The 135,192-nt window shown below is 55.5% G+C and overlaps 11 protein-coding genes across 13 annotated transcripts; 7 read left to right on the top strand and 4 right to left on the bottom strand.

Annotated features, from left to right (window-relative positions):
• Positions 1-2,052: 2,052 nt before the first annotated feature.
• Positions 2,053-6,209, top strand: LOC148595045 (pancreatic secretory trypsin inhibitor-like). The gene is made up of 4 exons (XM_088522506.1): positions 2,053-2,107; positions 3,493-3,533; positions 4,163-4,275; positions 6,048-6,209. Exons 1-4 carry the CDS (start codon positions 2,053-2,055, stop codon positions 6,127-6,129), a joined length of 291 nt encoding a protein of 96 aa, XP_088378632.1. The 3' UTR covers positions 6,130-6,209.
• A 36,035-nt stretch (positions 6,210-42,244) lies between these two features.
• Positions 42,245-71,353, top strand: HRH2 (histamine receptor H2). The gene is made up of 3 exons (XM_088522711.1): positions 42,245-43,347; positions 69,566-69,649; positions 71,110-71,353. Exons 1-3 carry the CDS (start codon positions 42,254-42,256, stop codon positions 71,351-71,353), a joined length of 1,422 nt encoding a protein of 473 aa, XP_088378837.1. The 5' UTR covers positions 42,245-42,253.
• Positions 63,551-78,323, top strand: CPLX2 (complexin 2). Of its 2 annotated transcripts, XM_088522573.1 has the most exons (5): positions 63,551-63,615; positions 69,566-69,649; positions 76,525-76,636; positions 77,085-77,260; positions 77,427-78,323. In XM_088522573.1, the coding sequence occupies exons 3-5, from the start codon at positions 76,606-76,608 to the stop codon at positions 77,622-77,624; spliced, it is 405 nt and encodes a 134-aa protein (XP_088378699.1). In that variant the 5' UTR covers positions 63,551-63,615; positions 69,566-69,649; positions 76,525-76,605; the 3' UTR covers positions 77,625-78,323. The 2 variants fall into 2 exon arrangements, with proteins under 2 accessions (XP_088378699.1, XP_088378698.1); XM_088522572.1 differs by lacking the exons at positions 63,551-63,615; positions 69,566-69,649 and adding an exon at positions 74,710-74,769.
• A 2,235-nt stretch (positions 78,324-80,558) lies between these two features.
• Positions 80,559-83,158, bottom strand: THOC3 (THO complex subunit 3). The gene is made up of 6 exons (XM_088522571.1): positions 82,955-83,158; positions 82,716-82,872; positions 81,740-81,944; positions 81,224-81,385; positions 81,033-81,133; positions 80,559-80,728 (listed from the first exon to the last, which is right to left on the bottom strand). The coding sequence occupies exons 1-6, from the start codon at positions 83,135-83,137 to the stop codon at positions 80,565-80,567; spliced, it is 972 nt and encodes a 323-aa protein (XP_088378697.1). The 5' UTR covers positions 83,138-83,158; the 3' UTR covers positions 80,559-80,564.
• Positions 83,159-83,202: 44 nt separating this feature from the next.
• On the top strand, positions 83,203-91,830 carry SIMC1 (SUMO interacting motifs containing 1). Its single transcript, XM_088522710.1, has 10 exons — positions 83,203-83,316; positions 85,172-85,939; positions 86,236-86,456; positions 87,221-87,290; positions 87,730-87,875; positions 88,328-88,507; positions 89,008-89,136; positions 90,099-90,252; positions 90,358-90,442; positions 91,374-91,830. The coding sequence occupies exons 1-10, from the start codon at positions 83,203-83,205 to the stop codon at positions 91,595-91,597; spliced, it is 2,091 nt and encodes a 696-aa protein (XP_088378836.1). The 3' UTR covers positions 91,598-91,830.
• Positions 91,831-93,112: 1,282 nt separating this feature from the next.
• On the bottom strand, positions 93,113-99,347 carry KIAA1191 (KIAA1191 ortholog). Its single transcript, XM_088522570.1, has 7 exons — positions 99,292-99,347; positions 99,048-99,217; positions 98,097-98,223; positions 96,490-96,614; positions 94,706-94,812; positions 94,266-94,405; positions 93,113-93,808 (listed from the first exon to the last, which is right to left on the bottom strand). The coding sequence occupies exons 1-7, from the start codon at positions 99,317-99,319 to the stop codon at positions 93,600-93,602; spliced, it is 906 nt and encodes a 301-aa protein (XP_088378696.1). The 5' UTR covers positions 99,320-99,347; the 3' UTR covers positions 93,113-93,599.
• A 543-nt stretch (positions 99,348-99,890) lies between these two features.
• ARL10 (ARF like GTPase 10) lies at positions 99,891-102,211 on the top strand. Its single transcript, XM_088522504.1, has 4 exons — positions 99,891-100,110; positions 100,841-101,003; positions 101,186-101,361; positions 101,861-102,211. Exons 1-4 carry the CDS (start codon positions 99,919-99,921, stop codon positions 102,035-102,037), a joined length of 708 nt encoding a protein of 235 aa, XP_088378630.1. The 5' UTR covers positions 99,891-99,918; the 3' UTR covers positions 102,038-102,211.
• A 1,382-nt stretch (positions 102,212-103,593) lies between these two features.
• NOP16 (NOP16 nucleolar protein) lies at positions 103,594-106,199 on the bottom strand. Its single transcript, XM_088522569.1, has 5 exons — positions 106,052-106,199; positions 105,794-105,908; positions 105,134-105,209; positions 104,305-104,411; positions 103,594-104,015 (listed from the first exon to the last, which is right to left on the bottom strand). Exons 1-5 carry the CDS (start codon positions 106,156-106,158, stop codon positions 103,872-103,874), a joined length of 549 nt encoding a protein of 182 aa, XP_088378695.1. The 5' UTR covers positions 106,159-106,199; the 3' UTR covers positions 103,594-103,871.
• Positions 106,200-106,352: 153 nt separating this feature from the next.
• On the top strand, positions 106,353-106,731 carry HIGD2A (HIG1 hypoxia inducible domain family member 2A). The gene is made up of 2 exons (XM_088522503.1): positions 106,353-106,489; positions 106,559-106,731. The coding sequence occupies exons 1-2, from the start codon at positions 106,378-106,380 to the stop codon at positions 106,723-106,725; spliced, it is 279 nt and encodes a 92-aa protein (XP_088378629.1). The 5' UTR covers positions 106,353-106,377; the 3' UTR covers positions 106,726-106,731.
• A 3,468-nt stretch (positions 106,732-110,199) lies between these two features.
• On the bottom strand, positions 110,200-115,606 carry CLTB (clathrin light chain B). Of its 2 annotated transcripts, XM_088522575.1 has the most exons (6): positions 115,361-115,606; positions 113,365-113,411; positions 111,877-111,994; positions 111,475-111,586; positions 111,055-111,108; positions 110,200-110,586 (listed from the first exon to the last, which is right to left on the bottom strand). In XM_088522575.1, the coding sequence occupies exons 1-6, from the start codon at positions 115,530-115,532 to the stop codon at positions 110,415-110,417; spliced, it is 675 nt and encodes a 224-aa protein (XP_088378701.1). In that variant the 5' UTR covers positions 115,533-115,606; the 3' UTR covers positions 110,200-110,414. The 2 variants fall into 2 exon arrangements, with proteins under 2 accessions (XP_088378701.1, XP_088378702.1); XM_088522576.1 differs by lacking the exon at positions 111,055-111,108.
• Positions 115,607-116,404: 798 nt separating this feature from the next.
• On the top strand, positions 116,405-131,538 carry FAF2 (Fas associated factor family member 2). The gene is made up of 11 exons (XM_010215500.2): positions 116,405-116,526; positions 123,574-123,642; positions 123,977-124,111; positions 124,802-124,878; positions 126,111-126,249; positions 127,512-127,597; positions 127,684-127,775; positions 129,126-129,303; positions 129,723-129,894; positions 130,092-130,235; positions 130,740-131,538. The coding sequence occupies exons 1-11, from the start codon at positions 116,464-116,466 to the stop codon at positions 130,920-130,922; spliced, it is 1,338 nt and encodes a 445-aa protein (XP_010213802.1). The 5' UTR covers positions 116,405-116,463; the 3' UTR covers positions 130,923-131,538.
• The last annotated feature ends 3,654 nt before the right edge of the window (positions 131,539-135,192 follow it).

Here is a 135,192-nt window from a genome sequence, read left to right as displayed (position 1 = left end):
CTGCAGCTGCTGTTGAGCTCCAGCAGTATTAACTGGCTGTGTTGGAGTCTTCTTTTGGCAGAAATGACACTGCCATTGAATCAGTGATTTTAACTCAATTCATTTAAGTTCAGTTTGTTATATAGATTTCTTCAACCCGCTTTAGGAGTAGAGCACTTAAACAATCTCACATAGCTCTGGTGGGGCTCAAGGACATGGAAGGAAGGCACTGTAACTGAGTCCAACGTGACTCCCAGCTACACAGCAGCCTTGGTAAACACTGAGGGTTTACCCATCAAACTCCAGTTTGGTAATATGCCCAGATGTTTCCAAGGAATCTGAGTAAAGCTGTTTCAGCTTCTGGACAATTGAAACCATCACATTTCCTGGCCGTGGTGAGGATCTCTAAACTAGAAAATGTGCAAGTGTGTTTTAACAGGAGTGGGCGCATCCCAGACAAGTGTAGTCAGACCAACTCTTTCCAGCACTGCCTCTTCTGCTCTCTTTACTTGTGTTATAGATTGAAGAGGAAAATCTTTTCCCAAACTGAGCTGGTTTGGGAAACCATAAATTGCCCTTGCTAAGGCTCCTGTCTACTTAGAGAGGTGAAACCAAAGCACCCTTGGGCACCCTCCTGCTTTACTCACGCTGTGACCAGTGTGTTGGAAGAGCAATAGGGAGAGTGCTGGATCGAGGTAAACCTTGCTCAGCTCTAAAAAATTATCCTGTCTTCTTCCCTTACCCCTCAGAGGGTGATAATGGCACACGAATCTTCCTCCAAGAGAAGTCAGGGCTTAACCCAGGTATTCACAGCTGCCAAAGCAGTCGTGCACAAACCTTCCTTTGCTCTCACGCTATTAAAATGAAAGACACCACTAAAAGCAGTTCTTGCTGCCTTGAATTGCAGGATACCCTGGCGTGCTTGAGTAGTGGGCAAAGAATCAAGGGGAGGCAAGACCAGGGAAGTGGGGAAGTCTCCCTTGCCACCAAGGAGGAGGAGGGCTGCTTCTGCCAGGACAGTGTCCCTCCAGAGCTGTGCATGGGCTGGGGTCTCCTGCAGACAGTGAAACAGTTACCACTTTGAACCAAGATTTCTGTCTTGCAAACACCTCCTTGAATTGCTCTTGGCATTGACTTCTTCCTGCTCAGCTAATTAAAAATCTGTCTTTGAGTCATAAGCCCCCATTAGTAATAATTTGCTTTGCATTTCTCCAGTGATTTATGGATGAGATATCAAAGTGCTTTAGAAACATTAATTAATCCTTGTAATACCCAAGGGACAGATCCGCTCTCCACAGCGCACCATTGGCGGTGTGGAGTAAATGCAGGCAGCCCACAGGGCTTACTCCAAGCTGGAGGCAGGGAGAAGGAAGGAAGCCGCATCCAACAGGGTGAGACCATCTTAGTGGCCTTCCTTCCATCATGGAGAAGACTGTCAAAACAACAGTAGGCAGCATGCAGCCACAAGTGAGCCTGAGGTCCTGCAGTGGTCCTGATGGCTTTGCTTCCCTGTCCGGAGTGAGAAGGGGACCCTCTGCGTGGTAACACCCCAGGTCTGCTCGGTTGATCAAGCTGGGAAAGGTGCATCAAACAGAGGCTATCTTCCCCCAGAGGCCTGTGAAAGGCAGTGGCAGATAATTATTCAGACCATGTCCACTTGTGCTGGACGGGAGGTCAGCCCAGGCAGGTACTTTGCTTGCCATTCAGCCGTTTTCTTCAATTTGCTTTTGGACGAAGTCCCTTTTTTTCCAGCTTTGCCGGGCAGACCCAAGGCTGTCTCCCATCTGTGAGATAAAAGCTCCAGCTGTTGCCAGCGATAAGAGCCGTTTCCTCCATTGGCTTCTGGGAGACTTTTATCCTTGTGTGCACAAATGAGCCATTTGCCACCTTGAGTTATTCCCATATTTGCGATGTTGTCATCACAAGATTGCAAGGTGGAGCTGGCCATGGGGGTGGTGCCAGAGATGGAGAGAGATATAAAAGTCCCTTGTGCACTATCAAAAGAGACTCTCTGAAAGCCAAAGAAGAGTCCCGGCTCCTCCTTGCTGTCCTCCATAAAGCATCACCTTAACCATGAAAGCAACTTGTGTTCTCCTTCTCCTCTGCCTGGCCTTTTCCAGCTACCTAGGTGAGTGCCACATTTTCCTTAGAAGTTCTCTGCAAAAGCTCCTGAATCTGCCATGGAGGAAGGTGAGCCTGGGAACAGGACACCTGGCTGCTGGGACCTGGGCAGAGTAATGGAGTGTTCCCCGGAGAGTGCTGCAAAGCCAGTCTGCACTAAAACAGCCATCTGCGAGGAGGTCTAAAGCAAAGGCTTTTAAAGAGCGTCTTTTACCTGCTACAAAATGAACAGAGACGGTTTGTCACTGTTCTTTTAGGGGTGGAATTCTACCTGGGAGCTGGTTATTTCTCAGATGGTGCAATTTGTTTAGATGCCATACTGTATTTAAAAAGAAAAAAGAAAAAAAAAATGAAGCACATCTACAAGGAGGGAAATGAAGCATTTGTTACCAGCATCACGTTTAAACTAACTGTGTTATTAAGATCCCATGCAATGCATACAGATAAGACCATAAGCTAATGCTGTCTTACGTCCTGCTCCCCGAGAGTGTCTGCATTAGTGGATTTGTTCAGGACAGGAGGGCACTTTTGAAGCAAGACCCCTGTCATCCTATTTACTGTGCTGCAGCTGACATTGCAGACACTCTGAGTGAAAATTTGAATTTCTTTTAGATGGAATAAGCAAGCCCTTAACACCAAATTTCTTCACTCTATACACCCGCTTCTCTTGGTGCCACACTGCTTGGTAATGTAGATGTAGCCTAAATCTTATCTGTATATCATGCCTGGACCTACAGGGAACCTAAGGGCTTCTCCCCGGTACTGCTGTTGGCTGAAAAAATTCAGGTTTTTTTTTTCAAAATACACTGCCACATGTTCAGCCCACGGTGATCCCAGCTGTCAGTTCACAGACAGCTCCTCATGGACAAGCCCACCAAAGCCAGGCCCACGCCCACAAGCTTTGGAGACTCCATGGTCTGCACAAAGGTACCCCATTTCTGCCTTTTTAGAGGCCCTCAGCAAGTTCTTTTTGCTCTTCTTTCCTGTGATATAAACCACAGATGCCAGAGCAACCACCCTGGGTTTATACAAGCGTCAGTAGGAATTCTTCAGTTACCCATGAACCAGTGATAAGGGATAACGAAAGCTACCTTTGCTTCCTGGCAGTTAGAGGGAACGGCATGGCAAGTCACCAGTGTGCACCTGGCATTGGCAGGGGCTTGCACTGGGCATGGAGAAACTGAGGTGCAGCCGGGCTGCTCCTGCAGAGCTCCTGCAACACAGCAGAGGTGCAAGAAAAGGATGGGGTGCAGTTATTTGCTGGCACCCTGAAAGGACCAAGCTGTTTGAGCCAAGACATACAATCCTCAGCCTAAGGAATCTTTAGTGGGGTCCACCTTGAAGGCAGCCTGCGCAAAGGTCTCTAAGAAGTCTTCTTTCTCTCCACTCTAGGAAATGCTGAACCGGACGGTGCTGATGGCACAGGAACTGAGGTGAAGGCTCCTATTTCAGTGTAGTGCAAGGGTATGCCCAGCTTTGGTGAGACAGCACTGATCTGTACACTGGGAAGCCAGTGCTGCTCAAGGAATGTGAGCCACTGGGTCAGCTCTCCAAAGACCAGGGTGCCTGGGAATGTCCTTCCACCTGCTGTGCCACAGTCAAATCCAAGACATGGTACTGATTTCCTTTTGTATTATCCCACACTCAGTGGAGACAAACTGATGGGCAGGAACTGAATATTGCTGTTGCATGCCAAGTTAAAGGCAATCAGTTGAGCTCCAATTACTCTGTGGTAAGCAAATGTGAGGGCAGCTTGCTCCCCAGGGATACCTGTGGCCACAGAAAATAAAAGCTGGGAAGAACATGAACAGATGCTGCCCGTGGAGCATTACCTATTAAACATCATCTTGCCTAAGGGCTCACAGGAGGGCTAGGTGTATTTCAGCTGGTCAAGGGTCAGCATAATGAAGGGTATCCCCATGTTTCCTAGAGTTCATAGCAGAGCTCCAAGCAAGCTGTTTTACCCAGATATACAAAATGTTCCTGTGTAGGCAAAAGCTCCTTTGGTAAATTGAAGGAATGTTTAACATTTAATATTATCATTACCCTTGTCTTTTTCCAGGCAGCTTGTGGCAATTATAACCTGAAGAAAGGCTGTGTAAAGATCTTTGACCCTGTCTGTGGCACAGACAACGTCTTATACAGCAATGAGTGTCTGTTGTGTGTTCAAAACCTGTGAGTATCTGCATTCTGTGCAAGGATAAATACATCACAGGCTGGGGCTACTACATATGTCTGGGTTTTCTTAGAAAGAAAGACGTTCACTTCTCCTGGCCGAAGGCATGAATCTGGCCTTCTGTGCAGCTGCTGCTCTGAGCACATGGCATCCACGGTGAAACAGGCCTGCTGTGTCCAACTTGTGGCACATGGGATGCAGCACGAATCTGTCATCAGGGAGTGCATGGTCAAATTTCAAGCACCTGCACCCGTGCAGTGCTCAGACTGCACTAGAAGGTGGCCAGAAAATTGGACAAGTGTCAATATCCTCAAAATCTGCCCAAATCTCACACTCAAAAGCAGAAAAAGATTTTTCCAGGTGACCTCAGAAGTGTAGTATTTTTTTCACACCAGGAATTCACAACTGAGCTTGCTTTCTGTCTTCTCTGCTTATGCAAGGTCATTGTTTTCTCAGGATATTTTTAAGAATGAATCTTTTGTTCAATCTGTGCTGACGCCAGATTCCACAGTCTTAGCAGAAGGCCAGGTCCAAATGCTAACAAAATATCTGGCAAGACTTGATTCATTTCCTCTGGCTTGAGTCCTAGGTGATTCTGAGTATCTTTGCATGCTGCAAGCACTCTGTCTCAGGCAAGTGCAGGAATTCCTTCCAGCTCAGTGCTATTAATTGGTTCAGAAATCCCTGTTATAAAGGCTGAATCTGATCTGTAACCAGATGCTGTGTCCTATGGGGGCTAATGGAGTTTTAACATTGACTTTGCCTGGCAGAGGCAGGGCTTTCTAGTGATCCGTCTGTCAGCGTTGTGAGCGCCCATCTGCTGTCAGCAGAGACATCTCTAACTGGATATCAAATTCCAGCTTTCCTGTTCCTCTAGAAAAAGGACTTGTGGAGCCAAATTCTGCCTAAATTCTAGGTAGTTCAAGCTAATATTGAAAAAAAGAAAGGAGTCTTGAGTCACTGAAGAAAGAATGGTCCCACTATCCCTAAGTTAGGTCTTTCCTAACTTAAGCTTAATATAAGCTTCTGTCCCATACTGTGCTCCTGGCCTGCCCAAAGGATGATTTGATATTTTAAGGCCAAAGGGGATGCTGTTCTGCAGCCAGATGTTGAGGGGTGTCCCGAGCGAGGCAGCATCCCATGCATTAAGCATGGGATTAAAAACCCATCATGATGCTGGCCAGAAGGAATAACCATACAGGAAACTTGCTGCCCTGCACCAGCTGCTGTCTGCAGTAGAGCTCTGGCAGCCTTGGCCAGCACCCAAAAGCTGGTTAAGGAGAGCAAGGAAGGGTTTGGAATAGGTGTGCAGGGACCATGGTGGCATCAGGGATGGGGAGGAGCACGTCTCCAAAGGGGAAGGGAGACATCAGTTGTCAGAGAAGGGAAGCTTTGGGGATACTAAGGAGAACCCCAGATGTAATAAGGAAGGAAAGCAGGTTGCAAGACTAAGTGAGACACAGTGATGGCATTTGTCCATAGAAGCCCATGCAAAAAAAGCGTAACTTTTATCATATGAAGCCAGACAAGCATTAGAGGTGTCTTGCAACTGCCATACAGCAAAGAGGTGAATTATTCTCATGGGAGGTGTTGGTAAGTGGTAGCTCTTGGGCTTATTACAATTAACCCACCCATGTCCAAGGTAACCCTGAACTGCTTGTCAAAAATGCTTGGGCTTCTTTATCAAGCATGTTTCTTTGTCCCTTGATTCATACTCTGCTCTGTGTCAGGGACTTAAGGCATCCTCTAGCAAATTTAACCTCTTTTTTAGGCAAAGGAACACTAACGTGCGCATAAAGAAGAGAGGAATGTGCCAAGAACCTTCCCCACGCTCCAGCTTCGCTCAAAACTAAAAAGCAGCACGGTACTGGAGAAGACAGCACAAAGATGCCATTTGCTTATATAAACTTCTAATAAAATGGAAGCATTTCAATGCCTTGCACTGGGATTTCCTGCAAACCACATTCGCCCCACCACTGTCCCTGACATTTAGAACACCTTCCAGTAAAATATAGTCTGTTTTGCTAACATTCATAATGAGCTGTGAGCAAATTATTGACAGAACCCAAGGGAGAAAGACTGGGACATTCCCAAGGAAAGAGCCAGGCTCTGACACAACAGCAGACTATTTTGTGCAGACAATTTTGTTTTCTTTCCCTAAAACTCCAGCAGCCACAGAAGGAGACGGGTGTAGCAGGAGGCGGGCACAGTAGGAGACTTTCAATGTACTGGGCATGAAGCTGATGCTCCAAGGCCTGTTCCAGGAGGAAGAGTCCAGCCTAGCAGCTTGGGCTGAAGGACCTCAGCCTCATCTCTTGGCCTCAGGGCCACGACCAGCGCCCTGGTGCAGGCCAGGCTTGCTCAGGGTGAGGCCCAGTGGCTGGTGCAGCAGAGGACAAGGGTGCCAGCTCCCTGGACGGAGAGAGGGAGGAGGTTTAGGCACTGGAGGCCGCTGTTGCTCCGTTGGAGCCGGAGCCGGCATCGGAGCCTGCAGCCGGGCAGGGGCCCGCAGGTAGCCCTGGCCGGAGCAGAGCCCGGAGCTCCAAGCTCGCGCCAAGAGCCACCTGCAGCCTCTCTGCAGCCTCTCCAGCCCTGCTCACAGCAGCTCCCCTGCTTTTCAACCTTTAAAACTGCCCGATGGCCGGATGCTGCGGCAAGGCGCCATAGGCAAGTCTTGCAGGCAGAGAATACAGCTGGTAACAGAAACAGCTCTTAAGTACCTCTGTCTCCACCAAGAGTAATAACATTCCAACAAGCCTTGGGGAACAAATCAGAGCAGTTCCTGCAGGAGGGGATGCAGCAGGGGCTGGGGTGGGGGCACAGCTGGCAGACAGGGGTTTCATTCCTGCAACAGGAGCTACTGTAAAACCTTGAGGTAGATGTTCAGCAGAAGAGTTTTGAGCTATATCTCACTTTAGCAAAAGCAGTATTCTGGGCTCCTCCCTGACTTTTTGCTATAGCCCTTGAGTAAAGAATAATCTATATTTTGGGAAAACCAAAAGCTTCATTCTTAGTAAAGCGTGAACCTCACTTTGGTTAGAAGCATGTGTGAGTTCTCTTGTTCTGTATTCCCAGAAGAAGCAGCTGTTACATTTTTTGTGTGTGTATGATCAAGCTGAGAAAAAGCTTTAGTGTTCATCTGAAACATCAAATGCAGCCCCGTGCAGCTGGGAAGAGGGGGCAGCACTGGCTGCTCTTCCCAAATCTACCAACAAGTCTGCTGTCAGAGGATAGATGCAAAACATCTCATTTTGCCCATATCTAAAATGAATGTGATAAAAGATTACATCCTTAATGGGCCTGTGAATGCAGCTTGCTTTGACATCCTTGAGCAGAAGGGGTATGCGGTGCCTGCTTCCCAGAACTGGGATATTCCTCATTTTACTGCAGCGTAAGGAACAGAAAGGTCTCTGTTCTGGGGTGACAGGAGGAAGTCAGAGCATCCTCACGCATCTCACTCGATGCTCAGGCGCTGGAGTCTAGCAAAGCACAGCCTGGTTCCTTCCACCAAACAGCGCCGGAGGTGTTGCACTGAGGCCAGCTTATACCAAACAAAACCTTTCTCCTGTCCCTGCCATTTCTGGGCAGCGTCTCACAGAACTAGCCAAGAGCATTTTTCAATGAACTGCACCAAGCTTGCAAAGCAGCAGGTCATACTGGATGGATGGCTGAGTGCTGGCCGCACCTCCCTAGGCATTATTCTGATGAGAACTGGGATTTCTGCTAAATGTCAGCCACATCCGTTCCGCAGCAAGATCCCTATCAGGTTTATGATTATGGGAAGCAGAGAGTCAGGGGTCACAGTCTGGGCACCGTACAGCAGGGATACAAGAGGCCAAACCAATGGCAAGTTTCCAGGCATGAACTGCTCCTGTCCCTCTTCCAGTCTGGGATTTAAAAAGACATTTATTTGTTTGCAGACATCCCCAAAACCCACTCTCCCATCCCCAACTCTCCTTTTCTTTTCTGAATTGCTACAGTGTCTTACGCCCCATTGCAAGGGCAGAGGGTCTCCTGAATGCATTTCAAATGATGCAGACAGGGACCACGAGGACTCACCAAGCCACACGAAGGGCTCAGCCCTGCCTTCTCCTTCCCTTCTGGCAGCTCCCCAGGGCTCAGCCCAGTGAATGAGGGAGGCAAAGGGGTCTGCACTGCCTCATAGGTGAGGGCAGTGTGAGCCAAGGGGCTCAGCATCTCCTGCATGGGGCATTTGCAGGCTCTGCCAGGCAGAGATGGGCACAGAGTGACACAACACCCCGCTCACCCCACTGCTCATCTTCCTCCTGCACAGCATCCCTTCCCCTCACCATCCTCACCCTACTCAGTGCCCCAAAGCAGCCCTGGCTACCATGACTCAGGAATGTCCCAGGGGAGGAATTTCCAATCACAAGACTGTTTCTTTAAGACTGAAAGTTTTCTGCCTGCAAAAATAAAAAAAAAAAAAAGGGAAAAAAAATGAAAATTCAGTTGCGGGGAGCCCTCCTCACTCAAAGTCCTGGAACATTTTATTGAGGCTCCTGCCTGGGAGGGAATATTTATTTTCATCGCTGATGGCATTTTACTTTATAATGTCATGATAATAAATTGCAGAGTCAGGATTCAAGGCAGACTGAGGTATTTTAGTGAAACGCAAAGCCTCAGTTGAGCGGAAGCTCTTTTTCCTTGGAAGCTTCACATGGTTCCACGGTCTGGGAGCAGCAACCTTGGCACCCTCTTATTCCACTGCAGCTTTCCACAGGCACCCTCCAATAAGAAGCCTTCTATTTTAACCACATTTCTACCATCAGATTTTCATTGCCTGAAAATAAGTAGAGCCTTCCTTGGACCTGTGGCTGCTGCCAGGCCCCGCTGCCAGGACAGTGCTGCATGGCCATGGGACATGAACCCAAGCAAAGCACGTTTGTTTTTGCAACAGGCACAGAGGCAGCATCCTTGGGCCCAGACTCAGAACAGAGACAAGGAGTTTGTTTCCTTTAGACGTTAGATCTACACCTTTTTATTTATTTCTGCCACCCCCTCCCCCCATAACTGCTGCTGTGACAGCCTCCACAAGAGATAGCAGCTGTGCCAGCATAGGTAGAAAATACAAAAAAAAAAAAATTCATCAGCTACATAGAAAACCACAGGCACACAAGTGTCACAGAGGGCTGCACAGACAAGCTTGAGGTCAGGCAAGCATCACATGGTCCCACCTGCATGGTGTGAATTCCCTGCAAAGCAAAAGCCTCACAGAAGTGGAAAGGTGCTTCCACATTGCAAATTCCCTGTTATTTAAGCCGCAGCTCTCCAGGAGAAAAGCTGTCCTTGGCAAATGCATGGGAAAGAGCTGTAATCATCTGAGTGGCTGTGAACCAATGCACCTGCAGCCAGGCTGTCCATGCAGCCCAGGAGGTGACAGCAGGACCGTCACTTGTTAGTGCTGGAGGACATGAGCGGACGCATCTTGCTAGCAGACCTATCACTCACTCAAACTCAGAGCAACTGGCAAGAATTGGAGTTGAAAATTTGAAGCAATATCTTGTTTTATGCCCTAAAATGTCCCTGAGTTGTAATGGACAGGTCAAATGACAGTAACAGCTTGTTTCCCATGAAAAGCTGGTAATCTTCCAAGACTCTGAAACATCCCAAGTGAAGCATCTCTCTGAAGCCTGGGCAGCAACAAGGCAGCCCTGCCAATGTTTCTACACTAGTTTTCTGGCTCCTGTCCTGTATCAGACACACTCTGCTTATAGCATAGGACAGGAGGGCTGGAAGCACCAGCTCTGCATGGGTTCCTCCAGCTGTGTGCGCTAGCAGGGCCGTGCCACTGCCACAGCCAGCACGAGCGCTGCAGACAGTTGACACTGAGAAGTTCTGGTGCTTCCCAGCTAAGCACAACAACCCTCGGAAAGCTCCCAGGCGGGAGCGTTTCCTTCCTCGGGCTGAACAATACCCTGTTGTCTGCTCAGCAGGTTCAGACTGTGGGCTCTTTCACTATTCGTAATGAGCTTATGGTTTTAGAAAGAATACTACAAATAGAAAACCACACACACAATACAAACCCCCAAAGGGGCTGCTGGCCTCAGAAAGAGTCAGGTCCTTTCCATTGCACCCCAGCACAGTGTAGATGTCGACCCAGAGCCCGCATTACTGCGAGCCAGAAAGCTCGCCTTTGCTGGCAGACAGTGCTAATGTAATTTCAAGCCACAAAGGCACAAGGTCAACACAAACCTCCCGCTCGTAGGTGGTAAACATCACTCTTGGGGGAACAAGATGTGATGCATTAATCAAAGCTCCTACCAGCCCTCCTTCCTGACGTCAGTATCGGTGCAGGGGAAGGGACGCAGCCTTCCCTGGGGAGAGCAGATGCTCCCAGCAGTTGCTCTGGGGCACCCAGCCCCTCCAAGCTCCTCGCAGGCACAGACAGTGTTTAGGTGCAGGGTGAAAGGCAAAGTCCTGCAAGCTAGGGCCAGCAAGGAGGCCTTGAACTGTGCCCATCGGGGCTGAGATAGAGTGGGGAGAAGAAGCCCAGGAGCTGGGGCAGGACTGAAGCAGCAGCTCAGTCAGGGATGAGACAGAGGCACCCAGGAGCTCTTGTACATGCTGGGAATGAGCTGATCCACAGGGCAGGGAGATGACCCAAATGTCCGATTCAAAGAATGTCAAAACTGCCGGGTCCTAGGGGGTTTTGGCTCCAACCCCAGCAAGACACTAAATGCAGCTGCAGCAGCATCTCTGCAGTTACCACTGGGCTGAAAACATTTCTATTGCCCTGTCACTTCAGCCAGTTATTCCTCTTTACTCACCTCACTGTTGGTCAAACACGCAGCAATTTGTTAATCAGTAACAAGAGGTTACTGCAAATGGTGACTTTCCTTGATTCCTTTTTGGCTGACTCAGGATGCTGCAGGGAAGGTCAATGCAGCAATGAAGCAAAACAGCTGCTTCAGTGCTTAGTTCCTCTCCTCTGAATGTCTGGAGGGACAAGGCGGATGAAGTGCAGGTGGGAAGCATAGGTAGGACCTCACTAGTGTAGCCTGGATGCTTTACAAGACAGTGCAGGTGTCCAGAGTGCCTAGAAAGTTTCAAAGTCCAGATAAAGACCTTCTTATAGCAAGCCTGGTAAAACCAGCATGGACAGAGTCTCGCATTTCTGCTTTCTCAACAGAGCAAGGGTGATGGTGACAAAGAAACAAAGCAAGAGTTCAAGGCCAAGGTCTTTCTCTGGAAAACCAGATGGGAGATTAAAGATAAACAGGGCCAGTGGATACGCAGACTCCATTGTTTGATATTTCTTTTTAGTCCAGAGCAAGTGCTCAGTTCCCAAGTTCTTCATCAAAGAAAACAGCTGTCTGGTTACAAAGTAACTTCCCAAGAAGCAATTAAGGAAAGCGCTCTTCACCCTTATAGTCATCACAGCTCACAATTGTCCTCCAGCTCCAGCACGTTTCCCCTACTGTAATCCAACTCCCTTTATAGACAGTTCCTCCCACTGAGGCAACTATTCCACTGTAGTGGCAAATTCATGCTTTTGCTTTTCTCTTATGGGCAAAGCATAGGGTTTACCTAAATAGGGCATTTGGTCCAGGAAATATATATTTAGAGTTGCATAGCTGAACTGGCAGTCTCTGAAGTGAGGCTTACAAGAGCAAGGTCTCCCTTAGTAACCGATCCTAACAGCTGTTTCCCATGCAAACAAGTTCCCATTAATGTGGATAGTACGTAGAGTCTTCAGGAGTAACATTACACATGGCTTCCATCTTCTTGAGGCTAAACTAAGCCTGCAATTCTTAAACATCTCTGGAAAACACTGTCCGGGTGACCTACTGCAATGGAAAGGGGAACAGGTATTAGCAGAAAAGAGCTCCAAGACATGTTCTTCAAAGAACACAGCTAGAGACCACCAGTGTTGAAACTCATGCAGCTGCCATCCTGGGAAAGCTAGGAGCTAGGAAAGCTTCTTCATCCAAAACCTCAACCCATAAGTACAACAGTACATAAAATATGCATAATGTAGCATAATGCAAGGTTCTGGCCAAAGGAAAAGTAGAAAATAGCCTCATTTGTGCAAACTGGAGGATATGACTTAGACAGCCTGGGCCAATGCAGCCGTGGGGTCACTGGGCTAACAGCTTCCACACTCCCTCTCTGATGCTGCTATTAAAAGCCATTGAGCCTGAGGAACCTTTCTGCATGCGGAACAAACCCTGCAACCCCAGGTCCCTGGCCTGGCGCACCGTGCTCCATGCGAAAGGCTCAGCAGGACGTTGTGCCCTCTCTTGCCCTGGATGCGTTTGGATGAACCCCATGATATGAGCTGGCAATTGCACTAGGGTTTAAAGGGTAGCTGTACATGCTATTTTCTGTCCGCAAAGATAGATCTGGAGACAAAGAAGAAACATCAAAGACTAAAAATATCACTGCAAACTTGTACTCTGGCAATAAGCCTAATTGGGCATTGCCCACATCAGCAGGAGGTGAAAGCACTGACCAGACCCCTCTCAGCTTTTTACCACAGATCAGCCTGCACAAAAATCCCTGCCCCTGGAAAGCCAGGGGGAACTTGTAGCAGGAAGCGGCAGGAGGTGCAGAAATGTAATTTTCTCTTTCTCTGATCGAGCATGTTGAGGAGCATCTTTCCTGTGTCTAGACAGTGTGATATCTGCCTTGTCAATATGCACGAATCGTAAGGCTCATGCGCCAGGCTGGAGCAGGAGTTTTTATTTCTAGTCAAGGGAGACATAATTCTTTAGAAAAATCAATGAAATTTTTAAAAGGACACATGAATGTTCCTCTAGGCCCAAAAGGTGCATCCAGCCCAGGCCTGTGCTTACAGCGCAATATGTCCTTCATCAGTCGTGCACTTTTTTTTCAGATTCCCTGGGGGACTATGAAAGTGAGAGATGAAAAGAAGTGTGAGGTGCCACGTGAGTGGCTACCATCCACTAGCAGAACTGCTCAAACAACCCAAATACAAGGTCTTGGCCAATGTCCTCACATCGGCTGGCTGCATTAGGGGAGAACCATGGCCCTGTCAGTAAAGCCGCATCACATCAGGCAGGGAGCCACTGTCCAGTGATCACTTTCCCATCTGTACAGTGGGATGCAGAAGAGCTCAACTGTGCCCAGAGACGCATTTGGTCATTTCAGCCAAACTGGAGGCCTCAGTCAACACTTTAAGATACCTCCTGAACTCGGGAGTCAGCAGCATCCCGGAGCTGCCTGGGTTGTTCTTACACAAGAGGAAAGTGGTGCAGTTTCTGCTGTGCTCCCGCTTATTTACAAAGAGCATAATTAAATAGCAAGAAACATATTTTCTCTCCTCACGGGCTCATTTTTCTAGTCAACAGTCAGGCACAAGTCTGTGGTTTTAGCTCTAGATTTTGCCCTTGGAGCTGGTTTTAGCAGTATCCCACGCTGTAGCTGAATCCTTCCAAAATGCTGTGAACAGCTGTGCCATTAATCATTCTAATATTATGTTAATAACCATAAATTAATGCACTCATAGAAAATAAGGCTTGAAGGAGCCCAAGGAAGTCATATCATGATTGGCTGTATACAATGTTTTTCCAGCTTCTTTTTAAAGATCTCCATTAATGGAATTTCTACAACTTTTTCAAGAAACCATTTCCCACTGCCTATGTCCTTCTGGTTTGGTTTAAGCTCATGACATCTTGTCCTAGCCACAGGAGACAGAGAAAAAAGCATTTTCTTTCTCTTTTCAGTAGCCTTCACATATTTGAAGAGCTTTGTTCTTCTCTTATTTTGCCTCACTCTTCGGTAAACAACTCTCAGTCTTTCCTGCTAGGTCATATTTTCTTCCTCTCACTATTTCTGTTGCTGTCCTCTATTCTTATCCCAATCCAAAAGTGATTATCTATTGTTGTTTCTTAGGTCAAGCTCAGTTGAGCCTTTTCTACCATCCTCCTCATAGGAGACTTTGACCTGAGATGATCATGCACTATTTGTAAAAGTTCTTTGGCATTTCTACTACTTTGACACACAACCCAACACCAGTCATTTCACCTTAATAACTTGCAACACAGTCTGTCAAACAGTCTCACTCACAGCTACTCTTTTAGCATTTTCTTCATTTATAAACCTTTAGAGCTCCTGAAAGCCTCACACACAGTCCTGGCAACTTCCTGTTTTTCTAGCTCTAACACCACACATTTTGACTTCTAAGACTGACAATATCACTGCAAAGACAATATCAGAATTCATTCTGTTATTTAGTTATTATCTCTGCCTCTTTGCAGATCTGCAAATACACCAGCCATGGTGAGAAGCCTCCGTTTCCAACACCCATATATATTTTACAAATTCCTACTTCCTGCTGAAGTATTTAAAACCTAGGCCAAAAGGAATAAATAGGATACTTAAGTATCCCATTTATCTCTGTTTAGAGTTTGTTTATTTTTTTGGAATAAAAATGCTATTATGGTCTCAGCTGTCCACCCCAAGACTTTTGCAGTAATATATGTCTGATTTTTTTGGCCATTATACCTCTTTTTTTTGTAGCCTTCTTTTCTCCAGTTCCTGACTGTCTACTTAAAAATTCACTAATGAACCTGTTTCCATTACAATATGAGGCCACTGGAATAGGAATTAAGCTATTAGAAAACACCCACCAGTCTCCCACAGGCAGCAAGTCATTCAATAAGGCCAAGTGCCACCAGCGCAGGGCATAAGGCTGCCCAGGGAGTGAGTGCAGCAGGATGGGGACCCGCGAGTAAGTGCGGTGCACAGGAGCCAGCATCTGCTAACGCTTGCACTGCCACCATGCTAATGCCAAGCACTAGCGTGCAGCTCTGCTGGACATGAAAGGGACAGAGAAGTTGACTTGTGCTCACTTTGACTTGCCTCACTTTGCAGACTTCTGTGCCACTGGGTGCACTGGGTTTTTTTGTCTTTTTTTTTTTTTTTTTTTCCCCATCCCCTCTCTTTTTTTCTCAGCCTAAAGAGGGATACTGCTTCCCAGGAAGACTTGAGCTCAAGAGGAGAAGCTGGCTGACTTTCAACAGCATCAGTCCAGCTGGATTCCTTGAACATGCAGTTGTGGAGCATCATTCCACACCAGGGCAGCTTTGCATCCTGCTCCCAGCAGCAGAGGCTTCACAGAGACTGCAGAGCTGGGACGGGGTGGCTGTGGTTGGACACTGCACACTTGCACTGTGGATAGCATGGGATGGCATCTGTACCCAAATGGAGTGAAAATGAACAGCCAGTCCCAGGCCATTGGTTTATAAGCACATGTAGTAAAAGCTCAGTTTTTTTAAACTTCATGCTCATACTAATAAAGCCCCAGGTCATCACTTTCTGTGTTTGGGGGATATTTTTTCTTTTTTTTTTTTTTGTAGTATGTGGCAGGCTAATTACAGTCATTACATTGCCTTAAAGTATTATAAATAAGTTACTGTATATAATTATGTATGTGTAAGTGAGAATAATGCCATGTCTAACACTGCAGGACTCCATGCATGCTCAGGTGAGGCTGCCTGTGCTCTCCCAGAGCAGAGCTGCAAGAGTTAAGATCTCAGCATGCTGCACATGCAAAATGCGAGTTTCCTGCAACATATTAGGTCAGTTGTCCATCCCCCCCAGTCCCTCCCTAGCATTCAATCCAGATTAGTCTGGTCACTGTTCTAGCATTCAGTCCAGATTAGTTCTATATATTAAGTGCTTCCTATAATTAGCAAAACTAGAACAAATTTTACTGCAGTATAATTTCAGCAGGTAGTTACTCATCCCACCAGTGCATTATCCATTCAAGAGACACCAAAGACCTAAATTCCTGTAAATGTTTATCATGATTGGCTGGTCTCACCCATCTCGAGAGAGCTGAACAGGCTCCCACTTTTTTAACGAAAATGAAATTAAAGCACATGTCAGTTCGCCTCAACCCTGCTGCTTCCCCAGGGGAGCACACGTGATACTTTTGTACAGACATGTTTTCCCCAGGTCAGGCAGTCTCAGCTATTTTACTGGAACTTCAGCTTGTCTGATGAAGAACAGAAAACCCAGCTTTGCAGCTTTGGCCCCTTTGGCAATTGCAACGCTGCATCACAGGCAGAAGGGAGATCTAGCTTGAGAAACTGTACACACACATGTGCGCACAGCCTATTTAAGAGTAAGATCCGCTGCACACCCAGCTCCAGAAAAAATGCATCCATCTCTTTATGGGAGAGATTCAAGTGCCAACATCACATCCTATTTTTAGGGTCACAAGCACTATCTCATCACCTTCCTGCTCCTCTTCTACAGCTATTCAACAAATCACAGCAGGGACTCCCTGCCTTCTCAGCTGGTTTGCTGCTCTGGGCCCTGCTGAAGGCACACACTCTTGCTACTCAGTTTTGTTATGCAAAAAAAAATAGCGCAAAGAGTCCCTTCCACACAGCGGCAACACAAACATTCCCTAAATGAGCCCAACCAAACCCAGAGGCAGACAGCAGTGTGATCCACAGGGAGATGCAAATTATTCTGCTGCACGCTTGGCTGCCAGGAGGAGCTGGGCAAATGCTTTAATGAAGGCTGGACGGCACCAAGGAGAGGACGTCAGAAATCAATTCCTGATGATCTTAGTGCAGAAGGAGCTCTTCACCTTCCCATCCAACTTTCTTATTTGAGTTCTTTTTAGAATATAAGTCAATAAATAATCACATGGACAAAAATAAAGCCATTGAAAGAGAGTGTAAAGGAGAATAGCCCCAGTGGCCGGGTGGGAGCCAAGGCAAATACCGGGCTGGAGGACATGTCCCCGACGCAGCCGGGGATCCCAGAACAGGGCTTGGTCAATTAGAGCTTTACTGGTAGCACAGCAACTTGACACAAATACATACACCAGCCCTGCACAAATACATAAACCAGAAGGCCCTGGACCTTCTGTTTGCCTTGTCTGTCCTTCACTGACAAACTCTAGCCATATTTGCATAGCCTTGGGAAAGTTCATGCTCTATAGGGGCGCAGTTTATGCAATTACAGCTTTCTCTGTTGAATGTGACACTGCTGGAGCTGGCAGAAGGGCCTCTGTTCCTAGAATGGGCAGGGAGATCACATTTTTCAGTCTTGGTTGAAATAGGAAATGTCCTTGTCCTTTCACTGCCAGGAAGCCTGCGCACATCTGCATGGGCATCGCCTGCCTCTCACTGCCATCAGTGCGGTCCTTCTCCAAGAATCTGCCTGCCCTCTCCCCGGTGTCCACGCTAGGACCACAAAGATCTTGGTAGCCCAGGTACACTGGGCTGGGACCAAAGGTGAACAGACTTCTCCAATTCTTCGGAGAAAAATACTGCTTGTAAACCAGGCAGAAGCACTGATCGCTGAAACCAGCCAACCGATCAACCAAAAATGAAAATCTAAAGGGCACTGCTCCAGGGTCCGCTTTTCTCCTAGCTCATTGGACACATAAGTGAAAAACTGTCTGCATCACCAGGCTCAAAGTGCAGTGCCTAATATTCCCTTTGCAGTGGGCACTGAATGGGGTGAACTCCAAGCCCCAAGTGACAAGGACACTCTGAGCAGATATATAAGCTTTAGAAGCCTGTCTTGTGCTATACTTCAAGTCTAGAACTGGCCCATTCCTTACTGGTGTGTTTTGTCTGGGTGAATACCTGTTATTCAACATCCAGCACAGCCAATGGATGGCAAACCAGGTAAAAGATTCCCTGAACCAAGTGTTTCAAGGGACCTAATAGGCCATCCATCTCATAGCTATTTGTTTTGGCATCTTTGCTTTAAAACTCACTTACAGCTGTCTAATAATGAAAATTACACCAGTCACAACTGCCATACAAATATCTCTCTATTACTATCTGCATACCGGAAATATTGCTGCTATTTTTTCCCCCATCTCATTCCCTTTTACTAATGCACAACTGGCAGCAAATTGCACTGAGGTAGGAGGGTGGGTTTTAAAGATAATTATGTTGTCCAAGTCCAAGATAAGACACCAATATCACCTGCTGTTATCAGACCCTGTGGAAACCTGTGCAGGCTTGTAGCACATAGGCACACTGAGCAGGATCTGCAGGTGCCCAGTTTAATAGCTATTGCTCAGCACTGCCGTCTAATTCTCCTCCAAATTAGCAGACAGGCCTGGCTGGTGCTAGGCAAAACAGACGTCGCCTCAATACCAGAACCCGCTGACAGGGGCTCTGGAAGCAAGCAGTCCTCCCACGCAAGGACATGATCCAAAGTACGTAGTAAAGCATCCAAAGGGAGTTTGATGAGGTAGTATTTGAAAAGCAGTGACAAAAATCATCAGACCCATTTCATTTGGTTTGCCACTGGTCTCTGCCTCTTTCTGGAGTCTCCTGGATCCACATATAAAGCTACCTCAAACCTCCAAAATGTACAGAGGGGATTTCATGACACAAAATTTAGGGTTGTGATTTACATCAGTTCAGCTGCCATGTGTCAGTGAAAGCATCTCCTTCCAGATGTCCCTCTGTCTAGTAGCAAACCCCACACCCATTCCCAGAAGGCCCCAGCTGCAGGTCCCTCCACTAGAAAAGCTGTTACACTTACATGGAGATTTTCCTCACAGAAGTGCTTTGATTATTCTTTTCCTTGAAATTAACTGGAAATTTGTTTCTAAAAACTATTTTTCCCCACAAACTTTCCACTTCAAAATTATTCTGTCCTATATTTCACTTGTACTACACATTAAGAGATTTCTACAAGTCAGAATAAGAACAAAACATTCCAGATTTCTTAACTAAGCAATTCTGTTAATTCAGTCAATGATGTCTGGGATTTCCTTTTTAAGAACTTAACGGAAACTTCTACCACGTGACATTTTCCTGACATTTCACACCACACACGCTGACGTGCCAAATCTACCAGGCCACGCTCCATCTCCTCTGCAGCAGCCGAATGCAGCAGCTCTCTTTCTGAAAGCCCAAGGGCTCTCCTCAAAGTATCTGCCCTGCCCGTGCAAGTTGGTACTCTGAAGCAGTCCATCTCTGTGCAGTATTTAATGCATTTGCAACGCAAAAGTTGGGATGAGCCTAAGACTTCTTCTCGCAGCACTTATTTGTGTGGGTTGCTCCAGAGGATACGTCGGATTTGGCCTTGTTTGCATTTCAAGAGCTTTCAAACAAACATTAGGTAAGAGTGAGAGCAGATGGTGCAATCAAATACTGAAGTTCTCTAAAGAGGGGTGTTCTGTCAAACCCCAAATGACCAGGATGGCTGCTCTGGGAAGCAACAGGCCCTTTGGGGATCTCCGTGCTGAGGAATCGGGCAAAGGATAATTTCTAAAGCTGCCAGAGACTGCCAGGATTCCTTAAGGCACAAGATCTCAGAGTCCTGGAAAATCTGCCTGGAAGGTCCCAAAGCACATGCAGGAATGTCAGGAGGCTCCATCTCTCTGCAAACCCACCCAGGTTCCTCCCAGGAGCAGGAGCTGTGTCCAGGGATGTGTCCAGAGTTTTCAGGGCCAGACATCCAGGTACAAGGACGTACCACCAGCATCTGGTCACAGAGCATGCAACCCATAGGCATCCTAGGAACACACAGCCTGCTGCAAAGAGCCCAGAGCACGGCAGTGGGCTGAGGGCTCTGCACACCAGCAGCTTTGCCTTTGCTGGCAGCACAAGCACAGACCTCGGGAGGCCAGCACACAGCTTACAGCACACCCTATGCTCCTTCCCCGCCCCTCCAGTATTTGCTTTAAAAAGCTTCATCCTTTTCATGTATCAACTTGCTCTATTGCATGTGATTTTTTTTCCAGCTAAAGTCAGAACAAAAGCTCTATCAGCCATGCTCCCAACTGCTTGTTCAGTGAGAAAAGCAAGAGGAAATACCCGTTTTTCCAGAGAAGTGCAAAACAAGTAGCCCTTCTGGGTTCACAGCAGATGCAACACAGGGCCAGAGGCATCTTAGACCCTTCCACAGACTTGGGGACAGGAAGCAAATGCCACAAAGTCCCTCTGCCTGCCAAGTCAGTCCTTCCAGAAAGCGACTGCTGAAACATCTCAACTGTTCTCTGGCACCTCACTTCCCCCATGTAAATTTTCAGACATAGAAACGCGCCAGTGAACTGGAGACATCCCTGAGCACTTGGGAACTGCACTATCGCAGCCCAGCCTCTGCTGCATGGGAAGGACTTGTGGGGCAGACTTCCCTGCAGACACAGCTTCCAGGAAGCACGGGGAGCTTCCCTGGGTTTCCAAATAAAGCCAGCGTCTTCCAGGCAGGCACCAATGTGCAGCATTTGCTGAGCTCCACGTGGCTTTTACACTGCCATCACCAGGAAAGAAATGCAGAATGGGATACCAGGAACAAGAGCACTCAGAGTCATTGCATTCAGCAGTGCTGTCACCAGCATGTCATATGCTGGGGGTTTGAATTATTCCTTAATTCAAGGAATACACTCAGCTTTTGAGACTCAAGGGAAGGAGGAGTTGGGCATTCTTTCAAAACCAGTATAACTCTGTGGTCCCTAGCCCTGCCATTGTCAAAAAAAGGCAACGCTAGTTGCAGTTATTCTGCATTAGTCCTAGATCTGACTAAATCACTGCCTCAAAACCATGCCCTGCTGGTTAGGCAACCTTCCTCTTTGCAAACCTCCCTTGCATCATGCGAAACACGCTCACCATTGGAGACAACTGGCATCCCAGAGATGTTGAGACCAAAACAGCCGGGTGAGCTGACACTCACTCCCTGCCCTCACACCCTTGCTGCCTTACCTGGCACCCAGCAATTAGGGACTGCAGCCAGACGAGCAGAGAACTGCTCACTAGTCTCACACCTCCAAAAGAACATCCAGGTACTCCTTTTCCCTTCTCCTCCTCCTGCCCAGACCTCAACACAGCCCTAAGAACACATCAGCAAATACCATCTCCCACACTCACAGACTCCGTTTTGCAGCACCAGGCAGGCGCAGCTCTCCAGTTCCCTCTCAGTCATTACCTATGGTGAGATCCTGCCCCTCAGCTGAAGGCTTGTGCAGAATAAATCCCTGTTTTGCAGCAAAGACTCAGGGCTGTGCAAAGAGAAGTGTTTATTTCTTTTCCCAGCTGCAGATGTTTGGGTATTTTCCTTAAGAAGCTTCAGTGAAGATATCTCTCAAAAACCATCTCTACTACAAGAATCCAGCCTGCTTCTTGCTTTGATCTCTGTAAGAAGGAAACAAGATCTGTGAACACAATTACTGTTCGCTTACTTTTAAGTCCACAGAATCAGGGGACATATGCCTACACTACGCAATGCCAGCACTGTGCAAGAGCCATTTCCAAGTCATCTGCTCAGTTGTTTAATTCAAAGTATGTTTGGTTTCATTTTTGCGAGGGTTTGAAGCAAAAATGCCTTCAAAACATTAACACAAATCCCTGAAGGGAAGTTGCACAGCATTTATTCACATGCGTTAGAGGAATTGGACTCAACTTCACAAGAGAAGAGTGCCAGAATTAGGATTTGGAAGCCAAGGAATGTAGAACCCCACAGCTTTGCTGCCTCAGTCCCCAAGAAGACTTTACCACCAACCTTGCTTTATAACAAAGTGACCAGCATTTTCCATGATGCTGCTGTAGAAGTGGCTGTTTAGGCCCACTTACATATTTACAGAAGAAGCCTGAGGATGGTAAATAGAGGATCTGGGTGAGAAATATAGCATAGGATGCTCCAGGGGAAGGGCTGGAGAACTTCTCATTGCCTCTTTCAGGCAATGTGATACCCCAGACCAGGGCTGAGAGCAAAAAGAAGTTCCAGAATCCTATCCTCACATACCTGCGGTTCCAGATAGCTGGGAATAAGTGTTGAATGGTGCCAGACATCCCCTGGGTCTTCATGCTCAGGATCCTTAGCACATAAGAAGCAGCTGTATGCAATAGTCCACCATGACACAGAACAGCAAAAATCCTGGAGGCACAGGTCCCTCCTGCAGTGGGAAGCACTCTATGTTAAAAACAAAACTTGCCACAACAAATTACTTTAAGAACTAACGCCTATTTCAAGCCCCTTTTTTTCATGATTGCTTTGGTCCAAAGCAGGAGGAAGGTGTTCATATGTTTGCTTGTTCTCCGGCAGCCAGGATCAGTCCCAGGAGCAAGGGTGCACAACACTTTAAAGCTGCATTTTCATTCCATCACTCTCCTCCCTATTAAACCCCCAAATTAGGCTTGTTGCCAGTGCCACACGCCCAGGACAAATGCACCATCTGTATCCCCACCAGCCACATACACAGTCTCAGCAGACGCTGACGGCTGTCCTGAGAAAACTCCACCAGCCTCTGCTGCAACAAAGCCAAGAGAAAAAGGTGACTCTACAGCTGGGGCTTTTGACTGGCTCCCTGAGTAGCATTAATCCATCACACCTTCCTAAACTCCCCCAGGAAACAGCTATAAGTAAGGCATGAAGGGGGGCAAGAGAGCCACTTATAAGCATCAGATGAAGTCTAATTAGAGCCATTAACTAGCTCTTAGTGAGGTTTATTATCTATTCCCAGCATTGCTGGCTGAAGCAATCCTGACATCAGCCTCCTGGCTTGGAGGGCTGTGCTCCAGCCCCAGCATTCCTCTTCTATGATGAGAAGTACCTGGAAAGGTCAGGTCAGAGTTACTCACAGCTGCATTGCTCACAGCTGGCTGAATTTACAAATACTAAAATCCCAGATAAGGGCACCCAGCCACCAAGGAGGAGGAATAGAAAGATCTATCAGGCAGAGGAGGACCCAGTACCCCCTCATAGTGTCTCTCTGAGCTCCCGTCTCAGGATGTAGCTCTCAAAAGATTGGTTTCCCGCTGCCTTTGCTCTTGAGAAAGCTGGAACCTGTGGGAAACAGGTCACTCTGTTCCCAGCAGTGCGCGGGAATTCACTTCTCTGTGTTGGGCACAGGATCTCCTGACCACACGCAGCTGCCCTCCTTCCCATGGGCATCTCCCGGTGTGTCCTGGCTGTGGGAGCTGCCCTAGGAATCCCGCACACATATGGAGCAAGGGAAGGGAGTGCAACCCTCCTCCCTGCAAGCAGGGGAGAGGCAGCTGCAGGGTAGAGCAGCGCAGAGCAGGCTGGCCACAAGACGGGCAGAATTCAGATGAGATGTGCAACTTCTGGTGCATGAAATATTCATTTCTGGCTGCTGTCGGATGTCATCAGCTCGTGAGCAGTTTGTCTAACGTGAGATGTTTCTTAGACAGTGTCATGCTTTTTGAAGGATGTTTAGCCAAAAGCTACATTCCTGAAGCAGGGTTTATTTCCCTGGAGTCACTTGGAGTAACATATTTCAAAGGTGTTTATCATATAATTTGACATGAAAGTACCTTATAAATCACAGCCTTTGCTGGGGTCTAACCCCCATTATCTGGGAAGGGACAGAAAGAAGAAACATTTATGATCCAGCAAACTTTTAGAAATAACTCAGTATAGCAGGTGTCTGGGGGGCGACCCTAGCTAGTAATAGTGAATCTAGTGGGGCCAAAACCACACAATTAGGATGAAATAATAAATCAAAACACTTAGCAGATTCGGAACATCTTAACCAAGGGAAATCCTGAACTCCCATCCATCATTCTCAGGCACATACTAGTCAAAAAAAATTTGCCATGTCTCTGTGCCAGACGATTTGCCTAACTTTCGTGGTCTCACTGCCACATTTCACAATCTGCACAGCAATTTCCTTTTCAGATAAACTAAACCAGACTTTAACCATCTCAGCGGATGGGGCTGCCTGACATCCCACAGATGAAAGATATTCAAGAGAGAGCCTTAGCTTATAGGGCTGAATCAGATTTCTCCGTGGCCAGATTCCTACCTGGAAAGCTGAAGACAGACTCTCTGAGTCATGAGTCATCCCCAGCTCATGCAGTGCCCAACCACTGCAGGGACGAGGTTTTCAAAGACAAAGACATTTTTGTGATGAAGAATTGCAATCTGCTACTGCAATATCTTTTCAGGACAGCGCTGGTGGATGCTGCTTTGGGGACCTGGCCAAGGTCCTCGCCAAGCAGACAACTTTACAAGTCGTTGGTGAGACACGTGCTAGCTATCCATATCAACAAACCTCGCGGTGTTGACAGCAGATTTCCCATCTGACAAGCAAGGTCTGAGCTCTGCGAGCATGTTGCTGTAACCACACGTACCTGAGCAACAGCAGCAGCTCTTTTGAAAGGCAAAATATCATGAAAGGAATCCTAGTTTCATCCCTGTCACAGCTCAGACTCCCGGCTTCCAAAAACAGTCATGCTCAGCAGAGAGAGCCTGAGTTCACGCTTTGCTCTCACCACTAGCATTTACACATCCTGTAGCCTCCCAGTTGCCTCCCTCCCTCTCACGTCTGGCTGAGATCCGCAGACACCCACAATGGACCGGGCTTGTGAACCAGCATCTCTTGTAAGAGGGAATGTCCACGGAAAGATCTGGGCATCAGAAATTACATATATGGGGAAATTTTCTAGGATCTGATCTCTGGTGAGTTTTCTCTGTGCTAGATGCTTTCTTATCCTGATGATGTGTATTCTGTCTCCTGGTCTCTGAAGAGATGCGAGTCTCCTTTGGCTGCTTATAGCACAGCATCTGTCCCTCTGCTTCCTTGAGTGTTTGCTCAGACTTGGCTCATCTCGTGTCCCCTGCAGTAGCCACAGCCACGATCCCATCACGTAGGAACCACCACCAAGGTATTAACCACACAGTCCTATCCGGCATCACCCTTGAGCACTGCAGCTCTGCCCTGCTACCCCTGCAGCCCTGTGACTGGAGCAAACCAGCGTGCCCTGCAAGCATCAGTGCTCAGTCTCAGGGATGCCTTCAGGAGATTATGTGAAATGTGAGTAGGAAAAGCATTCTGCGCAGCAAAGTAATGATCCCTTTGGGATCTTCCCACTAGATAAGCAATTAGAGAAAGCAGCTAGGATGGAGAAGTGCTTGGCAAAGACGGGAGGCGGATAACCTGCTGGTGTTAAGCCCTACAGCTCCCAGAAGCAGCAAGAGATGCAAGGCAGACCTGGCGTTTGGGACACATCTGATCTTGTAGTCTGCGTGTGTCCAGACATCTGCTACTAAGACCTGGTGCAGCTGAAACAATCTCTGACTTCACCCATTGCCGCTGATGACAGTGTCGTGTGGAGTAACTCAGTGAGCTGGGCTCAGCCTCACACATGGGATTCCTCTTCTTCATGGCAATTTATGGCCAATTCAGTATTTCAGCTACTGTTATTTATCACTGAGGCTCCCTGCTAACCGTTACCACATCAGTGAGAAGTTATTTAAAATGAGCTTCCAAATTAGCAAGTCTGCATTCATTTCTTTTATGTTCATTTCAGTTTATGAGGAATGTCAGCAAATCACAGGATCCCACTCAGGGTAAATTACCTGGGGATTTTATGCATGAACGTTGTGCTGAGCTGCAAAGGCGCTGTGGCAGCAAGCCCTTCACGCTGTTCTTAGTGCCTAAGGCACCAGGGAAAGGAGCCCAATCCTTTTTCAGAAGGATAGTCGGATTGGAAACAGCTTGCAAGCACAGGTAGGCTCCTGTATGCAGACCAAAGTCCATCCAGGTTATGCCTCCACCTCCCAGCCCCTGAAAGGTGATTCTTCCACCAGTTTATCATTACTGAGAAGGAGAGGAAGAGATATGAATCTGTCTTTTTGCCTGGTTTTATTCTCTGAGCCAAGAGCTTTTCCACTTGGCAGAAAGTGAAGTGGGGTTTGTGCTATTTAGAAGTGGAGAAATACCAGGTCTTGACTTCACAGATTTCTGGCAACAGTAATGCCCTGCAAAAACAATTTTGTTGGCAACAAAGTGCAAGATTCCTGTTTGCTGGAGCAGCCCGTGGCCTCTGTGGATGTTTTGCCTGATTCAAGGCAGATGGAACATGTCTCCTACCCTGTCAGGTTCCAGCAATGCCTTCTCCAGGATCCTTGCGCTGAGTCAGAGCAGCCCTGGCAATGGGACCAGAGTCAAAGCTGGCAACTCCCACGAGGAGGGTCTGCAAGAGAAGTTTGCACGAAGGCAGCAGACGTCAAGATGCCAAAGGATGTCGCTTCTCTCTGCGGAGCTGGAGGAGCAGGAGGGCGCTGGGGGGACCACGCTGCGAATCCGCTGCCCCGGCTCACCACGATGGCAGCAGCCACCGGTCTCCTGGGGTGCAGCGTGACAGCAGTGCTCCCCTTTGGCAAGGCGGGGGTTATTTTTAAAGCTGGGCCATGAAATGCAAGAGCTGTCTCATGAGGTGAGAGAGGATGTGCAAACACATGGCGTAAACACCAGAATTAGAAGTTTGCTCCAGACAACACAGGACAGAATGAAATTTCTCTCTGCTCAGGACCATGCTCAGAATTGTAGAAGAGCCCTAGGCCTGGGGCATGGAAGGAAAGGAGTAGCTGTTTGCCTTTCTGTCAGACTTCTTTTTCTGCATGGCACCTGGGATCCATTTTATCCCATGCAGATTCCTGCACTGTCGTGAGGATGGATTTAGCCTCTAGTACAGGCACAAGAAGCAGCTCTGGGAAATCCTAAGAAATCACTCCCAGCACCCAGCTGCCTGAAGCAAAGATAAGATGTCACATCCTACCAGAGCAGCCCCTTGCTCCCACGTACCCCATGAACAGCGGGAGCCATCTGCTCCCTTCCCTTCTGGAGCAACAACTTCTGGAGCAGCAACTGCACAGGAGTCATTCAGAGCAATCTATGCAAGCCAGTTCCAACATTTTCGAAAAGAAACATGTGACTTCTCCAGCATGAAACTTTTATTATTATTATTTCCTTTAATTTTAAGAGTTTTTAAATTCAATTACCTTAATTATCAAAAATAACCCACCAGTGATTTCATTTCAAGTCTGCACACTGACTAACCATCTGGCTCTATTTTCTTCCCCCTCTGGAGACACGGCTGGTGCCAGAGCTGCTGATGGGCTGGAGTCACTGTCAAGGAGCCCTGGCCATCCCTCACAACCTGCCTCTTCTCTCCTCTCCATCCGTGGCCACACGGCAGAGGGATCTCCTGACACTCCCCAGCACCACAGGAGACACTTTGCTGTCATGCCCAGGCTGGAAGCTCTTTTAAAGAAGCATTGCCCCTGCACCACTCTGCCCCCAACACATCAAACCACATGTGGGCTTTTAGACAAGACCTGAGTGTGCTCTTGGTGGCATCAATTGAAAACTGTCCTCTGGCTATAAAGAGAAAAGATCCCAGGTGCCTCCAAATCCCAGAGTTGGCCTTCCTGAAACACTGGGGGTGTCTGGCATCTGGACAAAAGTTTGGGGCATTTCTTTCTTTTTTTATTACTTATTTTTTAGTCTCTAACATGTTTCCAAACAAAGCAGTGTTGTCCAGCATTGCCTTAAGTCTTGCGTTATGAATCTTCTGGGAGCTGCATGCCCCAAATCCAGCACAACTCTCATGCTCTCATTCTGCCCTGTGAGATGGCCATGGCTGGTTTTTATGTTACATGTCCCAGATTTAAAAGTAAACAGCACAAGGAAGGGCAGGGGATCTTTCTTCCTGTTCTCTCCCTCAGGGCAAAGGTAGAACAAAACTTGTACATGGCCAAAGACAGAAAAGCAGCCGAACTGCAGCTCTGAACATCATTTGGTACATGGGGGCAACCCAAGAAATAGAGGACAACTAGATAAAAACAGACCATTAGAATCATCACTCATCCTGTGACTGTAATGAGGGATTCTCTGCTGTTCAATGTTTTTGACTGCTCAGCCCCTGCTCAGCACCATGTCCAGAATTGCCCTTCAGGACTCTGTCCTGTTGGTGCCCTGCATGTGGAAACAGGGGCTGCAAGTGTGGTCACCTGCGTGCAGAGACAGTCTGGAGTCTCTCTTAGTGGTTTTGTACCTTTGATCTATGGAACATGTGTTTTAAACCCAGAAAGAGCTCTTGTGTTGGTCAAGGAAATAAAAGGAAGGAGAGAGCTGATAAGAAATGGGGGCATGCATGTTGCAAAGCAGAGTCTCACCTTATGTTTTGAGACACCCAAGACGTAAAATGAGAACGGGCGAAGGCCAGCCTGAATTGCCTGTTAAACGGTAAAACAAATTACGAGAGAAGTTTTAGCCATATACATCTGAGGAAAAGAAGGGAAGAAATGGAGCTGCTGTGCAGAGATAGTGCAATACAGATTAAAGTCAGTCCAAGTGTGATCCAGCTCCTTTTAATGTCCCATAGGTGTACAGAGGAGGAAGGAGGAAATAGAAGTGGCAAATGTTACATCCTCTCTGGGACCAAGAGTCAGAGGACAGCTAGCCCAAGTCATGGGGGATGGCTGCTTCCTGTTCCCCAGTGCTGGAAAACTGCAAATCTGCCCAAGCAAACGCTCACAAAGCATAGCAAAAGAAGAGTTGAAAACATAGCTCCTTGACTCAAGGAAGGACAAAGTGCCACTTGATCAACTACAGACCACTGTGGTATCCCATGTCACATGCCAGGTTCGGAGCAAAGTCCAAGGAAAGGGGCACTTGAAGCTTGGGTGCCTATCAGCGCATTTTCCATTACCACAAGAGTGCCAGATACAGCCTGATACTGGTCTCAGATAAGATAGCTCCCTCAGTAGATGGGAGGGAATGAAGGAGGTCTACTCTACCTTGGCTGCAGCAAAATATTTGCTAGAGCACCACACCAACAGCTCTCTGATAACCTGGGAGAGACGGGGATTAGTTCAAGGGCTGTGAGGCAGATCTGCACCTTGCTGGAGTGGAGATGGAAGGAGCGGGACAGCACTGCCAATGGCCAGGACCCGAGCAGGAGTGACTATGGCAGGATCTAAGACCCGGCTTGGCAAAGATCTTCATGAACAACCTTGGCACAAAAATAGGGCTGTGCTCACCATGTTTGCTGGCCTAAGTGTCCCAGGCGCATGGAGATCTCGATCTCATATAAGAAAAAATAGGTGACCTGAGGATCTGCATAGTGGAGAAAGCGGACATTTAGCACGGCAGAGGGCAAATGCACCCATCAACCTCTAGCCTGTGCTTGCACAGTTCCCATTGTCACGCCTGGGTCATGACTTGCTTTCAGCACACCCGTTCATCCTGGGACCATGTGGCTGAGACCTTGGTACCCCAATGAATAGGATGATCGTGGAGCAGAGTCAAGGAAGGGTCTCACAGACCCTGGCCCCACTGAAGGGATGCAGCATCCTCTCTGTTTTCCTGAGACGGTAAGAGGGGTAGAAGTTGGGATAACCCTTCACCTGCGATGGAGGATGCCCAGCCCCAGCAGCATCAGTGGATCAGGAGCTGTCCAACCCCTGTGACTGCCCCTACAGCACAGAGTCACCGTCACTGCCACCCCACTTGATGCAAGAGTCTTCAAGTGCTGCTGTGGGAACATCTCAGTTTCACCACTTGAGACCGGTTTTAGTCCCAGCCAAAAATACTTCAGAAATATCCCATTCCCTTCAGCTCCTTCCTGCCTGTGGAGCGTGCATGAATGCTAAATCTCCTTTCCATAACTGAAACACTTGATTTACCGTCTGATTTCTAAAGATTTCTAGGAAAATCCCCAGCTCTGCTAAGCCAAAAACCAAGACCACGATATACCTAATCAGCTACACTAATCTCATGCCCTAGCACAGAACCAGCGCACTCTGCTCCCATTGCTAACAGACAGCTCTTGCGTATTCCAGCAGCGATGCTGGTTAGTTTATTTGAAGCAAATTACTTTTGAATTTCTCACCCTCCCTGCAAGGAATCTAATAGCACTAATCCTCCCATAACACCTATCTCTACCTTGCGAGGTCAGCGTCAGATGTGCAGGAAAGCAGGCTGAGCCTGGTTGGGGGTTCAGCATGTAGAGAGCCGCAGGGGAGTACTGGAACAAACACAGCTCTAATTCAATTTCTGTCCATTTTCCCTTTTGCCTTTACTTCATTGCAGATTATTATTTTTTAAACTGAAGTAAACAAAGTTGATCTGCTTCCAATTGAACTGCCCGAGGGCTGGCTTCTCTCCTCAAGACATCTGATAGCATCTTCACTAACAAGCTTATTCTCAATGGACCTGCAGTCCTTGAGGAGCAATGCATCATTTTGGGAAAGTCTCTCATCTTATAAAGAAAGCAGCATTTTATTTTCAGTCAGTGGCTATTTCATGCAGTTTTTAAACTAAACAAGAAATGGCTTCTATGAACGCCCCCCAGCCCCCCCCAAAAGAAAAGTGATTCTCATCTTGAACGGGGAAAGTTGGGAATCTCAATGTGTTTTGAAAATTACTTATTCTAAATGACAGAAGGGGTCATTTCACTTCCATTTCCAGCCTTTTCTAAAGCCCAACCTACTTGTTATGCTGCAGATGAGCATAAATTTCTAAATAAGTTGTTTCAAAGCAAAAAGCAAAAAAAAAAAAGAGCCATTCTACTTTGAAAAGTGCCAGAGTGAGACTTCACAAAGATTTCTAAATATAGATACTTCAAAAGAACAAGTGCAATAAGGAGAACCGGTCAAAATGCATCCTTTTCTATGCAGGCTGTCGGCTTTGAAGAACCCATGAGGGTTTTTTTCTGAAGAAAAGATGCTAAACTGGGAATGTTGCCTATGCAATTCCCTTTACTGCATGGGTTCTGGATCCTCTGTTGGCAGCTACGTGGCTGAGCGGGGCAGCAGGGCTGGACATGCCCGATGACACCGTGAGCCCCGGGCAGAGCAGCAGGACTGTCCTCACATGTTGTCCCTGTCTCGAGCAGGGCTGCACAGCAGCCTAGGGCAAGAGCCACATAGGGAGATACTGCAGGAAGCCACCGTCCTTTCCCCACATCACGTCATGTCACATCACAAACCAGGACAGAAGCGATGCCAGAATGACCGCGAGCGTGGGCATTCGCAAGGGCAACACATGGGAATTGGCTCTGTGCGCTGCTCAAGCCCAGCTGCTTGCAGGACACACACTTGCAGGTGGACACAGGACTGCAATTGCAAAAGACAGAAGAAAGGATGGTGCATAACCCAAATTTGATGGGGCTTCCCACACATTCCTGGGTCATAGAACCATGGTCTCTCCAGTGGGACTGTGGAAGCACAAGGCCCACTTACATTTAGTACATTTGCTCTTGCTAAAAGACTGACTTGTCTTCCTCAGCTTCAGGCAGCGCTTCTGAGGAAGCAGGTGGGGCCACGATTTATGCCTGCTTACAAGAGAAGAGACTTGGTTTCATACATGTGAAAACAGCTCTAATTACACTGCATCCTGTAACACCAAACAGGCGAACCTGGGGTCTCCACAGCACCAACCAGCTGGAGTATCCTGAATCTGGGGAGATTTATCTGCATTATCAGAACTCCCATCCCTGGAGCAGGACCCTCTTTGCGGTGTTGTACAAACGCAGAATAAATGAAAGGTCTCACCCCAGCAATCTAGACAAGCTATACCCAGGGGGGACAGAGATAGCAAAGAAATAGGAGTAGGGTCAGCATTGTTAGGAGCCACCTTAGCTCCACACTACCAGTCCTGTCCCGACAATTAGCAGCAGAGACAGCCTTACCTTTTCTGAGCAAGCCCAGGTGAATTTAGCCAAAAGATTTTCAAGTGTATTTGTGATGAAATGAATTGTTCTTGAGCAGTCTCTGTAGACAACAATCAGGTTTTGGGGAGAGTGTGCTCTTCTCACAAGGCTGTTTCCTAATTTTGTCAGTGCATCAAATATAGCCCATAAATTAAAATCTTCTATTCAAAGCCTATTTTGAACAATCCTACTTCCTTCAATTTAAAAGATACAATAAGAATAGATTAGCTCTTACAAATTAAAAGCCTCTCCTACTTAACAAATTGTCTGTCTGCAACAATTAATTGTCTGGAGAGAATTTCCAATCCTACATGTTTGGCCTCATTCCAGACTGTGTGAGAAAAAGAAATATTTGGGAATTTCTTTCACCACCAAGTTAGCTTCCCTACCTCCCAAATCAGGCAGGATAGGGTTTGACCAGTGTACCTGGCGAGAGCTCATCCTTAGCACAGCAAGTGGCCACTTTCTTTTGTAAGTGCAGCTGTAACCAAGTGCCTGTGACAAGTCTCAGCTTGCACTTCACAGGGGGAACATTCTGTGGAAGTTTCACCTCACGCTTATACATTTTTCATAGGCTTGGATGCCAGATCTTTAACTCTGAGCTGCTGCAGGCTTTCCAGTGTTGATGGTTGGCAGAAGTTCATGGAATGTATGGACCATATATACTGAAACATTGCAGGGGTGGCAAGGCACCCGCTGCTCATAGTGTCTTCTGCATGTTCTTCAATCCCATGCTGACCCCTTCAATTCCTTCTGTCTTTCCTCATAGGACATATCATCCAGGCCTCTATCATTTCTGATTCTCTCCCATGGAGCTCTTCAGCCATCAAGCTCTCCATGAAGAAGGTCATCGAGGTGAAGCGAGGTGGGCCCTGAGCACCGGAACAGCCTCATGGTAGGCATGTAGATATGTGGACCACACTTCGCTGGTCCAAAGCTGAAACAGGACAGGTAGTTCCAGGTGTCCCGACAGAGCCAAAAATGCTGCAGGTGTCTGAGCAGCCTGGAGCATCCCAACTTCTTGCCCTGCTGCCAGACCTGGAGCAGCCAGCAACACGGCCTCCTCCGCACCTGGAAGAAGGAACAGCTTTGTGCAGCCCAGAATCCAGCTGCTGCCATGAGATACCACCCCGGCTCTGATCTCAGCAGCGTTTGGAGCAGGATTAAGCATTCATCAGGAAAACAAGGACATTGATGATTGCATTCATCAGGTTCAATGAAAAAGCCTATTTAAAAAAAGAAAAAAAAAAAACACTTTTCAAAACTACAGCTTGTTGCTCACTTTCTGGGAAGGCTTCTTGCACACCGGCTGATCTGCATGTGCTGTAGATGCTCACGCTCACCTCGAGCCTTGTGGTCTGGTGAGGGCTGTCTCAGCCTCTCATAGACTTCAGGTTTTCCTCTTGCTCCTTACAGTATATCAAAGAGATGAAAAACCCTGCACAGGAGTCATACACACTCCCCATCTAGGGGCCAGCCTGCTCTCTGCCTGCCGTGAAGGTCTAATCTCTCACCATATCACTGGGAACAGCTCTGTTCAGACCATCATTAGCCCTTGGACAAGGAAAGGAGAAACAGTCCTCAGCCCTCAACTTCCTGAAGATGCTCTCAGAGCCGGGAGGTCCCTGAGAGGCCTGGATGGGTTTCCTGTGGTGCACAGGCTTCGAGCCAGCCACACACCCGTGTGACCACAAGTAATCTGTCTGCAACCCTTTATTTCTAAGTCTCTTCCTTCAAAGCCACTTGTAGGATGCAAAAGACAGGAGAGCTTTGTGCGACACCCACAGACCAACAACCTGGAAACAGACCTTCAGCATCCCTCACTCTGCATTTAAGAGAAGCTCAGGGAAGTTTCCCACCAAATCACAGCTTGCCCCCATCCAGTGGATGAGGTGGGAAAGGCCTGAACACTCTTTTGCTCTCCAGGATGCAGAGACCGCATCCCAGAAAAATGCCTCTGGACAGAGATTTGCTTGGAATAGCTGATATTTATGGTACTGCAAATACACACATGAGAGAAAGTTTTCCTTTTTCTGACAGGATATTGCTCTGGACCCCAGCCACGATCCAGCGCAGGTCTCACACTGGATCTGCTCACACAGCGTGCTTCTTCATATGGCTGACATGAGTGGGCTGGACCCTGAGTTTGGGCTTGCTGAGGCTCTTTCACATTTCCTTTCATTGAAATAATTATTTCCCACAAGTATGCACTGGATTACACATCTACAAGCAGGGAAAAATCTGAGATTTTTGTTGTTAACATTTTTCCAGGACTGAGTTTTCACTGCAACATACTGGTTAAGAAAAAAAAAAATCGATTACTAGCACTCCACAAATCTGGGAAATCTCTGTCTTATATTTTTTTTACCATATATCAAGTGGAATTCAAAGTCCTCTGATAACGTGACTTTTTCTGTCTATCCAGGTCCTGTGACCAGATCAGCACCTTTCTGTGGACTTTTTTCCTGTGGAAAAAAATGAAGCTAAAAGTCCAGCACTAGTTTCTTTTCCCAGTCCTGGGATCAGTTGCTGGAGTCCATATTCATGTCTTTAAACTCAGCAGGACTCCTCTCCAGACCATCACAGCTTACGCTGCCCAGTGCATGTCTCCCAGCACCTGCTGCTCCTGAACAGTTGCTCTGCACACCAGAAGTGTTGTTTTCCAGACAATTTCAGCCTCCCTGACAAAACCCCAGTGCTGCTGGCTTTACTCTTTGCCCCGTGGTCACCAGCCTCCTGGCAGAAACTCAGGCAGCAGCTTGGAGCCACAGGCTGTCTCTTCCCAGAGGCACCGCAGAGCTGTTCAGAGGACCCTGCATCCCCTTCCTTAGAGCCTCCTTCTCCTCGCTCCTGGGTAGAGCATGAGCCCAGGCAATGGGATCTCAGCACATGGCTCCTTCCCTGTCCCTCCATGCCTCAACTTTTGCCTTTTTCAAATCCAGCCCATGCTGGAGAGACATGTACAGAACGGCACCTCCAAGCCCCTCTTGGAGCCGAGCTGCCACATGGGTTGCGACACGCGACCCGTGTTGGCTCTCTGGACACAGCTTCCACCATCCAGGGTTTTGCAGGAGCTCCTGCGCTTACCAGATCTCTTATTCCTGGCATCCCTTTCCACGGCTTGCCTTGCACTTTCCCAGCAATCCAGCTCCCAGCATTGCCGAGACCTTTAATGACTGCTGCTTCGCACACACACACAGATGCTAGACCTCAAAAGGCTCCTCCATTTCATTTCCTGTCTCATTAATCACTCCACTGCTCAGCAAAGCCCATTTGGGGATTGTCCCGATTTATGAGTTTCTTCACTTGCTCCACGCAGACCCCATCATGCTGATTCATGCAGATGTCGTTGCACTGTCTAGATGCACGCTGGGCTAGCCCCAAGGCTGATGCTTCCCAGATGCCTCTTTCTGGGGTGAAGTCTGTCACCACTAATGCTTGCCAGATGCCAGCTCTCCAGGTGTTAGGTCTGCCACTTCCTGGGATGCTCCAGCAGGTGCAGAGCCTGCTCGTGCAGGCTGCACTGCTCACACCTCCTGCGCTCGGCTCTCCAATAGCTCTGATTCAGCACACTAGCCCCAGAGGTCCCTCAGGAGCTGTAACAACACAGCCTTTGCATAAGATCAGATTCCCAGGATCTGCTGCGGTCAGGAGACTGCAGAAGTGCTGAATTTCCACACACAGAGGGAATCCCCTATCCCCATATCTGACATGGGAGAGAGACCTGCAGTCCCAGAGCTGCTCCGCTCCTGCATTGCATGTGACAGCATCTACAGAGCTGGGGCCAGGGATTGCAGCTGAGGATGGACCCAGGGGCCTGGCGCTGTGGGGCAGGCCTCTGTCACTGTGCACTGCATGGCCACATGATGCGTCCCCACGGTGTCCTCAGAGGAGCTGGCGGGTTTGCATGGTGCAAAGGGGACTGTGCAGAGATCTCAGCATCAGGGTACTGTGCAGCTGTGGGAACCTGGGCAGCCTGCTGTTTCCATTAAATCTGTTCGGATGGCTTAGAGCAAGGGGGTGATATGGCATGGACAACCAGAGGCTTTTATTCCTCCATCATGTGTCCCTTCCCAAGATTTCCAGACAAAGATCTTCCCTAGAAGAGAGCCAAAGGACAGGCCTCAGCATAAATCAACACCACAGCAATTTTGGCTTTCAAGGACATTCCTGAGCAGATTTGGAGCTTGCATAAAGGGACAGGTCCCATGGCAGCAGCACTGCACTACCCGCTGCGAGAGTGGCCGCTAGTGCAGTGACCGCTTCCCTTCTCCTGTACATGGACACATCGCAGGACTGCGAAGGCACAGGAAAACCTTCGAGCTTCAGCAGATCATAAGCTTGTTGAAGACTGATCCTGGCTTTGGTGTGTGCAGATAAACATACCAAAGCCACTTTGCCCTATAGAGCATTCCCACCGGACTGGGCAGGAGACTGTGGCAAGTCCACGCAGGGCGTTGAGGGGTCTTAGCTGGGCTGATCTAGCAGGAGGTTCTGCCCTGCTCCGGCTCAAGGAGCCCAGGGGCTGCATCCACTGCCAGAGTCGAACATGAGTCCATCCCTGGCTATTGAATGGAGACTTGCAGGTGGCAGAAGGGACTGAAGCACCTTGCTCTCAGTGCATCACTGCCTGAGGACAGGCTCTGCTCTAGAGAGACACCTCAGAGGGGAAATAGCCATCCTGGGCAGCTGGTGTTTGCGCAGTGCATTGAAACCCGCAGATGACGGATCTGGGAGACACAGGAGGTTGCCACTGCCTGTTCGGCGTTTGGCCCAGTTCCTCTCAGCCATCACACACGCGGAGGACAACATCCAGCACAGACCAGCACGAGACATGCCCTGTACCCACATGGTCCCTGCACCAGCACGAGGAGCCTTTGTTCGTCGGCACTGCCTGCACCGAGGACCTGCCTGCTGCCTGGGCACCAGCTGCCTCGAACTGCAAGAAGAGCAGATTTGCACCCTGCCAGCTCCAATTCCCAAATAGCAGCACAGGCGTCTGCTGCTGGGACCTGGTCAGGTCCTTGCATGCAGCGAGCAGGCAGTGATGATACCAAAGCCTTCACGCTCACGAAGCAACACACAAGGAATCCACGGTGAGAGGCCCAAGGCACCCTCTGCCCCTCTCCACGTGCACCTCGGCGCCACGTGCCCGCCGTGCGGCTGCACCTCGGCGTTTCAAACTTGCCGGATGATCCCCGCGGTGCCTGTGTTCACAGCTCTGATCCCACCCACTTCTGGTCTGACTCATGTTGCAGTCACCGCTGCCTGGATATTGCTGCTTGCAGAGGGAGGAGAGAGGGAGGGAGGGACGGAGGCAGCACCGTGCACATGCTGGAGCCACCGGCCACACGGGCAGCCCGACTACAACTTGGAGGAAGCAGCACCGAAAAGGGCACCCACCTGCTCCCCACGGCACCGCATCCCAGGTAAAGCTCTTGTTTTGTTTTCCTGCTGCTGGTTACACGGGCGAATCTCTGCACAGGTGACATCGCAGAGGGGTTGGGGGCTCCTGGCCGCAGGCGGGGACATGCTGAGCACCCCACGCTGCCTCGGCTCAGACCAAGGCAGGGGCGAGAGCAGAGAGAAGCCTGGGGACTTGCTGGGGACCCACGGAGCCAAGAGCATCGACGGGATGCTCCAGCAGCGGCAGGAGCGGAGCAGCTCCCGCTCCACGAGGTTTGCTGCCCATTTCCCCTCCATCAGGGCCGTAGCAGCCGGGGGGTCCCCATCCCACCCAGCTCTCACAGCAGCCTCTGGACCCACATGAAGGGCACGAGCGGTGGTTACTGGTTGTGCTGCTGGCCGAAGGGGCTGCTTTAGGGCGGGAAGGTGAATCCAGGGACTTGTGCAGTAACTTCTACTGCTCTAGCAGCCCCCATAAGCTCCGCGCTGCATTTTCAGTTTCACCTCCCTCACGAAACCTTTGCAGAGGAAACTTTGAGATGCTGTCTGCTCTCTGTGGGCTTCCGTGCATCTCTGCTCTCTCTGCCTCCAGGCGCTCTGAGCTCTCTCCTACCTGCAGAGTGCCCCGTCTAGCCGAGACCTTCCCCTGGGAGCATCCGGAGGGCGGGCAGCCCCCGTGGGGAGGGGGCTGCATCCTGCTTCCCCAGCCCCTCTGCTCACCCCCCAGGGGTGATACCCCCGTGCCAGCACTCCCACAGAGCCGGCCCGTGCATCTTTACTAGAAGAAAAGTCCTGGGCAAGTCAGAGTAGTTTGTTCCTGCCTTTCCCCATATGCAGGGATAGGGCCAGGCTGGGAGCAAGGCATAGAGAGCACAAGGCAAAACTGCCAGGGAAAATTGCAGCCACGTGGGACCCTGGTGTCCCTCGCAGCCCCAGGGGCACACAGAGTGGGCAAGAGAGGGAGAAGAGGTAGCAGAGTTCAGCAGCCAAGGTGCAGGGAAAGCAACGCGGAAGGATGCCCGGGGATGCCAAGCGGGATGGGCAGCGCGGGAGGAGCATCCCTTCCCAAAGGCTGCTCATGTGAGAGTCAGAAATGACCCCACAGCCTCAGCAAACCCTCCGCAGACAGCAGGGCAAGCCAATTTCTGTCCTTCTCACATAGTCCTCAAGCCTGGGTCCTGGCAAATTTGGTCTTTCCCACATGTGAGACAGACTCGTGGCTCCGGCAGAGGGGTGAAACAGCCTTTTTGCAAAGGTCCCCACGCCCCTGGCGACGCCTGCTCTCGGACCTCAGGCATCCTCCTGCAGACCGGGGCAATCCCTGCCCTCCCGACAGCCACACGGCCCGGCCCGAAGCCCCACACAGAGCACCCAGATGTTTAATCGCTGGGAGCACTCGAGCACAATTTTAGAAAAAGCCGCCAACACTTTCCTGCAAGAGCTGCGAGGCCAGGGAATTTGCTTTGTTCCTAATTGTCTTGTGCCAGCCCTTTGCTCAAAAACACATTAATGCAAGAGGCAAGAGAGGGTCTGCCTGAGCACAGAGTCACCCCATCCGCAGAACAACTAAACAAATCATTCAGGTTTTGTCCTGCATCCACTGTCACTGCCCATGGCCTTGCAGGTGGTGGAAAACCCTTCCCAAAGGCAGGCTGACACATCCAACACTCCCCAGGAGCTCCTTCCTGCACTTGCATCCTTCAGGGGTGCAGATGCACCTAGGCTCTTCATGAATTTTAGATAAATCTTTTATGCCAGAAGTGGAAGCACGTAAATAGAGAGCAGCAAATGTATTTACCTCTCCTACAGAAATGGACCCTGCCTCCCATTAGCCCTGCTGCAGAAGTGCACAAAGTGCTGGAACAAAAAATGCTCCAGGAAAGGATGCTGAAAGGCAGACAGGGGAGTAGAAATAAAATAGGATAAAATGCAATAGAAATTTACCGTATATGAATCACAGCCCCCTCCCTATTGGAGATAATTGACATTTAAAACAGGAACACAGTGGATCAAAATACATAGCCTTCAACAGAGCAGAGAATATCCATTCAGGTAGCAGAAGGCAGGAATTACTACAAGAATTGCAATGAGTTTAAAGAACCACCTAATGGGGAGATGACATTACCTTACAATAGAAGGATCATTATTGCTCTGGAGAAGGCTATTAATGGAGTTTCTCAAAGATGGGTCTCAATGAATTTTATTTAATGGCTTTCATCAGCGATCCAGGCTCAAAAAAAAAAAAAAAAAAAAAAGAAAAAAGAAAAAGGGGAGAAGAGGAGTCCTGTATGAAAATATATTGATAAGAAACTTGGGAGAAGTTTTAAACTCCATGAGGCACTAAAAACACTACAGCGGAAGAACTAGAGTGTCTGAAGATTGACAGAAACTAAATGGTTTGGCAGAAGTTCATGCTTTTAGGGATTAACAGCAAAAATTGCTACCTGAAGCTGGGACTCAGCAGTTGAAAACAGCATAGGAGAAACATCCAGCTTTTAGGTAACCTCAGGATAGCTATAAGGAAAGAAATGCAATCTTAGGATGTGTCAGACAAGTTTTTGTGGCAGAGAGCATCCATCAGAATGCTAGTGCCCCTGCAAAAAGCACTGGAAGGACTTCCTTGAATTGCTGTCCTGCTCTGGACCCACACTAGGGGTGATTTTGACCAGGAGCAAGTCCAGGCAGCAGTGTCGGGGCAGGCAGATGAACACAAAACTTAGGAAATGGGGCTGCAAGGATATGACTTTTTAGACTTCCTAGAATGGCCATCAAGGGAAACAGCTGCTCAACGCATAAGTCAAGGAGGAAACAAGCCCATTCTGCTGAAATACACCGGGAGCCGAAGCCACGCCGCGAGACACGTGGCCATGAGTTAGACGGGCGGAAAACAAGGGGCAGACGCGCGGTCACCAGCACCGCGATGCTCTGCAAGGGGCACGCAGAGCCCCGAGCTTGCTGCGGTTCCCAGGGGATGGCACCACGTCCAGCCCCACGGTCCCTTCTCCCCGGCCAGCCCCTGGCCTCCCTCTCCCACGAGGCCGTGCCCAGGCACGGAGGCTGCAGTCCTCCGGAGGGAGGTTTCCATTCAGGCATTGGGCTGGGGGGCATAGGAGCGTCTGCTCACCCCGTGACACAGGGAGGGTCTCGCTTTTGGAAGAAGACTTGCTTTTTGGCCAGAACGGAGCATGAGACTGCTGCACAGCTTCCCGTGACCACCTGGTCCTGCTCCATCCTGGGCCAGAGCAAACTCCAGAGAGCGTTAAGGAAAAATGAAGTGTCAGAAAAGAAAAAAGAAAGCGCCCATTTCTTGCATTAAGAGCAAAGTAGTAAGAGGCAAATCCATCTCTGTACGGGACTGCAGTGCCAGCCCTGGAGCCTGCCCGAGTTGGGGAAAACGGCACAGCCTGCACTAGGAGATGTAAACACAAGTACATACAAGCGGTTTGAAGCCCAAGGCCCCACACTGGTGTGGAAGAAGGAGGCCGTGCTGGGCTCATCCACCCGCTCTGGGCGCAGGCAGCATAGCAGGAACTCTGTGGTGCCACAGCTACAGGAGAGCAGCAGATCCGCACGATCTGTAGCTGGTGCCGAGGACACCGATGCGGCCAGACCGCTGTGTCCCACCAGCGGCTCTGCAGCCGAGCGCTCAGGACAGCCCACGTGCGCTGCAAGAGCTGGTGGCAGGAGCAGGTTGCTGATGATGCTGAGGCTGCAGTCCGCCCACAGCATTTTCCAAGCGTGCTACTCCCCCTATAATTTACCTTGTCATTTCCAGCACTTTGGGAGCAATGAAAAAAAAAATTCCTTTCACTCGGAAATACCCTTCTCTAGGAACAACCTGTTCCGACAGCGGGCAGGCAGCGCTCAGCTTGCTCCGCACTCCTTTTGTAGGCAAACAAAGAGCTCCCTGTGGCAAGAGCCCATGCTGCCGCAGGAGGTGAAGAGCCGCTCCGCACGCGCCTGCCGCGGCCGAGGGCATCGCATCCATCCCCACACAGGCCGAATCCCAGTGCCCAGACCCCTGTGCAACCACGGGTTTGCCCCCCTTGCCAGACCACCTCCCATGGGCTGGATCATCACTCCTCATTCTTCAACCATTCCCTGGGAAAGAACAGGGCTGCAGGTATCTAATCCACCAGGTCTCAGTAACCAGCAGTTATTTACTCAGGAGTCTCTCGGGTACACTGTCTTGCTTGGCTCACACACCCTCAGCTGTGAGCACAAGTCACCTCGAGCACATTTCACATAGAACTATGTCACCAGCAAAGCAGTGATTTCCTTTCTGGGTTGAAAAGGCAACACCAGGCACAGGCTGCCAAAGGACTGTCCAAAACAAACTTAATAAGGCAAAATTTCACAAGTACTTCCTTTTAAAAGTGCACTTGAGCTTTAGAAATTCTCAGGAAAGAGTCTTTTCTTGTTCCCTTTCCAAGGGCCCTTTTAACCAGAAGCCTGTAGGAACTCGATGCCTTTTGACCTCCTGCCTATAAGTTATGTAGTCACCCTCGAGGGCTGGAGGAGGGAGGCTGGCAGCATTCCTGGCTCCTGAAGGACTTTCCATTTCAGGTCTACACGGGCTGGAGCACCTAGCAAGCAGCAAACGCACCCACAGCCAGGAGGGATCCAAGAGGGGCTCTTCAAAGGACCTTCACCCACTGCAGCTCTGACTTGACCTTGTTTTTCCAGGTTATCCTTGGGAGGCAGCAAACCTCTGTTCCAGTTGCAGCTCTGCTAGCGAGGAAGGCACGTAGCCCAGTCTTCTTCTTGACTTTTCCGATGTAAACACACAGAGAGAGCAACACAAGGATGAGACCACACAGGACCTGATCCCACTGTTTTCTCAGAGGAAAAGGCAAAAGAGGGAACAACTGAGAGCCATCAGCAGCTGCAGAGGATCAGGTCCAGCACTAAGCTCCCAGGTGGGGCCAATATGCACATGTGATTTGTAGGCCTATGTCTTTCCCTAAGCTGTGTCATTCCTAACATACAAGGTTGCACATGTCAAGTGACTCTGTAATGTTCTCCATGGTCATCGTAGGCACAGAGTAGGTTTGAAAAGTGCTCCAAAGTTGCCTAGGAGAAGCTTATTCCAAATAGGCGAGGAGAGCAAGGCCATCTCCATCCATGCCCCTGCACTATGGATCCCTGTTACAACCTCACAAACCTTCCAGAACCCATGGACTTCCACCTGCAGGTGCTGGTTGGGTCCTTCCTCGCCATCCTCATTGTGTTCACCCTCTGTGGTAACGTTGTTGTCTGCCTGGCTGTCACCTTCGATCGCCGGCTCCGCAGCCTGACGAACTGCATCATCGTCTCCTTGGCCATCACGGACCTGCTGCTGAGCCTCCTGGTGCTGCCCTTCTCTGCCTTCTATGAACTCACCCACAAGTGGCCCTTTGGCAGCATTCTGTGCAACATCTACATCAGTCTGGATGTCATGCTGTGCACAGCTTCCATCCTCAACCTCTTCATGATCAGCCTGGACCGCTACTTTGCGGTCACCACCCCTCTCCGCTACAGCCAGCTGGTCACCCCCTCCCGGGTGACCGTGGGCTTGGTCATTATTTGGGCGGTTTCACTCATGGTCTCCTTCCTACCGATCCACTTGGGCTGGAACACCAATGGGACAGCAGTGCAAAACGCAGCCTCCGACTGCAGCAAGGAGTGCAAACTGGAGGTGAACCCCGTGTACGGGCTTGTGGATGCCTTGCTCACCTTCTATATCCCGTTGGTCGTCATGTGCATCACCTACTACCGAATATTCAAGATAGCGAGGGAGCAGGCCAAGAGGATAAACCACACGTGGTCCTGCAGCGGCAACACCCCCATGCCGCCCATCGTGAAAGAGCACAAAGCCACAGTGACCCTCGCAGTTGTTTTGGGAGCCTTTGTTGTGTGCTGGTTCCCCTATTTCACAGTGTTCACTTACCGGGGCGTGTGGGGGGACAGCAGCGTGAGAGGTGCACCCATGTCCATCGTCCTCTGGCTGGGCTATGCCAACTCAGCCCTGAACCCCATCCTTTACGGCACTCTCAACAGGGATTTCCGCATGGCCTACAAGCACCTCCTGCACTGCTGGAAGAGCGGGGGGCCCAGGGCCTGCCTGCCTGCCCCCCGCAAGGCCCAGCCCAGGAGATCTCCGCAGGGCCATGGCGGGCAGGAGGGAAAGCCTCTGAGGCTGGAGATGAGGAACGGGACAGGGATCTTGCTGGCTGACAGAGCACCCGAGAGGTAAGAGCTTTCTCATGGGCATGGGTTTGGTGGCAAGTCCATCCCCAGAGAAGGAGGCAAAGTTGGGAAGTCAGCACCGTCTGGACTTTCCTTTATATCTGCACTTTTCTATTTTTACTGTTAAGCAACGAGCTTTCCCAACAGGAAGTCCTTCACCAAGCACCCCTTGCTCTTTACAAGCACCCAGCAATTTGTCACCCTCCGTGCATCCCTCTGCACAGGGAGCACTGTCCAGGCTACCCAACTGACCCAGGCCATCGCAACCACCTCAGGGAAGGACAAATGTCCCTGGCTTTGCTGTGTGTTGGGGACAGCTTTGCCTTCAGATTCTGCTATATGTAGTGTGGATGCAGCCACCAGTCTCCGCTGCTCTTCAACACTGGCCATGTTCTGCTCTCTGATGGTGGTGGCCAGCAGAGCTTGAGCACACATCAGAGCTGTGGGGACCCAGAAAAGGTCACTTCCCGGCACAGCAGGGGAGACATCGTGTTATCTCCAGTGTGCAGAGAGTTAACATGCCTGTGGTCACCCTGAGCAGTCCAGGGGGTTCCTGTCTTGGCTAGGACACACATTCTCAGTTTGGAGCCCCCACATTCAGCTGTGAGGCCAGCCAACAGCAAGCTCCATCCCTGTCACTAGGAAGGAGCAAGAATAACCAAAATCAGGCTGGCCAATGTTTTTAGAAATACAAATAGCTATGCAAGTTAGAGCCAAAAGTTCCTTCAGCATCACGGGGGTGGGACTCTGCTGCAGCCCATGGTCTGGGGTACCCAGGCAGGGGTACCCACATCCCCACAGAGCCGGGCCAGTGCTCCCACCGCCTGGCCCAAAGGCACCCTCCTGCCAGAGCCTGGGGAGAGCGGATCCAGCTGCTCTGCTGTGGTGCAAACTACTGCTGCTCCTGAGCCTCTAATCTAACCTTTCTCAATGCCTGATAAACAGCGCAGAAACTTTCCATCCTGTAGATAAGTTGTCCTTTTGCTCCAAGTGTGCCAACAGAAACACCCAAGCTCATGCTCTCCTGCAGCATACACCCTTGCCTCCCCCTGCTCCGCCAAGTCTCAAGCCAAGGAAAGGAGAGAACAGAGGGGCAGACCAGACAGCAGAGCCATCCAAAAGGCTCAGCGTGCACCCTGGGTGCTTCCCCTGGGTGCTCAGGGGTGACTTCATTCCAAGGGAGAGGCAGCCTACGTAGGGGCACACCCTGCCCCAGGAGGCAAGTGCAGGGATGGGCGAATGCAAACAGCTCTAAGACTGCAAGATCCGGGGACTTCCTTTACAGTTTCCAGGAAAATAATTAAGCGTGCGAAAATACAACACTTGGCGAACATAGTTGCAGGTGTATAAAAATACCTAGAGACAGCACGTGTCTGGCATGACACAGATACTTCTGCAAACATACCGAGTCAGGGAAGGAGCTGTGGAGCTGTGCTGGTTCCTCACACTAAAGCACAGCTTCTGGATGAGGTGGCTGCTTGGGAGAGCTCAGGTACAGGGACCCTACACACAGCTGGGAGAGCTGGGGACAGGTTCTCGGGACTTCCCTCTGGCAACCGAAAGAGAGGAAAGAAGTAATAAGTCACTGATACCTCTGGAAAGTGCCAATTAATGACCAGAGCAGGAGGAAAAGGGGAAGAAAGAGGGATTTCTGTTCCCCAGGCCAAGGGCAGAGCTGCCAGCGGAGCAGCAGCTGCAGGTGGGATGGGGCTCAGCGGGACCATTTGGAAGCAGTGCTGGAGGTGACGGGGTGAAGCAACTGCAAGAGGAGCAACTGTCCTCTGGGACTGCGCCTGTGTCAAGGGCTGCTGGCCCCATCCCGCTGCTTCGCCGGTTGTCAAAAGGAAACATGGAGTCAAGTAACATGGAGATAAATTGTGCAGAGAGCAGATGCTGGCGGAAGGAGACCTACTCTGTCCCTAGATTTTGTTTCTTGACAAGCTGTATTTCACAGCAGCAGTCAGTCCCTGGAGCAGCACTGGAAGTCCTGGTCAGAAGAGAGGGCAGAGGATGGATCCTGCTGCACCAGAACTCGCACAGGGCCAGGAGAGCTGCGGGGCCGAGCCAGGGCCTTTGGGTGATCGCGTGAGTTGGCCACAAGGGCACCCTGCTGCCTCCTGGTCAAGAAGGCCAATGGGATCGTGGGGCGCATTGAGAGGAGCACCTCCAGCAGGTCCAGGGAGGTGATCCTGCCCCTCTACTCAGCCCTGGTGAGGCCACATCTGGAGTATTGTGTCCAGTTCTGGGCTCCACAGTACAAGAGGGATGTGGAGCTGCTGGAGAGAGTCCAGCGCAGGGCCACAAGGATGATCAGGGGCCTGGAACATCTGCCCTATGAGGAGAGGCTGAGGGAGCTGGGTCTGTTCAGCCTGAAGAAAAACAGGCTGAGAGGGGGCCTGATCAGTGTATATAAATACCTCAACAGAGTGAGTGAGGAGGATGGGGCCAGCCTCTTCCTGTGGGGTGGCCAGCGACAGGACTAGAGGAAATGGCCACAAACTGAAGCACCAGAAGTTCCACAGGAACTTAAGGAAAAAATTCTTACCAGTGAGTGTGACAGAGCCCTGGCACAGGCTGCGCAGAGAGGTTGTGGAGTCTCCTTCTCTGGAGATCTTCAAAACCCACTTGGATGCAGTCCTGTGCCACGTGCTCTCGGTGACCCTGCGTGTGCAGGGGGGTTGGACTAGATGATCTCCAGAGGTCCCTTCCAACCTTGGCGTTTCTATGATGGGAAACTTGGAGGAATACTTCTGGCAGGAGAAATAACTCAGTTTCCCATCCAGGCTCGCTCCTAGGGAGTATGGCATGGAGGGAGGGGACAGGCATCAGCTGGCTCTGTGCCAGCACACACACATGCGATGGGAAGAAACGCAAGCACAGTTTTTTCTTGACCTTTATAAATCCAGCACTCACTTCCCCATCCCACACAGCATCACCGCTGTGGTTTCTACTTGCTATCAGATAAGAGCTCGACTGCGCTCAGAGCGATCTGCTCTAGCTCCTGCTTTCTCCATTTCATGCCTTCGTCTGCTGGTTCATGTGGAAACGCCAGGCAATCCCTGTCCCAGCACAGAGAGCAGCAGCTGTTTGCACATCTGGCTACCGCAGTACTCACCTCCGTGGGGCTGCCGGGAGCCACCACTCCTCACTGGACTGTGCAGAGCACTGGGCTTTGCTTTACATTGTGAGACCATTCACAGGGGTCCAGGCAGGATAAAAAAAGCTAAGGGGAAAGGAGCACTCAGCACCAGCTGGGTATCTAGCAGCTAGAAAACTGCGAGGTCACAGCGGCCAGGGCTGAGCACGCAGCTCAGCATCACCCTCCTGCAGGTGACAGGCTGTGCTCAGAGACACTCAGGGCATGTGGCCACGTTGTACGGGCAAAGAGGGGCCATTCCTGTCAGGAATGGCTGCATTCCCAGCCCCGAAACGCCAGCCCTCAACTGCCCTCCTCTGCTGCTGGCCTCAATGGGACTGAATGGGGCAGATATTGGGGCAGGGAGGGCATGGGAGAGCCAGGTGAAAAAAAGGGAGCCTGGAGGGCTCATCCCTCCTGGCGCCAGCCCACGGATGTGTTCTCTCTCTCTCTCTCTCTCTTTTGTTCTTTTACGCTGCCTTCATACATGCTTACCCCTTTCCAGCACTGGCACTTTCCCGTGAGCCATGGTCAGCCTGCTGCCCAAGGACACCGTCGCCCAGCCTGTGGCTCCTGGCTCCAAAATCCTGCAAGGACAAAGCTAGGATTCCCCCGGGGAAACTCCATGGCAGGGGCTGCAGGGTGAGTATGGGGCTGGGTACCAGCACGGGACGGGGCTGATGTCCCTGCATGGGGGCACCCGATGCGGTCCCATCCCGCTGCAGGGGGGATGCCACCAGCCGCCCTCCTCCCCGCAGCTTCCCCGTCCGGCTGCTGCGGGCGGCTGCCGAGCGCACTGCAGAGGCAGCCGCATCCGTGCGCGCTTCCAGCACCTCATTCTCATGCGAGCCGGAACCGGCTCCGCAGAAATCCCGGCAGCTTTTGTGGAGCTGCTGGCGGGGCTCCCGGGGCAGGGGGCTGACGCTGCATCCAGCCTCGCCGTGCTCCCCTGGCCATGCGGGGCTGGAGGACACAGTCACTTCCCCAGCACCTGAGGACATCTCTGAGCTCCCCGGAGAGCCACTTGCTGCAGCATTTCACCAGGAGAGCCGTGCAAGGTCACCCCGACCTCCGCGCGTTCTCCATCCAACACCACTGCCGATAACGTGGGCTCTGCCATATCGACCATGCCCTGGAGAGAAAGGAGGTCACCCCGCGCCGCTCGGTCCCCTTGTCCCTGCTCCCGCAGCCAAGGTCACACAGGAGAGGGACAACCCCCAGCACCGCCAGGCATCCGGAGCTGCGGTGAAGGGGGTGGGGGAAAGGAGGAGGGACCTTTCCCCAGGTGATGAAGCTGAGGGCCACAGCCTTCATCCATCTGCCTGTGCCAGCACAAGCACCTGCAGTCCCTGCCCCATGAGAGGGAGAGGTGCAAAACCCCAAGAGTGGTGGGGACGCTACAGTCATGAACCTCCTGAAGGGGGAAGACAGCGCTCGCCCCCCTTGCAGCACAGTCATCTCTGCCCCATCACTGCCCAAAAGCAGGGATCAGGAGAAGCTGCTTCCAGCTCCGTGGTTCACTTTTTCCCTCACTGTGATGCACAGATTTGGCAAAACACATCTAGTTGCCATGAAGCAGAGACAAAATACCAGGTCCCCCCCTCTCCACCCCTGTGCAAGAGAGCTCGCTGATGCAATCAGTGGGGGGAAGCTGAGGGGAGAGGTTTGCAGATGCGAGGTCCCGTCACCACCACAGGTTTCCTCTGCACCCGTGGGGGCGGGGAGCGGAAGCGCCGTCCCGCGCGGGGGGCCCGGGTGGCAGAGCCCGCCGTGGCACCGCTCACACCCCAGCCCCTTCCTGCAGCGCCCGCGGGCAGGGATCCCCACCGGGCTGCCCTGGAGGGGACGGGGCACCCGTGAGCATCCTGCCAGCACCACGGCCACGGTCCTCCCGCGGCGCTGGGAGGGTCTTCATGCAGTACCCGCCACACCAGGAAGGGGGAAAAGGGGCAGAATGGAGCCCTTCAGTCCCTGCCAATCCCCTGACCTACCTCTCTCATCCTGCAGGATCCCCAGCTCGGCGCACAGTGTTTGCTCTATCCCGGAGTGCCTGGAAAAGCATCTGCCAGCTCAGGCTTCCTCCCTGCAGGGTTCCGCATTGGAAGAGCCTTTAGCAGAGCTGCAGAAGAGCTTCCCCGTTGTCTGTGGGGCTGTGACACCTGCGGCATCATCGAGCCCACACGATCCAAGGCCCCAGGGCAGTGCCCAGGAAGCCGGGGTCCAGAACCAGCGTTTGCCTCTCAGCCCTGCAGAGCAGGGGCTGGGAAAAGTCTGTGGGCTGGATTGGGAAGGAAAGGGCTTGGGGCACAGACAGATCAGGGAGAAGAGCCCTTTGCCCATCATTGCCCTTTCTGAGGGCTATGTGGTAGGGCAGGGGTCCTTGCACAGGAGCAGAACCGGGCACAGTGGCAGCCCCATGGGATCACGCTGGGAAGTCCCTGCTCTATGAACCTGCTCTGCACCCCCTGTGAGGAGACGGGCACCTCACAGAGGCACGGGGATTGGGACCCTGGGCCCTGCCCTTCTCGCACCTTGCATGAACAAGGTGCTGGTGCGCTGAGCTTGGGCAGAAGTGGTAAATGCTATTAAAAAAAATACACTATCTAACCTAGAAGGAAAACGAAGTGATTCATTTCTCTGGACATGCTCTCCTTCCTCTGCCAAATCTGGGGCTGTCTGGGACCCCTTGCCTTGGAACAGCACCTGCCCCAGGGAACCAGCCAGCGGGGAGGAGGGGGCTGCAGGGGGACCGGAGCAGCAAGGAGCGGGGAAAGGAGGGACCCCCAGCTCCCTGCTGCAGGGCAAGACTTTTCCTGGAATAAACCTGCAACACCCCATGCCCACACCCCCAGGTGCCAGCACCCCTTGTCACCAGCGGGCTCGGGGTCACCCCTGCAGCGCGGCAGGGCCAGGAGCAGCGCGGCGGCAGCGCAGGCTCGGAGCTCCCCCTGCTTGCTGCCGGGGACAGGGAGCCCGGCCGCAGCCCATGCACCCGGCGCGACCGGCGACCGGGCCCTGCGGCCGTGACCCGGTCCCGCGGGCGGCCACCGGGCCCAGAAGCAGCCACAGCCTCCATCCTCACACCGGCTCCGTGAGAAAGAGCCAGGAAGCAAACACCCAAACCCCTGCCACCTCTGATAACAATTAAAGCCTTATCTAATTGCAAAAATAATTGCAATTGAAGCGTTTAATTACCATACTAAGCAGGAAGAGCCGCTCCCAACTGTTCCAGTAGCACAGCCGATCCATCAAACAAGGTTTGGCGCTTGTTTGGGTGGGGGATTTGTTTTGTTTATCCCCTTTTTTATTTATTTATTTTTTATTAGATTGCAGCCTTGGGGGGATGAAGAGATTTGCTAATTAGGGTCCTGGAAAACAGCTACCAACTCACACTTTGGCAACACTTGCTTTTAATTTCAATACTAACGAGGCTAGAAGAGGGAGAAAGCCAAAATGCAGAACATGTGTGCCAGTAGCTGTCTGCACTGCTGACCCCAGGGTATGCAGAGACCTGGCCTGGCTCGGTGCATGCATGAGCCTGCAGCTGGGTTGCATGGCAGTGCGGCTGGGTTGGATGGGACAAAGCTGCCGTGCACATTGCGGCTGTCACCGTAGCCACAGCACAGGCTAATCCCGGCCTCGCTCCGTTCATCTGGTTCCACCGGGAGAGCATCGATGCTCCCAGACAGCAGCCGCTTCTTCCAGATAGGAAATATCCCCCTCCCAGGCCTGGGGGGCCGGCCAGGAGCAATGTCCCCCCGCTGCATGCACGAGGCAGGGGAGCAGATGGGGACAGGGACGTGCGCAGGATGCAGGAGCTCCATGGGGCTCTGCAGCATCTCCTCCCTGATTGGGCGCAGGAGAGGAGTGTTTGCTGCTGCGGGCCGGAGGCAGAGGAGCTTTTCTTTCTCTCAGATGAAACAGAAACATCAGCAGAATAAAATCTGTTAGGTTGATTTATTTTTTTCTGCTCAGGTTGTGGTGTGACAAGGCATAAAGGAGACACAGCAGTAGAGAACAGCCTCGAGCTGTCAAAAGATCAGAAACTTTGCCTAAGAAATCCCAAGATTTGTTGTTTTTTTCTTGAATAAACTGCATTTTGGTGGCAGTCACCAAATAGCTACGGGCCAGGGATTCCAGCCCGGCCTTTGGGTCCCCGTGCAGGAACCAGGAATTGCATTTCCCACCCAAAACGCTTTGCGGTGCCCCTTGCACCCCAGGGCCGGTGGTGCCGCAGGTGCAGCCTGTGCCCCGCATGGCCGTGGCACCGGAGCAGGGACGGAGCCACTAGAGGGCACAAGCAGGACAGAAACGTGGCCCCAGCACCAGGGTGGCTTTGTACCCCCCTCGCCGTGAAGAAGTACCAGGATCATCCCCCATCCCGTCCCAGAGCATCTCTGAAAACACCCTCCCGTAGCCGGGTCCGTGTGCCATGGAAGATGCTGCCGGCACCGGCTGCATCTGTGTGCTGCCGCGACGGGGGAAAATACCTGGGACTGAAGGGCCGACAGCAAAAGGCAGAGCATGCGGGGACATGGGGACACCATCATGGCCGCAGGAGAGGCCATTTCCAGACCGAAGGACCCAGGGATCACCAGCTTGTGCCCAGAGTGCTTTATTAAAGCTGTTTTGCAGACATGCGCAGCCTTCATGATGTATATTGCGGTGCAGAGCCCTGGCATCTCCCATGGAGCTCACGTGCTGGAGGGACATGGGGTTCCTCGGTGCTGGGTGGCAGCAGCCTCTGGGGAGCAGAGGGGAGTTTGCAAGCCCTGGGGTGGCTGGGGTGGAGGGAAAGCTGCTCCAGGCAGGGACAAGCGCGGGCTGTGCTGGGCGGCTGGTGTCGCAGAGGGCAGGGGACAGAGCAGCCCTCCAGCGGGGTTCCTCTGGCCTCTCAAAGGCTTCTGACACCCTGGATATCTCCAGCCAGGGCTTCCAAGGGGCTGGCACCTCCTCTCTGCAGCAGCCCTGGCAATTTCAGCCAGACAGGCATAGCCAAGGCCCTGCCGAGAGCCGTGTGCCCGTGGCCAAAGGCTGTGCACAATATTGTCACCTCCTTTTCCTCGTCCTGCTCCCCCAGCGGGTACTTCAGGCAGCCGCTCTCCTCCCCGTGCCTGCAGCAGGCGCCGCTTTCATTAAGGCTCCAGCACCAAACCAAACACCATTTGTCAATGAGACGGGTGCCAGAGGCAGCTCTGCTGGAACAGATGCCCCCGCTTCCCGTATCCCCCCAGCAAACACACAGTACAACAGCCGCCCCCGCCTGCCCGGTGTCACGCACACACACACACACGCACGTGCACAGCCTGTCCCCAGGACAGCAGGATGTGGTGCGCCAGCCCCTGTGCAGCACAAGCTGCAGGGCACGAGCTGGTCCCCAGCCCAGGCGCTGCAACCTCCCCTTTGCACCCGTGAGCGAGCCAGGATGGCACTAGGTCCAGATAGCCCCCTCCACGCTGCATTTCCCAGGCCTCTGCTCCCCTCCGCACCCACAGCCCGTGCACCTTTGCAGGATACATCCCTGCTCCCAGCCGCAGGGGTGTCCGAGCAGCTCCCGGCATCGCGGCTGCCCCAGGTTTGAGTGAAGCAGCCTCGATTCCCTCCCTGGGCGCTCCTGTCTCGCTGGCAGGGCTGCCCATCGCCTCCGGGCGCTGTTTGCACAGCTGGCACCGCCGCACGCTCCCCGCCGGCTGCCCTCGCCCGCCTGCCACCTGCACAGGGACGCGGGGCTGCTGCGGAGCCAGCGCCGGCTCAGAGGACGTTGCCCCGGGACTGAGACCGGATAGGAGAAGAGCTCATATCTGGAGCCCTCCCATCCTCCGCTCCCCGCAGCATGGAGCAAAGGAGGAGAGATCCACACGCTGTGAACCCAGCTGGCCTTCTTGCCCGCCGGCCGGATGGCTTCCTCGCAGAGCCTGCCGGGCGCTCCGCAGGGATCCGCGTGGCCTCCGGCAGCCGGGTGCTGCCCATGCCCAGCGGCAGCAGCGGGGGCCGGGGAGGGATGTGCACCCCCTCGCAGGACAGCGGGCTGGGAGCTCTCCCCGCTGCAGCAGCAGGCAGCAAATCTCCCTGCGCTGAGGCTCCCTTTAGGCACTGGCACGAGGCCGCACTGGATGCAAACACGTAGCGAAAAGCCCCCGCAGACAGCACTATTACGCAGGGCTCTCGATCCTTTTTGCTTAATGGGAGGTATTTTTCTGTTTCATTTCCCCTACCCTTGGAGCTGAAACCGCCTTTCTGCAGCAAAACAAGCCAAGCCAAAGAAATCCGGCTCCCCTTTCCAGCTCACAGGCTCCCTGCCCTCCTCTGCCAAGAGAAATGCCCATGCCGCAGGGCTCCCTTCACCCCGGGCACGGCACATTCCCGCAGGGACAACCGGCTTCCCCGCTCCGCGTGCCTGGGCTGCGCTTGGGCCGTTCATCCTGCGAGCGACAGCCGCCGTGGGGACAGGCACTGCACCAGCAGGAGCAGGGGGACTCGCGGGGACACGGGGCAGGGACATGTCCAGGCTGCAGCTGCAGCAGTTTCTGCTCCCCAGCCTGACCCGTCACGATGCGAACGGCTCCCGCGGCCCCCGCGCTCCCCTGCCCCGAGGGCTCCCGGCCGCCTTGGCTCGCTTGGCCTGTTTCAAGGTTGAGCTAAGTCCGACGTTCGTTACTGGGCAATTAAGCTATTAATTAATGGGCTGGTTTGCCCTTAGAGCCCTGCCAGCATCTCTTGGCCCTGAGCTCAGATGGAACGTGTGGTCCTGCTTCTTTCTGAGGTGGGTTCGAGGCTTTTTTCCCACTCCCTCCACTGCTCCGGGTGCTCAGACAGCCCCACTTCCCAGCCCCAAATGTCATTTGCTGCAGATCCAGAAAGATCCCTGGGGCACAAGTGGGATGGACATGTGTCCTGGGCCAGCAAGGGACTTGAAAGCAACAATCGAACTGGGACAAGTCCCCCTGGCCATGAGGGATGCTTAAGCTTCGATACCTCAAGCCTAGCAAATATCCCAACTTCTGAACCTAAAAAAATACCATTCTTGAACATATCCCCACCTGGAAACCAAATCTCTTGGCCATTCGCCCCTCTGCCCCCTTTCCCCTTGCTGCGTATCTGCTTCTGAGCTTGGACTGCCACCCAACACCAAAAACGCGGCGAACCGCAGCAAACCGACCGTGACGAGCCCCCGTCCTCGGCGCCATCGCCAGGGCTGCCCTGCGGCGCTCCGAACTTCGTGGCTTCATCACACGTCAGATCCCGTTAGCCGTGAAGGGAGGCTGAGCCTCCCCGCACCGCGACGGCGCGGCGGCCGCGCGGGGTCCCGCCGAGACGGTCCCTGTCCCGCTGCCTGGCTGGGAGGAGGGAGGCGAGTTGGGCTAATCCGAGTGGAAGCTAATTGTGTTTCATTGAGGTTTTATCTCTGCCACTGGCAACGCTCCTCCAGGAGATTTAGTGGGAAGTTGGCTGGTCCCTGCCAAGAAGGCTGTTTTTCTGGAGAAAGCACATTATGCATCAAAGTTGAAATTCAAATCCCTTTTCCTTCTCTCCCCAAGTGCATTTATGAGGCTCCAGCTATTCCTTGGTGCATCTTTGTTTGCAGGAAGCCCTCAGCCTGCCCTCAAACGTCTTTGCAAGAGCTCAGGAAAAGCTCCCGAGATAACACGCTTTGCACAAAGCGGCAGCTGAACTTTTCCCTTTTTCATGATTTTTTCCCCCCGTCAGGGAAACTGTTGCTGCTCTGAGCAAGGCCCCCAAGCGCCGCACCGTGTCCTTGTCACCAGCCCCGCAGCTCGTGACCCCCTCAGACCCTTCCAAACCAAGTCCCCCCAGCACAGGCATCTTGCACCGGGCGGGCAAAAAGAGCCTGTTAGCCCTTTTTTTCCCTTTTTTTTTTTTTTTTTCCCCAAAGATACTTGGGGCAATTTGGGGGTTTTCGAGCACAGCCAGTGCAGGGGTGAGTGAGCAGAGCCCGGATCCCGGATCCCGGTGGGAGGAGGGAAGGGGCAGGTGCAGGAGGGGACACGGGGCCGGGCGCCGCGTGGCACCGGGAGGAGGGCACCGGAGGACGCTCCTTCTCCCTGCCTGCCGCTCAATGCGTCAGGATAGGCCCAGCGCCTGCAGTGGCTGGAAAATCACGCTCCGTTTCCAAAAGGGAAAGCAAAGTGTAAATCTCCCTCTCAGACACACATTCGCTCCTCTGCAGCAAGGAAAGTGGTGAAAGCTTTCATTTCAGAGCTGGGAGAGAAAGAGAGAGAGAGACAATAATATACCAGCAGCACCCCGATTGCAGAGGAAGAAAACATCAATTCTGGGATTGCACAAACCAGCCACGGCGATTTCTCCCTCCCTCTCTGTATCCCAGAAATATTGCCGCTTTCCCAGCTGAACCTGCAGCTCTTACCTCCGCGCTCTCCAGCTGCGGCTGGGGGAAATTCGGCTGCCGTCTTTCCCTGGTGACAAGGGTGATTATCCAGCAAGTGTTTGCCTAGAAGTGTCGGGACTGGGGAAGAGCGCGGTCCGAGTAGGAGGCAGCGATTTCCCTCCCCCTCTGGCTGGATTTTGCATTCAGCACGGGCCATCCGCAGCGCTGAGCTCTCCCCAGAGGTTCCCTTCATAAGAGGGAGCAAATTCCACTATCTATTGAGGGGAGATTTGCATTTTAAATATCCCAACTCCAAATGTCACCCTGTTTGATCCCCTAAGCTGAGTAAATGTAACTGAATGGGGAGGGGGCTGGAGGTGGCTCAGGGGCACGGACCATTGAATGGGAAAGAAATAGCCCAATGTTAAAAGCGCGAGTGGCTGCTTAATCCGGGCTCAGGTCGAGGGTCTGGGTGAATGTCACAGTGACCTTCCCACTCCTGCACCTTCTGTCAGGCAGGACACGGGGGGACACGTATCGGAGGCTCAGCCGTTAAGGATTAGGGATTTCATGTTTGAGATTTTGTTTACACAATAAGACTTAAGTGATTGCTGCATGAAGTGTAGGTGGATTCTCTCTGATGCCTGCAGAGGGATTAGTGCCTCTAAGGCAGCCGGAATGAGCTAAAAATTGGAGATATCAAAGTGCAGGAGAGGAATCCCATATCCTCAGTGATGCATAGGGAAAGGGAGAGAGCCGCCCATGGTCCAGTGGCAGCAATTCCCGCAGCAGGCCTGGGAAAGCCCAGGAAAGGCACGGAGCGAAGCAGCCCTGCTCACACCCCACAGCCTGCCCAGGTGCCAGAAGTTGCTCTGGGACCAGCAGAGCCCTGGGGGTGGTTTCATGCAGTCCCGAGGCTGCAGAACCTTCCCGGGCCCATCTCAGCTCCAAGAGGGAGACTGCGATGGAGGCACCTCGTCCTCCGCGGGGTGAGGGCCCCGGTCGCACCACACACAGCGTCCAGCCCTCTGCCCCCCAGTTGCCCTTGCTGGAGCTGAGAAATTAGCCAGGTTGCCATGAACCAGTGGCAAAGCATCGCCCTGGACAGCACATGGGATTAGCGCTGAAGGCACCAAGTTTCCTTGCCAATAGCACCTGGCTGAGGGCCCCCCAGCTCCACGTGCTGCCTCGTCTGACCCTCTCCTGCACTCGCCGACAGGACAGAAGTTTTACTCTCACCCCCGTGTCGAAATCCGCAGGCAGGCGGGCATCCCTTTGACACAAATGAGCCTGAAATCTTTTGGAGAAGGACTAATTCCCTCCCTCCTTAATGCATCGAAGCTTCTTACGCTAAATCTATACAGACACAATTAGCATTATTCATATTCCATATGCTGCGCTCCCTTGCGATGAATATTAATCCGTTCCCCGCTCCGGGCACGGGAGATAGCGGCGTTGCGGCGCGCCGTGCTTTGGAGGCAGGCACCGTCTGCGAGCAGCATTGCCGCAGGTGCAGGCAGTTCCCTTCCCTCCTCGGCAGCTTTTCGGAGGGCTGCGGCACCCCGACACGGCTCTCGCTGTGGGCAGGGGCTGCAGGAGCAGGGTGCCCTTCCTCCACCTTTGCTGTCCTTCCTCCTCTCCCTGGTGAGCTGGGAGCTTCCAGGGGGACCCAGATGCTGCAGTGGGGGCAGCCTTGCAGATGGACCCTCTGCTCTCTGCACTTGGCCGGGTTTGGAGGTAGCACGCACAGACCTGCAGCCACCGTCCGGACAGTCCTGACCCTCCCAGCTCACTTTCTCCAGCTTTTGGAGGCTGAGAAGTAGCCGGGGTGTTGCAGGCTCCAAGCTGCAGCTCCTTAGGGGTCTCCTGGAACTGCAGCAGCTCCACGTGCAGCCCTGGCGCTGTCAGTTCTCCTTGGTATCCCCCCTCCAGAGCCTGCTCATCTCTTGCTGACCCACGTGGTACCTCTCCAGACTCACACAGAGCACCTACATTCACCAGCCTTCACCCTGCTCCAGGTGCAGGCTCAGGGCTACAGCAGCTACCGGGATTCAGGACACCTGGGCCCTCTTCCCAGCCCTGCTTCCTTCTTTCTGCACCGCAGCCACCCCCTGCCAAAGGGGCACAAATCGATGGCACTGGCCGGCGCTGCAAGAAGGGAGCTAACAAGGGGCCAAGGAAGCAATGCAGCAAACGCAGCTCATCCGTGTGGTTGCTGCTGCCTTGCAGCAGGATTTACTACCGGAGCAGAGCGGGAAGCTTTGGCAGCTCTGGCGCTATCCTGCACCTCACACCCGCGTCCGGAGGGCTGCGCTCTGCATCCCCAGCCCGTGCCTGGATGATCTGGGGGTGCCGAGAGAGGGGGGCCGGGGTCTGCAAATTGAGATGCCATATGCACACTGGGGGTGGGAGGATCCAGGCCAAGAGACACCGCGTCGCTATACATCCATTTGCATGCTTAATCCGCTGCTGAGGAGTAGCGCGTCAGGTCCCCCATCTGCTCCGCAGCTCGCATCATTAGCTGGCTGGTTTCCGATGCGATTCCGAGCAGAGGCGGGAGGCGAGTGACGAGGAGAGGTCCCAGCCCTGCACAGAGCCGGCTGCAGCAGCCTGGGGGGCTGCAGGGGGTCCTGCCCTCAATGCAGCCCGCCAGCAGCTCAGGGGCCAGGAGGGTACGCGGTGGAGGTGGGCGATGGAGCAGCCCTGGGGTCCCCCGGGGCAGTGAGGATGGGCTCTCCCCTCTCACGGTGCTGCCGGACCCCAGCTCTGCCCAGGCGGCTGCCAGGGTGCCACCAAAACTGCCCCACCTGACACTCACCCAGGGTCCCCGGCACCAGGGCAGAGCCCCTTTAAATCCCTGCACTTGCAGAATGGGCTGGGACGCCGTAAAGAGAAAAAAAAAAAAAAAACATAAGGCAAAGAAATGATTTTCTTCTCTCCGGAAAGCTTGGAGAGGCGCCCGCTCCTCGGCAGCACGCTGCCAGCCCTCCCACACAGCGCGCGGGGCTGCCGGGGCCAGCGCGCGCTGGGGACGCAGGCGGAGGCCGGAGGCGGCGCAGGGCTCGGCGGGGTCCCCGGGGCACCCCGCTCCTCCGTGCGCCCGCACGGCCCCTCGCCCCCGCGGTGCTGCCCAGGGAACCAACCCCCAGCCGGACGGGTTATTTTTAACTGCTCAAGAGCCTTCGGGCTTCTCCTTGAAACTCCCTGTTTGTTGCCTGTGGGTCCTTCCCCTGCGCAGGGCAGGTGGCAGCTCCCTTGGGACCACCCAGACCCATAGCGCAGGGCAGGGTGCAGTGCAGGTGCCCCATGGTGCAAATCACGGCCCAGGGTACTTCCTTGGTGCAGTGCAGGGGCAGTGCGAGTGCCCCACGGTACCGTGCAGGGCACTGTGCAGATGCCCCACGGTGCAGCGTGGGTGCCCCTGCACCGTGGACACCCCATTCTTGGAGCCAAGGGGAGGGCAGGCAGCTGGGCACCTCGTCTGCTTTGCTGCTCCCCTGCAACGTCCCCATTTGCTCCTTGACCCTGGGGCTTAACTCATAGCCCTAAAATGGCTAAAACATACCCCAAAAAGCCCCAGGCCGGACCCGCACTGTGGCTGCTGATTGATTGGGTTCATCTCTGCTGATTGAACCCAAGCGGCTGAGCAGGAGCAAACCCAGGTCTCTCAGAGCAGGGTGCTGGGGGGGTCATGCCGAGGTGGGCACTGGGGAGGACAGGCCATGGGCACCAGGGCCAGCCGGGCTGCCCCTCTCGCAGCAGCCGCCGGGTCCCTGCTCCCCTCAGCACCTCCCGGGTCACTCGCCCCCGCTGGCTTCACGCCACAGTGGGTTTCTTCATTACTTAGTCAAGCTGTAAATTGTCTAATTTGGAACACAACATTTATCCCTGATGTGCACTTGAGCAGCCAGATTTTGTTTTCAGGTGTGTAATTAATTTTTTTAACGTGATTTCTCTCCTAGGAAACTGCAAACAAACAGTTCTGCCTTTCAGGGCTGGGATGCTGGGGTGAGTGTCAGGGCAGGACACAGACAGGCAAGGAGTGAAGTCCAGATCCAGAGGAGATTTAGGGAGCTGGGGCAGCTCTCCGTCCCTCTCCTTTCCAGTCAAAGCCACATCGACACCATCAAGATGAGAAGCTTTTCCTCCGCAAGGGCCTACTCTGTCCAGCTGGGCAAAACCCAAGAAATAAAGGCCCAAGGATGTCACTGTTTGGGGTTTGGTGGTTCCAGAGGCTTCTTGAGGTACTTCCAAGGCCAGGGCACTCCCAGCCACGTCCTCGTCCAGAGCATTATTGGGAGTGGGTGGCCACGGTGGGGACGAGCCACCAAGGCGGTCGGTGCCTCCTGCCCTCCCTCGCAGTCCCCACACAAAGGGGCCCGGCCAGCCCCACTGCCGCAGCCTGAGAGATTCCTCTTTGAAGAGCAGCAGGGAGAAAATCCCGCTGGGAGGGCGCGACCGGCCTCCATCCACCTCTCTGGCTGCCACGGAAGTCACCGCCTGATTCTCCCCGGTGGTTTTCCAGATGAAAGGAGGCGAAAATTGCTTCCATTAGCTGGGCAGAGCAGGCAGCGGAGGCCGCGAGCCCCTGCGCTGGGGGCGGCCGGGGCGGCCGCGCTCCTGTGTCCGCAGCCGCCAGCGGGTTTCTGCAGCCACCAGCGGGTTTCCGCAGCCGCCAGCGGGTTTCCGCGACGCCCCGCGAGCACCGGGGCCGTGGGCCTGGCCCCGGGGGCTTTGCCGCTGAGTCTCATCTGCCGTCGCTGCTTTGTGACAGGGCCAGCGCAGTCCCTGGGGGCCGGACGCGCGGCGCTGCATCCTCGCTTTCCTTTGTGCTGGGAAGCCTCCTTCCAAGGAGCTGCTTAGCATTCGGAGCAGGCTCCCGCGCTGTTTGAGGGCAAAAACTTAGATTTGGCTTCAAAAACACATCGATCTTCTGCAGTCTGCCATGAAGGGCAGCATCTCCCTGCCTCCAGTGCTGGAAAACAGGAGTGTTGGGGACGGGAACCCGGCAGCTGCAGTGACTTTGTCAAGGCTGGGAACACGCATCCCACTGGCCACCTCAGCATGATGCTGGACGGGCACGGGCAGCGCTGGCTCCCGCCTCTCCCGCGGGTGCAGCCGTCCACCCGGGCACTGCTGGGCTCCCTGGAGGCAGCGTGATGCAGAGTGCGGAGCCACCTTGGGACACGGGACAGGTCCCAGGCTCACCAGCCGCCTGCCCCATCCCCAGCATGGTGCAAGCAGGAGCCCCACAGCCAACGGGGGGCATCTGGCCCTGTGGTTCACGGGCAGGCTCCATCCTCACCAGATCCCACCAGTATCGCCACACCGGAGCTGCCCACGGCACGTCCTGCACCACCTTCTCACCAGCAAAAGCCTCTCCCGTGAGGCTTTGTGCCGCCTGATTATTCTAAGCTCATCTGACTAAAGGGAACGACTGATTTATCTGCCTTCCCTCTCCTGATAAGGGCCCGGCTGCACGCTCACAGGGCTGCAGAGATAATATTTAAATAGCTCCTTTTCCTACACTTCACATTGCGGAAGTTCAGCGCTTCCCCAGTCCCCCCTCTGCTGCTGCCATGGGAAAAATCCCCATGCGGGCACCGTCCCCAGGCAGGGTGGGAATGTCCCCATGCCCCGCCGTGACCGCCCGCGGCCACCCCGAAGGGAGGAACCTATCGGGAAGGCAGCGAGGTGCCTGCACGCCAGCTCCGCTCCATGGGCTGCTTTGGCACACGCTGGCCGGGCTCTCGGCATCCCACGCTGCCTCCGTGGAGCGCGCGCCGATGCCTTCTCCTGGTCACTCGGGTCTGCAGAGAGGGCCGGTGACTCCCGTTAGCGAGGTGACGGCGGGGAAGAAAAACGACTATTGATCATCGCTGCGAGCCCGGCACGCGCGCACGCTGCTGCGATCGATAGCGCCGCGAGAGGCGTTTGCCCTTGCTATGGCTTCTACATCTGTCGGGGCCCCTGGGAGGAGGCTTGTGCCAAAGCTCCCCATCCAGGACGGCCGAGCGGGGCCGAGCGGGGCCGAGCGGCGGCTCGCGGCTCCGGACGGTGTCGGGGAGCCCTCCCCGACAGCGCTCCAGGAGCAGGTGAACGGCAGCGGTTTCCCGGCCTCCAGAAGAGGAGGACGCTGGAGGAAAAGGCAGGACTACAGTTCCCAGAGTGCTCCTGGCCCTGCTGGCGCCCCGGGGAAAGCAAAGACACCCAGGCACCAGCTCCTCCCCGCTCTCAAGTCAGTATTATTTGCTTGGGGGGGTTCTTTTGCGCTTAACTGGCTGCCTTGTCCCCTTCATTGGAGCATCACTGCCACGACCTGCCCACCCGCCAGCGCCCAGCTCGTGTCTGGGGCTTGTTCCCTAGCGGAGAGGTGGCTGCCGCGCTCCCAGCGGCTCCCAGTCCTCCCTGGCAGCCCAGGACCGGCCTCCCGCACGGCTCCCTCCAGCCCCATGGCAAGCCGGGAGCGACAGGTAGATGGCGGGAGGCAGCCGGAGGCAGCGCCGCGGCCGTTCGGGCAGCGCCGACATGGGCAGCGTGGCACCGGCTCCGTCCTGCGCCTGGCACCGTCCCAGGGCTTGGGACAGCGCTGCTCTTGGCAAAGCAAGATGTTGACTGAGCCATAAAAGCGCTTTCCTGCCGGCTTGCAAAGGTCACTCACGCGGCCCCATCCTCTTGCTTGCAGGGATGGTCCCCTCAGCATGGCGGTGCCAGGGATTGAGTCACCCGAGTCCTGGACACGTCACAGGAGAGTGATATAGGGAAGCAATGGGGCCGGCCCCCCCAAACCTGCAGCGCCCAGCACCCCTTCACCAAACCGCTGCTCCCATTTCCAGGCAGGAGCAACCAGAAGGAATGTGGGACAGAGAAAGCGAGGCTGAATATCGAGCGCTTTAATAAATAAAACATGGTGATAAGGCAATCAGAGCTGCCCACTTGGCTGCAGGCTGTTCTGCATGCGGCAGCTACATGGGGGGAATTCACAAGCGCTAACTACACTAGCCGCCAGGCCCACGGCCCAAGCGCTGTTCCTCTATTTGCATCCAAGTTTTGCTGCCTCAGCACCGAGGGGGATTGATTTATTCATCAGCCTCCCCATCCTGCACCAGCCTTGCAAGGAGGGCAGGAGCAGCACAAAGAGCTGCAATGTGATGAGCTACGTGCCAGGGAGTGGGGCTGCCCGCGCCGTCCTGCGTGCTGGGTTGGAGGAAACCCTCCTGCGGTGGCACTGCCGGGTCCTCTTCACCCCTCACGACACATCCGTCCTGGAGCTGTTTCAGGACAGAGAGGCAGGAGCCCATGTCTCCTGGGAGACCAGAGACAGCGGTGCCTGAATCCATTGCAAAGACTGCAGCAGAGCAAGGGGCCAACCCAGGAAAGCAACACGGCTGGGGCAACCTGAAGCTGGAGCAGCCACGAAACTGAAGCTAAACACAAGCCAATGTCCCTATAAGCCTTGACCATTGGCATCTTCTTAAAAATCCTCTTTCTGAGAAGGTTCCAAGTTCTCCACCCTGCTCCCTCTTTCTGCAAGTCAATCTCTGGGCTCAGCTCAAAGATCCTGGAGATCAAACCAGTCCCTTCACCTGCACAGCCAGCCCAGCCATGTCCCCTCTTCTCGAGGCTCTGCAGCCTCCCATCGCAGACCGTGTCTCCTGACCCTTCTCTCGCTTGGCTCTCCCTGGCCAGCTCCCCCAACCTTCATTTTCTGGATGCAGCAACTCCCCTGCTAGGACACCAAGCCCATCCTCAGGTCAGAGAGGACGCAGCATCTCCAGGAGGCTCCCACACACCCCCGCAGCCAGAAGCTCCGTCCCCACAGGCGCTGCTTCCTAGGACACAGCGGAGGCTGGCGCTGCCTCACACTGGAGACCCCTCCCTGGGGACACGGTGACCCCTCCGCAGAGCCCTGCTGGGCAGGACCTGTCCCCAGCCCATGCCCATTTGTCCTTGAGCCCTGGGGACTCGAGGGCGCTAGCGTGTCCTGGCTCCTGACTCTCCACCTTCTCCCAGCCTTGGGATGACCCACATCCCTCTGACACTGTGGGCCAGGGCTTTGTTGGAAATGGGCATTTAATGGGCAAGGGGTGCAGAGAGGAGTCTTTGGACCGGGATGAGGGGGGCACAGCTAGCACCCCAGGGCACCCAGACATGCCCTGTGCACGGAGCCCTTCTCTGGGGTGTCTGGCAGCTGCCACGGGGGGATCAATGGGGCCTGCAGGGCCCTGGGGGGAAAGGCCAAGCACAGGGAATTGCTGGATGGCAAAGGAGGAATTGCCATGGCAGGGGTGGGAGAGCAGGAGGGATGGCCAGGCACTGGGGGGAATTGCTGGGTCCTTGGCAATGGCCAAGTACATCGGAGATGACCAGGCACCAAGGGCAGAGTTGGGTACCAGTGACGCCCAGGGAGATGCCTGGAACGCCAGAGCGCAATTGCTGGATAGGGGAAGGGGATAATGCTGGATTCCTGCGGGGGTAGTTAACGGGGGCAATTACCGGGGGAGTTAACGGAGGTGGCCAGGGGCCGGCCGGGAGGAACCGGACCTGACCGGGCGCATACCAGGAGAGAGGGGCAATTGCGGGGCAGGGAGGCTCGGGAAGCGCGGGGAGGGGAGGGCCGGGCCGGGCCGGGGGCGGGCGCGGGGCCGGCCCCGCCCGGAGGCCGCGCGGCGGAGGGGGAGCCAGCACCGGGCCCCCCCCGCCGTTACGGCTCCCGCCTCTCTTCCGGCGGCGGCTGCTTCCCTGCGCCGGGGGCGGACCGGAGCGGAGCGGAACCGAGCCGAGCCAGGTGGGTGCGGGGCCGGGCCGGGCCGGGCCGGGGGCGGGCTCGCCGTGCCGCAGAGCCCGGGGGGGCCGGGCCCGGCAGGCGGGCACGGGCACGGGGACCGGCCCGCCGAGCCTCCCGGGGCCGCCGGCTTATGTAACGGGGCGGCGGCCGCGGGGCTGCGGCACGCGGGATGCGGGATGCGGGATGCAGGGGCAGGATGCAGGGCTGAGCGGTGCCTCCCTGGCGGCCCCCGGCAGCGCCGAGGCCGGGGATGGCCGCGTCCCTGCCGGGCTCTGCCGCGGGGCTCCCTCTTTGCTGCCTGGCCCTCGCTTGCATGGGGGTTTCTCCAGAGCGGGGAGGAGCAGCCCGGGCCTGGCTTGCACCCGCTGGAGGCCCCTTCGCAGCACCCTGCTAGGGAGCCAGGTACCGCCGTGCTCCTCCCGCCACCTCGCTGTCTCCCTCGTCCATCCTTCTCTGGCTGAGGCCAGCTGCTCATGAGCTGTCCCCGCTGCAGTGCCTCTCCATGGACCCCTGATCCCCTGGGCTCCAGCCCCTCTCCCCACCATGCTCCGTGCTCCCCTCGGGCCCCTCGCGGGGCTGCAGCCCCTCTCGCTGCCGCGTCCGCAGCGCGCGGGCAGGTGGCCCGCTTTGCGCCAGGCCTGGCCGCACGCCGCCGGAGCGGTGCCACCCACATGGCACGAGCGTGACCGGGCAGCCGCTGCCCGGGGCTGTCAGTGTGGTGACTCACAGGAGCAAAGCAGGGCTTGGACCTTTGCTCAGGACAGAGCTGAGCTGCTCTGCGCATCCAGCTGGGCTCTGGCAGTGGTGGGAGCCACCAGCTGCGGTGGGCGAAGGAGCCTGAGCAATGTGAGACAGGTGGAGGTCCCAGGATTGGCAAACAGATGGAAGCAAAGGATGGATGGAGGCTGAGGGAGCAGAGAGGTGTCCCTGCTGCAGATGCAGCCCTTGTCCCCCACCAAGGCTGTAGGGTCCTAGGACAAGCCTAGGGGCACTTGCGCAAGCTCCAGCATGGCCAGGAGAAGCAGCGCGCATGGCCAATGGCACCGCTGCTGGCATGCTGGCCCTGCGTATTCCTGGGGAAAACAGATAGAGCTCAGCTGAGGTAAACCAAAAAATGTCTCAAAGTCTGCCTTTGCTGTGGGTTGTGAGTTTGTTTCTTTGACTGGCTTGCGCGGTGACATTAGTATTGAAATGACCCCCACTAGACCGAGCTATTAACACCTCACAGAGCTGGAGGATGATTGCAGTTCGCACCTTAGCTCTTCCTCATGTTTCTGTAGCAGCCTGCGCCAGGCACGGCAAGCCAGGCCCTATCCCACTTCATCTGGGAACGGAGGGAAACTTCATTGCGTTTCCAATCACGATTTTAGCACCAGAGCTGTGAAGTCCCTGCTGAGGTCAGGTACAAACTGTCTGGCTGGGGAGAAGTCACCCGGAGAAGAGCTGGTCCCGCCGGGAGCCGCAGCCGGGCCCTGCTCCTGCCGCTCGCAGCCAGGCCGACATCCCGCACGGGCACCGGCCTCTCCCCGCGCAGGGGACCAGCCAGCGGCTCTGGACCCAGGAGCTCCAGTGCTCGGTAATCACACGCTCCCAGCAGCCCAGAGCTCCCCTTGGCAGGGCTCGCATGGCTCCGGAGCTCCTCTGCCGCCTCTCCGGAGGCAGCGAGTCCCGGCCGCGCCGCGGCAGCCAGCACGGCGCGCGATCCCTGCCGCGGGGCCGCTCCGGAGCGCGGCCACGGGAGCCGTCTCCTCGCCTCCAGCCTGGGTTTATTCCTGGCCGGACCTGCCCATTTGTTCTTATGCCAACATCATCCTTGAGTTCAAACGTGCCTTCTCCCTCCCTGGTGTTTACTTGCCGGGTGTATTTATAGAGAGCAATCAGGCCTGCTCAGCCAGGGTAAACAAGCCGCGCTCTCGCGTGAACGCTCCTTCCGCCCGCGTCCCAGGAGCTTTCCCGGCCGCCTCTCCAGATCCACAGGGTGCTCCGGACCATGGGGCCTACACTGCGTGCCCAGGGCTTCCCAGTCTGCTTCCCAGGCCTTGGCATTTTGCTGCTTCACCTGGTACCTCCTGGGAATACACTAGGAGCCCCGGTTGCCTTTTCCATGCTGTTTTGCCCTGCAGGTGCCTGGTTCTCTTGCGAACAGCCAGTCTGCTCAGGTCCTGCCCCTCCTCAGCTGTTTCCTACACCTTTCTGATGAAATCCTCCCCAAATGCTCAGAAACATCATTCGGCTTTGTCAAAGGACAGAGCACAGGGACTGCGATCCAGGCCTCTCCTGTCCGGGCTGGCAGCGTGAGCTTTCGAGGGAAACGAGCAGCACTGCAGGGCCCTGCATGGCAGGAGCGGATCGGGATACTCATGCTTATCCCGGCGGTGCGGAGCCGCTGATGCTGGCGCTGCTCCACTGAGGCTGCCGGAGCGCCTGGACTGGCTGGGTCCTGCTGCCAGCTCCGGATCCAGCCCCGCGCCGGTGGGTCGCAGCTGTGGAGCGTCCGTGCGGGTCAGCCTTTCCCAGCACATAAGGGAGCGAGGCCGCAGCTCCACACCTGCGAACGCAGATCCATGTGACCCGCTGCCCGGCAGCCGCGGATGGAGGCAGCTCCTCCGCTCCGGGCTGCCCAGAGCTCTTACACCAACGTCTCCGAGAGGCTCCTCGCCTTGGCCAGGGCAGCTGCCGAGCCCAGAGCTCCCTTCTCGCTGCGGGACCAAGGGAGATCCGCACAGAGCATGGAGTTGGAGAGGCCGCAGGGAGCTGGGATGGGTGCCAGGGTCGCTCGGACACGGGGCTTTGCCGGGGAGTTTTCTGGGAATGACATCCCAAGCCACTCGTGTCCCGGCACAGAGAGGCAGGATGGTGCACAGGGCCACAAGAAACATGCAGAGATGTGGGGTAGAGCCTCCTCCCGCCGTGCTGCTCCCTGCCTTCCCCAAGCGTCTGGGATACAGGAGGTTCCGCAGCCGAACTCGCCTTGGGCATTAACCTTTCCCTGGGCACCCTGTCCTGATCCCTCAGCTGGATAAAACCACCCTGCCGCGGCTCCCAGGGAGGCCCTGCCGGAGCTGGGGCACAGCCGGGCACAGGCCGCCCTGCCCTGCTCTTTCTCATGCCCTTGGCATCATCTGTGCCGGGTGCCAGTACAGGGACAGAGTCATGCGAGCAAGTGCAGCGCGGGATACAGGCAGGCCCTGCCCATCGCAGGGAAAACACTCCTTTCTGGCCCAAAAAAAAAGGCCAAGTCCATGCTGTGCTGCCGGCAGGACCCAGAGCAACACTGTGAGGCCCCTCTGCACCCTCTGAGGGTGCTGGCGCACCCGGACAGAGCAACCCTCTGCTCTCCCACACCCTAACGTTGCAGGGAAGGCAAAGGATGGATTTACACCCTGCGACGTGTCCCGCAGAGTGGGGACAGATCCTGCCCGGCTCAGCACCAGGCTGTGGGTAGGAATCTCCCCCCAGCCCCGCATCCTCGCCGTGCTGCTCCGTCCCGTGCTGCCCCGTAGGAATCTCCCCCCAGCCCCGCATCCTCGCCGTGCTGCTCCATCCCGTGCTGCCCCGTAGGAATCCCCCCCAGCCCCGCATCCTCACCGTGCTGCTCCATCCCGTGCTGCCCCGTAGGAATCCCCCCCAGCCCCGCATCCTCACCGTGCTGCTCCGTCCCGTGCTGCCCCATAGGAATCCCCTCCAGCCCCGCATCCTCACCGTGCTGCTCCGTCCCGTGCTGCCCCATAGGAATCCCCCCCAGCCCCACATCCTCACCGTGCTGCTCCGTCCCGTGCTGCCCCATAGGAATCCCCCCCAGCCCCGCATCCTCACCGTGCTGCTCCGTCCCGTGCTGCCCCATAGGAATCCCCCCCAGCCCCACATCCTCACCATGCTGCTCCGTCCCGTGCTGCCCCATAGGAATTCCCCCCCAGCCCCACATCCTCACCGTGCTGCTCCGTCCCGTGCTGCCCCATAGGAATCCCCCCCAGCCCCGCATCCTCACTGTGCTGCTCCGTCCCGTGCTGCCCCATAGGAATCCCCCCCAGCCCCGCATCCTCGCCGTGCTGCTCCATCCCGTGCTGCTCCGTCCCGTGCTGCCCCGTAGGAATCCCCCCCAGCCCCACATCCTCGCTGTGCTGCTCCATCCCGTGCTGCCCCGTAGGAATCCCCCCCAGCCCCACATCCTCGCCGTGCTGCTCCATCCCGTGCTGCTCCGTCCCGTGCTGCCCCATAGGAATCCCCCCCAGCCCCGCATCCTCGCCGTGCTGCTCCATCCCGTGCTGCCCCGTAGGAATCCCCCCCAGCCCCGCATCCTCGCCGTGCTGCTCCGTCCCGTGCTGCCCCGTAGGAATCCCCCCCAGCCCCACATCCTCGCTGTGCTGCTCCATCCCGTGCTGCCCCGTAGGAATCCCCCCCAGCCCCACATCCTCGCCGTGCTGCTCCATCCCGTGCTGCTCCGTCCCGTGCTGCCCCATAGGAATCCCCCCCAGCCCCGCATCCTCGCCATGCTGCTCCATCCCGTGCTGCTCCGTCCCGTGCTGCCCCGCTCCCGCGGCTCCCCGCAGCCCGAAGCAGGCGGCCCCGGCAAAGGTCACCTTCATGCTGCTGTTGAGCCTGCTCCAGGCTGAGCTCTGAGCTGTATTTCCCAGGGGAAACAGCCACCTCCGGGGTCACCGCGCGGGTCCTGCCGTGTCCCTCTCGCCCTTTGTGCACCCCCAGCAGAGCCCGGGGGGCCGAGGAGCCTCCAGGGCTGCAATTGGCCATCGCATCCCGCTCGTCCCCTGCAGGATGGGGCTCCCAGGGCCTGTGCCCACACCAGGACTGTGCGTGGTGCCAGGGGCTGGGAGCTGGGCTGGTCATTCAGCCCCACAAAAGCTCAACACCGGGGCACAACCTGCTCCTTCCCCAAATGCACCGGCTGGGCTAAAGATGCCTTCTGCCTCCAGGACAGGGACAGCTCTTCCTGGCTTTCTAATGCTTTTAAAAATGCAGCCTCCATCCATTAGAGCCCGTGCTCCTCCGCTGTCGCTGTTTAATTGCATTTTGCCCTGGCTCCCTCGGGTCATTTGTTTATCTGCAATTTGCCAAGTCCCCCCTCCTTCCCCAGGGCCGCAGCAAAGAGTTTGTCACGAGTTCAGATGAATTTGTGACTTCCCCACGATCCTCCTTCACCCAGAAAACACCCCTCCAACAACTCTGCTCCCGGAGAGGCTGTTTACGAGCCCCTTTCGGGTGTTTAGAGTTGCTAAAAGCCAGCGATGTTCCCAGGGGCTGCTTGCACAGAGAACGCAGTGGTGGGAATGGCTGGGAGATTCCCAGGACAAGCGATGCTCTTGCAGTGATGGGATGGAAGCCGCGGCTCTGGGCCAGTCTCGGCATCACTCACCTGCATAAAAACTGCCTGGAGCCCTTGCAGAGCTTGAGTAGCATCCCCCAGGTCTCCCAGCTTGTCAGGAGCATTTCAAGGGCATTCGGGAAAGGGATGAGGAAAAATAAAAGTTTGCTGAAGTTCAGCTGAACTTGGAAGGAAGGAAGCTCTCAGTTTGCAAAGACATTGTAAGGGCTTTTGTTTGCCTGCTTGCTTTAACTTGCAATTACCTCCTCTAAAAAAGAAATTCATCATTTGAAAGCTAAGGAATGCAGAGTTAGTATGAAATTTTAAAACCCTCAAAGAGTTGAGAGCCCTGTAAATATTTAATGAAGGCGTCCAGACTGCCGCGTGTCTGCAGAGACGGCGGGGACGGTGTCCCCAGGCCACGAGAGGTGCCCCTTGCCGGGGGAGCCCCGCGCAGGGGGATGTCCCCTGTCACGCAGCCGGTCCTCGTGTCCCCGTGCTCCGGCCAGCTCGGTGGCCTCGGCTGCACGTCCCTCGTGCCGTGTCCCCCGGAGCGGAGCGCGGGGCAGGGGCGGGCTCGGGCGGCGGGTGCGCGGGCGCTAACGCTGCTGCTGTGCCCGTGTCCCGCAGGGCGCCGCGCTGCCTGCGATGCCCAGCCGCCCCCGCGGCCTTCGGCGCTGAAGCCAGCGGACGCCTGGCGCTGCCCGCACCGAGGTAGGTGGCACCTGCGGCTCCCCGCGGCGAGGGGACGCGGTGCGGTGGCCAGGCGCGACAGGAACCACAGCAGGCAGGTTTGGGGCAGGGTCCTGCCCCACGCTGGGGTGAACACGGGGCCAGCCCAGGGTTTTTGCCTTTGCAAGCCCCATATGGGAAGAGTCTGAGCAAAACCCTGCAGAAAACAGAGTGGTTTGCTGACCGGAGCCCCTTTGGCAATTGGGGAGGTGCCGGTCGTGGCCCTCGGCCGGCTCCATCACATGGGGACTGGGGCATCGCGGCTCGTGACCTCCCGGGAGGTTGGGCAGAGCAGGGTGGCATCACTGGTGTCCTGGACACACCGTCCCTGCCTGGTCGCCTGCCGCAGCGGAGCAGGGTGCTCCCCGGGGTGGCTGCAGGATGAACCACACTGGGGTCCCCGTGCTGGCCACGGGTCCACGGGAGGGGCGGAAGGGACGTTGGGTTTGTGGGACCTAAAAATGTTGAATCCCAGAGGCCTAACTTAAGGGGAGGGCGCTGGTACTCGGACACCTGGGCCCTGCTGCCTTGTCCTCTGTGGAATCCGGAGTGAACTGTGAGCTCGTGCTCTGCGCCTTTCCTCCCCCGGTGACCCAGGGATGCTGATAACCCCCAAGGTTTCCTGCAGGGAGCAGGCACCCAATTCCCATTGCAACACCAAGCACGGCAAAGCGGCCGGAGGCTCCATGGGAATGTGCTCCCAGCTCCATCCTGGGGCAGCCGTGCCGGGCGCGGGGGCTCCCCGCCTGCCCCCGGGCTGCGCGGGTGGCGAGAGGGTGGGCTCGGCGCCAGCGCGCCTTTATATACAGCGCTGGGGACGTAAATGCTATAAGTACCTGCTGTGTGGGCAGGAGAAAGCAGTGTAGGTGAGAGCAGCGCCGCTGAACGCGCGGTGGCTTTTCGGGGGAGCTGGCACGCAGCCCGCGCTGCGCAGAGGGCCGGGAAGAGGCTGCGTGAGTAGCCCGGGGGTCATAAACCTCTCAGGGGAACGGGCCATAGCTGCAGGCAGCCCAAATCTGCCTCCCGAGCCTGCGGAGAGGAATTGCTGCTCCCGGTGCAGCCGAGTCCGGCCGAGCAGCGAGGGGCTGCAGTGGCTCTGTTTAATAATGCAGGGCACAGCAAGGCCGGGCGCTCGCCGCGCACCGGCAGCCGCCACTGCAGCGCTCGGCCGCGACGCTCCGGCTGCGCCGGGGCAGAGCGGGGCCGGGCGCCGCGGGCTCTGCGCGGGCTGCGGCAGCACGGGGAGCAGGGGCAGCCAAGGCAGAGCGCGAGCGTGCGCCCCGCAGGTACCTCCTGCCCCTTTCCTGGGAGATGTGGCCGCTGCTGGGAGCATCCGTGCCGCTCCGGGGATGGTGCCAGGCAGGAGAGCTCCCTGCGCCATCCCCGCAGCACCCGCGGCGTCGGGAGGAGCCGGGTGCTGGCTCGGGCCGTGCAGGCACCAGTTTGCAAACAGCTCTTGCACAGCCCCCCGGGGGACACGCGTCCCTAATTGCGTGCGGTGCCACGATCGGCCCCGCCGACCATCTGGCGCTCATCTCCGCGCCACCCACCTCCCCGTCCACGCTGCACCCCGGCACCACGGAGCCGGGCACCACGGAGCCTGGCGAGAACGGGGCACTCAGCTCCGCGCTGCTGGTGCCGGAGGCTGCCGATGGGCTCGTGCCCATCGTGCTGGTGGACTGGTGAGGATGATGCTGCTGTGCCCACAACAGCAATGCAGAGCAGCAGGAAAAGCCGCAGCCGCTGGCACAGGCCGTGAGGGCACGTGGTGGCGCAGGGCAGGGACAGCAGCCGGGCACGAGGCTCCCCCATCCAGCCAGCAAAGCCCCCTGCCTGGGAGACACCAAGGGATGCCCAGGGCTGGATCCCGCTGCCTTGTCCCAGGAAGGAGGGGACGTGTTCGATGCAGCTCCTGCACAAACACCGCGACGGCTGTGGCCTCGGTGGGGAGGACATCCCTCGCTCTGGGCACATGGGTGCCCAGGACAGCAAGGCTCCCTCCGCCTCCTCGCCTGCCTGCCAGCTCCTCGCCAAAGCGGGGACATGGTCCCTGCTCTGGGAGCCGCTCGCAGCCAGAAATCAATCCCCGGGGAGCAGGAGGGAGCACGGCCAGGCTGCGCCGGGTGACTCAGCCCGCCGGCCCCGCAGCGCCGCTTCCCCACAGCCGCCCGCCGCCGGCTTTTAAAATTAAGCGCCGGCTCTTATCGGGGACAGAGTTTCGCCCGGCGCCAGGAGGGCAGGACAAGGTTATTGGCTCTCGCGGCATCGGGCCAGCAGGAGTCTTGCTGCGAGACTTGCTCCGGGGGCGGATTTGGCCCCTCGCTGCTCCCGGGTGCCCCCCGCACCGTGCAGTGTCACCGGCGGTGACAGTGGCTGCGAGCTGAGCGTGCGGGTGCCCAGCTGCTGCGCGAGGAGGCTCCAGCACTGCGGCACCTCCCGCGCCGTCCCCGTCCCCAGCCCCGTCCCTGCCGGGGGCCGGCCCCAGAGGGCCGCGCTGCGAGGCTGCAGCTGCCACGCGCTTTGTGCTGCCGCTTCCCCTTCTCGCTGCTGCTGTTTTTGTTTTGTTTAAGAGGCTGGGTTACGAATTTTAAACAGGCTCCTGAAAAACCCAATTACCTCCAGAAGACAACCTGATAAAAGCCGCCTAAGTGGCACTGTGGAAATCGCCTTGTGCAGCAGCCGAGGGAAAACCAACATAACAAAGCCTTTGGAAATGAAGTTAACCACTTTTAATCCCTTAGCGAGATGAGGAGGGCCAGTAATGATTTTCTGCAAAGATCAGGCTGGGGAGACGGGGGAATAAATAAAATAAGTGCCCTGTGCTAATGGGCGGCAGCAGGACGGGGCAGCTGTGGCGCAGCAGGGGTGGCTGCAAGCGCAGCCGTGTGTAGCTTCGCCCACGGGTGCTGGCACCGCGCGGGGCCTGGGGACGAGGGCAGGGTGACAGGGTGGCAGTGCCATCTCCAGCCACACGCCGGGCAGCGCTGGAGCCGGTCCCGTGCCCTTTCCCTGAGCGCCAGTGGGAGCCAAGCGCTGCCAGGGCCCTGGCACCGTCCCCACCGCACTGTCCCCACGAGCCGGCACGGAGGCGCCTTGCAGCACTTGGCAGCGCTGGGCACTTCCTCCTCCATCTGGCCGCAGCGCTGCCCCCCTCCTCTCCCTTCCCTTCCCGCCCGGCTCCACACAGTGAGTCACGGTGCCCCGGGACCGCCGCTGCACCGGGGCGCTGTGTGGAGCCAGCCCTGGCACTGCGCGCGGCGCCCGTGCCCGCACGAGACCCCGGCCCTGCAAACACCCTCCCCAAATGCACGGAGCGGGGAGCCAAGCTCGGCTCTGGGATCCCCCCGTCCCTCTTGCCGCGCGCTCCTGGTCCGGGAGCATCTGCGGGTGGAAAAGTGGGTGCCGGGGGGCGCCCGCCAGCCCGCCGCCGCGGGCGCTCTGCGGCACCGACAGCTGGAGCGCCGGGGCGGTTGGCCGCGCCGAGACGCAGCCTCGTGCTTCTCGCGGCAGCAGGAACGGGGGCCGCGGGCAGCGGCGCCCACCTACCCCGGGCGCCCCGACGCGGGGTCCCGTTGTGGGGACGGCGGCTCCCAGCGAGGGCAGCCGAGGAGCAGAGTCCGGGCACGTTGGAAGCTACTGGGGGAGGATGCGCTTAATGAGCCAAGGCATCTCCAAAGACTGAAGGACTCCAGGACCCATCCCAGGAACAAAAGGAGGCGTTTGTCAGGCGCTGAGAGACGGGCTCGTTAATTCCTCCTGGCTGTCACACTTATCTGTAATGAATTTGCGCTCCGCTGTATTATTTTTAATACAATAGGAGCGGTGCCGCCCGCCCACCGCCCGGCTGCCGGGAGCGCTGACGTCAGCGCCCGGAGCAGCGCTGCCGCGGGACACACGGACGGGCAGACGTGCGGACGGGACGAGCGGAGGGCCCGGTGCCCGCGTGGCACGGCCGGCGTGGGCAGCCAGGCCGCAAGGGCCCTGCGAGGAGCCCGGGCTGGGCTGGGGGCAGCTCTTGTGCCATCACGGTGGAAAAAGTGGTTGTTGGTAGATGCCAAGGGCTTGGAAGGACTTGGGCCGGGGGAGATGGGCTGCGCTCAGGGCAGGGGGTTATTTGGGGAGGCAGGAACGGCGGGTGGGAGGGAGGGCCGTGTCCTCCCCGCGTTTCTCTCCAAGCCAAGACTCGTCCTTGATGCGGACAGGGATTCAGGCAGGAGTTTGGTGTAGGAGGCTCTACCCAAGCCGTGTCCCCTGCGCAGGTCGGGTGCTGGCACCGCCTGTGCCACCACACGGAGCTGGGGGGGCCACAGGGGTCTCCAAACAGCCCTGCACCCCGAGCCCCTCTGGCAGCTCCCCTGGACAGAGCCGCTGGGTGCTAAATAACAGCCCTGCCCAAGGGCTGCTCCCAGCTCTGCTAATCCCATTTGCGAAGGGCCACTCTCCTTGTTAATAATCCCGGGCTGGATTAATTAGGAGGCACCAACACCGCCCCAGGCGGCTCTGCTGCACCGCGGGGCCATCGTGCCCAGCCCCAGCACCTCCCCGGGGACCGAGGCGACACGGGGAGACCCATGGCATTCCCCAGGCCTGGCCGGAGGGAGCAGCACCAGGATGGAGGGGGGGCAAGGGCAAGACCCCCCTCCAAAATGCAGCGCATAGCCTCTAAATGGCAGCTCTTAGAGCCGGGCGCGAGGCGATTACTCAGGCACTTTAATAACTCCCGCAGCCAGCCCTGCACCTCCGCGATCGATGCAGTCGCTGCTCAGCGACCCGCAGGGCGGAGGGGACGGCGGGGACACGGGGGCTGGCGGCGGGGCCGTGTGGGGCTCCTCGCTAGTCGGCGTCGGGGTGAAGCGTTAACGGGGCCCGGGGGGGCAGCGCCCAGGGGCTCCCCGACGCCGCAGGGAGCTGCGGGCCCCCCGGGGGCATCTCCCGCCGCGGGGATGGGGGGTCCCCGCGGCGCTCGGCGGTGTCGCCCCGGGCGGGGTGTCGTGTCGTGCCGGGGGCGGGCGGCGGGCGGGGCGGCGGCGGCGGCGCGCGGGGCGGAGCGGAGCGGCGCGGAGCGGAGCGGGCGGCCCCGGGCAGAGCGAGCGGCGGAGCCGGTGAGTGCCGCGCCGCGCCGGTGCTGAAGGGACAGCGCCACCGCCACCGGCGCCGCGCGGGGAGGGGGACCTGGCACCGCGGCCCCCCGCGCCCCTCACCGCGGCCTCGCGGCTCCCCGCGCCCCCGCCCCGCGCCGCGTCCCCCCGCGCCCGCTGCGGCCCGCGGTGTCCTTGCCGCCCGCCCCCCGCGGTGTCCCCTCGCATGCGCCACGATCCCTGCGTGCGTGCGTGTGTGTGTGTGTGTGTGTGTGTGTCCCACCGTGTCCCGCGCGTCCCCCGCCGTGTCCCTGCGCTGCCCGGTGTCCCGTCCCGCGTGTCCCCCCGGTCTCGGTACCCCCCACGTCCCGTGTGTCCCGCGTGTCCCCGCGGCTCCCCCCCGCCCGGCACGGCCGCGCTGCGGGGCTGCGCGGGGGCAACAAACTTCCCCGTGCCCCGCACAGCGTCGCCGGGGAGCCCCGGGGCAGAGCGGGCCCCGCGGGGCTGCGGCACCCACGGTGCCCCCGCAGCGGGCACACACGCACACGCAGCCTGCGAACACGCACACGCCGCGCGCGAGCAGCCTGCAGCCCCCCCGCACACACACGCAGAGGGCACCGCACGCACCCCCTGCAACACCCCACGCACAGCCTGCAACCCCCGCCCCGCGCACACCGCCCGCGGCCGCGCAGCCCGAGCACACGCAGCCTGCCAAGCCACACGGGCACGCGTGTGCGCACGCACGGTACACACAACCCGCACACACGGGCTGCCCGGCCGCGCGCAGAGCGTGCGGACACCTGCAAACCCCCGCCCAGCAAACACGCAAACACACAGGCTGCAAACCCGCATGTGCGCACACATACACGGTCCCCAAAGCTGCACACACACATACACACACACAGAGCATGCAAAGACAGCCCGCAAGCCCCCTGTGCATGCATGCACCCCACAAGCAGCCTGTGCACCCCGCACAGTGTGCACACACACACACACACACGCACGGCGCACACACAAGCGCAGCCCGCACAGGGCGCACACGCAGCGCGCACCCCCCGGCGCCACGCGCACTGCAGACCCGCAAGCGCGCGCGCCCGGAGCACGCAACCCTGCGCGTGCAGCCTGCAGACCCACAAGCTGCGCGGACGCAGCGCGCACGCAGGCAGCCCCCACCCTGCACGAACACCCCCAGCACAAGCAGCAGGCGCGCGGACCCGGGCTTCACCCCCCTGCACACCCGCAGGGCGCTCGCACGTGCTCTCCAGCCTGCAAATGCAGCACCCTGCGCACCCAGCCTGCTCCTGCAAGCCCACTGCAGTCCTGGTGCTTCGCAGGACAGACACACAAACACACACGGACACCACAGGTTATTGCCCTTGCCCCCAGCACCATCTGAACCTGGCCCCTCGGTGCTGTCTCTGCCGCTGCACAGCCCCTGCCTCGGCTCCCTCTGCTTGCCCTGCAGCCAGCAAGGACATGGGCAGGGGACGAGGTGCTGCCAGGCTCTGCAGCCCCCCAGAAGCCCCCCGGGCAGGGCAGGGCATGCCCCCTCCTTGTCACCTCTGCCCACAGGCCCCCAAATCTCCCTCTGTGCACCCCAGAGACGCCAGTGGCTCTGCAGCGCATCCTGCAGCCAGCAGCGTCCCCCCGCCTGGCAGAGCCAGGGACAGGCTTGCCCAGGCGCTCGATGCCAGGGCCGGGGCACGGCGCACTCGAGGCCGGCTGGCACTGCTGGGGAGGCCCCGGAGCGCCCGACCGCGTCCCTCTCCCCCTGCCCAGGTGGCCCCTGGTCGGCGAGCCCGGCTGGCAGCAGTGGATGAGCGCTCGGCCCTGGCCTAGGCGCACGCGCACACCGGCACCATGGACTTCGTCATGAAGCAAGCGCTGGGCGGTGAGTGTGAGCCCGCGTCCCCGCACGGCCCCGCACGGCGGGAGAGCCCCGCGGCGGGGACGGAGCCGCAGGGAGCGCCGCTCGCGGCAGGGAGCCCCCGCGGGCTTCCCGGCTCCGAGCGGCAGCAGCGCCTGGCAGGGGAATCCCGGCTTCCCTGCGCTGAGTGGGATTCCCCAGCGGGTCCCCTGGGTGTCAGCTCCGCAGGAGCTGCCGGCGTCTCCCCCGGCTGACGCTGAACTAGGGCAGTGCAGCCAGCCCGCGGCTCGGGCGCCTCCGCAGCCTCCGGAGCGCAGCTGCTGCTGGCACCGCGCGTGGCGCTGGGGACAACAGGGCCCAGGGTGGCACCGCCGGTGGCCCCGTGCCCTCCCTGCTTCGTGCACGGGGGCTTTGGCAGCCGCTCTGGCCTGCAGCGTCCTCAGGCCCAGGCTGACCGGCCTGTGCTGTGCAGGGGCCACCAAGGACATGGGGAAGATGCTGGGGGGCGAGGAGGAGAAGGACCCCGACGCGCAGAAGAAGGAGGAGGAGAGGCAGGAGGCGCTGCGGCAGCAGGAGGAGGAACGGAAAGCCAAGCACGCCCGCATGGAGGCCGAGCGCGAGAAGGTCCGGCAGCAGATCCGCGACAAGGTGGGTCCTCAGCACCCCCTGCCTGCAGCACCCACAGCTGGGAGGACCCCGTGAGCCGGCATAGCCGGGGCTGGATAGCGGGGGAGGCCGGTGGCCCGGGGCGGCCGTGACGGGCAGGGGCTGCGGTGCCCCCGGCCACCCTGCTCAGGGCCTGTGTCCCCCGCAGTACGGGCTGAAGAAGAAGGAGGAGAAGGAGGCCGAGGAGAAGGCAGCGCTGGAGCAGCCGTGCGAGGGCAGCCTGACGCGCCCCAAGAAGGCGATCCCGGCGGGCTGCGGGGACGAGGAGGAGGAGGAGGAGGAGAGCATCCTGGACACGGTGCTCAAGTACCTGCCCGGCCCGCTGCAGGATATGTTCAAGAAGTAACAGCACCGCCGCCCCCGCCACGGGGTGCTGGGGCACGGGCGCCCTTCTCCCCCCGACATCCCCATCACTGCCCCCGGTCCCGGGGGGGGGGGCACTGCACCCCCTCCCCATCCCCCCCTCCTTGACCAGACGCGCCCCCCACCCCGTCCCGGCAGGGCCCCCCCGTCCCCGCTGTGCCAAAGGGGAGCAGCCCTGGCCGGACGGAGCGAACCGGGACCAAACGCACTGACGTGACCTCGCAGCAGGCTGGGGGCCCCCCGGGCCCTCCCGGAGCCCGGCGTGGCTCCCCGTGTCCCCGTCCCTCTCCGTCCCGGGGGTCCCGGCAGGCCTGGGCGGACGCCAGCGCCTCCGCTCGCCTGCCCACGTCCCCAGCACTGCCACCCCCAGCCCCGTCCCGCCCCGGGCCACCCCCAAACACAAAGCCAGGCGCCCTGCCCGCAGCTCCCCCGCCCCCGGGCACGGGGGTCCCCCCGCGCTGCCCGCTGCGCCCCAGCATCGGGGGCTCGCAGGGGACCCCCTCCCCGCATCTCTGGCCCCATAGTTAAAGCCATATCAGTTAGACTGCAATACTTCAGCACCGGGAGGAGCGGGCGCCGCGCTCCGCCAACCGTGTACAAAGGCGCGTGCGGGGCAGGGCCCCCCTGCCTCGTCCCCCCCCGCCCTGTCCCCGCTGTCCCCACCGCTCGCTCGTCCGTGTCTCGGCCCCGCTGGTCCCCGTTGTCGCATTAGTGTCTCTGTGCCAGGGTGCTCCATGCGTCCTCGTGTCCGCCGCTCCCGCCCCCGCCCCGCCGTCCCCGGGGCCCCCGCGCCGCCCCAGTGCCCCGGCCCACAGGGGACCCGCGCCCACGGGCTGCGGCAGCCGCCGCGCGGAGCCGAGGGCTGCCCGCGCCGCCGGCACCCCCCTGGGAGCAGCCGGTGGCCTCCCCCGACGCCAGACGCACCGGGCTTGGGCAGGGACCCCTGGCCGGGTGCCCCGGGCTCGTTCCCGCACCCCGCGGGGGGATGCGGGGAGACGCCATCGGCCCCGACCTGGCCCTCGCCCCACCGTGCTCCCGTTCCCCTCCTGCCACTTTCTCCGCCGCTTTCTCTGCCACCGTCCCCAGCCGCTCGTGTGGCCCTGCGCGGGGCGGGTGGCAGCCATGCCGTGACCATCCTGCTCGAACTAGTCTTTGACAAACTAATAAAATAAAGGGATTTGTACATTGCTCCGGCCTTTCCTCAGCCCTTGCTTCCTTGCAGCACCGCCGGGCCGAGGCCGGGCAGCTCGGTGCACCCCAGAGGCCACGGGGCCATCCTTGTGCTGTGTGACACCCCGGCGGCACCAAGCCTGGCCCACCATAAGGGAAGGCCTCATGTGGCTCCCGCTCTTATCCAAGCTGCCTCCTGCATCCCGCCTTCGTGTCCCCCAGGAGCCCGCGCTGAGGCCACAGCAGGGCTGGGGACAAGGCCGAAAGCGGCTGGGTCTGGGGTGCCCCAGTCCCCAACAACCCCGGGGTCTTTTGCCCCTTCTGCGCTGACAGGGGACTCCCCCACACAGTGACTGGGACACGCGAGGGTACAAGGCGGGGAGGACCCGCAGCCCCCCTGCCAGCTCTGGAGATCTGCTCCGAGCAGCCTCCGCTCCAACTGCTTCGTCCTCCTTTAACAGGCAAGAGCCGGGCCGTTATCCAGGCGGCATCAGCGGAGCAGTCACCTGGAAAAGCCTCTGTCAGAAGAAAATATTAGGCTGGGAAGTGATAGAGATCGCGTGGACAAGGTCTCCATCGCCAGCAGCTCCTCTCCGCGCCCTGCACCAGCCTGTGGGGCTGGCAGGGAGCCCCAGCGCTCCCCACGGCACGTCCCTTCGCTCCCTCTCCCTTCTGTGGTGCCGGCGCAGCCTTTGCCACCTGCAGCACGTCCCTCCCTGCAGGAGTGCTCGGGGACCACGAAGCTGGCGTTGTGCTGGGCTGAGCATCCCTTGGTGACAGGCCCCAAAGGTGCAGCCCGGCCCCAGGAGGTGCCTGTGGCCACCACGGGGCCACGACTGCTCTGGCATGGACAGAGCGGGAATGGAGCCGAGGGTGGCACTGCCGGCGGCTGCCAGGCCCTGCGCGGTCCCTGCTCCGGGCTCAGTGGCCCTGTGGCACCCATGGGAGCCGGTGCTGCCAGACAGCATGGACGGGCCCGGGCGAGGGGGGCATCCCCTGCGGGAACCAGGGCGCCGCTGTCACTGCTGTCCCCAGCGCTGTCCCCTGTCCCCAGCGCAGGTGCGCAGCGCCCCCTGGTGGGGTGACAGCGCCTGCCACGTCAGGAGAGCCACCAGGGAAAGGGACAGGCTGCGTGGGGACGAGGGACAGCCCTTGAGGCCAGCCTCCTCGGCCGCAGCGCTGCCCACAGCTCCTCTCGGCAGAGCAGGCCCCGGGGCAGAGCACAGGAGGGGGACGGGGCTGCCTCCTTCCCCCCAGCTGCCCCCCTCGCGTCCACGCAACAGCCGCAGACACCTTCCTTACAGAAGAGGATTTATCAAAATTACAAAAACACCACGTACAAAAAGAGCCATCCTCCCAGCGCAACCCTAGAGAGCCCCGGGGACAGCCCCATCTCACTGCCCCTCTGTCGCTCCGTGTGGGGCAGGGACAAGAGGCGCGTAGAGGGGAGGGGACGAGGGCGCTCAGGGACAGACCTGCCTCGGCGAGGGGTCCTCAGCTCCCCTGGGACGGGGCAGGGCAGGACACGGTGCGAGATCCGCACGGGCTCTGCCAGCAGCGCCCACCGTCCTCACCAGCCGCTTTCTACAAGTGCTGCCGAGAGCAGGACGCGGAGCTGAGCCACGGAGCGCCGCGCTGCCCAGCGGGCCGGGGGGACCCCTCTCCTGGTCCCATCCGACACGGACTACGTCACCCCAGGAGCAGGGAAGCACCACTTCTCCTGGTAGTCTCCCTGCTGCCCCTCCCGCTTCTGTTAAGAGTCATTGGGCAGCCCGAAGAGCTTGACAGTGCCGGCCTCGCGGCTGCTGTCGTATTTGCCATCTTTGTCGTCACAGGCGAAGGCCAGCAGAGGCCTCTTCGGGTGCCAGGCCACTGTGAAGGTGGGGGACTCGCACTGCACCTCCCAAAGCTTCTCTCCTGCGCAGAAGAGGGGCCAGGTCAGGAGAGCTCTGGCCTTTGCCCCGCGGCGCCCACCGTGGGTGAGCAGCCACCTCCTCCTGCCTCTCGCACGCGGCAGGGGGGCAGCTCCGCTTCGGTGCTTTCATCAGCAGAGCACAAGACACAGACACAACAGCTCTGAAAAGGAGCAGCTAGGCAGAGGCTCCCCCTCCTGCTCAGCCGAGCTCTCTGCAAGCACACGATCCTCCCCAGACCCTCCCAGCGCCACCAGCACCTCCCTGTCCCATTCCCTCCTTGCTCCTCGCCAGTGGGGAACCATTACCTGTCTCCACCTCCGCAATGTCAATGAAGTGATCCTCGGATGCCGATGCCAGCATCTTCCCATCGTGGCTAAAGCTCAGCGTTCGCACAGGCCAGTCGAGCCTGCAAGAGCAGGGCCAAGCAGACAGTGAGCGATGTCCCAGCGGGTCCCCAGAGAGGGCAGGGAGAGAGGCTCAGGGCAGCAGGACCTACCTTGAGAAGCACCTCACACACACCAGCTCATCCACGTCCCACAGGCTGACGAGAGCATCGGCACTGCCTGTGGCAAAGTACTTCCCCATGGGATCAAACTTGATGCAAATACAGTTTGAAGGATGAGCGTTGATGGACTGAATGGGTTTCAGCTCCGGGTAGCTGTGGAGAGGGAAGAGACAGGAAGCAGTGAGAGGAGCAGAGGGTTTGTCTACAAGCAGACAAGGTATAAGATGCACTGGAACAGTGAGCAAGTAAAACAGGAGACCCTGAGAGACACGTCAAAGAGGGAGGCAAAGCATCTGGATAATTCCCCAAGAAGCGCAGCCCAGAACTGAGGCAACCTCAGCCCCAGGTCATTTTCCTCCCACTAGGGAGGTGGGAAACACCAGGGAGCAGGACCTCAGCTCCTGCAGGCAGCAGGGAGACTCGTATCACTGTCGACAAAGGCAGACATTAGTCTGCATCAAGGCAGCCAGGCCACCTACCCCCCTGCCTGCTGCCACAGGCACCTACCTGAGGATATTGATGCAGCCGTTCCCGTTGGTGAGGAAGAACATGTTGTTATCATTGTTCCAGGAGATCTCATTCACTTCAAACTTGAACTGCTCCTCTGCTTTGGAACGATGCGTCTTGGCATCGATGAAGGTGACAACGTCATCCTTGTTCCCTACTGCAATGGTCTGGCCGTCAGGGCTCCAGCAGATGTTGATGTTCTCTCCTGGATGGAAAAAGGGCAGTGGGTCCCGTTTCCCCAGCAAGCTGCGGGACTGCAGCACATTAAGCAGACACAGGGCCTTTTTGTTTCCCAACCCAAGGTCACAGGCTGCTCCACTAACTCTGAACTGCTCCCAACTCCGGGACAATCTGCAGCTCAACACACAAACCCTGCTTAGCAGCTGGTTAACACACACAGAGTTAACGAAAATTAAATTTAACAGAACCCAGCTTCAAAGCGAGATGATTGCACCACTCCTCCTTCCAGCTCAGTCAAGACGTGACTGCAGAAACGACCAAGCAAGATCAAACCAAAGAGCCTCTTAACCCCGTGATCTTCAAGATCCAGAAGCAGCAGCCAATAACAAGCACAGAGGAACGAGGGTAAGAGTGAGGCAAGCTGCAGCTACACCATCCTGCAATGCTCTTCCCAGACCCAGCAATTCGAAATTGGAGCTTTCCTCAGAAATGATACCTGGGTTAATCGGCCCATAAATTTGGTTAACTGCATTCTCAATCCATGTCAGCTTTTAGCTGCACCACAGCTCTCTGCAAACGTGCCTGTCCTTCCCCCTGCAGGCTCCAGGGACAAGCACAGAAGTCACGTTAACAACCAGCACCACTCTCATAGGTTTCTCCAGCCTGGGCACCAGCACAAGCCACCCCGCTGCCCTCTGCTGCTCCACGCACCCGCTCGAGGCGGATAAACACGACACAAAAGCGGTCACCAGAGGCACCGGTGTGGGCAGCCCGCGGGGCGCGTGCCCGCACGCACCTTTGGTGTTGACGGTGGCGATGCACTTGGTGGTGCGCACGTCCCAGATGCGGATGGTCTTGTCGCCGGAGGCCGTGACGAAGAGGTCGGGGTTGCTGGGGTGCCAGCAGAGCTGGTCCACGCTGTCGCCGTGCCCGCGGTAGTTGTTCTCCTTCACCTGGGGGACACAGGGCGGCCGTGGGGCCCCGCTCGCGGCCCGCGCGCCCCGCCGCGCCCGCCCCGCGGCCCGGCCCGCTCACCAGCCGGTCCTTCTCGAGCACGAAGACGCTCGCGGTCTTGTCGAAGGAGCCCGAGGCGAGGCGGCGGCCGCAGCAGCTCCAGGCCACCGAGTGCACCTTGGCGCCGTGCGCCGGGAACTCGCGGCTGCGCGTGTTGGCGCGGAACAGCTCCTGCATGGCGAGCACGTAGGGCGACAGCGCCATGGCCGCCCGCCCCGCCGCCGCGTGACGCGCTTCCGCCCGGGGCGGCGCCGCCGCCCGCAGCGGACATGGCCGACGGCGTCGTCCTCGTAAGCGACTCGGGCTCCGAGGGCGGCTGCTCGCCGCGCCGCTGCCGCCGCCGCTGCCGCCGGGCGCCGCGGCGCTCCCTGCCGCCCCCTGCGGTGAGTCGGCGGCCCGCGGGGAACGGGCGGCGAGCGACGCCTACTGCTGCCGGGCCGGGCGCGGCTTGCCCCTCTCAAACATGGCGGCGCTTCCGCCGCGGCTGGCGGCCCGGGCGGGGACGGAAGCCGCGCGGGGACAGAAAGCGTCGAGGCGGTCGCACGGCCCGTGTCCTCCCTCACCTCGGGGGGCCCAATAGACCTGAGCCGGACGCCCAGCGGACCCGAACCCAGGACCGTCGGCCCCGCCCCAGGGGCCTCAGAAACGGCCCCCCGGAGGGACCCGGCCCCCCGGAGTGACCCAGCCCCTAGAGCGCCCCAGGGCCCCTCAACCATGTCCTCGCGGAGAGTCCCAGCCCCGGCAGCCGTGTCCCCATGCGGTCCCCCCTCATCCGTGTCCCCTCGGGGGCCCAGCCCTGACTATGGCCCGCAGGAGGATCCCCATGACGCCCATGCAGAGCCACAGGCAGCCCGGCCTGCACCGTCCCGCTCAGGCCTGGGGTGGCAGGGCCCGGCGTCCGGCTTGCCGGCTGGCCCGCTCCAGGCCGCACCGCTCAGCGAGGTGCAGGGAGAAGCCGTCGCTGCTGGCCGCAGCCGTTGGCCCTGGTTCTGATGCAGCTTTTGAACGGCCGACAGTTCCGTGGGGTGGCGGCGGGTGCAGCCCGGGCGCTCCACGCACTTGCTCAGCCCCGCTGCTCTTCTGTGCGTGCTGGGCCCACAGGTTTGGTCATCTCCCCATGCTACATGCAGCTCCCCACTTGGGAAGGGCAGCAGGTCCGAGACAGGAAAAAGCAACGGATTTAAATGGGTTTCTTTGAAGATGTCCTCAGAAGATTTCCGTGCTTTGAGACGCTGTGATTTTTTTCCAAGAGCAAAAACACCCTGACCCCTGCTGGGTGCCTAATGCTCCCATGCACCTCCTGAGACGCGCTGTGTCCTGCCTGCGGACGCAGATGCGGCCCCGCTGCCTGCGCCTGCGGCCCCTTGTAGCTGCGCGTCCTCGGAGCCGGGGGCTGACGAGGCTGCACCGCCCGGCGAGTCCTGCATGGGAAGCCCCCGGAGTCTCGGTGCGGCTCTAGATCTGGTCTGGTGTCATGGACACGAAGGTAGCGCTCTCCCCTCCCGCCCGCGTCCGCGTAGCGGGGCCGGCTGTGCCGGGGGTGCTGGTGGGGACCCGCTGGGGCGCTGGGTGTCACCCTTGTCCCGTGCTCGGGACAGCCCTGCTGTGGGAGCCGCCGCCGAAGCCTGCCCTGTTCTGTCGCGCAGCTGCAGCCCCCTCCCGCGGGCCCGGGAGAGCGCGGGGGACGCTGAGGCGCCCACGCACCGCGGGGCCGAGCTCTGCGCCCGCGCGGAGGTGGGGAGGCCGAGCTCCCCGCTGCGCGGGGGCTGGGGAGCCGGGGCGGCCGCCCGCTCCGGCCGCTTCGCGTCCGTCCCGCGGCTCTGCGGGCGCAGGAGGGAGCGACCCCAACTCCCCCTGCTCTGCAGCCAGACACGGCAACAAGGGCCGCTCCTGGCACGGGGGAAACCTCTGGAGCAGGCCCTGGAGAGCAGAGTGCAGGGGACGCTCGAGGGGCTCTGCAAGGGGCTCTGCCCACGCTGTGCACCAGCCTTTCGTGCGCTGGCTTTCTGAAGCAGAGGGTGCAGTGTGAGGCACCCTCAGGCGAGCAGGGGCTGTTGCTGGCAGCAGCAGGAAGGGGGACCTGGGCCAGGCCTGGGCCGTGCCCGGGGACACGAGAGCCCACGGCCCCCAGCCCGGCGCGGCAGGGGCTCTGCTCTGGCTTCTCCTCCAGCCCCTTCCCCCCGTTTCCTCTCGCGGTGCCAACGCTCCGGACGGAGGCCCCAGGCGCCTCCCCTGCAGACAGCGCTGACCCCCCTGTCCCCGCAGGAGATCATCGACCTGACGTGTGAGGAGGCGAGCGCAGAGCCGGCGCCGTGCGGCAGCCTCGCCGTCATCGACCTCACGGAGGAGGATTCGTGCAGCCTTCCCAACGCCGCGGGCTGCGCTCACTGGGACTCCAGGCAAGCGCCCGCTTTCCGGACAGCCTTCCCCCCCGGCCTCTGCTTCCTCACCAGGCAAGAAAAGGATGTGCCAGCGGAGTCCAAGCCTGCAGTGCCCTCCTGCAGCTTCCCTGCAGGGCCTCCCTCCGCACTGGACGCAGCAGAGAGCGCCGGGAGCGGTGGCAGCGTCTCTCCCACCTGCAGCTGCGAAGGCTCTGTGTGTGGCCATGGGCAGAACTGCAGCACCACCACTTTTAACAGTGACTTGGGCTCCCTGGCCAGCATGCAGCTGGACTCAGACCAGCTCTCCCTGTCCCCCCCTAGCCTGGACAGCAGCTGGAGAGCCTCCAACTCCCCAGTGGAGGAAGAGACTCTCCCTATTTGCCAGGAAAGGGAGCTCCCCCCAAACCTGAGCCCCGCTCCAGCCAGCATCCCTACATCCCCAGTGAGAGACGAGATGCCTGTGCTGGAAGCAACTGACTTGCCGTCACACGTAGCAGTGCAGCAAGAGGCCCCAGCCAGGACCAGGGCTGACAGCAAGGCCTGGCTGAACAAACTGCTGTACTTCAGGAGGACTGGAGTGCATCACCTCTTCCTCCAAGGCATAACGTCCGACAGGGAAACAGAGGTAAATGAGGTTCAGAGCAGCTGCTGCCAGGCCCAGCTGGAGTCTGTTCAGTGACGGTCGCGGTGAGAGGTAGAGGGGGAGCCAGGGACAGCCCCTGCTCTGCTCCTCGTTCGGGACAAGCTTTGTGGGGCACTTGGGATCTCTGGTTACTGCGGTTTCCTTCGTGGTTAAACTGCACGTCACAAGCCGTGCCTTAGGCCAGGGTGTGCGTGCTGCAGTGCCGGGCGAGGGCGGATGCGGGGGACGCACGGGGCAGCGGGAGCCGCCTTTCACCCAGTGCCTTGCCTTGCACACAGCAGAAACCCGAGCTCATCCCCAGCGGGAAGATGAGCATGGTGCACACCACCATCGAGGAGAACTTCCTCGAGGGCACGCTGCATTTCCTGAGCGAGTTCGTCTCCTGCAAGCACTGCCCTCCCAAAGACATCGTGTCCTACCTGATCAGAGAGATCCTGTTGAACTCCCACCGGGGGGAGATCCTCAAGGACACCTACATGCTGCTCATGAAAATCCAGATGTATGTTTTCCCTCTGCTGCGGTAGCCCTGGGGCTGGGTAGATGCTCCCTGGGCTCTGCCCAGTGTAAAGGTCATTCTCCACATTCTTTACCCACAGAACAGCAAGCAATTTCCCCTATAATCCAGGATGATCCTTCTGCCCCTGCCTTCTGTTCACAGAGATTATCAGATCACAGCCCCAGGCTGGCTAGGGGCTGCAGTGGTGGGTCAGGGCTCGGACTGGCCCAGATAGGAGCCTCCAAAATCCCATAAGGAGAAAGGATGAGGGTGAGAGAGGTGGGGAGTGCTGAGACAACAGGGAGAGCAGCTCTAGCTGTTTCAGGAGTGTTTAAATCATTTCACAGCAAACCAGCAGAGCTCAGGGAGTGCCTGTGACACCAGAGTGCTCTGGGGCAGAGGAGCGTTTGCTCCTGAAGAGCAGACCTGGTTCTTCACCGCACTGATGTGGCAGAAATGCCCCCTGGCCTGCAACAGGCACCGTGGGCTGCAGACGGCAGGGGCAGCTCACCCGCAGCACGCGGGGCCCTGCAGCGACGCGCAGCGTTTCCCGAGGCCGCGGGCCCAGCGGGCTTGGTGCTTTCTGTGCAGCACGCTTCCCGTCTGGCAATTCCAAAGACTGACTGTGGACAGCGCAGGAGACAGGGAAAGGGCCAGGCTGGAGAGGAGGTGGTGCCGGAAGGGGCAGCGGCTGGCACGGGAGGGCTGGGCAGGGGCTCCGCCGCCTCCGGGGCGGCTCAGCACCAACGGGCAGCGTGTCCTTGCAGGCTCCATCCAGCCAGCGTCGGCACAGTGGGATGGGACTGGACGCTGCTGAAATACACCATGGAAGACCAGGTACTCGCACTTCCCGACTGCGTGTGTCACCGTCAGGCACCACCCAGAACACAGTTTTCAGGGCTGAGTGTTGCCCCAGGCCCCGCCACGTCCTTGCTCTGCGGCAGACTGGGCTGGTCATTTACTGCAGCATTTACTGCAGTCGCTCGTGGCAGCCTGTGCCATGTGTGTCTCCCGGTTTTATCCACGGGGCTTCAAAAACTGCTGCTTAGCTGCGGGCAGGTTGCCTGATTTGAAACCAGGGATTTGCAAGGGCAAGAGCCCTGGTGCAGTGGTACAGCGTGTCCAGCCAAGAACCTGGGTCAGGCAGCCCCTCCAGGAAAGCAAACATGCGATTCCTCAGTCATATAAATCACCCCATTGCCCAGAGAGCCACGTTCCCTGCTTCTCTGCAGCCTTCCTGCTTTTCCAGGCTCACACTGTCTGTGTCTCCCCTCAGGAGAAACCTCCTGGCAGACTCCTATTCCTGGAGTACGTGGTGCAGACCCTGGAGGATGATTTGCAGCAGAATCTGAGGCTGCACCTCCTGCAGAAGTCGATTGCCAAGAAAGTGCTTTCCTGTGACATGTGCTTCAGCAACGTCAAGTAAGGACACTCCAACTCCCCTGCACCTTCCGAACAGATGCTGAGAGGCAGGGGCTCAGGGAATCTGTGTCAAGATTTTAGTTCTGACTTTCCAGGAAACAAGCATGGCAGACAGGGGGAAAAATGATTAAGGCACAAGTATAAAGAACAGGAGGCGGGTAATGACATCAAACCATTAGAGATAATGCAAATAAAAAATCCAGGCAAAGCCTAGCAGGTGTTTTCCCAGGAATTAGATCAGATTTGCATTGCTCAATTCTGGGGTGAGGAACCAGTCCTGTTGACTCCTGTTGACAATATAAATCTCGGGCTGCTCAATAAGTCTATTCCCCAGCCTGTGCAAATGTGTGGGGCACATCCTGCATTCCCAAGGTCTTTCCTTGAGCTCTGAGCGAAGCGTCGCAGCGCAGCTAAGCCAGGTGTCTCCGCTAACGTTGCTGCTTCTCTCCCAGGGACGTGGTTGAATGGCTGGTGGCAGCGGTTACAGGAGTCGGGTTCTGCCAGCCCCAAGAGCAGCCACAAGGAACGACAAACTCCTCAGCAGAAGCGAGGGCCGAATGCAGCTCGTCTGCAGCTTGGCCAGACTGCACCGACCGGGCAGAGGTGGCTCCACCAGCTTTCTTCTCCCAGAAGTAAGCCCTGAAGTCTGGGCTCTTCCTGTTAGCTCATGGGGCCCAAGGCAGGGAGAAACCAAAGTTTCCAATCAGGGAAGCCACTTTGTGCCCGTGTGCCTGAAGGCATCTGCAGTTTTCCTCTGGGACAGACGTAGATTTGGTGAGTGAGATCTGCTCAGCTGTCAGGGAGCTGGCTCAGTGACCCTGCTGCTCTGACACACACTGTGCAGCCAGAGCGCTCAGCCCACACCAGGGACAGCACAGGCTGCCCCTTGACACTCCATCAATACCACAGGGACCTGCTTGGGACCCATCTGAGAATTAGCTTTTCTTCCAAGAGCATCAGCTTTAAACGTCACTAAGAGACACAGGGAGGGTTTAGGGAGCTAACCAATCTAACCTGCGAGCTCTCCCTTCGTCCCTCCCTACGAGGCGCCCATCTGAACAGGGGCCACCCCCTGCTTTGCTTGCAAGCCAAGGGGTAGTGTCTCCCAGCACTGACTGTCTGTCTAACCCAGGGTGATGCTCCTGCTCCAGCGGATGCTGTCTATCGCCGTGGAGGTGGACAGATCTCCCAACTGCAGCTCCTGTAAAATTGCAGATGTGATATTCCCTTTTATACTGAATATTCCTCTGAGGAGTCAAAGGTAAGATAAGCAAGTACAAGGCAGCATATGTCTTTGTGGGCAAAACTTATTCCTGGTTTATATGCAAATCTGGAGGCACAAAAATACAGGAATAGAAAGACTCATTTATGACCCAGCCAGGAAGAGTATGGCTGTTGGACAGAAAGATCCCATGGGGATGTAGCAGTGATAACTGAATGCACCTCCCCAGCTGGTGCCTTGCTTGTTGATCCTCCCACCTGTTAAAGCTGAAGGACTTTTCGACTGCAAAGAGTTTTACAAAGCAGGGCTCAGTATCAGCACAGTCACTTGCTGGTAAACACGCCACCAATTCCCAGGGACAAGAAGCAGCTCATCAGCAGTGTGACGCAGTTGCCACTGCTTTGCCTTGATATGCTTTTAGGTTTTTTTTATTATTATTATTCAGTAAGAAATGCAGTGTCTGCAGCCAAGGCACCAGACCATGACTAGCTCTAGTGTAGCCATTAGATCACTACATCACAGACATTTCAAACTCCTGCTTGCCAACCCCAGCAGGCAGCTCGCTCAGATCCTTTAGCACAACTCCCTCTGAGCACACACTGGGATTTGCCTCAAGCAAAACTGAATCTAACCAAGCTGTTGCTCATCCCAGGACAGATCTGCTAGATCCAGTTGGCATCTGAGCCCACTTCACGTTTGCTTGGCTGTGCGTCCTGCGAGCCAGCAGGAATGGATCACATCCACACAGGCTGCAGGGCAAAGCAGCCAAGCTCCTTGCACAGAGCGTCCCGACCTGGAGCTGTCACAGGTCAGACCTAATGACATAGACCTGTCTGTGGCCAAGCTCTATAACAAATGGTATCGTATGTGGTGGACAGCCCCCTGCAGCCACCCTCCATCTGTGCAGGAGCAGCACGAGCAGGACACAAGGAAGGTGCAAGAGCAGTTGTTCCTAGTGAGGCTGTGCTGTCTCTCCTACAGTAAATCCCCGTGTCTTTCAGGGAAGCCTTCTTGAACACCATGGATAGCCAGCTCCTTCGCTGCAAAGTGCTGGAGCTGATGTTCCAGCACAGCTGTGAAATGCCCACAAACATGCCCTTGTCTCTGGCCAAGATCCTTTATTTCCTGACCCACTCTGTGCTCCTGCAATACCAGGTATCTAATCCATCCTCTCCCTTGTGCTTTTTCCCTCGTTTTTTTTTTTTTTTTTTCCACACAAGAAAACCTCTTCTAATAACCAAATACTCCCTCCTCTCATAGGAAGAAGCAGCAATATGCGAAAGATGGGATGAGATGCTGCAGTACTTGACGTTGCTGCTGCTGAGTTATCAAAACGTAGTATTGGGTAAGCAGCCTGTTCTGACCTTAATGCACACTATCTAATCAAGAGGCTGCAGCAGGACAGCCCAAAACATTCTCTGCATTTGAATTAGCTCACAGCCACCTAGTCTTAAGAAGATGATGCATCTCAGTCTTTGCTGTTAACTATTCCCAGCAGCCAGGGTTAAGGAATTATGTGACAGGGCCACAGCAAGAAGAGAGCCAAGTTTAGTCCTTAAGAAATAGCCTGCTTCCTAAAAGGTCAGCCACAGCATTGGCAAGTAGGCAAGGAGGTGCTTTGCACTAGCTTTGTCTGGGCTGCACACAGAATGAGTGGAAGAATAGGTTTGTCTAAGAGGAAAAGCAGAAGAAGGGGTCGTGAAGCCAGGGCACACGAGCACTTACTGGGAAGGGAGCATCACCCATAGTGGCCTTGGAAGCAGCAGTATTTCTGACCCCCAGCAGAATGGGGGCTTAAGGGGCAGTCCCTAAAATTCAGTCTTACTGAAAATTGCTCAAGGCTCCTCCCACCCTCAGCTGCTTGAGCCCAGGATAAGGTTCTCATGGAGGACCTCAAAGGACCCCACAAACGTGTGAGCAGAGCCCAGTTCCTCCCTTGCTCTCCGAAGCCCTCCGAAGATCAGTCTAGTTGAGAAGCTCTTCAGAGACTCTCCTCTCCAGCTAGACAGTTGTCCAGTCTGCCACAAGCATAGAGGGAAACTCTGTTACAGCCCCGTCCCCATTTTTGGGCCTCTGCATGCGCCACACTGAGCTCCAGGAGGTGACACTTCCTTCCTCCACCTCCCTACTCTTGTACAGAAATGCTGAGGCTCCCTAGGAAAGGACCTGCACGTTGTCCCTGCCTGCTTTTCACCCCAGGGCTGCACTGCCTGGGACACGCTGCTGTCTGTCCCTGCACAGGTCACACACTACCCTTTGCCTATTGCCTCTTGTAGGGCACTTACGGAGTGCACTCAGCGAGCGGATGGACTTAATAATTAAGAAAGCCAAGCCCAAGCTCCAGGATGATGATCACATCACCCAGCTGGACATTCACCTGAATGTAGAGAACTTCCTGAGCCGACTGCAGCAGGTCTTGGGGGAGGAGCCCTTTCCCCGGCAGATCACGGAGAAAGTGCATATGCTCCAGGAGTTACTCCTCATCATCATCGCTACGTGACAGACACTTACTGGGGCAGGGAGCTCCTTTACAAGCTATGCAGTCAAAACCCTCAGTTTTACGCTGCAACCTCAACTGTCATCCATCACACAGTTTTGTTTATACATTTGTATGGAAATACCTTTGATTTTCCCTGGCTCAGACTATCCTTTCAAACTCGACTCTTGTCCTAAAGTTTTACAAGGCACTTTGTACACTTTTAAAAAAATAAATTATTTTTGTATTTGCTGAGACTCGTCTGTTTTGGTGCCAGCTCTGTTCAAAGGAAATGCTCCCACCTCCTTGTTGAGTGGAACCTTAACCCCACACACCAGCAGCACGAGGCCTGGCGGGGAGTCAACAGCCTCCTGCTGCCTGCACGGCTGCTTTACCAGCCCTGACAAACACCACAGATCTCCATTCACATGAATTTTATTTTCTTGTAACAAACAGAACTGGACACAGACATGAATACAGACTATAAATAAATTATTGTCAAACCAGAGATTCTCTGATTGCAAAGGTGTGAATGATTAGTGACAGTGACAACTGCGTGACTGGGTGGGAGACTTTCAACACAACGTGTCGCTGGTGTTGCCGTTGAAGATGAAGCAGAGCCACAAAACCTACTTCTTCAGAGGGGGATACCAAGTAGTATTGGCCACTCATTCCAGGCAGGAATGCTGATTTGAGCAGGCAGCAACCCCAGAGCTGGGTGGTTACCAGCACTTGAGCTACCTCTCTCTAACGTGTGTGTAACATAAGAGCCTCCAATGCCCGAGGCAAGACTACCCCCTCACTGCTGGAGAAACCTGCAGCTGCCCAAGGGAGCGGTGCAATAACGGCTCAAGAAACAGGAGACCTGCTTGCCACAGACAGAGATTATCCGCATCCCTCCTTACATTGCTCAAGGGATTAGATGGTACGCAAGAGTTGCTTTCCCAATTTTCAGGACAGGAATAGCAGGTGCTAACCATCCCAGCAATTGTTTGCAAGACTAGGCCAAAAAGTAATATAAAAAATACATAGCTCTATCAATATAACATGAAAGAATGTTTAGCCTTAATCTGCATCTCAATCCTGCCCCAGGCTGGCAAATTGCATCTAACACTGATGCATCAAAAGACCCTATTTGAGAAGTGCCCCGGTCTAATGCACTTCTACACATGATTCCTGTAAGATGCTAAGAAACAATCAAAAAGCATCCAGAGCATCAAAACTACTGCTAAGGGAGTTGTTGTTTTGCATGAATCTGGAAAGGAAAGAGGAGGGTTACTCAGCTGAAGCCAATCCAACTCCAGTCATTTCCACCAATTTTGGAGGAACATTAAGAGTTACAGATGCATTCGTTCTTCCCCTTTACTGCCTTGGTTCTGCTCCTTGACTTCCTAATAATAGTGATCACTGCCTTGCTTTTCCTTTAAAAAAAAATCTAGGAAGAAATAAATAAGCACAGGGTGTGAAATACCATAAAGTGATACGGGAAAACAAGGGAAGTCCATCCTTAAAGTTATCGTACCACGTTCCCAGATTAAGTTCTTTCAGTCTGCTAATGGTCCAGTTTATTCCTGGCTTGTTTGCCTCATTTTCTGCTGGTGTTTGTGTGTGCCAGTCAGAACAATGGTCCTCCTGAGGATACTTCAGCACTGAGCAGGACGAGATAATTAGACTACAGGTAGAGAAGCCAGTCTGCTCGCACACCACAAGGCTCTCCTTTCCCACAAAACACGGATCAAGGTTTGACTGCAGCGTTCTGTACTGGGAAGTGGGTCTCCCCGTGCGGCCTGGCACATGGAACCGGTGCAGACACAGCAGACAGGCTGGTTTACACTGGGTTAGTGCTAGTGCAGGAATTTCTCAAAGACTCATTCAGGGTTGGCTTTAGAGGAACAGTGAGAGCTGTCTCCTTTGCTGAGATGAAAAGCTGGAAGAGAGAGACTTTCCTATTTTACTGCAGCACAACGAGACGGGGAAGCAAAGCCTAAGATACCCCTTAATCCATTAAGGACACTGAGTGTTCTTGTCAGAACCCCGTTGGAGTGAGAACATTGAGATCCCGAGGTTTGATATTATGGGAACGTGGAGATTGTTTCCTCCCTTCTGCGACTGGAATGTCCATTTTGGGTGGCTTGAAGGTGACTGGATCTTCTGGCATCCTAGTAGCCTGGGCACGCATCAGTTCCATCGGGGATGGTTTCTGGGCACCCTTATAGGATTGGATGGTAAATCCTCCTGATGGAGGGGGAAAAAATACAACAAGTAAGAGCTGGGGAAATCAGCCAAGCTTCTTTCCACTGCTACAAATACTGGGCACTCAGCACTACAGAAGAACCTATGCAAGTCCCAGCAACCTTATGTTACTTAAAGTCTACTTCACATCCGGAGCTGACACTTCCAGTTTAGATTCCACAAGACAGAGAAAGCAGCTGAGCAACAGGCGGTCACCTTCACACCCTGATCTTCACTGCAGGTCAATGCAAGTGATTGACACCTTCAAGCCCTCAGCTGATTTTTTTTCAAAGCAGCTTTACCTTTAGGTACAGAAATGGTTTGAATGGCACATGTTCACAAGGTGGTCCCAGAAAATTACAGGGGAAGTTGGAAGTAACGCTCCAGAAGTAGCCACTGAGTTTGCCACCTGACAGTTCACCCTTAACTCTTATAGTTTAAGAACTCTCACAGGACATACCTGGATCATTGGTGGATTTCTGGATAGCTTTGGGTCCAAAAAAGCTCCATTTTTCAGATGCCAATCTGTCCCCACCAGCTTCCATGGCAACAAAATCTGAGCCAGTGATAGAAGCAGAGGCTCCATGACTAAACCAACCCCTAGGGAAAAAGTAATTAAGATGCATAAAACATGAAAAGAGTAAATATTTCCCATTGTGACAAACTCTCCCTGTAGCTATCAGAGGCAATTGAAATGATCTTTTAATAAGCTTGTTATCACCCAGAATGAAGATATACTGAAGTTCAAGTTTCAACATGTCAATCCGTACTTGGATGGAATTGATCAACGAGCTCTCAACATCACCTCTTAGGCCCTCATGGGAAGAGGGTTGTCCAAGTAACTCCCACCTCATCCTGCAGGAGACCACCCAAGGCAGTAGCCTGCCAGAACAAGAGTACCTGTTTTTATGCCTGGGAGAGGAGTGGGGAGTGCTACTCGGAGTGGACTGAGCGGAGGAAGTCTGCTTGTCTTCTTTCGTCATCTCTCCACTCTGCATTTTTAACTTCTGTTACGAGGGACAAGAGAAACACAGAGGCAATAGGACTTTAATGCAAGGTGTAGAGAACAGACAGACTGGTTTTAAGTCTTATTTCATCTAAAACTTAAATCACACTGTTACAACACACTGTATACAGACCAGATTTTGTATAAGAAGTGTAAGACCTACTGGGCCCTGAGAAGTAATCTATGAAGGACGAGATGAAAACATTGCTCTAGAACTCCTTCAGATGAACTGCATTTTAAGGATATGCCTTGTCATTAAAAAAAAAAAAAAACAGGAACTGGGTGTGCGTAACAAGTCGTTCACACAGTACAAGCTGAACCTTGAAGAAGTCACTTGAAGGGCAGTTACAATTCAAACAGGGAATACACAGGCACTTTCTCAGACTGTTTCCTGTGGCTATCCAAGCCACACTAATGAAATTCACTGACAACATTGTTATTGTAACTTTGCCCTTGCAAGAGTGCACTCAGAGGATTCAATATTAATAAACTCTAACTACAAAATTACTGCGAGCAATGGTGAGTTCATCAAAAATGCATCGATTTAAGACCTTTAAGTCTTCATCTGGAGTTAGAGTCCAATTTCATTTTCCAACTTTCACACTGGAAATGCATAGTTTACAACTGCTACCATTCTACTTTGCTCTTGGTTGTAAAATACCCAGACTAGCACTACTACTCAAGAGCACCAGGAATATCTGTATTCATTACAAGAGTCCAATGAGAGTTGGCACCACTGAGGCAACCATGAAGACAGAGCTCTAAGTTCAGTCTGCCCATCACTTATCTACTACTGCAAACATCTAATCAAGAACAATCTGCTGTACTTGCTTCTTAAAAACCTGTGGGGAAAGCAGCATGGAGAGAGAAGAGGGAAGTTCAAGATCATCAGAATAAGCTTCAGATTGTGGGGGGGGAAGTCAACAGTCAACCCTTTAAAGTTCTAAAAGTTACCTGCTTCAGGGATGAGACTGGCAAGCAGTTCAAACACCTCGATTTTAAAGTAAGTGTACTTAAAGTAAGAGGCCTTCTCTCGTCCTCACACCCACATATTAGCATTGTTGAACATAATGAAAGCTGGAGAGTGCCCATCCACCTGGCAAGTAACTCCTTCCTTTCAAAGTAGTTATCACAGAAAGAAAAGAGCAAGTGCACTGGACACCTTAATTTTTTTTTCTTTTTTTTGCAAGAAAGGTTTTGAGCTAGCAGGTCTCTTCCAAGTCTTAACAGAAAAACCACAATAGAAACAAACACCTCCCCAAAGAGACTTGATACCAGGATTTGCCAACAAATTCCAGAAAACTAGTATTTTCGGCAACTTAACCATTTAGAGACAAAGCTGGGAAAAACAGCTGCAACAGTCAATTGGTGGGCAAGATTCAGGAAACTAGACTCCATATGAAGATGTCCCCAGTTTGAAAGAGGATTTTAACAGTCTGAAGTAACTGTGGGACATGGCACTTTTCAGAGGAAGTCATTTGTTTCAACGCTGTAAAGGCTAATCCTAATTTTAGAATAAAAACAGGCAACCCTTTTACAAAAAGCTGAAAGCAATCGGAGCAAGGAAGTTAAGGAGAGCCCTGGGAACAAGATCAGAAAGTTCCGTCACGCGAGAGGCGTGAGGGCAGTATACAGCCTGCAAACACCACAAATGCAGAACACAAGCGGTGTGTCTTACATGGACAGCCTCGGCCACCCGGTGATACTCGGTCTCCTCTGTAGTGAGGCCTTTGTGGGGAGTGTAGCCAGCATCTCGCAGCCCTGCCTGCTGCTCAAAGCGTTGAATGCTCTCCTGAGTCTGCTCTAGAAAGAACAAGAACACACGTTCACACGTTCACACGACCACATGCGGTCACAGCGAGCGCAAAGGCAGCTCAGGCAACCAAACATAAGAGCCAGCCAGTTTTCAGTATTCATACCTACATGTTGTGATTGTGGACAGAGGAGGCAAGATGAAACTACAGAGTTATTTTGACTTGAAAAGTATCCTGAGTCATGGAGCTGAGTCAGAGGAGCAATGATTGCTCCCAAACCACAGCCTGTATCACAAATGCACCACCTGTAATTAAACCCATCTGGTCCAGGAAGCTGCATCACTCCTGACTAAACCTTCCTTAAATCTCAGAGACCCCCAATCGACTGGATATTTTAAGTGGCCTTCTGTCAGCATGGGATGTTCGCTCCCTAGCTAAGCCAAGAGCAAAATTAACAGGACATAGAGCACAAAAAAAGAAGTTACTGAAAAAACTTAATGTCTCCATTTCTAATAGATAAGGACATCACTTCCCAAGTTGAAGTTATACATAATGCAGCATCTCTGCAAGCCTGACAAACATAAGGTTCTTACACTTTACCTTTGTCTGTTTATTTCAAAACTGCCTGAAGTTTTTCCTGGAATGTGTAGGTTGTGATTCCTGACTTCCTACTGCACAAGAACCTTCTACGCCTTCATGTTTTTAACTAGATTATAATACTACATTAGACTGGAACAAAAGCAGATTTCCAGCAGGTCTGTATTTCTATACACTATTTGCAGATATGTTGGTTATCTTTGAGTCAGAACAAAGAAGTGCAAGCTCAAAGATGTTCCAAAACGCTGTTCTAAAACCTCACAGTCATTGGAAGCTCTGCTTGGAGGGAAAGGAAAAAAAAAAAAAAAAAAGCTTCAGATTCCAGCTGTTAAAAGAAGAGGCAATAGGGAAAGAGTAACACATGAACCTCTTCTGCTGCAAACGGGTAGGTGCTCTCTGTCCACATAACTGACCCAATTTAATTTTAAAACCTTATTATTTATATGAGCTGCTTTAAAAGCAAGTGTAACTAAGACAGCTGCTGCTATTAACTAACATAAATGCCAGCAAGTGCTCCATTAGCGAAATATGCCAGCTCTCCACATCACTTTGGCCTAATTTAGAGCCTTGGTTATCAGCCGGTAACAGCAAGCTAATAAGTAAATGAACGGCAGGAGCAGCAGCACCAGCCCCTGCACTTCAGCTAAAGGGTGGTCTGGGCTGCAACATCCTCTCAGCAGGCAACAGCCACCGCTCTCGTCCCTCCCATCCAAACCCAGCACTGAGAATGCAGGGGCAGCAAGCGAGGCTTTCTACGTGGCTTCCTTCAGGAAACACCCTCCAAGTATTACATAGTTCAAGGGCTGAGTGAGTCTAAACTTAACCTGCCCAGGGACTCTGATCTCCCAGTCTCCCAAGGCACCACCCAACTGGAGTCGACTCCTACGCCCATGTCCCGCTGGGCACCGCATGGTACAGAAAGGAGAGTGCTTACTTGTGAAGAGAGAGTTCATGATGATGTGGGTGGCCTTGGCCTTCACCACGGGTGCCTTGTTCACACTTTCAGTGGAAGATGAAGGCGTTATGACCGGTGCGTTCGTGCGAGCGTCCCCCTCCTCGATCTGTGCAGAGGAAGCAGGACATGGTTTAAGGCCAAAAGGTACCTCCAAGGCCACATCTTTAACTACCCAGGGAGATACTAGCCGGCATCCCAAGGAAAGTTTCCTGTGCTGTTCCAGCTACGGCCCAGGAACATTCAGAGATGCATCCTGTTCTGTCCTAGCAATTAACTTTCTTTTAACATTTGAAATTACGCTGGGCTCAGAGCCAACAGGTCACTGGTCCAAGTATGAAAAGGTCAACAGGAAAGGAACTAGAACACGTCCGTTTCCGCTCTCGGAACAAAAACTGGACTTCAAGGTCAAGCACACAGACTGCTCAGAACCACAAAATATCTACAAAGTGACAGGACCACATGGCTTAGAGGCTGGAGTGTAGATTTTATTTTCTCTCAATTACTGCATTCCCAGGTTGTTCCTGGGAGAGTCTCTAACGCATCTAATGTACTTGGCTCTGCCACTGATCGGGAGACTCTTGTAGCAAAGAGGAGCCTGGTAGAAAATGAGATCTCTAAAGCAAAGCACGGACCCAAGGGTAACTGACCACAGGCAGGAGGGCTCCCTTTAGGTGCCCAAGCCCCATGCCGGGCATCCCTTTGTGGAGGAAAGTGCAGGACACCACAATGAGCTGAAAGGCTGGGTTTAACCCCAAAATGATGCAGGTTTATTTAACCTCCGGTAAAGAACCCCCTTCCCTTCCAACTTAGGGAGCAGTGAAGAGGCGGGAGGAGCCGGTCCGGCCCTGGGAGCATCCCCGCAGCTGCTCCGCGCGGTTTAACGGCGCCTGCCCGCGCCCGCCGCCCCGCGAGCGGCTCCCCCGGCTCTACCTTCGCCAGCTCCCGGTACTTGCGCTCGGGGATCACGGGCTGCCTCCAGAGCACGTTGGCGCCCAGGTCGGCGGGCGGCGGCGTCATGGGCGCCGTGTCCTCCAGGGCGTCGTCGTAGCTGAAGGCCCGGCGGGGCACGCCGAGCGGCAGCGACATCCTGCCCGCCAGCGCTGCGAACAGAGGGGGCCGCGCTCAGCGCCGGGCCGCGAGCCGCGCGGCCGCCGGGGCTCGGGGGAGGCCTTACCGGGGGCGTCCGGCTGCCGCGCGCTCATGATGGCGCCGCCGCGGGGCTAGCGGGGGGCGCGGGGGCGGGCGGCGCGCGGGGGCACCGGGGGCGGCGGCGGCGGCTCCATCGCCGAGGCGAAGGCCGCGGAGCGCCGGGGGCGGGGGGGCGCGGAGGCCGGCCGAGATCCCGCGAGACTTGGCGCGCGGGGCACGCTGGGGGCTGTAGTCCCGGGGCCGGGTTTGGGGCGGACGGGGGCACTGGGGGGATTCGGGGCAGTTTGGGGGAGATGGGTGTTTCGCGGGGTACGGGCCGGCTGGACAGGGGGGTACAGGGCAGGCTGGGCATGGGGGAGGTTTGGGGGCACAGAGGAACTTTGGGGGAACGGGGCAGGTTGAGGGATGGGGCAGGCGGGGAGGAAGAGCAGGTCTGAGGGGAAGGGGACGCCGGGGGCACCGGGCAGGTCCGGGCTTTGCCCCCGCGCCCTCCCCTGCCCGCTGCGGGGGTCCCGGCGCATCCCGGGGGCTCCGTCCTCCCGCCGCGCGCCCCGCGCCGCCTCCCGCCCGCCCACGCGGCGCGGCCCCTCCCGGCGCGGGCGGCCCCGGCGGCGGCGGAGGGAGCGGAGCGGAGCGCGGGCGCCGGGAGCACATGGCGCCAACCGGTGCCCTCCGGCACCTGGCGCTGGCCCTGGGCGCCGCCGTGGCCGTGCTGGGCTCGCTGCTCTTCATCGCCTGGAAGGTCTATTTCCGCCGCGGCACCTGCGCCGGCTGGGACGGCTGGTGGGAGCGGGAGCTGCGCGAGCTGCGCGAGCAGCAGAGCCGCGAGCCCCCCGACGGCGCGGTGAGAGCGGCGGAGCCCGCGAGCCGCCCGCGCCGGGAGCCTCCCGATCCCGGCGGGGAGGGGAAGGGACAGGGGTCGGGGTGGCCCACGGGGACCCTTTTCCCCGACGCCACCGAGCAGCTGGAGGGGCGCGGAGTGGGGCTCCCGTCGCTGGGATCATCAGGGGTGCAAGGCCTGGGTCCCCCGCGGGATCCCTGCCCCGCACCGGGATCGCTCTCAGAGCACAGGCGGCCGGGGCAGAGGGTAGGGTTGGGATCAACACCCGGATCCCCTTCCGAGCCCATCCGCCGGGGAAGGAAGTACCGAGCCAGGATCGCCAGGGTGCCCCCTAGAGCCCATCAGGCCGGGGAAGGGGCTTAGGGTCTGAATCCTGCTGGGACCTTCCGCCGGATCCTCCCCTGGGCCCTTTTGTAGCCCGTCCTGTCGGGGAAGGGGGAATCGCCCCTGCAGCTCATGAGGTGGAGAAAAGGGTGCGGGGTGTCACTATCCCTGGGATCCTACCACAATCCTCCCCAAGCCTGTCCGGGGGAGGAAGAGAGCCCAGGGTTTGGAAAGCCCTGGGATCCCATTAGTATGGGAAAAGAGGGTGCAGGGTGCAGATACTTCTGGGGGCTGGCAGAACCCCTGGCTGCAGGCTGGGCTCTGAACCTCCTGCTGCACCAGCATGGGGCTGGGAGCTCCCGAATACGGGGCTGCCCCCTGCCCAGCCCCACACTGTCCTGTGCTGCAGCTGGACTGGAGGCAGGTGCTGGTGCTGGGGCTGGACGGAGCAGGGAAGAGCAGCGTCCTGCACTACATCTGCAGCAAGACAGCGAAGGACACCATGGCGCCCACGCAGGGCTTCAGATCTGCCCGGCTGTGCATGGAGGGGCTGGAGGTGGAGCTGCTGGAGGGTACGGCTGGCCTGGCCCTCCCTCTGCCCCCCCAAATGCTTACCTTGTCCCTGCAAGCCCCGTGAAGCCGCCTGCCTAGCGCAGCAGGCTGGGGGTGCTGTGCCAGGGCTGCTCGCCAGCCCCGCGAGAGCCCCTGGCTCCCCGTTTTCCCTGGGCACTTGAGCCTGCCTCTCTCCCCACAGTGGGTGGCAACCAGAACCTGCGCTCCTACTGGCCACACTACCTGAGCCAGGCCCACGTGCTGGTGTTTGTGGTGGACTCAGTGGACAGGTCGCGCCTGGTTACAGCACGCGAGGAGCTGCACGCGCTGCTGGCCGAGGAGCCGCGGCTGCCCCTGGTTGTGCTGGCCAACAAGCAGGTAGGTGTCCGCTCCCCGCGCTGTCCCCTCGCTCCCACCGGAGCTGACTGCGGGGGAACTGTCTCTCTGTGGGTCCTGAGAGCAGAGCCTGACACCCGATCTCTGTCATCTCTGGCAAAATCCATGTTCTTGGGGCTTGTCTCGTTTATTCCAAGGTGAGGCTGCCGTTACCAATGCGGGAGCCGCTCCTTTTGCGTCAGCTAATGAGTTTCGGGAAAGCACCCGGGCACACAGCAGTGCACAAAGACCCACAGGGGAAATACATTATCCGGGCAAGCGGCCAAGCGCGTGCCTGCCGCTGCTTCCTATTATTCTGCACTGAAGTGACTCAAATGAAAGAGGAAAGAGGCCCTGTCTGCGCACAGACTCTGTCAGGACTGGGCATCCTGTCAGCCAGGATGGTCCTGGCCACCATGCTGGTGGCAGCCTGCAGGAACGGCCACGGGTGAGCAGGACATCCATGGCTCTCCTGAACCGAGTCCTCCCCCTCTTGTTGCAGGACAAGAGCGATGCCCTGAGCACGGAGGAGCTGCACGACGAACTGGCCCTGCACACACTCAGTGGCCAGCGGGACTTCTTCCTCCTGCCCACCAGTGCGACCTGGGCCAGCCTCAGCACTGCCACCAGCGTCCTGCACGTCAAGAGCCTGCTGGTCACCCTGCTCTCCCAGCCCTGAGTCCTCAGGGTGCCCGCTCAGACTCCGACCCCAGAAGAGCTCCCCTTTCCAAGACAACGGCACAAGGACAGAGACAGCGGGATGGAAGCAGCCTGCTGGCCCTGTAATGTTTGCTGCACCCTGAGAGATTTGAGGTAGAGCTGAGGTGCTGGTTGCCCTCAGGGAACAAGAGCAGCAGGCTCTCGTCTCTGCCAAGGGGAGAGGGGCAACCACCTCGCCCTGCTGAGAGCAAAGTCTCCGTGGGACAGAGGCACAAGCACAGATTTTACCTCTAGGTTAGCAGGCAGGGTTCCACATCGGGCAGGGCCTCGTGCCTTCACAGCAGCCAAGCAAGATTTTAAAAGAGTGGGGCTAAACATCAGAACCAGCCCCCACAACTGCCAGCACAGAGCAGCTCCTGCAGGGTGATGGAGAGGGCGTGGAACAGAGCAGCAGCATCGGGAGGAAGCTTTTGTGGAGGGGAGCAGTTCCTCCCCTGTTCGTACAGCTCCAGGTGCCTGGATGGCTGCTTGTGATGTCCCTGGGACTCAGTCCCCCTGCTCCAGCTGCGTCCCCAGGGCCGCCGTGCAGCCGCGTCCCCGCGCGCGGAGCAGGAGGGGATGATGACCTGCAGCACGTGGCGCGGGCAGCAGGGACAGCTGCTCCGTTTTGTCGTGGCTCCGGGGAAGGATGCTGCCCTCCAGGGCCCACGGCTGTTCAGAGCAGCAGATGCAACAGAGCAACTCTCCTGGCTGCTTTCCTGGCCTGATAAAGGTTACGTGGACTCTCCCTCCTGAGCAACGTGCTGAGTAACTGCTTACGCAGCCACGTGTCCCAGCCCTGGCACCTGGCCGACCCAGGCCGGCACCAGGCACCAGCAGGAATAACCAGCTCAGGCTGCCCCTCCACGGGGGCGCAAGGCCCTGCTCTCAGCACCTCCCCAGACTTTGTACTTAAAAGCAAAAGCAGGAATGGGGCAGCCCTGTGATACCCCTGACCTTGAGCAGGGCCAAGGTGGCGCTCGGGAGGAATCTCACAGAGCAGGAATTCACCTGCCCTCCTGTCTCCTTCCCTTGCAGCTGCCCCAGGGAAGGAGAAGGAGGCAGGACCCAGGACTGAACATGCTCTGACAGCCTGGGGAAAGGTGGTGGTTAGGTCACAGTACACTGGGTCCTGAAAAACTGATGGGAACCTGGAGAACACATCAGGGAGAAGGGGCATGTGCTGGCTGGTCTGTGAAGCTTTTGTACTCTTTCAATAAAGAGAGATAAATCACCCCGTTCTGTCTTCCATCTCCTTGGAAGGGAAGGCAACACCCAGCCCAGGCACCTAGAGCTGGAGGAGAGAGGTTGCTCCTGGGGAAAGCAGCTCCCTCAGCTCTGCTGCTCACAGGGAAAGCCTGAGGTGTTGCCCCACACACCCCCAGGTACCCCAACCCCACAGCTGCACAGGGCCCTCAGTGACAAGCAGGCCCAGCGCCTACAGCCTGCAGATCAGCACCAAGAGCTCTCTGAAGCAGGGACTGCTCCAAACAAGAGCAGGAATGGATGTACTCAAGCCAGACATACTCACACCAGTTTGAAAAAGCCATTTATTATAACAAGATAAGAGAAGCGGGGAGGGGCACAGCACACTCAGCGTCAAGATCAAAAGCCTCACCCACGAGTCACTCAAGCCTGGCCATAACGGTCTCTTGTCTCATGAAGAGCCTTCTCCCATCCCCAAAGGCTTTGTACAACTTGCAGGCACTGAGTCCTGGTCCAGGACTCTCAGCCTGTGAGCGACCATGGACCCTTCAAAAGTGATAGCGTCAAGCCTGCAATTGCAGGCAAAGCTGAGAACAAGGACTCTGTGGTCACTGCACATCCATCTTTTCCTGCTTGAGTGATGCAACAAAAGCTTTGTACTCCTCAGGATAAAAGTTCTTGTACACATTGATCTTCCTCTTGATCTGCTTGGGAGTATCCTGGTAGTAGTTCTTCTCATCTCGAGCCATTTCCTGTGACAGAGAAAAGGAGGATAACTTAGAGGAGCGGCCACATGACCAAACACCCAAGCCAGCCCAGCCACCAGAACCACTCTCAACAGGCAGGTCCACTCAGGCTGGCTGCAATGTGGCACCTGAGTCAGACAAGGATCTGGCCACGATTCAAAGTGCTGCCTTCCCTTAACATCAGCCAGGCTGGAAAACCGGTTCCAGGACAAAGACCCTTTAGTGTTTCCCTCTCTGCACAAGCCAGAAGGGAGGACCTCCAGGTCCTCCTTACTCTGGGGCAGCCAGCACCTACCTTGTAGTTCTCTCCATGATTCTGTATCATGTATCGCACATAGTCAATGAGGTCTCGTGAGAGTGTGTTTGACTTCTTCTCAGGGAGACTGGCCTCATATTCCATCTCTAGCAGAAGACAAAGACACCGTGAGGCTGGCAGGCATGAACGGGGCCCAGCAGCACCTCAAAGGATGCCAGCTGCCTCCAAAGATTGACCCTAATGGCACTTGAGAAGCTGGTTCATGCAGTGCAGCTCTGCTGCCTGCACACACCGGACTGTTCAACAGTCTGACAGCACAAGAGAAGGAATGGAAGAACAGCCCCTTGCTGGTGTTGCAGCTGCCTAGGGCTGTGCTGCTGCTCCTGCCCAGCTCAAACTCTGAGAAAGGAAGAAGCCTTTTCATGGCTCTGCGTGTGACTGTTCCGAGCCATGCAGTCACCATTAAAACAATCAAGGTGCTACAGACACAGCATCATGTTGCATGAGTGATAAGAAAGTCTCAGAGTGACTCAGAGAGAATTGTGAGCGAGACGGCAGAGTATAAAGACAGAACTACTGTGCCAGCTCCTGGCTCAGCTCCAGCCTTGGCTGGGAACTCCCTAAGCCAGGTGGCTACTGTTTCACCAGCCCACGAGTCTTAAAACGTCTAAAGTAAGGAGAGAGCAAGCAAGAATTAACAGCCTTCCTTGCACAGAACAGTTAAGGATCATCCTGTAGCACGAAAATGAGAAACAAAATGACCTTACAGGGCCTTGGGAACAGAGTTCCAGGTGCCACGACAACAGTGAGATGCAGCAGCAAACCCGCCATGACTGCGCATGTGAAGGGTGATAAAAGCAGCACTAACCATTCAACACGTAGGGCTTTATCACGGTTTTCTTCCCTTTCTCTTGTCCATCACTTTCAACATCCGCCTCTGCTGCCTGCATTGAATGAGAGACAAGACAATTCAAGGAAAGTCCATATGGAGGAGGGCTGGCATCTGTGCCCTCCTCCAGAAACTCTACTGCTTCCATAATGGCCCTGCAACTTGGGAATCTGAGCAGTCAGAACAGAGATTTGTTTTGCTTTATTTAACTAGTCTACGGGGAAAGCTGCATGGTACAAGAGAGCACTGCCCGCCACGAGCAGCCCCTCTCTGTGCCATGCAACGGAGTGTGCGGACAGGGACAAATGTCCATGGCAAACAGGTCCCTTCTGGTCTTCCTCACATTTCACAAGGCCACTTCTAGGCAGCAGCCTCCTCCACAGACCAGGGCAGGCCGCACTCACAGCTTTACACGGGCTCGTTTACCTTGTTAGCTAAAGAGAGGGGGCTGCAGCGCTCCCAGCACTAGCCCTCTCATCAGACCCCAGGAGACTGCGCTTATCTGATTTTAAAGCCATCCTTTTTCTGGAATGTATTTGTCCATCTCTGCACCCAGAGTTCGGCAGAGGAGCCCCTCGGGATCCCGGAGCCGCCGCCCCCACAGGGGGTCCCCCCTCCCGCTCCCGGGGCCCCACTCACCAGCAGCGCCTTCCTGGCGATGGGGACGGCCTTGTTGGGGTCCTCGGCCAGGCCCATGTCGGCCAGGTTCTGCGCCACGGACTTGGCGGGGTCCCAGGCATGGCGCACGTGCGCGCTGCGGACACAGCGCTCAGCGCGGCCCGGCCGCCCCGCGCGCGGGGAGAACCCGCCGCCTCCCCGCTGCCGCGTGGGCTCCGGCCACGCGCCCCCGCCCCCGGCCCCTTCCCCGCGGGCACACGCGCGGCCGCCCCCGCTCACCACTCGATGCGGGGCCTGGCGCGGCGGCGCGCGCTGCGGTAGAGCCGCTTGCGGTTGAGGTTGTAGGAGAACTTCTGCCGCCGGCTCTTGCCCTTGGCCTTCGGCATGGCTGCTCCCCACGTGCGCGCGCGGCCGCGGGGCACCACGGGAAGCGCAGTCCGCGCGCGCCGCGCCGCCCGCGGGGAGCCACGCGCCGGGGACTACAACTCCCAGCGTGCCCCGCGGCCTGCCGGGCGCGAGCGCGCTGCGCGGCGACGGCCGGCAGGAGCGCGCCGCTGCTCGACTACGGCGGCCGGCGAGGGGCGCGCGGTGTCACCTTCGCGGCCATGGAGACGGGGCCGCCGCCTCTGCCGCCGGAGCTGGCGCCCGTGTTCCGCGAGGAGAGCTTCGGCGACAAGTTCGTGCGCAAGACCCGGGAGAACCCCCTGGTGCCCCTAGGTGAGCGGCGGCGGCGGCGGGCGGGCGGCGGGGCGGCGCGGCAGCGCGCTCACGCCGTGCCCCGCGCAGGCTGCCTCTGCACCGCCGCCGTGCTCGCCGCGGGGCTCGTGAGCTTCAAGAGGGGCAACGTGCGGCGCTCGCAGCTGCTGATGCGCGCGCGCGTCGCGGCGCAGGGCTTCACGGTGGTGGCGCTGCTGGGCGGCATGGCCGCCGCCGCCGCCAGGCCCCGCCAGTGACCGCGCCGCCGGCCCGGGGCGCCGCGGGACCGGCCCGCGCTGCAAACGCTGCCAATACACGGCTGTGCTGACCCGAAACGTGCGCCTGGCGTTTCCTTGAGAGCCCGCGGGGCCGCGGCTCGCTGAGGCCTCCTGCCGCCGCTGCCCGGTAAAATTGTTTCCTTTGTTGCTCGTCTCCGCTGATACCCGCGTTCAGGGAGATGAAAGAGATGGAGAAACGCACCGTGTGTGGAGGAAGGGACAGCTCTGTGCGGGGCCGGTCCCTGCAGGACAGAGTTCGTACGCAGCTGATGAGCTGTTTGGAGACCACGTAATCCCTTCAGTTGCAAATTATGAGTAATAAAGTGAATTGCAGCGAGATTCCGACCAACATGCAGTTGCAGACAGGGAGAAGGCAGGAGCATGAACAGTGTAGGAAGGAACAGAAGGCACTGCTGCCTTGCAGCTCCGGTGATGCAGGCTGGGCACAGGACACGTAACTAACTCCCTGTGAAAACAGCTTGGGAGCTCCAGTCCCCAGGGTGGGCTCTGCTCTCTCAAACACACTACTATTCCCACTGCGTTTAGTAGGAAGCAAGTTCCTGCAGAACTTGCTGCTTCTCAGGAACCTGAAGTAAGTGCTTTACAAGTATCCTATTCCCATAGGGACTCACGTATCATAACGAACATCTTCGCAAGTGGCTCAAACCCCAGATCCATCATCCAAATCATTCAGATCATGGCAAGGATCTTTTGTGGGTGACGAGAGCCGTGAGACTTTACTCTTGTGTCCGAGTGGCACATCAGGATGGCCCCATCTCCTTCAGTTTAGTTGCAGGGCTGCTGTGTTTAGGTTCTGCAACCAGCCGCTAGACAGAGCCCACATCTGCAAAGGAAAGGCAGAGAGTGCTCCTGTGTGTGAAGTGAAGCCTCCAACCACCCCCGTACTCCAGGGATTTCCTTGACACGTGCAGAAGGCTCTGCTCTCTGGGTGGCTGCCTGTCAGTGCCCACACTCGGGCCTTTGGTAACTTTACAGCCGGCTGCCCGGCTATTTGCTGATCCTGTTCCGTCCTTGTGAGCTGCTTTGGAAGTCAGAGTGCAAAGGAAACTGCCTCTGGCTGCAGACAACCACTGGCTCATCTCATCTGGGCGCTGTGGTGGGACAGGGGGGCAAAACTTGGGGGAGACTCGAATGGACACGAGCTCTTCTCACACACAGGCGGATTCCTCATGAGAGGTGAGCTGGGTGAGCACTGGAGGAGCCTGGGGCTCAGCCTGCTCTGGGGAACAGGTCCAAGCTGCTCTTGGGAGCTGCTGCTCTTCCTTCATTAACTACAACTTTCCCAGAATAAATTCTGTTTTTTGGCTACCTCACTGGCACTTCCAGCTGTGGCTGCTATGGAGAGGATGTGAGTGAAGCTGCTGATAGGCAGCTCTTGGGAAGCTTCATCCCTCAAGGGCTCTCAGAGCCTGAATATTCCCTTGCAGGAGGGGGCTGTGCAAGAGCAGCTGCTTGGAAGATGGTGCAGGAGGCTCCGGAGCAGCTTGCCCAACTCCACTTGATGTGTCCTGACGGGCATCAACTTGCCAGCTCTGTAGGCAGAGGAGAGCTCCTGCCCTCCAGTCCTGCTGCCACTTGGAGGGGAGCTGAGAGCAAATTCCAAGCCCCCTCCCCGCCTTGCTCCCATTTGTCCCCCTGTAGGATGTGGTTGTCCTGCAGCTCTGTCCTTCCTGCAGAAGGCTTTGTAGATGCAGGTTCTCTTGAACACGCATGGCCGCGTTGCTGAAGCACAAAGAAAACAGTGCCCCGTAGTGTCAGTTTGGAGATGTCGGTTTATTGTAATAGGTGATTTGAACAGTCACATATACCAAAGCTGGGGGATGTAGAGGAGCTGTGGGCACTGCTCCCTGAGAGCTGGCTGGCCCTGTGCGGCCGGGGGAATCGTGGGGTCTGTCCCCCTGCTGGGTCTGAGCCTGCGGGAAGCCCAGGCTGGTTCCTGCGGCTGCACTGGGATCTCCTGCCAGCCCAGAAGGCAGGGAGGCTCCCTGCCCCTGGAAAGCAGCCAGAGGGGCTTCCAGCAGCTCTAGAGTGAAAGGCAGAGGCAGGCGGCTAAATCCTCCCATCATCCTGCCATCTGTGTCCATCCCAGGCCACAGCAGAGCTGTCTAGACATGCCAGAGCAAAGAGGGTGGCATATGAGGGATCAGCCTGAAGGACAACGGGGCACAATTCCAGCACAGAACATCAAGTTGCTTCCTGCACAGCCCCTTTCCCTTCCCAGCCCGCTGTGGCATCCTCCAGAGCTGCCAGGCAGCTCCAGCGGCAGCTCGGAGCCACGCGGGCTGCACCGGCAGCTCAGGGGCAGCTGCAGCAGCAGCACGTACTTGCTTTGCAGCTCTGCAGCAAGGCTCTGCAATCCTTATGGAGTTTGCTCTGGGTCACAGCTTCCTCCCCGCTGTGTGAGCCCTTCCCAAGCGCCCCGCGAGGCGGGCAGGGAGCACAGGCCCGAGGGCACCAGCTCGTCTGGCCAGCCCTCCTGTGCACAAACGCTGCGGATCCCGGAGGCTGGGCCTCACAGCAGGAGGGACCGCAGCAGGCACGGCAGGGGAGCGAGCCTGGGCTGCGGGCTCTGCCTGCAGGGCTGCAGCATCTCTCCTTGCTGCCCAAGGTGGGTAAATCCAGGGGTGCTGAGCCAGGTAGGAGCTGCAGAGCCGCTGTCCAGCTGCAGACACGTGTGTGGGTTGTTCCCAGCAGGTAAAACCACCCCCGGTGTCTGAGCTGCCCAGTCTTGCTCTTCCCTCCCTGGGTTGGCAGCCTGACCTTTCCCACAGTCACCGGACCTTCCTACCTGCCCCCTGCAGCTGCACAGCCTCTAGCTCCCCTCCTCCCCAGCAGAGGAAGGAGCAGAGCAAAAAAAAAAAAAAAGCCCCCAAAAGCCCCCAAAGCATCTTTCCAATAGCAGCAGCCTCGGGAAAGGACAGAAAATGCCCTCAACACTCACCCATCCGCTCCTTCCCCGTGGTCTGCAGGCCGGGGGTGGCTGCCAGCAGCAGCCCCGCAGCACACACAGGGACTGCAGCTGCTGCTGGAACCTGCGGCGAGCCCCGGCTGGACAGCCAGGCCGGGCAGAGCCTGCTGGGCTGGATGCCGAGCGCGGGCAGGCTCGGCCCAGCCTGGCTGCCCACATTTACCTTCCTCGGTGCCCCGCTGCTGTCATGCTCCCAGTGGGACCTGCGGAGCTGAGAGCCAGCGCTGTTCCTCCCTCCCAGCCCCGCGGCCAGCTCCGCTCAAGGACAAGGACCCAGGACTGTCACGCCTGGGGCGGCCCAGCACCAGGGCAAGGAGCAGGCAGGTTCAATCCCAGTCTCTGGGCACCAGGGGATATGGGGAACCCCAGCAGCTCCCCCTTTCTGTGAGCCCAGCCTTGGGCACGATATCCCCACAGTGCAGGCTGGGGGCCCCTCACTAAGCTCTGCCATTTAGTGTTGCTACCCAGGGAAATGCCACAGTAATAAATAAGTGTAAAAAGAGACCAATGCACCTTTTAAGCAAAGGAAAACCATGGGGAGAGTTACAACCAGAGCCTCGAGCACAGCCGAGGTGCACACCAGAGGGGCGGGCAGGGCAAGGACCCCTTCACGGGCTGGCCCCGTGAAGCCACCGGTCCCGGCAAGCCTGGCCATGCTCTTGGCTGTGCCAGGCGGCCGCTAGCGGGACAGGGGCGTCTGTTTGAGGGAGATGAGCACTGAGCGCATCCGCGAGACATCCTTGCTTTGCTTGCTGCTCTTGGGGTTGAAATCACAGAGCTGGGCCACTTTCTCCCACTCAGAGCCCGGGGCTTCCTCCTTGGACTCCTTCAGGAATGCTTCCTCCGAGGCCCTGCAGAGATGTTGAGGATTGTCACTGGCCCTTCCAAAGGGACCCTGCCCTCTGCCTGGGAATCCCTATGTCCCCATTCCCAGTCCCATCACTCCAGGCCACTTCAGCTTCCTCCAGGATTTGGAGGCCCCAAGCCGCTCAAAGCTGCTGCAGGCTGCACTCACCCAAGACACCATTCATCCAGGGGCACAGGAGTCCCTGCCTGCTCCCAGGACACTGGGGCTGTCCCCCTGGAGGCACAAACCCCCACGGCTTTGCCTCTTTGGCCAGCCCCTGTGGGGGCATTTTCAAGCGCTCCACTCACCTCCTAAGACAGCAGCACTTGGAGATGCTGCTCAGCTGGACTGGCCTCCCAGCAGGGCCCCCATGGGAGCCCCGTACCCCCCTGCACCCCTTTCCCTTGGCTGAACAGCCAGAGTGCCAGGAGGCTTGGAGCCCGGGCAGCGCGCGGTCGGCGGGAGCACATACACATAACCAATCACATCGGCGTCCGGCTGCTGGTAAAAGGCTTTGTCAGCGATCCTAGCCCCGAGGCGCAGATAGAGAGAGAGCGCGGAGCAGACAGGCAGGCAGAGGGTTAGAGAGAGAGAAACAGAGAGGGGTTAGCGTCCTCCGCAGCGCGACCAGCCCGCCACGGCACACGGAGCCCCGGGAAAACCTGCCACCGGAGATACGACTGCACAGAAACAGAGCCCCAACCTTGCCCTGGCCTCCTCGGCGCAGCTACCGGAGCTGCTCGCGGCGCGGGCGCCTCTCCCCATGTCTGGCAGAGTGACCTCTCTGCAGGGCCAGGCTCCATGGTGGGGACAGGGATCCCCCAGGGAGACAAATATGAGTCTAGAGCAGCTCCCTCCAAGCCCCACGGCGGCCGCGCCGACCCCCACATACCTGTTGTTCGCACGGTTCTTCTCCATCTGCTCGTTCTGACGCAGGTTCCACTCCTCCAGGTCCTTCTTGGCCTTCTCGCGCCATTCCTGCTCAGTCACCTTCGATGCCGCATCTAACATCAGGGCCAGACAAACAGACCCCATCAGACAGACGGGCACCTCTTCCCAGCAGCAAGGGATGGTTGCAGATCCACAGCCCACTAAAGTCCCCACTAAAGCACTGTCCAAAAGGCATCACTGCCTCCGAGGACACGGAGTATTGGAATAGGCATCCATACGGTGCGGGCCATCAAACACCTCTCTGAGGTGCAGCAAGGTGGCTCCAAGGTGAGGGTCTCCAAGGGCCCCAACTGCTACCTCACGAGGTGCCATGAGGGTGACCACATCTAGCTTTGCAACTCACCCAGCTCCTCCAGCCGCTTCTTCTGTTCCTCCCTCCACTTGCGGATGCTCTCCGGCTCCTGGGTCAGCCGGTCAGCCTTGGCTATGGCTGCGTAAGCATCCGTGGGACCGTTGGACTCCTGCAGGACACAGCGGTTTTACTGCCCGCGTCAGCTTCTCCCGCACCCCCTCGGCCACCTCGAAGGGCTGACACGGCAGGACAGGGCTCTGCACTCCCAGCACTGCAGCAGGCTGGGGCAGGCGGTGGGGACGCTGACAGCCCTCCAGCAGCCTCCCCACAGCGCTGCTCAAGCTGCCACCCCGGCTGCCGGGGCGCAGGACTCACCAGCACCCTGCTCCTGGGCTGCCCGCTCGCTGCCAACATGACACGCCAGCTCCCCGCGCGCCCCGCGGCTCGGAATGACCAGGCACGCGGCGACCGGGCGCCGCAACCGCGCGCTCACTGTGAGGTCACAGCGCCGGCTTCCGCGGCCCTGGCTCGGGGCGGAGGTGGGAGCAAACCCAGGAATTAGCATCCTGACAGGCCTGGCCACCGAAACAGCCGCGGGGACCCGAGGAAGGCAGCGCTCTGCCCGCAGAGCCGCCTGCAGCCAAGGCCTCCCTTGCGCCTCCATGCGAGCTGCCCTCCACAACCGCCCCCAACCCGGCACCCTGCTCTGCCCGTGCCCCTCTCCGAGCGCCCGCCATGCTCCAGATGCCCAGCCCCACGCTAAGCTCGCTGATGGGATTACAGCTCGCCTCCAAGATCCCCAAATCTAATTAAGTCTGTCCCGTTTCTGATGCGATTATCTTCCTGCAAACTAAGCACGGGCAATGCACATGCCACAGTGCTTGGCACTGAGCGGGGTGAAAAGCTTGTCAGCTTGTGGCACCACTTTCCCCCCATAGCCACCACAGCTGGGCTAAGGGCTCCATAAGGAGCCCCCCAAAGCCCCCTTAGACATGGGGCAAGTGGGTTTAATGAGGCGCTGCTCAGGCTCTGCAGCAAGGCCACCCCTGTGTGCCAGCAAAGGGGCTTCCCCCAGCAACCCTGTCCTGGCCCTGGACTCTGCTAAGAGATGCTCCCAACAACCCCAGAGGCCTCCAGGAGCTCCCCGGGCAGGATAGAGGGTCTTTGTAGGGGACAGAGGATTTCTAGGGGTTTGTCGTCTGCTCTTAGGACACAGGCCCCCTGTGAACACTCTTAGGGCACAGCTCTGCTGTGAATACACTCGGGGCACAGTCAGAAGAGGCTCAGGCTGGCCCTGCCGGTCCCAAAGCCTCTAATTCCCAATCCTTGGCCATGGCAGGGGCACGGGACTCTCTCACAGAGGTGAGCACAGAGCAGCCAGGACTCGCTCGCATGAGACCCAGAGTCCCAGGAGCAGCAAAGCTGACAATGGCTGGAGAGCTAAGTCCAACCAGGCCCGCGATGGGCACTGAGTGCTGGCCCCATACCCACCGCGTTGCCCTGGGCACCACCGGCCAGGGCACGGGGCTGAGCTCTTACCTGAAAGACATCTCCATTGACAGTGGCTCCTCCGTTCTGGAAAGCAGCTACAGAGGAAGAAAGAGAAAAAAACAGCTATGGCAGCTGCAGCCGACCCTACAAGGGCTGCTGCTCACGAACCAGCAGCAAGGCCAGTCCTGAGGGATGAACTCGTTCCAACTTGGCATGCCCATCCACAAGAGCCCGAGACCAAAGCCCCAAGGCTGCCAATGCCATGGACAACAGCTGAGCCACATGCCAGAGCTCAGGCAGAGGCCAGCAAGGTCTCTGCATCCAGAGGAACACACATCTCCAGCCTAAACGGCTCTACCTACTCCTAAGAGGACCCCAAATCTTTCCCTTTCCAAACAGAGCAGAGCATGACAGCACAGCCCACCCCAGGACCCTCGTCCCTGAGGACAGCAGCAAGTGTGTTGAAGTGTGTTGTCTACACTGGTGTCCAGAGTCCTAACCCAGCAAAGCCTTCCTGAGCTGCTGCTATTTGGTACCTAGGGTCTCGTCCACTCTTGAGGGTGCTCAGGGCCTGTGTCCAGGGGTCTCCTGTCCCTGGTGGGATTCAGCCTGCACCTCTCCCCCTGACATACAAGTCCCTCTGGGCATTTATGTCTTTATGGTATTTTCACTGGTGTTTTATCTTATCTGGAGATTAGCGTGACTATTCAAGACACAGGGCTGGACACAGGCAGAGATTTTGAGTGTAGAGACACAATTTGAGTAAACCCCAACCTGCACACGGCCAGGCAGAGGTCGCCCGTGGCACAGCCTGGTGGCCTTGCAGCCATCAGCTGAGTCCTCAGCAGCAGCGGCAGGGCTGCTGTGAGGCAAACGTGCCAGGAGCGGCGCCCACGGAGCCGCTCGCTCCAGCACGCTCGGCGAGCAGAGAGGAGGGCACCGCGCAGACCGCGGGCGCCGGAGCCAGCCGAGGGCTGTGTGCGGCACTAGCTGCAGATTGGGGCTGGGAATGAAGCGCCGCTGATGCCCACGACTCCAGCACATCCTCCCAGCACCGCAGAACACACCGAGAACTGCACGCCAACACGCCAGGCCAGCGCGGGGCATGGGCAGCACGCGGGCACCCCGCGTTTCTGCAGCAGCCCGGGCCTCCCTGCGGCAGCGAGCCCGCGGCCTCGGCTACAACCAGCACAGCCCGTCCGGCTGCATCCGCTGCCCCGGCCGCCAGCACCTTCCCGGGCCCCAGAGTGGGGCGGCCCTGCTGCCGGAGCCGGGAGCTGCCACCCGCAGCGGCACGAGAGGGCCCCGCGTGAAGGAGCCAAGGGGACGGTGGTGGCAGCGAGGCCCAAATGGAGGCATCCGACCACAAATAGCGTCTTCTGCCTCCAGGGGCTGACACAGAGGTCCCTACTGGAAACACCTTCCATTTTGCGGCCTGAAGCACCCTCTGGTGTGTGGGCCAGCGAAAGGGCTACCGTGGGTGACTCACTGTCCCCTAATCCCTCCTGGATGCCCCCAACCTTGTCCCAGGAAGGGGGAATGTGACACGGGGGAAAGGAGGGTGTCCAGCCTGGGGAGCGGAGCCCGAGCACACAAAGGAGGAATCGCCCGCAGCAGGAAAGCCCAGGCTCGGGGTCACCCCCCAGGCTGAGGTGCCAGGGGACGGAAAGCCCAGGCCCCAGCACAATCACTGCTGCCACGCGCATGTGATCCACAGGGGACACCCTTCGGGACCCCCCACACCAACGGGGTCCCCATCACCCACCGAGGGTACCGTGCAGCCCACAGCGGGCCCCGATTCAGTGACCACCGGGGTGCCCCCCACACACACCCCATGCCCTCGGGGTGCAGATCGGAGCCCCCCTCACACACTCCATGCATCGGGGCAGCCCGTGGGATCCCCCCGCGCCCTCGGGGCAGCTGCCCAGGGACGGAGCCTCCTCCAAGCCCGCGGGGATCGCAGACCCGGGGGAAGGAGCTGGGGTGGGGAAAGGGCTAATGGGGGCAGCAGGAGCCTTCCCCACGCCCCAGCCGCGCCGCTCACCCGCATCCGCCGTGGCCGCGGCGGGCGCCGCTTCGCCCTCGGTGGGCCCGAAGCCCTCGTCGTTCTCGATGCCCGCGATCTCGCTCTCCTGCTGGGCCAGGAAGGCGGCGGCCGGGTCCTCCTCGGCGGCGGCGCCCTCGGACGACGAGAAGAAGCCGAAGTCGTCGGCCATGGCGCCCCCCCCGCTCGCGCTCCGGCTGCAGGCGCGGCCCGGGCGTCGCTGTCACTGCGGCGGCGGCGCTGACATCAGCGGCGGGGCGGGCCCGGCGGAGCCGCGCACCGAGCTCTCCCCTCCCGCCGCAGCCGCGGGGGGGCCCCCGTTGCTGGCCCTATGCCCGAGCGGGCCCTGCGCCCCCGGCACACGGCGGTGCCGCAGCCGGGCCCGCACGCCGTGACTGGGGGCCAGGGAGCCCCCGCCGCCTCCTTGCGGGGCCGTGCTCAGCCCCTGTGCCGGGCACGGGGCCGCGGCGGCTCCTTGCCCGCCGCCCTGGGCCTCGCGCCCGCCTGCGCGGCGGGACCCCCCCGGGCCCCGCCGGCCTGCGCCGATCTTGGCCACGCGCCCATTTTTGGCCCCGCTGCCATCTTGTTGGGACCCCCCCCCCCCGCCATATTGGGTGCGGCCGGTGCCTGTGCACGGGTGTCCTGGCACAGTGCAGGTGATTGCACAGAGCCACCCCCGGGGGCAGAGGGGCCCGCGACGCGGCGCCCCGTGAGCTACAGAATCTACAAGCTCCGACACGTTTCTCGCCAGCCACGGGCGAGCGCGGCCCGCACGGCCACAGAGGCGGCCCTCAGCGGCCCTCGCCGTCAGCCATCTCCGGACATGCCCGAGCAGGTTTCGGCACAATTCGGAACTCTCCGTGCGCCAATCGAGAGCCTCGAGCAGCTTGGGCCTGCGAGCGTCTCGGAGGGCGTTCGGGCATTTCCGGAGAACTCCGAGAGCATTTCGGCCATCTCCGGAAGACGGCGAGTATTTCCGACTGCGGCCGAGAAGCAGCTGTTGGGTTGCCGGTCTGCGTACGCGCGCGTGCCCTGAGCGGAAGTGCCGCTGGCGACGTCAGTTCCGGAGAGTGACGGAGCGGCGGGTCAGAGGCGGCAGGAAAATGGCGGCGCCTGAGGAGCGGGAGCTGACGGCGGAGCAGACCGAGAAGCTGCTGCAGTTCCAGGTGCGGCGCGGGGAGCACCGCGGGCAGCGGCTAGGCTGGGCTGGTGTCCCGGGCCGCGGCAGCGGTGGGGGGACGTGGAGAGCCGCATTGGGCCCCATGCGGAGCGGGGCTCTGTGGTGGCCGCTCCGCGGCAGTCACCCGGGCCCTGCTCCTGGCGCTCCACTAGGATTGGAGCCTCTCATGGCTAGCTCGGCAGGCAGGAAGTTCCTGGTGAATAAGCCCCATCCCCTCCGCAGGGGGGAAACTTCTCGGTCTGTTCCAGCCATTGTAGTTAGTCTGTAAAAATAAATAAATAAATAAAAATCCCCTGTTGCTGTTAATGGGAAGCCCTGCTTGGTGTGCGAGCAGAGCGACCGGGGGTGTCTGTAGAAAGCAGTTTCTCACTAAACTGTTCCTGACGCTTGGGGTTGGGTAATAGCTATTGGGGGAAGGCCAGTGGAGCTTGGGATGACCTAATCTCACTGTCTGCTGCATAACACAGGCTGGGTGACTTAAGCTGTGTTTTGCCAAGTCCATGGGCCTGTGCAGCAGCCAAATAATTTTTTAAAAAGGTGGGTTTTTTTGTTTTTTTTTTTTTTTGTTTTTTTTTTGATAGAGGGAATACTGTGTTACAGTCAGGGTTGAAATACTTTGAGCTGCTGAGTAGAAGGTAATTAAAACTGTTGCTGACATATGAAAACTGCAGTCAGGTGTTCTGTGTTTGTTTCCAGATTGCAGGACATTGCATGAAGTTTCTTGATTTTTTTTTTTTTTTTTTTGCCTCCAACAAATGTATCTCTTTCAAGAGTGTTTTGTCTAATTTTATTCTCTCATGCTCATGTGAGGCATGTGGTCTGCTTTTTTTTTTTTTTTTTTTTTTTTTTTCCTGCCCCCTGCCTTGTGTCCTTTCTACAGTACAACTTAACTATAGAGTTATAGAGCTTTAAAGGATGTCAGGAGCATCTAGTGCTGCTTCCTGCTGCTGAGATAGGAGCAGGTATTCCTGGTCATTCCAGATACCTATTTGCCTAGTCTTTGCGTTTGACACCTCTGAACAAGGAGATTCCACAACCTCCTGAAGTAACGAGTGCTACAGTGTTTCTGTGTGGTTAACCTTTTGCTGGTACGGCATCGGAACCCATACTGCAATTTAAGCTGATTGGGCAGCCTTAATTTACAGTGAAATGTTCATGAAGAGCACTAGCAATTATTTTCCAGGTGCCACTGTTTCCCTGGGAAGTGTGTGAGGTTTGAGAGACTGACTTGTGCCACTTAGTGTGGTTAATATACATGCAAAAATCAACCTTGAGGCCTGTGTTCTTCAGCGTGGGGTGTCACAATACTTGATCATCTGCCCTGTCTGGACAGATAGGGCCAGCTGCACTCATCAGGTTCACAGCTGCTATTTTCAAAGCCCTGTGGGCAGCAGTGGAACTGTACGGAATTGTGTCCATTTCCTCACTACCTGGTGCTGCTGTGAGTAGCAGTCTAAGGTGCTGAAAGCTTTGGAGCGGAGAAGGATTCAGAAGGGGAGATATGTGCTTTGGTCCAGTTTTCTTGTGAGCTCTGTTTTGAAATGGAAGGAGGGGGATGAGGGAGAAGCTCTTTAAAGAAAGGAAGAAGTTTTGCAGCTGAGCAGAGCCTGGTATGAAAGATGTGATGTCAAAGGCCTCAATACCAGGAATCCCTCATTCATGTATAGCCTAGAATAGCCAGGAACTAGCTTTTCACTGAGGCTGTGCTATGGAGAGACCTCATTGGTGGCGTCCACCTCCTGTGTTACCTTTACAGCGCTCTGGAAGGTGCTTGGGCACGTGCTTCTGCTTGCTGCACTGGAACAGGCAAGTAAATCAGTTCACCTAGCTAGGGAAACAAAAACCCTTCTATCTGAGCAACTCTGGATTCTTTTGAATAGCCTGTGGTGTTTGGAGAAGGCTTATATCTTGCTAGATTTGTACATTGCTGCTGTTGCAGAGCATGCTTACAGTTAGGAAATTGCAAAGGTTTCATGGATTCGCACCCTTCTCACAGGGGACACTTTTTGCATGTTTTTGAGGGTTGTTTTCTGCTTTCATTGCAGTATGTAATGATAATAAATTTCTGCATTATTCTGCAATTTTAAAGCATAATTTGCACAGAAGGCATACCACTAAAATGTAAATAATGCAGGAAAATAGATTAAGAAAGAAGGAAAAGTATAGATAACTAAGGTGAGAGAAACAGTAGCAAAAAATCCTCAGTAGCATTTCAGTTAAATAGAGAATGAAGCGGAAAAAGATGGAGCTAGAGCTGTAGATTGGCATTCACCCAGCAAATATCTATTCTGGTTGAAGATACCATCATCATCATCTTGAATGTTTATTCTACCTCTGCTGGAAATGGCTGCCTCTCAGGTAGAGGTATAAACAGCTGTTGTCCTGTTCCTGGCCCAAGCTAGGTAAGCTACTGTGCAGTTTAAATACATGCTGAGCATTAATCCTGTTGGTCTTTTCTTGATGTGTTTGGGAGTGCTCACATAAACAGCTCCGCTAGCAAAACTCTAAATGTGGTAGCTCTTTTGCTTCACAACAGGCTGACATAGGACTGTTACCTACCACGCTGGTGGTTAATGTGGGGTGTGTGACATACCAATATGGAGAGATAATTGGGATAAATATGGAATAAAAGCAACAAAAAGCACTCCTGCATACTTTCAACCTCCCATTTACTGCCGAGGCATTGTCTAATATAAATGAGTAGAAGCATTTGAATTTTTCATCTGTCAAGGTTTGGCTGCCAGGCATTTGTGGGGAGAAACTGGATGCAAATAGCTTGAAGCTGTGGAGATGTGATTCCGTGTGAGAGACAGAAGAAAGAGCAAAGAGGCTTTTGAATGATCTCATTATTGATCTGTGCCCGTTATATTTGGGATGGTATCTACCGTAGTTAGGGTATGCTAATCTAAAGCAATGCAGGGTTGTTTGCAAGGGGGGGGAAGTTAGCACTTCTCATACCATTTCTCATTCATCTTGAAAAGAAGCAGAATGCTCAAGGCAGAAAACGTCTCTATTTGAAAGAGGTTGGAAGAAATAGGACACTCCAAGCAGCTTTTCTGTGTAGCGCTTTGCGGATCGATCAAAACGCATTGCTGTAACACTCTAAGAGAAACTCTGATGGTAAAGTGTGGGGGTTTTTGTTTGCACACACCTTCCCTTCCAGAAGTCAGATGTTCTTTACCCTTGGAAACATGATTCTCTGGTATTTGGCAGTGGGCTTGGAATTAAGAACAGTGGCAGTTGTAATTGTGTGGATTTGCATCTTTTATGCTGTGTTTCAACATATGCTCATATCTGGGGAGGGAGCACTTGTGTAAGTCCAGTCTACAAACTTTGCCCACTCAAGGGTGTGTCTTTGGCCTTTAAAATGGGAAATTGCACTTTTCACTACTTCAATATTAAGAAGCCTTCAGCATTCTAAGCAATGTTGCAAAGGTGAGCAATAAAATGAATTTTAAAACTAGTTCCAATATGTTTTGGGAAGAGGCTTCACTTTGTAAGAATGGTATTTAGAGAAGGCAATGCTGAGTATTTCTGCCTCGTGTGCTTAATATTATTTTCTGAAGATTGTTATCCATTGTGTTCAGTTTAGAACCACATTTATTTTGAGGCTTACATTTTAGAGCATGCTAGTTCACTGGAATTAGTTTTATTTTTTCTGTACAATAAGCTTTGTCTTTTTATTTACTGAATCAGTGCAAGATGTGCTCGGAGGTGTGTAACTAGTGACTGACAGAGAGCAGGAAGCTGGTAGTTAGTGATCAGGTTGAAGATGTTGTTCATTCCATTAACCTTAAAGGGAGTTAGGAATATAGTCATTTATCTTGTGTTTGAATAATGCAGTTGGTAGAATGGTCCCAAGATTCCCAAGAAATGCTGCAGTTTGGAAGGTGGGAATGATATGTTCCTTCAATTTTCTAACCTTTCTGTGGCTAAGGTGAAGTAGTAACTGAAGGTGCAGAGATAATGATGTAAAGCGGTTTTTGAGTGATAATGAACAGTATCAGTGTTTACCAGGAAGCATCATTTAAACTGACAGTTGAACTGTCTTCAAGCTGCTCCTTATATTGACTGCAAGTTATTTGCAAAATGTCTCAGACCATCTGGGAACTGTAGTGTTTCTATCTGGGTGGCTTTATTACTCTTGTCGGGAGCAACTGTATCAGTGCTAAGGAAAGTGTAAATTTAACTGTGCTGAAAAGTGCCACTGTAGAAGTGTGTGAGATCTGATGAAAACTGTACCTGTCACTGTGTAATGACAGTCAAAGCAGTGAAGTTGGCCAGTGTGTAGTCCATGTCTATGAGATGGGCTTGCTTTTAATGAGCACTGAATCTCCGCAGTATTTGCTTGTTGATAGTTACATAGCACTGTTACTTCAGCTGCTTTCTGACCTAAAATTGCTACTGCATTTTGCATAATTTAAAAAGGAGAGAGCGTTCAGTCACAAAGCCCTGTTAATAGTGCCTAGCAATAATTCTTATCTTTAGAGGCAAAGGTGTGAATGAGCTTCGGAATTGTTGCAGACACCAACAGAATTTATGGGGTGCTGAGAAACAGTAGTCAGAAGACTTACAGTGCATGAATTTCAAAGATGTAAGCCTCCATGATTAAATCACAGATGCCTTTTAATTTTTTTTCAGGAGGACAATTAAGGGTTTTTCATAGGAGTTTGGGGTTCAAAAAAAAATCAGACTACAAAAATGGAACTTTTCGCAGTGAAGTGAACCTTGTAAGATGCATAAGCTAAAATGCTAATAATGAAACTGCTGATAAGCGAAAGTGTTCTGGCAGCGAAACCTAAGTTCAGTAAGCTTCATGTCTTCTGTGTAATTCATTTGAAGTAGTGTTCCAGTGCAATATGTGCTGCGGGCTTGCTTTTTTTTTAAAAAAATAAATACTTATGCCTCATTGGGCAGAAACTGGATCTGTGTATTAAATGGTGACAGTCACTGCATTAACCTCAGTAATGCTTTAAAGAGTCCAGTTCTGTGCTGCAGATTGACTCAATGATTCTTGCCCAACAGGTAGTGTTGAAAGTACAGCAAAGATGTTTTCTGCTGGTAGATTGGGGAGAGGGTAGAAATTTGAAGAGACTTTGTAAGGAAGAAATAAACAAGAAGAGCTTAAAAGTAGCAGAATCTTCACTTGAGATTTTGAATAAGGTGTCTGTCCATGGTGTGACTTGGGAGTGGAAATAGCATGGGAACATTTGGGGTGGTGGGAGTGACTTAGGTGCACCATCCTTGTCCAGTACAGAAATTAAAATCCCGATTTGGTGTGTCCTGAAATGGCCAGACAAAACTTGTCAGGACAGGCTGACAATCTTTTAAATGAGGCAAGAAATTGGGGTGGGGGTGGCAGACAAAATGGAATGGGAGTGCTAACAAGGACTGAAGCAAAAGATGTAATTTAGGCTGCCCAAAAGGCTTTATATCAAGTTAGTGCTGTGTTTATTATGAACTGTCCCCTCAGAAAAGCGGCGCTGTGTCGGGTGGCAGGTGCAGGGAGCAAAGGTTCCCAGGAACCTTTGCACTGAGCTTTGAACTTTGCTCAGTTCTGCACTGAGCTCCTGCAAGGCTCCGAGCTTCAAGTCCTGTGCACAAGAGCCTGTGGAAGTGACAGCAGACCAGGCAAGGCTCTGGGGCAGGTTAGTTAACATAAGAGCTGCAGTGCAGCAGGCTTCATGTATAGCAACCCCCTGGCATGTGCATGTGTGACTCAAGGAATACATCTACTTAAATTTTGCAGTTCCGGGCCCTGAGCAGCTGAGGGAGATGAACCCTCCTCTTCTATCAACAAAGCACATAGCTAGGGACAGATTTGTGACCTAGCAGCTGTCTTGAGAGAAATCCATGAAGTCAGAACAAGAAGCCTTGTCTCTGGAGTTGCCTTGTCACAAATGACCTTGCTGAATAAATTGGCATATTTTGGCAGGGTTCTTGGATCATTTTGGCAGCAAATCATGGGCGTATTGTTTCATTGAATCAGTTGTATTGCATGTGACAAATGATCCTATCATACCTTCTGCCACCTTTTATCCAGGCTAAGTCATTTCTGAAAATGCAGCTGTTTTCTTGGCTTTCTGTTTTTCATTGCAGGGGGAAAAAAAAACTCTCATTTTACTCCTTTGTATTTCAAAATAAAAGTAGGCCTAGCATTTGTTCTGCTTCCTTCAAAGTTGCTAGTGTTGTTAATGGTGTCACCTGTGATGAACATAAGTTTCCCTGGCTGGTTCAAATGTCTGCTGCTAAAAGGCTAGCAGCAGCCCATTTGTGGCTTTATTCTTTCCCATAAAAGTGTGCGCTTAGGCTTTGTGGTGGTGGATGCAATATGCAATCCTGAAACGTCTGCTGAAAGATCGGACAACGAGCGGTGCTGAGAGATGTATTTCTTTGGCACAGTGACAGGAATGTTCCTGTCGGCAAAGATTTGTCTCCATTTAAGAGATGCTGACTTGGCATCTCAAAATAACAAATACTGTCTGATGTTCTCTCTTGTGCGGAAGTTCTGGTGGTAGAGGGTTAAATTTGCCATCCCAAATGTTTATTTGAGAGCATGGAGACTCTGAGGTCTATGAGTGGGTTTGGGTTATGTTTCCTGTTGAAGGTGCTGCCTGGTTTAGATTGGACTTCTTGCTACAGCATATTCTGTGAACCTGGAAGGCTCTACCTTGAGCAGTGCTTGGCTGCTTTTGTTTTTAATCTCTGTTCTTACTTGCAGTGAATGAAATCATAGGTGGTATCACGTGGATGGTTGCCTTGACTGATCTAAACACAATTCTAGTTGCAGACCTCGCACTGAAGATTGCTAGAGTGCAGAGGTCTGTTTGAATTCAGCCATTTCTCTGTGTGTTTTTTGGGTCGGCTCAGGTAAAGTAGCTCCAGCTGTTCTGCTCTGAACTAAGAGCAGACAGCTTAAGCAGAGCTTCTTTCTAAACACTGTATTGCAGTAACTCCTCTCTGTGCTCAAGTGCTGCAAGGAGCTGTAAGAATGTAGCACTTCTCTGGCACTCATTCTTATCTCCTTCTTTAGGACTTGACTGGCATAGAATCCATGGACCAATGTCGTCACACGTTGGAGCAGCACAACTGGAACATAGAGGTATTGTTTAAAAATGAGGTTTTTGGCTGTTGCCAAATACCTTAATTAAACTAGGGGGTGGGGGAGGGAAGAATTTAAGGCTGGTTGGTTGGTTGACACAGTAGCTTGGTTGACACAGTAGTCAAGTTCTCATGATGTATATGTGCAGAGGGCCTTGAAAAAGATTTTTTCAATATGGAAATGGGTGTTTATGTTTCCGCGAGGTGTAATGAGCTGTGTTTATCTAGAGCTTTGGCACTGTGAGACGTTAATATCTACTGTTGAAACACAGCAAAGAGTTTTTTTTGCCATCCTTCAGTGTCTGAAATTGCTCCTTTGCTTTCTTGCATCATAGGCAGCTGTACAGGACCGACTGAACGAACAAGAGGGTGTCCCGAGCGTCTTCAATCCCCCTCCATCTCGGCCGTTGCAAGTCAATACAGCCGACCACAGGATCTACAGCTATGTTGTCTCAAGGCCGCAGCCAAGGGCAAGTTATCTTACAGTGGATTTTGTTGTGTTCCTTGGATGATTTCTGTGAACAACAAAATCTACCAGCAAGGAAAGGAGCTGCTTCCTTTATAAGCTGTTATCTTCTTTTTAAATGTTTTTATCCTCCCGAAAACAAAATGTAGGACTGTTCCTTCAGCCTCTTACTACTTCAGATATTTTCTCCCTTGGGCATTCATAATCTAAGAATTTTGTTGTTGTTGTACGTATTTTTGCTGCACTGTAGTGAGTTGTTAATCCCTTCATCTGTAAAAAGGACTGTCCCCTCCTTATTGCAAAGCTGTCATTTTTTATGGCAGAATAATGTATGTTAACTTCAGTACAGAATAAACTACTTGCATTAACAGTTCACAAACAAATTTTCACAAGTCTCTGTAAGACTCAGGGCTATTAATTCCATTGTACAGATCAAAGCAGAGAACAAAACCATTGCTCTTTAAAGTTGCCACCAGTTCTCAAAAATGTTCTGTTGAAATCTTGGAGTCAACAACATCAGTCTCTTTAATTTGATTAGGCCTGTCCAAAGTCATGAAACGTTGCTGAAGGCTCTTTGTGATGGTGGGCTAGAGGACTGATTGCTCTTACGTGTGTGTTCACTGGTGAACGCACTTGTTTTAACAGGCTTATTTCTGGAGTAGAAACTGTTCTAATTCTTTGTTCATAATTGCAGGGTCTATTAGGATGGGGTTACTACTTGATAATGCTTCCATTCCGATTTACCTATTACACGTTACTTGATATATTTAGGTAAGTATCCTTTGCCTGTGTGCTGTCCCTTTTGTACTGATTGCATGAAGGCACAATCTAGCTTAGAGTTTACTGTACTTCTGTCACTTGCATCTCTCTGAGTCTAATGACATCTGTTTTTCCTTACATATGCTCTCATGGCTTTGTGTTGCCTTGTGAAGTTCCTGTACTCTTTAGTAAGAGGTGAACCTTAATGCAAAGAAAAGTCTATTATGGCTCTGTAAATATTGTAAATATGAATAACTGGAATTCTAAAGCAATGTGGCTTTACGGTTTGTGAATGCCAGACAAAGGGGCTACAGAAGCAGTATGAATTTTATGAATATTCTCAGAGAAACACATAACTTGCTCAGAATCTTGTGTTATTGGGCTAGGTGTTGTGTTAACTTGTTTTAGTCCTTGCTTTAGCATAGACAAGATAAGGCCAAAAAAATAAGAAAAATGTTTAGTATTTTACTTGGTAAAACTTAAACTGTAAATACATCTCTTTTTTCCTCTTTTTGATGTCTTTTGCATCTTCCACCTTGATTGCCCAGAAGGGCTAGTTTGCCTTGCCCCCTTACATAATTCATAGGGAGAAAAGGGAAAGTTGAAAGGTGTAAGTCTCCAGCAGTCCTGCCATCTGTATTGTCTTGGCAGTTCTGTTGTCAGTGTTTTTTTTCTCCTCCCTAAAGACTTTTCCAAAGTTCAGTATAAACATTTTTGTGCTTAACTAAAATCAAACCAAGGCTGATACCTCCCTTACAGTGATAGTTTTTCAGTAATACAAGAACAACTTTTTATTTTCACTTTTGATTCCTAAAGTAGAATCCTTATCCTGCTGCTCTTTACACGCTAGAATCGTCTGAAAGAAGCAATGCAGTTGTCAAAGTTAATCTGAACAGAACCCTGACTTTTAACAGCCAGTCTTTGACGAATTTCTTCAAACCTCATTGTTGGTGTGGCCTGTGCTTAGTGCCTCAGAAGGTTAAACCGTTAATCACACAGTTGTATTCAGAGAATGGCAGGTATTTGTTGAGGTCTGACATGAGATATGTGACTGGTTTTCTCTAGCGGCAGTATCAGTTTGGAGCAGGGGGCAGTTTAGGTTGTAATTACGGAAGTTCAAGAGACTCAGCGTTGACTTTTTTTCTTCTCCATGTAAATGCCAGTGACTGTTTACAGAAAAGAAAACAATGTTCTTCAGAAAGTATAGTAAGCAGAATTTCCAGTGTCCTTTGCTTCCTTCCTAGGTTTGCTCTGCGTTTTATACGCCCCGATCCTCGTAGTCGGGTCACTGACCCAGTGGGTGACATTATTTCGTTTATTCATATGTTTGAGGAAAAATATGGGAGGATACACCCTGTCTTCTACCAGGGAACTTACAGCCAGGTCAGTGTCACATGTTGGTGCATAGATATTGACGAGATGGAGAGTGGGAATTCTGCCAAATGGTATCAGGGCCTACATGGCAAAACCACTTTTCATCGGAAAACCCAGTCTTTGTCTCCCAACCCTCTAACAGGGTAATGGAGATCTAGTGAACAAGTGTATTTGAAAACCAGTGTCTCTGCCAGGCTTGGTGCTATGCCAAGCCTACAAAGTTGGAAAGCAAAACTGCTCTGACTGTTCCTCAACCGTCTGTGTGGCTCTGTAGCCAGCAGCTATTCTGTGTAATCTTGCCTTTGTTTTTATAAGCTGACATGGTGTGCCAAAGTCTGTCCTTCTGTTCACCAACTCTGAATTGACTGCCTGGGCTGGTATTGTAAAGCAGCTCCACAATTTGGCCCAGGACCTCAAAATTTAAAGTGGGAGTCACTGAGAAAGTTAAGGGAGGTGAGGACCCCATATGCTAGATCTGGTTAATGATGTTTTCTGTAAAAGAGGGACATCCCAATAGGTACTGCCTCTTTTGCAGCTTCTTTCAGCCTAGCCAAGAGAAGGGCCTCTTGCAGTGCAGCCTGGCAGGCAGCTGGGTCGGCACAACTCCTCAAATGCCACAGAAGAATGTGGAGTCTGTAGCTGTTCTGTGCTCCACAGTTCTTGCCACCTCCACGACTGTCTTGCCTGGAATCTAGACTTGAATCACCACGGAATGATTAGGCTACCAAAACGCAGTGCCAGTTAAACAGGGAGCCTATTGTACACATTTTGCAGTCTTGTTAAGATATGTTCTTGGGTGGGTGGAATCCAGAGATTTTAGATGAAGGGGAAGGAGGAAAAAAAAAAAAAAGTTTTGTCCAGGCCTGTAGCACCGAGTTGTTTTCTTCATTTTTCTGAAGACTGCATCCTGTATAGGGTAGAGTAGCAACTTAAGGCTTCCCTGCTGCGAGTCTGAAGGAGCAAGGAGGGCTCATGCTGCCAGCTGACTGTGGTGGAGGGTTGCAGGGTCCAGTGTGTGGAGGTGTACCTGCTTTTGATCAGAATTCAGCATTCTCCAAAGCCACGGTCTGAAAGGAGTATTGAAGGTCATTGTTGAAGGTGAGGGTTTAGTCTGGAGGTCTGGTAGGCTTGTCCTCCATTGCCACCTCATTAAAACAGCACTGTTGGCAGAGTAGTGTGCTGGGCAAACGCCACTGAGCTGCTTTGTGCGAGGCTTGTGTGCCACTGCCTGAAGACCTCACAACTTGACCTTCTCTGCTCTTATGCCCAAGGCACTGAACGATGCTAAGCGGGAGCTGCGCTTCCTGTTGGTTTATCTTCATGGAGATGACCACCAAGATACTGATGAATTCTGCCGGTAGGTTTGAGAAGAGCTTTCCAAGTAGTTGCAGCTACCATTTCGTTTTAAATGCAGTTTCATTCACAGTGTCTCTTATCCTGTAGCAATACGCTGTGCATACCTGAGGTGATCACCCTCATAAACACTAGGATGCTCTTCTGGGCTTGCTCAACCAATAAACCAGAGGGCTACAGAGGTGAGTGTCCCACCTGGACTTTACTTGATTGCCTTGATTTCTGTCTCTGGAACAGGCCAAATGCTTCTTGATGAATTGACATGTTTTGAATACTTTGGCTCTGTCAAAGCACACAAAGGATTGCTAGGGAAACTATCTGGGGTTTGTGTGGTATCTCAGAGGGCCTGTTTTGGATCGTCGGAAAATATCCATGCTCTTAATCTTAACTGTTCCATGCATTTCTGAGCACTGCTACGTGATTACTGTTTGCAGACATTCAGGGTAATTACAGTGTATTTTAATGGGAGCTGGTGGGTGTGTACCAAGAACTAAATTGAGTGCAGAAAATATGTAAGTAGCAGTGCCTTTAACAGTGGTTTATATTATGCCTAAGGTTAGAAGTGACTTTTTTAGGTGCATTCTTCCCTCCTCAGTCATCTTTACCCTTCACCCACCTCTTGGAAGACCTGGCCTTACAATGTTTACAGTAGGGTTTTGCTACAAGTGGAGATTCTCCACAGTTCTGTGCTGCTTTTGACCATTCCTGCTTATGGGAACAGAGGTTTGTAGTTCTTGTATTAAATTTGGATCGTTTCTGGCTTCATAGTTCAGCTGCCAACTATTGACCTATTGACAGAGTGGCTTTCTAAAAAACACATTTTTACTGCTGTTTGAAATTGCTGCAAAACTTCAGAGTCATGGCTTGGAGAACTGGGCTAGAAGAGATCTTGGCCTTTCATCTAGTCTGCAGGATGCTCAGATTTGGTTTGGAAGGCTCCACTGGTGATGACAGTTCTGAGCTCTATGACATGGGGTGTGTGTGTGTGTGTGTGTGTTAAGGAGGCAGTTGGCTACAGGGAGGCTTTGCACACCGTTAGTCATTAATGAACAATAACTTAAAAGCCCCTGATCTGCTCCATTCCCTGTCTTAAGACAGTCGAACTATTCTGAAGTGCCCAGCGTGGGGATTCTGCTGTCTTCCCTGTGACAGCATATTCCAGTGTCCAGCCATTCTTAACGTCAGCAAGTGCTTTCAAGCATTTAGCCCATGTTTCTCTTTGCCAGTCAAACATTAAGACCTGTTTTGTCCTGTTCTGAATGGATATTCAAAACAATCTACTTCCCACTTTAATTAGAGAAACTCTAGTTATTTGAAGATTTATTTTCCCTCAGTTGTTATGCTCCAAGCCACTTTATTGCAAATGTATAGGCTTTAGTCTAACGGCATGGAGCCTGAGGCTTTTTCTGCCTTGAAAGATTGTAGCTGTAGAAAATGCTTTTCCAGGCCCTTAGTGATGGGATAGTATTTTCCTGGCCTTGGTGCCCCCTCTGGAAGGGCTGCTTATAGTGATGTTTGTGCCCATCTCCCAGTGTCCCAGGCTCTGCGAGAGAACACGTACCCCTTCCTGGCGGTCATCATGCTGAAGGATCGCAGGATGACAGTAGTAGGGCGGCTAGAAGGCCTCATCCAGGCTGACGACCTCGTGAATCAGCTCACGTTCATCATGGAGGCCAACCAGACGTACCTGGTGTCGGAGCGCCTGGAAAGGTACGGCGAGAGCAGCTCTCTGGGATGCCCTGCACGCAGACAGGCTCCGCTCAGTCCCCTCCTCTCTCCAGATACACCATATGTAGGCAGGCAGGTCCCTATCTCCTGTGCTGTGACGCAGCCTGTGGTGTGGTATTTGCCTTCTCACCCGGTGTAGCTTCACTGAAGTCTTTGTGCTCAGGCTGTTTCCCTTCAACTTCAGCTTAAAGAAGGTTTCTGAGGGCCAGTGGTTGTAGAGAATCAGTCTGCCCTTTAGGAATGTGCAGTGCTCTGCACTCTGAGGAGCTACCTGATGTCCCTACTCCTACGTGTTTGTGGCTTATGTGCTCGAGCTGCATGCTCAGGTCTTCCATCAGTCTCCCCTGTATTAACAACTTCTGGCCCTGCTAGTCCTGACCACTCCCTGCTCCCTTTTGCAGGGAAGAGAGGAATCAAACCCAGGTTCTGAGACAGCAGCAGGACGAGGCATACCTGGCATCCTTGCGTGCAGACCAGGAAAAGGAGCGCAAGAAGAAGGAGGAGCGGGAGAGGAAGAAGAAAAAGGAGGAGGAAGTGCAGCAGCAAAAACTAGCAGAGGAAAGACGGCGACAGGTGAGAGGGAATCGGCAGCGTCAGAGAAGCTGCTACGTTCTGTTGGGTGCTCGTGGCATGTAGGAGTAGCGCCTGCAGTAGAGTTTTCCGGTCGGACTGGAGTTGCTAGTCCTGTTTGGGGCTTGCCTGTCTTCCGGAGCAGCTGTGTTGCATGGGATAAGCATTCTCATTACTCCCACTCCCTTACTACTTTGCAGACGCTGCAGGAGGAGAAGGAGCGGAAGTCGGAATGCCTTCCCCCTGAGCCGCATCCTGATGACCCAGAGAGCGTTAAGATCATTTTCAAGCTGCCCAACGATTCCAGAGTGGAGCGGCGGTTCCATTTCACACAGTCCTTGACGGTGAGCTTGGGGCAGAGCTGACGGGCTTCCCAAACGGAGTAGAAAACATACAGGAGATTGTCCAGGTGGCTCAGAAAAGCTTTGACTCTACTGGGCCTGGCCAAACAGTGACCTTTGCCTAGAGCCTGAGCAGGCAGATTTGTTCTTGGGTAAGGAGGGTGTGTTTTGGTTTGGCGCTCAGTTCCACCAACATGAGAAGAGAGACTAGAGCTGGAGAGGTGGGGGAATGAAAAAAAACTTGCGTCGTTCCAAAAAGCTTTGGAATTCTGTTACTTCCTATTAAATAGAAGTATGGGAAAGGCAAAACTTGTACATGGTACCAAATACCCCGTGGCAAGGCCCGTTTCATGCATGCTAGGAAGATGTCTGTCTTGTAACTATAATGCAGGGATGGTACAAATTCTGTCACCCCTCTCTCTGTCATCCCCTTTGCAATACCCTGCATGCAGTCTAGCTGTTTCATTGCTCCCCCAGCTGGTAGTTATTTCTGTGCTTCCTTCCCAGGTCATACACGACTTCTTGTTCTCCTTGAAAGAGAGCCCTGAGAAGTTCCAGATTGAGGCCAACTTCCCTCGCCGTGTCCTGCCCTGCCTCCCTACAGAGGAGTGGCCCAACCCGCCCACGCTGCAGGAGGCCGGACTCAGCCACACGGAAGTCCTCTTTGTGCAGGACCTTACGGACGATTGACACTTTTCCAGAATACACAAATGGAAAGAGAAATTCATATTATTATTATAATACAATATTTTTTTTAAAAGACTGCATACAAACGAGGGATCAGAGACCATGTGGCCTGTGCCAGCCGTGCTGCGTGTGTGCCCTGGCGAGAGGAAGTGTGTGCATGTGCACATCCTCACATCCCCATGCGCACAGCCATCCCCTGTACTTGGAGGGCAGAGAGGGAGGGGAGCTGGTGTTGCCCTTCCACCCTCCCTGGGGAGCAACAGGAATGGCAGCTCTCGGTAAATATTGCTTTTATTGACAATAATAATAAAACTCCGACAACCTGACATCTTGTGAAGATTTTGATGCTCTGCTGCTCCTGAGAGCCAGCCAGAAGACTGGGCAGCTGAATGTGCTGGGAGTGGGGCAGGAGGGAGGGCTGGACAGAACGTTTTCAGCTTCTCTCTGTATAAATATCTTTCTTTTAATATTTTTTTTCTTGCTTTGTAATGACCAAAGGAGAATGGGATTGACTATAGTATTAATTTCTTTTTGATAAAGAGCTGGTTCAATTCTTACCTGTGTGGGACCTTGCCCAGGGTTCTTAGCCTGCGTAGTGTAATAAACTCTGCCTCTAGCATGTCTCTACAAATGCTTTTTGGCTGTGCCACGTGCAGTGGTGCTGCCCTGCTGCAATGGAGGAGGGGGTTCCAGCTGCAGTGGCTCTGCAGTGAGTCCTTGCTCCTGGCATGGTGCTAAAATGTTTAACCTGGGGCCTGCTTTGGGGCTGGTGCCTTGAATCGATTCCTGGGTGACAGCACGAGAGACAGGGTGTTTCTGCCACCTGGGGAGGGGGGATGCTGCTGTGCCTGGGATAGGAATTACAGAGAGTTGGGGTAAACTAGATGCCCTTTCTTCACTGTGTGCAACTGTGGCTGAGCCAACCCTTCTTAAAAATACATGTAACTTAAACTATAAAACTATAATGGGAAAAAAATGCAGGAAGATGAGTACCCTGCCTGTGAGCTACCTCAGGAAAAGGGGCCTGCTCTGGCCCTGGGCCCTAAAGGGAGATTCCACTGCATTCCTTCCCCCTCGCTCTCACACACACACACGCGCGCGCGCACACACACACAAGGCTAATATGCCTTTTTAGAGGGAGAAGGAGGATTGTTGCATTTAGTTCATTGCATGTCTTTCGTGAAGCACAAAGAGAAGAAAAGCTAGGAAAAATCTAGACTTGAAGAAGCCGCTCTGCTTCCCTTTTCTGATGCTAATCTTCCTTTTTGGGGTAGCTGCAGGCTCTTTGGGACGTGGCGGCCATCGTCCATTCACCCTGAAAGGCTGTGGCCGCTGCTTCTCCACCTAGCAGGGAGCGCAGGGGTTGCTCCTGCCCTGGCTGGGGCAGAGGCGGTGTTGGAGCCTCCTGGGCTATGTGTGGCCCCCCGAGGGTCACCTCAGGACGCATTTCTGTGTCAGTGAGAGCCGTGGTGCAAAGGACCACAAGGCAGGAGGGCAGGGGGCTGTGGTGCTGCTGGATCCCTCTAGCCACGAGCTGACCTGGGAGCCCAACCGGCTCTGGCCATGTCCGGCTCTTCCAGTCCCTTCTCTCCTGCCTCTAGGGGACCGTAATGGCCCAAGGCAGGGAGGGAGCAGCGGGCAGAGTCCCTCGGTGTCCTGCTTCCCGCACAGGGTGACGCCGGTCCTGGCAACACAGGCTGGACACAGCGGCACCCACCTCACGTGGCTGCCCCGCAGGGACCCCAAAGGATGCTCGGAATCGGATACTGTCCCGCGAGCATCCGGCTGCCCCGGCCTCTTCCCAGACCACCACAGAGACAGAGCCGGCACAGCGTGCTGGTATACATCATACATTTATTAGTGAATATCCCTCTCAAAATCAGCCACAACATTAAAAAAAATAATGATTGCACTACTTGGTCAAGCAGAACTAGCAACTTTCATTTTAAAAAAAGTACAAATCTGTTAAAAATTTCAATCAGTATAATACACATATATATAATACAACATACTAGTTATGTTAAATGCTACAAAACCAATATGATTCCAATGGAATGGAAAAAAAAAACCAAACACTTTTAGAGCTTTAAGAACCTTTTTTTTTTCTATATATTAGCCTTTTTTCAAATACATACATGGGAAAAATGAGGTAACTGTAAAATGTGCAAGTAACAGAGCAAAAAAAATTATATATATATATTTATATATATATATATATATATATATAAAAACTTTCTAACACAGAACACACGTCCTAGCACCTTCCGGGGACCCGCGGGGACCGCGGCGTTCCCACTGGAGGGCCCGGGGACTGGTATAATAGAACAGTAAACAGTCCACTATCCCACCACAGGAAATCATTGGTAAACAGTGGTATCTACAGCGCAGTCAGCAATCACAAACACCCTAAATAATTGTTTTTTAGTATTTTTTTTTTGTATTTTTTTGTATTTTATTTTTAAATGATACTTTAGCTGCTCATTGGAATAAATTCTGCAGCACACGAGCTGTGAGCTTTCGAGTCGCCGTCGAAGGACCGTAAGGCTTTCCTGGCTCCCTGGGCACCGCGAGGGCGGGAGGGGAGGAGGGGGCGTCTCCGGGGGCGCGGGGACTCCTTTGGTTATGTGTCACTGAGGGGGGACGGGGAGGGGCCGGGTCCTGCCCGAGGGCACCGAGCCCGGCGGTGCCGCGGACGGAGCCGCCGCCACGCCGAGGCCGCCGCGCGCCCGCCGCTTCGTGTGGAGGGCGACCGCCCGATTGGCTGCGAAACGGAGGCAACGGGGAGCCACCCAATAAGAACATGGCACTCACCACCCCCCGCGCCCCATTGGCTGGGCGGCCGCCAACGCCAGCCAACCGGCACGCGGAAAGGGGCGCGCCGATTGGCAGAGAGGGTGTGAGGCGCCTCCGCCAATCGGCAGCGGACACGCCTTAGCGGCCCTGTGATTGGCACCCCCTTGTGGACCAATGCGGGGCGGCGGGGATGGCACCCGCCCGCCCACGCACGTGCGGGGCCTTGCGCCCGGCATGGCGGCCGCCCCCGCCCGCCCCCCGCCCCCCGTGGCCTCCCCGCGCCGGTTCCCCGCACACGCCGCCCACCGCCGCGGGCGCCCCGGCCCCCACCTCCGGCCCGGAGCGGCGCAGGCCCCGTGGGGACGGCCCTGAAAGTCTCACGGTCCTGCTGCGGCGTTGCGGACATGTGCAGTACAGTGCATGGCAGTATCAGCTGAGCACAAAAACCCCTCACCCCACCCCCCTCACCCCACAGCTGGCTAGACGTAGCCAATACCACGTTCCAAGCTGGTCAGACATGCATGCATATTTGTGAACATTTACATAGGGTTGGCGTCCTCGCGGGGGCTCCCACGCGTCAGCAACACGCTCCGGTCGGGGAGGGCTTGGCGGTCCTTCCCCTCCCTCCCTCCTCCTCCTCCTCGTAATTAGTCATGCAAAACAACTTGGGGCGATCAGGGTTTCTGGAACCGGCTGGCGGCTTCTCCCTGGCCTCGGGGAGGGCTGGCGGGGGCACGGCGGCCCTGCAGCGCTCGGCACCGGCCGGGGCAGGGCAAGGGGGGAGCACGAAGGGGCCGCGCGAGACCCGTTGTTGGGGAGGGAGGGGGGAGGACACCAGAAGGTCACGGAATTAAAAAAAGCCCCAACGTCGGGGAGGAGCGGGGAGGTCGGGAAGGGGCGCCCCCCCAGCCGCAGGCCCCGCCGTGTCGGGGCGCGCGGCGCCGTCCAGCCTGCAGGACGGGGGTCGCCAGAGCCGTTTGCAGCAGCGGGACCGAGCCCCGGGGAGGCCCAGCGGGGAGCCCGGAGCCATGGGGAGGGACCGGGCCTCGACACAGCCCCCTGGACGTCCCCTCGCGGGACGTGTCCCCGGCCCCGGGGAGCTGCGCTAGCTCTGGCCAGGCTCGAGGGAGCGGCGAAAGGGGCCGGGGCCGCCTGAGCCTCGTCCTCCCGCCTGGGAAAGGAACCAAATGGCCACGGCCCTGCCAGGCGCCCCGGGGCGGCTGAGCCCGGGCCAGGAGCGAGGGGCGGACGTGCCGGTGCCCTGCTAATGCCTTGGGTTGCTGGTGTCCCACCTTCGCTGCGCTCCTCCGACCAACCGCCGCGGCCGCCCCTGCCCGGCGCTGCGGCTCGGAGCGGCCGCCGGCATCAGCCCGCGATGCTGCTTCCTCCTCCTCCTCCTCCTCCTCCTCCTCTTTCCTCCCCGCTTCCTCTGCGAGCAACGCTGCGGGGAGGAGCCCCGCGCCGCCGGGACCTACGGCCA

The sequence above is a fragment of the Tinamus guttatus genome, unplaced genomic scaffold, assembly GCF_059628265.1.
Source record: "Tinamus guttatus ecotype Peru unplaced genomic scaffold, ASM5962826v1 Tinamus_guttatus_pri_ptg000155l, whole genome shotgun sequence".
Taxonomy (NCBI): domain Eukaryota; kingdom Metazoa; phylum Chordata; class Aves; order Tinamiformes; family Tinamidae; genus Tinamus; species Tinamus guttatus.
Note: the sequence above shows the minus strand (reverse complement) of the source record. Positions and strands in the feature narration are given on the sequence as shown.

Excerpts from the sequence above, each read along its gene's own strand:
- NOP16 (XM_088522569.1), bottom strand. The coding sequence starts at position 106,158 with ATGCCGAAGGCCAAGGGCAAGAGCCGGCGGCAGAAGTTCTCCTACAAC. Across the intron at positions 104,412-105,133 it reads AAAGCCCTACGTGTTGAATG|AGATGGAATATGAGGCCAGT; the intron begins GTTAGTGCTGCT and ends GTCTTCTGCTAG. Across the intron at positions 104,016-104,304 it reads ATCATGGAGAGAACTACAAG|GAAATGGCTCGAGATGAGAA; the intron begins GTAGGTGCTGGC and ends TCTCTGTCACAG.
- FAF2 (XM_010215500.2), top strand. The coding sequence starts at position 116,464 with ATGGCGGCGCCTGAGGAGCGGGAGCTGACGGCGGAGCAGACCGAGAAG. Across the intron at positions 129,895-130,091 it reads CAGAGGAAAGACGGCGACAG|ACGCTGCAGGAGGAGAAGGA; the intron begins GTGAGAGGGAAT and ends ACTACTTTGCAG. Across the intron at positions 130,236-130,739 it reads ATTTCACACAGTCCTTGACG|GTCATACACGACTTCTTGTT; the intron begins GTGAGCTTGGGG and ends CTTCCTTCCCAG.
- SIMC1 (XM_088522710.1), top strand. The coding sequence starts at position 83,203 with ATGGCCGACGGCGTCGTCCTCGTAAGCGACTCGGGCTCCGAGGGCGGC. Across the intron at positions 85,940-86,235 it reads CGTCCGACAGGGAAACAGAG|CAGAAACCCGAGCTCATCCC; the intron begins GTAAATGAGGTT and ends CCTTGCACACAG. Across the intron at positions 88,508-89,007 it reads CCAGCTTTCTTCTCCCAGAA|GGTGATGCTCCTGCTCCAGC; the intron begins GTAAGCCCTGAA and ends TGTCTAACCCAG.
- CPLX2 (XM_088522573.1), top strand. The coding sequence starts at position 76,606 with ATGGACTTCGTCATGAAGCAAGCGCTGGGCG. Across the intron at positions 76,637-77,084 it reads CATGAAGCAAGCGCTGGGCG|GGGCCACCAAGGACATGGGG; the intron begins GTGAGTGTGAGC and ends TGTGCTGTGCAG. Across the intron at positions 77,261-77,426 it reads GGCAGCAGATCCGCGACAAG|TACGGGCTGAAGAAGAAGGA; the intron begins GTGGGTCCTCAG and ends TGTCCCCCGCAG.
- HIGD2A (XM_088522503.1), top strand. The coding sequence starts at position 106,378 with ATGGAGACGGGGCCGCCGCCTCTGCCGCCGGAGCTGGCGCCCGTGTTC. Across the intron at positions 106,490-106,558 it reads GAACCCCCTGGTGCCCCTAG|GCTGCCTCTGCACCGCCGCC; the intron begins GTGAGCGGCGGC and ends TGCCCCGCGCAG.
- HRH2 (XM_088522711.1), top strand. The coding sequence starts at position 42,254 with ATGGATCCCTGTTACAACCTCACAAACCTTCCAGAACCCATGGACTTC. Across the intron at positions 43,348-69,565 it reads GCTGACAGAGCACCCGAGAG|GGCGCCGCGCTGCCTGCGAT; the intron begins GTAAGAGCTTTC and ends CGTGTCCCGCAG. Across the intron at positions 69,650-71,109 it reads CTGGCGCTGCCCGCACCGAG|TTTGCAAACAGCTCTTGCAC; the intron begins GTAGGTGGCACC and ends TGCAGGCACCAG.
- ARL10 (XM_088522504.1), top strand. The coding sequence starts at position 99,919 with ATGGCGCCAACCGGTGCCCTCCGGCACCTGGCGCTGGCCCTGGGCGCC. Across the intron at positions 100,111-100,840 it reads GCGAGCCCCCCGACGGCGCG|CTGGACTGGAGGCAGGTGCT; the intron begins GTGAGAGCGGCG and ends CCTGTGCTGCAG. Across the intron at positions 101,362-101,860 it reads TTGTGCTGGCCAACAAGCAG|GACAAGAGCGATGCCCTGAG; the intron begins GTAGGTGTCCGC and ends CTCTTGTTGCAG.
- THOC3 (XM_088522571.1), bottom strand. The coding sequence starts at position 83,137 with ATGGCGCTGTCGCCCTACGTGCTCGCCATGCAGGAGCTGTTCCGCGCC. Across the intron at positions 81,945-82,715 it reads CGCCACCGTCAACACCAAAG|GAGAGAACATCAACATCTGC; the intron begins GTGCGTGCGGGC and ends TTTTCCATCCAG. Across the intron at positions 81,134-81,223 it reads TGTGTGAGGTGCTTCTCAAG|GCTCGACTGGCCTGTGCGAA; the intron begins GTAGGTCCTGCT and ends CTGCTCTTGCAG.
- KIAA1191 (XM_088522570.1), bottom strand. The coding sequence starts at position 99,319 with ATGAGCGCGCGGCAGCCGGACGCCCCCG. Across the intron at positions 99,218-99,291 it reads GCGGCAGCCGGACGCCCCCG|CGCTGGCGGGCAGGATGTCG; the intron begins GTAAGGCCTCCC and ends CTCTGTTCGCAG. Across the intron at positions 93,809-94,265 it reads GAAATCCACCAATGATCCAG|GAGGATTTACCATCCAATCC; the intron begins GTATGTCCTGTG and ends CCCCTCCATCAG.
- CLTB (XM_088522575.1), bottom strand. The coding sequence starts at position 115,532 with ATGGCCGACGACTTCGGCTTCTTCTCGTCGTCCGAGGGCGCCGCCGCC. Across the intron at positions 111,587-111,876 it reads GAAGCGGCTGGAGGAGCTGG|ATGCGGCATCGAAGGTGACT; the intron begins GTGAGTTGCAAA and ends CCCTGATGTTAG. Across the intron at positions 111,109-111,474 it reads AAGAACCGTGCGAACAACAG|GATCGCTGACAAAGCCTTTT; the intron begins GTATGTGGGGGT and ends CCTCGGGGCTAG.
- LOC148595045 (XM_088522506.1), top strand. The coding sequence starts at position 2,053 with ATGAAAGCAACTTGTGTTCTCCTTCTCCTCTGCCTGGCCTTTTCCAGC. Across the intron at positions 3,534-4,162 it reads CTGATGGCACAGGAACTGAG|GCAGCTTGTGGCAATTATAA; the intron begins GTGAAGGCTCCT and ends GTCTTTTTCCAG. Across the intron at positions 4,276-6,047 it reads CTGTTGTGTGTTCAAAACCT|GCAAAGGAACACTAACGTGC; the intron begins GTGAGTATCTGC and ends CCTCTTTTTTAG.